At 40.3% G+C, this 127,202-nt stretch overlaps 4 protein-coding genes and 1 long non-coding RNA gene across 5 annotated transcripts; 3 read left to right on the forward strand and 2 right to left on the reverse strand.

Moving 5' to 3' along the window:
• Positions 1-7,938: 7,938 nt before the first annotated feature.
• Positions 7,939-53,785, forward strand: LOC133010200 (arf-GAP with coiled-coil, ANK repeat and PH domain-containing protein 2-like). Its single transcript, XM_061077680.1, has 23 exons — positions 7,939-8,327; positions 20,401-20,458; positions 22,157-22,276; positions 22,976-23,029; positions 25,308-25,366; positions 26,229-26,412; positions 29,587-29,631; positions 29,714-29,809; positions 34,021-34,095; positions 40,082-40,194; positions 40,717-40,768; positions 41,353-41,453; positions 41,621-41,726; positions 42,146-42,354; positions 43,092-43,161; positions 43,362-43,456; positions 43,879-44,081; positions 46,212-46,304; positions 46,524-46,756; positions 46,972-47,081; positions 47,173-47,283; positions 48,008-48,069; positions 51,996-53,785. The coding sequence occupies exons 1-23, from the start codon at positions 8,275-8,277 to the stop codon at positions 52,091-52,093; spliced, it is 2,400 nt and encodes a 799-aa protein (XP_060933663.1). The 5' UTR covers positions 7,939-8,274; the 3' UTR covers positions 52,094-53,785.
• A 3,592-nt stretch (positions 53,786-57,377) lies between these two features.
• Positions 57,378-61,996, forward strand: LOC133010201 (uncharacterized). Its single transcript, XR_009680676.1, has 3 exons — positions 57,378-57,730; positions 57,885-57,950; positions 60,922-61,996. It is a non-coding gene; the product is annotated as an uncharacterized LOC133010201 (long non-coding RNA).
• A 639-nt stretch (positions 61,997-62,635) lies between these two features.
• psmd1 (proteasome 26S subunit, non-ATPase 1) lies at positions 62,636-93,201 on the reverse strand. Its single transcript, XM_061077811.1, has 25 exons — positions 93,031-93,201; positions 91,983-92,026; positions 91,673-91,746; positions 91,152-91,321; positions 90,727-90,935; positions 90,378-90,521; positions 89,835-90,061; positions 89,520-89,580; positions 89,276-89,404; positions 89,086-89,174; positions 88,883-88,961; positions 88,603-88,776; positions 88,212-88,323; positions 87,699-87,895; positions 87,218-87,313; positions 86,488-86,552; positions 76,848-76,962; positions 73,068-73,184; positions 72,091-72,193; positions 68,798-68,967; positions 66,834-66,926; positions 66,481-66,567; positions 65,092-65,337; positions 63,738-63,903; positions 62,636-62,836 (listed from the first exon to the last, which is right to left on the reverse strand). The coding sequence occupies exons 1-24, from the start codon at positions 93,044-93,046 to the stop codon at positions 63,757-63,759; spliced, it is 2,964 nt and encodes a 987-aa protein (XP_060933794.1). The 5' UTR covers positions 93,047-93,201; the 3' UTR covers positions 62,636-62,836; positions 63,738-63,756.
• Positions 79,922-84,794, forward strand: htr2b (5-hydroxytryptamine (serotonin) receptor 2B, G protein-coupled). Its single transcript, XM_061078278.1, has 3 exons — positions 79,922-80,324; positions 82,648-82,848; positions 83,418-84,794. The coding sequence occupies exons 1-3, from the start codon at positions 80,063-80,065 to the stop codon at positions 84,368-84,370; spliced, it is 1,416 nt and encodes a 471-aa protein (XP_060934261.1). The 5' UTR covers positions 79,922-80,062; the 3' UTR covers positions 84,371-84,794.
• Positions 93,202-94,044: 843 nt separating the features above from the next.
• On the reverse strand, positions 94,045-98,204 carry LOC133010157 (uncharacterized protein C2orf72 homolog). Its single transcript, XM_061077617.1, has 3 exons — positions 97,330-98,204; positions 96,173-96,286; positions 94,045-95,562 (listed from the first exon to the last, which is right to left on the reverse strand). Exons 1-3 carry the CDS (start codon positions 98,105-98,107, stop codon positions 95,468-95,470), a joined length of 987 nt encoding a protein of 328 aa, XP_060933600.1. The 5' UTR covers positions 98,108-98,204; the 3' UTR covers positions 94,045-95,467.
• Positions 98,205-127,202: the final 28,998 nt, after the last annotated feature.

The following is a 127,202-nucleotide window of genomic DNA, read 5'->3' on the forward strand; positions in this document are numbered from 1 at the left end:
CCGGCCTGTGGGGTAAGTGCATCCCCCTCCGGCTCGTCGTGGGTACTCGCACATAGTGATGAGTCGTTCGTGAACGATTAGTTCACTTTGAACGAATCCTTACAAGGACTCAGGAGTAACGAGTCCTCTCAAAGAGAGATTCTAGATTCTAGAGGAAACAGAAATGATGTGTTCATTTTGATTGGGTCTTCGTAGCCTGACGTTGTCATACTCATGATTCTAGTCAGAATATGAGTCTGAGACCGCTCCAATGATATTCGTTCACAAGTCATTCTGACTGGTTTTGTTATTTTCACTTTACACTTACAGTTTAGTGCAGTGTAAATGTGTGCCGTGATAATTAAATGCCAGTGTGATAATAAATGGCAATTTAAAACCATACAAACTGTCATGTTGTACTGTATTTAATAGAGTTTTTCGTGTGTGTGTTCAATGTGTGTACTTATTTTATGTCTGTTGTCTCCTTAAGGCCGGTATCAGCAGAAGAAGAGGAGCAAGGTAAACACCAACTTGTCCATGCCAAGTGCTTCCTTTTTATGCACTGTAGTTATACAATGCATTTCAGTACAGTTACTATTAATGTAAGTAACTGCAAGGTGCTAATTCTATGTACAACTTGTCACTCCCCCTGCAGCCAGAATGCAAGCCTATCAGGCATTATTAAGGGAGGTAGCCAGGAAGCTAATTCAAAGTTATTATGACCAACGGGCGTTGGAAAGGAGGAGGAGGGAAAGAGAAGGAGGAGGAGATGCTCATTGACCACCAACTGAAGGTAAAGAGAGGGAGACTGTGTTCCTGCGCACGTCTGGATAAATTATTTTTACAATTTCCAGTCCAGTTGGTTGTTCAGTGTGTGGAAAGAGGCGTAGTAGAGTACAAATTCAAAATGTCTCAGGGTTAAGTAGGAATCCTGTCTTTGTGCACCGATGCAGGCTGTCAGTGTGGATGTCGTTAAATGAAACAACTGGCTGCTGCTTGTGCTGCACTGTGGTTCAGTTTCTCACACAACTGTGAAACAGGAGCAGGTTTAACTGTCTAAAAGTGATATTATAACATATTAGCACAGTGTGTTATAACTCCAAATTGTTTGATCTGCTAAATCCAGTATTTCAAACCTTTTCAAGAACTGTCTACTATTATTTCTTAACAAAAGGTAAATCTTTAGCCCCAAGGCTGGAGTCTTAACGATTGCCTAATAACTATTGGCAAGAGGAGAGGCTTTATCTCGAGAATGAAACACTTCAGTTTAGTGCACTAACAAGATTTTGCATTTTTTCATGATCTTCACCAGTTCCTCTGTTGGGAGAAAGAAATAAGAGATATTTAATTTTTTTCGTATGGGTAGAAAATCAATGTTTAAATTTTCATTTCATTCTTTTTCTCCTGTCCATGAGTAATTTTTTGAAAGCTGATTGCAGGACGTGTTGGTAAAATAAAAGTTTTTCCCGGCAGAGATGTCAGCACTGAAGGCATTTTAAGTTCATAGGAGGGGACCACAGTGAAGTCCCTCCCTTGAGGTGAAACACATGCTACTGATAAACTGGACAGTGTCCTGTAGGAAATGGCTTCTGTCTTTTAACAAGTTACAGCTTTAAGAACCAGGTTCTTATGTAGATCTGACCTGGAACAAACCAGTGCTCACTGTTCCCTTGCTTGGAGAAGTTGTGCACCTTCATGTTGTGAGCTTCATTTTACAGCATCTGTGAGTAAGTTATTTGTGAGACAGGGAAAATATAATAGTTTGGGTTTAGTTTCTCAACGGTCTTATATGAAATGATGCTTAATTTAATGTCTGATCTACTTGGTAGTGTCTGCAAGTTTGGAATGTCAAAGAAAGTTTCTTTATTGATGCTACTGATTTTAATTAAAGAGGATTTTGGTGGTGTAGTTAAACCACTAGAGGGGGTGTTTCAATGATTTGTTTTTTTTATGTTGAAGGTTCTTACAAGTGTCAAGAAAGTTGCTGTCAAGTCTTAAATTACAAATCAATTTATTGTGGTTCAAACCTAAACTTTGCCACACAAAAGCTGTCAGTCATGGCTGTCTCCTCTTTTCTCTTGTCCTTGAGTTAAATGAGAAGCTAAGTGAATTTGTTCTGTGATCATGTGCCAATTAGCATGTTTTAATCTTTACATGAGTCAGCCATGCATGTTATCAAACTAATTCTTAAAAAAACTTAGCCATAATGGGAAAATAAGCTTCAGCCATTTTTCGAAGCAAGTTGTAGAGATTTGATTTTTATGTTTAAATAGTATTTGTCCAGAATTCAGGCAGCCACTGGTTTCTACATATGAATAAAGTCTGGACATATAACTGCAAAGATTTGAAATCTGCCGGTGTTAGGTATTCCATTAATTTGTCTTTTCTCGTTACACTGATGACACTGTTACTCTAAAAGAAACTAAGGACGATCATTTTCATAGTGATGGTGAATCTCCTGGAACGTGTCCCAGAGCTGTGACATGTAAGTCATGGTTTAAGAAAAAAAAAATGTTTTTTCTTGCATCTGAACCAAAGCCTTTTTCTTTTAACCACTTTTTATGGAGTGCAGTGTTTGCTTCTGCAGTCAGACCTTTTCAGCAACACTCTGCTTCACATTTTTCAAGTTCCTCAACGTTCGAAATAGCCCCAATGAAAGCAGCTGCACATTATATGTATTGCAATTTTTTTTGTGGTTATTGGACTTTTTCTGCCTCCCTTCCAGTGCCGCTGCTAGCCATTGTGGTGCCCTAAGCATAATTCCTTTATTATCATTATATTTATTTTCACCGGTCTCCCCAGAATGTTCTGGACGAGAGAGAGACCGGTATGTATGATTCACAGCGCGACACAAATGTGTAAAGTTTATAGTTTAAGTTATCTGTAAGCTGTCTAGAATGTTTTATGTGTTTTATAAGATTATATAAGTCAAGTTGCTTCATGTTTTGATGGTTCATTTTCATTATTAAATTAGTTCAGAGTGTTTTAGCAAAAAGATTGAACATGTGCGTAGGTGTCCGCCATTGTGGTGTCTTGAAAAGTGCCTGTTGTAACTTTATCTTTTTATGTTAGGCTTGTGACAGACACCGTTTTATGTCTTGCTGTTATCTGAACAGGTATGTTTTGTTATATAGTATTTTTGTTATTATTTTTATACTTTTGTTAAGATGTGAATTATTTTGAGATTTATTAAGAATGTTCTGGAGTGAAGGAGACCGGCCTGTGAATGACACCGTTTTCTGTCTTGCTGTTATCTGAACAGAAAAATAAAGGTCCTGTTTCAAAAGAACACGTTCCGGTCATCAATTCCCAAGACACAACGCAGGTTTCACGACACATAGGAAAGACCGGTTACACCATCTCTCAAACTACCATTAATGGCAGGTAAAAATTGTGCGGATCTCTGGCCAGAATTTCTTAAATTCCAGTGGAAACCCGTCAGGGCCTGGACACTTTCCATTTGGCATAGACTGAATTGCAGCCCAGACCTCCTCAGGAGTGAATGCAGCATCTAGGCTGGAGCGATCCTCCTCCGCAATAGAAGGTAAAGGGACATTGTTCAAATATGAAGCAATGTCAGCCTCGTCAGCCTTATCTGTGCTATACAGGGATTTATAAAAATCCCGGAAAGAACTATTGACAATCGTTGGATCATATGTGACATCCCCATTCTGTGTTCTTATGAAATTAATTGAGTGATCATTATTTAGATTTTTCAGTTGGTGGGCAAGCAGGCGACTGGATTTATTGCCAAATTCATAATATTTCTGAACATGACGAGTATGATGCAAGTTAAGTGCAGTCTTAACAGCGACTAGCGCCTTTAAGTTTGCTCTTAGGTTAGACATGTTTGCAGAGGAGGATTTATCCAGAGAAATGTTCATTATACAATTCAAATCGCCGGCTAGGAAGCCCAAGCCCCTGCAGTGATGGTTAATCATCAAAATAATTTACGACAAACTGGGGTGAATCAATAATTGGTGCATAAATATTGAGAATAGTTATATGTTGTTCAAGAATCGAACCCTTAATCAAAATAAATCTCCCCTCTGAGTCCTTTTCTTCATGTTCCAAGATGAAGGGAAGGTTCTTATTTATAAGAATGGCTGTACTTTTTTATTCTGTGAATGGGAGGAAAAGTAAACTTTGCCTTCCCAGTCCCTCTTAAGTTTCAAATGTTCTGTATCAGATAGCCTGGTTTCCTGAAGTAATGCTATATCAGATTTTTGTTTTTTCAAATATGTTAAAATCTTCTTCCTTTTAATTACATGGCCCAGTCCCTGGACATTCCAAGTAACAAGTGAACTAGACATGAGAGCCATAAAGCCGGAAAGTGATTAAATAGCAGGTGCTGAGTGCGGGGGAATTAATCAAAATGCAGGCAGTTGTATGAGAAAATAAACCTAGACTCCAATCATCCAACAAAAGGAAAATGAAACACGAAGAATATAAACAGCAGCGCTTACCCTCCCCAATCCTTTCCCCAAACGACAGGAAAAAACTACCCCAAATTAAGTCACTGGGCATACTAAACCTAGTCCAAATCCTAGTTTAGCAGGTAGATCACAGTAACAACAAGGACACCCAAAACAGTGTCCACACCCCAGGCTGAATAATATACAGCACTACAAGACACCATAGAATAATGGGTTTCCAAGTTTTGCCTGGACCACAACATTAGTGCAAAGTGTTCTTTGAATACAGACTACACACAGAGCTGATACGATAAGGATATATGAATTAACAAAACTAAACTAAAAGTGCAAGTGCTGTATTTGTAACAAAACGGGGGAAAAAGGAAAAAAAAGCACTGTACTAGTATGAAATCACTCTAAATATTATACAAAATGAGAGTAAAATAAAAACATCGTATTCCCAAGGGAAAAAACTACAAATCGTTCAATCAGCTCCGTTGATATTAAACTATTCTCTCAAAGTCCATGTGGTTGTCACAGAAAAATACACAATGTTCAAAGTCTGTCCTTTTCCATTGTAACTAGTAACAACAGAGATGCAGAAGAAATTACCTCATTTAAGGGTGTCCAGAAATGCAGCCGCAGACACAGGGGTGAAGAAAAGGCGAATTTGTCCTTCATGGAGACACCGGAGGCGGGCTGGGTAGGCGAATCCGAGGTATTTGTTATGAAGAGCCAGCGCTTTCCCCACATGGTGTCAAACTCTCGCCGCCTTTGCAGGACCTCCGCTGACAGATCGGGGTAGAACCGCAGCAGGGAGCCGCCATGGTGGATGTCGCGTTTCTTTAGCGCTGCTCCGAGCACAGCCTCTCTTTGGGAATCTCGCAGAAACCGGACCAGGACGCTTCTTGTCCGGGGCCGGAGCGGGAGCCGGGGCCCGATGGGCGCGTTCAATCTCCAGCGGGGAGGTGATCAGCAGCAGGCAGGCCGATTAAAGTCGGTAATGTTGTCTGGAGAAAGTCCGCAAGCGGGATGTTGCCCTCCGTCTTTTCTGGAAGGTTGATCATTTTCAGATTTTTGCGACGGCCACGGTTTTCTAGGTCGTCCATTTTCATCAGCAGCTGCTTCACTGTTTTTTCCATGGCGGTCGTGCAGGTGTCCTCCGTGGCAGAGACCTTCTCCTCGACCTCCTCCATGCGGTCCTCCAGGTCCGTCACTCGGTTAGACAGAGCCGACACGGAGCTCTCTCTGACTGATTCATCCATGTCGTTCACCCGGGAGGCCACAGACTTTACTCCGGCTAAGATCTGCTCCATGCTAGCTTGATCAGTTAGCGTTAGCTCTGAGACGTTAGCCTCACCTTGGATGGCCTCACTCGGGACACGTGGCACCGTTTGTCGAGTGGTTCTCTTCTTAGCGGAAGGGCCCGACGGTGAAAAAACAGGAAAATCTTTATGGCTTGTTGCGGTTTGGGCATCGCTGAGGTACAATTTGACCGACGGTGCTGAGTTAATATGGAAAAAGTTATTAATTTGTTTTGTAGCCTGGAGCGGAGAAAAGTCTCAAGCGTCCATCTTGAACCGGATCCGGATGTGGATTTCCTGTTCTAAGCGGGTTGTTGGTAGTGACTCTTATTTTGAAAGGGGGTTTTAAAGCAAGTGGGTTCTGTGATGAGTGAAGTTGTAAAATGAACGGAGAATAAACGGGTCTGCTGATGCCGGACCTATGATACAACCAAACGCCCGGCTACATAATTATTATAACTACGATGATTTTTTTCGATTGTTCGCGTTATGGGAGCGGCGGCGCTGCCTAAATGTGTCAGATCTTTTTCATCAAGATCCATGAATTATTTCCTCATGAATTAGAGAAAATGTCCAAAACAAAGAAAGAAACAAAGTGTGAATGTGAAAGAAAGAGATGTATAAATAAATCCAGGATCCACCTCCCTGTCTGGATCCTCAGCAAAAGTAAATGGGTCCTTTCATTAGGAATTAATGGAGACAGCTGGCTCCATGAAGAACGAAAAATAAATAAAGCAACAGGTTTGGAAGCAACTGTTGAATATCCCAGTTTTACAATAATCTGAAATGTTGTATTTTGTCAAATTTGTTCTGTTTTTACCCTCATGGCCGCCGTAGTTTTGATAAAGCACTGTATTTGAAATCTGTTGGATTAATATCCTGTGATGTTGTGTGGCAGTGCCTTGCTCTGATCGGCAGGTGGCGCTGGAACACAACACATCTGTCTCCTTGTTGACTTTCCAGTAATTCTAATAGGATGAAGCAGAGGTCCGTGTTCGTGCGGGGATTATCCCACATGTAGTGTGGGTTCTTACAACTGAGCCTGAACGCATCATCGGTCGTTTTCATTCACCCAAAACGTAACGTTTGTAGCGCAAATCACCGCAGGATTATTCTCCACTGCTGAATGAAATAACACAACACATGCTGGACACAGTGGTCATGTATGATCATAGTGTGTACGATCATAATTGTATGATCATAGTGTGTAAGATCATAGTGTGTATGATTATATAATGTGTATTATCAGGGTTTGTATGATCATAGTGTGTAAGGACAGTGTTTGTATGACCAGAGTTTGTATGATCATAGTGTGTATGATCAGTGTGTCTGATCAGTGTGTCTGATTAGAATGTGTATTATCAGGGTTTGTATGATCATCGTGTGTAAGATAGTGTGTATGATCAGTGTGACTGATTAGAATGTGTATTATCAGTGTTTGTATGATCATAGTGTGTATGATCATAGTGTGTATAATTAGTGTGTCTGATTAGAATGTGTATTATCAGTATTTACACGATCATAGTGTTTAAGAACAGTGTTTGTATGACCAGGGTTTGTGTAGGAGTCTGCAGCAGAAAACACTAGAAGAAGAAACAGGGCGTCTGTCGTGTGTCGACGTTAATTCCTCTGGATCAGGAAGCTCCTGTCAACTCTGCCACAGATAGTGCACACAGATACAGAGGCATCACTCCCAGCCTTTATTTCGTGGCTCGCTCTGATACTATACACCACCAAGTACTCACCATTACCACAGTACAACCATAGATTTATTGATAGATAGATAGATAGATAGATAGATAGATAGATAGATAGATAGATAGATAGATAGATAGATAGATAGACAGATAGACAGACAGACAGACAGACAGACAGACAGACAGACAGACAGACAGACAGACAGACAGACAGACAGACAGACAGATAGATAGATAGATAGATAGATAGATAGATAGATAGATACTCACAATGATAATATTGTTATATGAAACGAGACACTAACTGTTTTCTATATAAGAAATTTAAAAAATCCAGACAGTTTCCAAATCCACCCCATTCATTATTATTTTTTATTTTGTTATTTAATTTTTGAATTAAATTAATGTAATGTTAAATTTTGATTAGCATCAAAGGATTGTGGTTTGTATCTTTTCCATAAACTCAGGAGCAGAAGCGGGTCACACGCTCACTGGGTAGTGAGGCCTCTCCCCGGTGTAGACGATCTCTCTGTGTGTGTGTAGTACACTGGCTGCTCGGCTCTGACCGGAGCAGCTACCGGGCGACTCTCTCCTGTCTTCACCGCGGACCGCTGCGTCTCTCACGGTCGAGTCCGGTTCGTCCTCGGGGAATCTCAGTCCTCCACCACCCGTTGTTTGTGGTCGCGTCCCCGGCAGCTGCTCAGCCCAGAGGCTCGCTGGCTAGCGGAGCGGCGGCAGACAGGAGGCAGCAGCAGGTCGGACCGATGCGCAGGGGACGTTAGCAACAAGCTAATTAGCCCGAAGGACCGAGCCTGGATTACTGTTCTTAATCAGAGAGGAACCGAGCGAGTCCGCGGAGACGCTCACTGCGGCAGCAACATGAAGATCACGGTGGAATTCGAGGAGTGTTTGAAGGACTCCCCGCGGTTCAGGTGAGTGTCCGGCGTCTGTCCCCGTTTCTCTGAGTTGTTATTCATTTATAACAGAGAGGGGGAAAGTCTGCTAGCTGCTGGACGCTACTCGGCAGTTTCCAGCTAGCTGCTGCTGGCTGCTTGGTACTTTTCTATTTGTGTCTGAAAGGAAGCCGGGGAGCAGAGGAGAGAGGCAGGGGAATCGAACCCTCACTGACCGCTGGGCTGAGCCCGTGTGTTCTGTTCCAGTGGCTGTACATACATTATGTGAACATATTTTAAATATGAATGCAGGAAGTTACAGACTGTTCCACGGGCTGGTGTTAATGCCATTTCTACCATGCTGAGGGACACTGTTTGTCAACTGACGCCGTGGGTCAGTGACTCTGTCCCCCGGAGATTTAACCACCTCCCCACGGTCATAAGCACAAGAACTGCACCGATCTGCCTCCCACTAGTTGGAGGGATGGGACTTGGGCCACAGAGGAAACCATTACACTGTTAAAGATTCATTTTGAAAGGCAGCTCCTCAGGATACATGTTATGGACCTGGCTGTACAGAAATGAGTGTTTGAGTTTCATCCCTTCATTTGATTTCTGTTACAGGAGCCACACATTCTACTTAGAGCCATTCTGGGTTTTTTTTTTATACCCTTCACCCGATTATATCTCAGATAACTTGAGTTATGTGTACTCTTCTTGTAGGGGTTTCTTTTGGACGGGCATGGATCTCACTTCTCTCTCCCAGCACCCACAGGACCTGGTTCCTCCCAAAAATGTGCAGACTTTGCAGGATTTGACAACTGTATATGTCATGTGCAATATTTCAAAATACTCAGTTTACAATGATGTTTTGCAATATTGGAGCCTGGATTTAGAGAATGTTTGGCATGGTCTCCCCATTAATCAATAAGTTCATTCATTTTTCTTGATTAATCAACTATCAAAAGAGTTTGATAGAGGATTACTTTCATGTTGATCACCTAATCAATTACTCCCCACCCCACAACATATTTTGTTCTTTATTACTGAAGATGAAGAAAACTTTGAGATGTAAAGTTTAAATGTGACAAATATTCACATTGTAGAAGCTGACACCAATAAACTTTCAATATTATTACATCGATGATTAGCTGACCAACATCAAATTCATCAGCAACTTATTTTATAACGGACTAATAGACTGACTCAGCTTCTCAGGTATTGACCACAGTAGGTAATACATCCCAAAACTCACCATCTAGTTTCATTATACGTCAGTGGTTTTTATTATTATTATTATTATAATTAGTAGTAGTGGTAGAAGTACTAGTAGTAGTTAGTATTTAGCAGAAGGTAAATGAGCCCCTCAGCAGTTGGGTCAGGTGGTGGCTGATCATGTGATGTATTCCGAGGAGCTTTGACATCATCGCTCACTCTTCTCTTCCACTTTGTCAAGGAGAAGTTTTTGTCAGATGGGATGTTTGCTCTCAACTTCCTCCTTCGCCTGAATTTGCGTCGTACAGAGATTTGAGACGGCCCCTCCCTCCTTCCTCCTTCAGCCCCCGCTCTCTCTGCCGCTGCTGCTGCAACATCCTCTCCCACAAAAAACGAGGAACAGATGTTAGAAAGTTGTTTGCAGAAGAATGGATCTTTTTTTAATCTGAGCATTTCCTTTGGGGGTTTGGATAGAGGAAAAGTTCCCAGTCAGCTGTGTGACTTGAAGTTGGTTGGAAAATGTTGCCAAACAATCTAATTGGTCTATTATTCACAAGGATTTCTTCAAAAGCACGACCGCTGAGTGCTTGAAGTTGTCGCAACCAGCAGTTATTTTCATTATTGAATTTGTCACTGGGTCTAAATTGTCAAAAAATGGTACGAAAACATCCAAAGTGACGTTCACAAATGCCTTTTTTATGTAAAACTACACCAAAAGAACCATGAAGAAAAGTAGAGATCCGGCTATTTGGCCATATTTTGTGTCTTGTCACAGTTTTGCTAGAAAAATTATAACCATTGGTCACTCAGCCAACCAAGTAAAGGATCAATTATTTTAGCCCTTTATCTTAGAATGTCAGTCAAGTCTCTTTCAATTCCACTCCCATTCGATCGATTGTGGATAACAGAAAGTACTTTGTTGCTGCAGGATGTTCGAAGCCTTCTGTGTCAGTGCTGTTACAGTAAAGTGAGGAAACTACTAAAGCTGAGCCGCAGACAGAGTCTGTGGTAAACACACATTGTCTGAAAGTTAAACCTGTAACCAACGACTCTCAGTCCATAAACAATCCCATTTTCCCATGAACTTCAAATCTTTCTACCCTGATGAAAGTTAGACATTTATGTTTGAAGTATCATCCCTCAAATTAATAGATAGTGAACTACGACAGGCAGACCCAAATACCATTGAATTCAACTATTGAATGTTGATTGGACATGAAATCACATGTGAAATGTGCAGCTTTAAACTTGGAGCTAAAACAATTGGCTAATTTAAAACTTTTGTTTTTGATTACAAGCTGTTCCTGTGCTGTAAACTGTGACAAGTTACATGTGACAAAGGCAGTAAATCTGATCCAGACATTGGCAATGTTATTAGCACCTATAAGAAAATATTTATTAAACCTCTATTACAGGTTGTAGCAGAAATGTGACATTTACCAAAGCATTTATAATACTGGTGTATGAATTGCAACATTACAAACCTTCTGCTCTCTGGTAAATCACTTAGTCTGATGGGAAGCTACTTCCCATGATCCTTTGCTGCTGGGTGCCACGGCTAAGCGCAAAGCCTCATCTCTCCCTCTCATCTCTATCTATATTTTTATTGACCTTCGGCCTTGTTTCGGAGTCATCTGTCATAGTGGCCTGACTTTAAAGTCGTCTGTGAGTTCATCCTGACGAGTTGGTGCTGATCTGAGGTTTTCACGGCAGTTTTCCACTTTGACCACCATAGTTTTAATGTCATTTTTCCAAACCCCCACTTGTTATGTTTAGCCAAAGAAGAGGACAGAGCAGGAGAGGAAGAGAGTACGGATGAAAACATGGAATATACACCAGTGTGAAGCAGCTCTCCCTCGCTGCAACATCTGTTTCCATTTTGGTGTTTGCTTTCAACTCTGTGCCAGCGAATATGGAGCCCCCAAATGCAGAGAGGGTTGTTTTCAAGTGGTGATTTGGCACACCCCACACTTTTTTTTCCTTCTGCTCTTATCCTCATTTGAGTTAAGAAGCTGTCTTTGGTTATAAACCATGCTTTCAGCCCGGAGGAGAGATGCACTAGTGCAAAGAATTATGTATTTTTGGCAGTCAACCCTGGTAGCCTAGTTTTCCACTTGAGAGTAGACATGACTCTGCCTTGAGAGCTTTCCTGACTCCTCTTCAACTATGAGAGTTTTTCAATTCCCATTCAGAGGATTGTGGCTTTCTCTCCACATGTATATAAACACAAATATTGCTCCACATTCAATATGCCTTTCTCTTCTGAAAGGTCCAAAAGTATCTGCAGTGTATTTTTCATATTATGTTAGCAACATGATATTTGTATTGATAGTTTAGGCTTGACTTTCATGGCATTGACCAATATTTGTAACATCTGTGGAGCTGAGGTGTTATGATATCCTTAACAGGGTGTTCAAGAAAGCCTCACATGAAGAAATGAAATCCGTAAACCTTACAAAAGAATGGTGGGTATGTTCTTATGCAGAGTAGACATAAACTGCCTGGACCAGAAGAGCTAATTTCTGTAATTAACAGCAACATGTTTCTCTTGATTCTCATCCTAATCGCCATAATGTGATTACTTGCTCTTGATTGGTTTGGCTGATTGTGAGGTTGGCTGAGCCCAGTGACATGAAGTCACCGGTCGCACAGTTCCCCCTGAGTCACTGACAGCAGCTGCAGAAGCAGCAGAGCACCATCAGTCTCTGAGAGCTCATTCTGTGATACACTGTGATGAGTTTCCCCTGGGAGTCCTGTTACAGGCTCGTTAGCATGCCCGTGGTTGTTGCAGGTTGATTTAATTGAGCTGCAGACCATTTCCCTTTAATGGTTATTAATTAAGGAGATTAACAGCTAATGAAATATGAGGTATACTCTTTTTTAATGCTACTGTAGGAGAAAGTACACCCAAGTAAATAATGTATACATGTACCGTTATCTTATCTGAGCTGTAACAATGAAAGAACATTTAATTAATCTTCTGTTAGAATGTTACAGACATTTTTTTTAAAACATATTTCAATCAATGAGTCCATCCTATTCAATTAATCATTCAAGTAATTGATCAACAATCAAGTTAATGATTGTACATTTTTTATAGTTTTAAATTGATTCTCTCATACACATTACATTAATGACCAAATTAGAAATCAGTTTCAATCTCGCTGTTTATTTTTAAAAACATTGTTGCTGTGACTTCCACCTTCTCCCCAGTGTGAGTTTCCTTCCTACAGCTTGTGTGTGACGTATGACGGCCGAGGATAAACAGTCAACACAAAAATTGGCCTGAATGTTCATTCATTACATCATCAGGCAGAATTTCCCCAAAGCCTGTGTCAGTGTTTATTTTTTAGTAATGACCTCATCTAGTTGATGTTGTTGAAGCTCGTGCGTCTAATGGTGGGTTTTACCACAGCGGGACCCCTCCTCCCCATCAGCACTGCTCTGCTCTCTAACAATCACAGGATCTTCGTCACAGCACTGAAGCTCACCCCATTCTTCACATTTCCATCCACAGTAACAAATTCAAAGTGTTCAATTGTTCACCACGGCCACCACTGTTATTACAGTGTAGTAGAATACACCTTTTAATTCCTAATTTTCAGCTTTCATGGCAGGCGTTGGACTGAAAATGATAATCACTAAGGCAAGCAACATTTTGGTATTACATATTAGGACAGTGTTGACAACAAAAACACTGGAAGGAAGAAGAACTTACAAAACACCGCGGGATACTGTACAAAATATGATGAGGAAACATCAAAGAAAAGCTGTCAGAAATAAATAAATTGGATTTTGAAGTAAGCCGGCTTTGGGCTAACTTCGGAGTGCGAAGCTGTATTATGCAGGAAAATAAAAATATGGGATTGTACTCAGTGCTGGCAGATACTCAACCTTAAATGACTCCGTTTGGGTCTGTATAGATACACCTATATCAGTCCCCAAAATGACTGATTTTTATTGATTAAATCTATAAATTAGTCCTTGGTAAATAAGTGTATTTAAAAAGAAAGTGAAAGAGTTCCTTCTTTTTAAGCCCATGTCCCATCTTGCCACCAAGTTTTTTGGAAATACACTCATTAGTTTTGGAGTAATCCTGCTGACAAACAAATAAACAAACAGATAGGGGTGAAAGCACAAGTTAATTAGTGAAGGAAATGAGTTAACTAATCATTACAGCCCTACATGACATTCCCTTTAGCAGGCAGCAGTTCAGATCGTACAATGGAAACAGATTTCCAGTCAAACAATACAATTCCCCCAAAGTGCAGAACATCTGCAATAGAAAATATCTTCCACTGATTAGGAAAGTTAAGTAAAGAGCAGGTGGTCTTTGATGTGAGCTCATTATATCTTTGACGTGCCAGCTTCGTTTGTGCCACAGGCTCAACTGAAGACGTGTGCTGGCTCCGTAAATTACAAACGTGCTCAATGACTTGAGTCGTGCATGCAGAGTGCACACGGCCGGCTGCCAACAGCCAGACACGCAGTCAGAGAGGCTGAACTCTTTGTTTTGGAGACTGGTCAGTGAATCAGTGCAGAAGAATGAGGTGTCTTCATTTTTACTGGAGACCGTGCTCTATTGCTCTGACTAACAGGTGGGGGTTTGTCCTCCCTTCTTGTTTTTTAATGATGGGTCGTTATTGGTAATGTAAGAATTGTAGTAACCCACTTTTAAAATAACACAATATTATGTGGATGAAGTTTTACTCAAAGTAACTACAGCAACACATTGCATAGACCTTTACATGGCAACCTTGTAAGTGTTGGAGCCATTTCTACCTGGTCAAGCCAAACATGAAAAGTGTTTAAAGTGATATTATGTTCTGAACTTAAACAAAAAGATGTTTGTATGTGAAATTACAAGTAGAGGAATGGACAGAGATTAAACTGAACCGTTCTCCTGGCCCACAGCAGCTCCTGAGAGTCAGTTAGACTGACCTACAAGTTCGCTGTCAATGGCGGGTAACGTCGCAAAATACCATGTTTGCAGAGTTTGGCTAACATTAACAGTGTTAGCGCCAGCAGCCTTCTCTCTATGCCGGTTAATGTCCACTGTCTTCTGTTGTTATGCATCAGCCATGTTTGTGTGGTTATGTCACTTTTTTCTGACACAGCTGACGTACAAATGTTTTTTCATTTTCTAGATCAAAATACCTACAAACCAATTTCCAACGTGTTTGTTTACAACGTTCGGTCATTGGTTTGGGAAGAGGGGGCCTAGTGATGGGTGGCTACGTAACTTAGATGCAACAGTTAATGAGCATTGTTGTACTACATATCAAAAGCTGATTTGAAGCCAAGTCAATAGGCTTTGAGGTAGAATCATAAAAGTTAGTCTGTGATTTTCAAAATGGATAAAATGTATTATCGTGCAAATATTAGAACATCTCTTTATTTATCAGACCAATGTTATTCAAGCAGTTGTCTTCTGTTCGAGTCGTTCAGTACTTTGGACTTATATTGTGGTTAACCTAAAGAGAACTAGGACTGAAACATTTCATCAGTCATACTGAAGAAGTCTCTTTCTTGCTTCTTTTCTTCTTTTCTTCATGGGCTGTCGCCGGCTTCACACAACCTTTCTTTATTCAGTACCAGCTTTACCCTCACCGAGATGTCTTGGTTCCTTAATTTATGTGGTTTCAATTAGTGAAAAGAGGTTCTAATCCTTTGTGTCATGTGTCCTATTACTTTTCTGCTGAAATGTCCTCTGACTAGTCCCGCTGTGTCATTGAATGAGAGTCCTCACTTGGTTCCAAAGGTCAACAAATGAGGTGGATTAGATTTCTCTTTACAGCTGAGCGAGCAAAATCAAACACCGTGTCGTCATAGCAAATACACTTTGAGACTTTCATATGACACTTATTTTGTTAGGAGCTGGGACAGAATTAGTTAATAAAGTCAACAAAAAATAATCCTCAATTCTAATCGTTTTTTGAGGAATAGAATAAATAATTGGCTACTGTTCTTCCATGTGAATATTTTCAGTTTTTCCATTTCTTCTCTTTGATACATTTTCATTTCAAAAAAGCAATTTGAAGTGTGGCTGCAATAAATTAATATTTCACAACTGCTAAATAACCTACAATTTTCTTGATTGTTTTTTTGGTCCATAACATCATGTCTCGCTTTGTCCAACCCTCAAGGATTTTTTAAATAACTGAAACAATTAATAGATTGTCGAAATAGTTGCCAGTTTGATTAATCAGTTTACCATTTTAGCACTAAATTGAACCTCCAACACATATTTGAAACACAAAGACCTCAAATGGAGGGAACTCATGTCATTAACATATAGTTAGATGTATTTATCGTGGTACCTTGTCCCAATTTGATGTGATTTCGCAAATGTTGCATCTGAAATACAAGAAAAAATTCCAACAATGGCGTATCACCGTCATCATGATTACAACTTTACATCATCCAGATGCTGGTCTGCTTTGGCGGCAGCTGCCACCTTTGTTGAGTTTACAGGAGCCACATATCAGATGTTTGGCTCCCTTTACTCACAGAGCAGAATACCTGCATCATGAGAGCTGTATCCTTATCATCTAGTCTTTCTTATAGCCCCATGTAGGCTCTTTAGAGATTATTGAGGCCATTATGCGAAGCTGAGATAAAATGTTTTCACAATGCTGAGAATGTGGTAGTGGGTTGCATGAATACCCCTTTTCACAAGACATTTATTTTCTTAAAGTTTGGGAAATATGGGTCAACTGAACCTCTTAGTTTCTTATTTTCAGTTGTCTGGGAGAATTCAGATTAACTCTGCCCTCACTGACAGAGAACATGAAAATAATTGATAATTTTTCGTATAAAACATCAGTGATTTCTATCTTTTCCTCTAGTTTTCAACACTCGACCCAAAATTAATTTAATCCCAACATAGTCAATTTGCACTTATTGTTGTTTCAACACCAATGTAACGTACCTTCACAGATAATGTAGGTGCAATATCTTTGTGTTAAAATCTATGCACCTGACAACAAACATTTGTTTTGTGTAACCTCCTCTTTATTATGTTTAAAATTCTAGGGTTAAGGAGATTTAGATGTTGTTTATCTCAAAGTCTCTCTAAACTATATGATTTACTTATTAGGTGCACCTTCATGCACAAACTGAATGACCTTGGCAGGTAAATACTAAATTCAGAACACCTTTGTTTGACCTGCAAACGTCCAACAAGCTCATTTGGTAGTGGACCTTTTCAATCAAGAATGAAGTTAACCAGTGAGCAGATAGAACACGTGTTCTAAATAAGATTAAACCACATATGAACAGCTGAATGTGACATTGTCCCGGCTGTGGTACTGGGCAACTCAGTTTGCATAAATTGGCCCTTGAGTGAAAAGGCTTAAGGGTGTTATTTCCACAAGGGCAACTGAGCTTTCTCCAAATAAATGTTCATATGCCAGTTCTTTTGAACTCCTAGGGATTTATGATCAACTATCTTCCATTTAAGTGTTAACATTTATCAAAATATATTCCAAGACGTACTGGAAATGTAACACTAAACGGGGAGTATGCATCAAACAATGAATTCTACTGTTACAGCCCTCCCAGAATCGTTGGTGTGTATTTGAGAACCATCAATAAAACCAACAACTCACTTTGGTTCAGACTAGCTTTGGAAAGAGTGCTGGTTCAGCAGCAGTTTATCAACATCAGTAGAAATTCAACTTTGCCAGTGTTTCTCTGAAGTTCCTTCTCCCTTTCGTCTGTTTGTTATGTATTTTTCTCTTGTATGAGTACAAATATTTTTGTCCACCTCATTTTCCATTGTGTGTGTTAGAAAGTCTGATTCTGGTTCTCTCCCTCTTTCTTCCTCTGCTCATTATCTAGACTCAGGCAGGTTGGACATGCTCCAAGGTCAGAGCTGTGAGGCAATGGCCCAGATTAACTTTTTGCCAGGGCCCCTCCTTTTCTTATCCTCTGTCAGCACTTTCACAAGTTCACTCTGCAGACTTGAATTTCAATATCAGGTGGACGCAGTTATGTTCATGTAGTTAGAAAACCTGAGAGTGAAGGACTGACAAAGGATTGAGTTCCCAAACTAATCTCTTCCCAGAGAAAGACAGCTGAATGTGTCTGACCTTTACCCAGTCACCCTTCCTGCTATTGAATCATTTAAATGCATTTACCTCTGAGTGCAGCAGCCTCAGCAGGTGTTTTACTGTTTGCCCCGGGGCAGGTAAACTGCAGCAGGTTGGGTCAGATACTTTTATCAAGGGGGTACAGGGGATTACTTTTTCATGTGTATTAAAAAATACAGCCAAGCAGTAATTATGGCGAGTCAGTGGCTCTTGTAGTCTTTGCATTTGTAATGTAACTGCAAAATGTCTTGTGTATAAATAGAAAAATACAAGAACAGGCCAAATTCTCTTGAATTCCGAAATTACAGGTTTTCGGAGGAAGTCGTCAAAGAAATGGACTGTGCCTGTAGCAACTGACAAAGGCCAACAGTGCTCGTTACACGCTCTTTAGCTTTTGACCGGGGTTGAGGTCTGTGAGAGGGAAAGAAGCTCTTAATTGCTTTTGACCCTGTTTCTGGCCTCCTCGTCTGAAGTCCTCATTTAATCCTGCTGTGTTTGGATTGAGAGTAAAGCCTTGTGATAATGGACAGTACAGTGTTTCATCTCTGTGAAGCTCTTCCCATGTAACATATTTCTAAAATCTTTTACGTTAATGGCTGTTAAAGTTTAGGTCTGTATGAACCAAATAAGGCTCACAATACAGCCTTGAGGTGGTGTGGGTTTAGTGTGACGGGGCTGCCTGGATCTTAACATATTTGGCTGAATTAGGCTCATGTTGGTTTTGCAGACTCAACAGTGAGGTTTTAGTTTCCATATAATCCAGCTTGCTGAAAGATGGAATCGCCCCCCGTGCCTGCTTTCCTGGTTATTACAGAATAAACCAGCCAGTTAGCTCTGATCTCAGATTACCAGTGGAGAAGCAGTCCTGAGGGTTTGGTGAGTTAGTCATGGACTTAATAAAAGCAGATTCCTGGTCACACTGAGGCTGTTGTGCAGCCAGATAATTGGTTGGTCTCCAATAAGCGTTCTACCTCGTGAGATTTCAGCTAAGTTATTGCAGTTTCTAAAGACAGACAACCTACAGTGCTTTATCTTACTCAGTCAAATCAATTACTTTCTGTTGCAGGAGTGTCTTCCAAGGCGTAAAGGTTGCATTTATTCAGTGTTGTGACTTGCTGATGAGGCACAACTGTAAAAGACAAATGCAATAAACGTGATGAATTAGACCACACCAAGCACTTGTTTGATTCTAAAATCTTTGGCTGTAGTTTTACAGTTGTCTTCAGTCAGAACACATTGAGACAATAGATATAACTATGTTGTATAAATCTGTTCTATACATACAGCAGGGGCTTTCTCTACATCTGTTTGTGAACTGCTCGTCCCCACATCCCTTATTGAAAACACAGCTCAGTCTGTCTCTTGTTTTTCCCTGACAGTGGCCAGATGTTGGCAGCTGTCAGTCTGATATGATACCATATGGAGGAACAAGCAGCTTGGGGGGGGTTTGGGGAACACCGTCTGCTGCTACTGCGGGGTGCCTTTCTTAATCCCCACCACATACAGGCACTCCCACGGTGCTGCATATTATGTCAGTTTTTCCTTGAATGTAGAAAAAAATAATTAACATTCAAGCTTAAAACTAATATTCCTATCTTCAGAGATTTACCCTGAGGGCAGGAGGATAACAGCCTAAAATCTTGATTATAATTTATACTATAAACAAATACAATTGCTCCAGCGGCACCAGCATGTCTAGGCCTTTTCAATGTTTCTATTGTGTAAAGTTTCCTTTCTGCAAATTATTACCACTAAACCCTTTTTGATGTGGAACTTGCATCTGAGCTGTGTGACAATTGTGTGACACACCACTGCTTTTCTCTTGTCTTTCCTTTGGTGCTTGTTGTTGCTTTTATTTTTGATCAGTGCTTCAGCTCAGACTTTATTGGCTTATTCCTGAATCCGGTGAGAGTTTGAAAACAACCTACCTAGGTGTTATGGCGATATGTTGCAGCTGAGTTCAGTCTATTCTGCTGCTGTATCCTTACCTCTAAACAGAATCTCTGGTTACAATGTCTTGTTTATTACCTGTTTGCTCCCTTATTAAGTTTACAGTGTTAAAAAGACGTTCATCCGCCACTTATCTATTGGGTACCAGACTGAAGTAAGGTCACAGTAACACGTTGAACGGTGTAGGGATTAGTTCAGGGAGGCTGTGCTGGCATGAGGTCTTTGAGTTTCTTCTTCGCCTGTCGAGGCACCGTGAAGCTCGTAGGCTGTTGATCCTGTGGAGAGCCAAGCTGTGCTTTGTCAGGTTTTTAAGGGCACAATGCCAGACCTGACTCCAGCCCTGCAGCATTACCCAAAATGGCAGCTCTCAGTTTGGCTGCCTCTAATGGATTGAGTGTCTGCATGTGCTTGTCTCAGTACTTCTCAAGTATATACTGTCATGTATTACAGCTGTAGTTTTCAGAGACTGTAATTGTAGAGTATGTGCGGGCTGGTGAAGCTGAATTTAACTTAAGTGTCTCTTGTATTTAAAAGATGATTGACATGCAACAAGTGTTCTGTTTCCCATCAGAGTTTTACCTTAGCTAGCACTGTGTAGATTAATATTTTGTTTGATTCATTCATTCTTATCTGATATGTTTGTATGTGGTGACAGAATATATATTGGAAATTGATAATAACGTGGCAAAGATGGTGAACCATATTCGCACAGGGTTCTTCACACAATGATTTCCCCCCAGTGTATCTTTTCTCTGTGTTTTAATCAAGTATATAAACATGTCTCCATGTCAGTGGAGTTGATACCATTGACTTGTGGTTACACTTGATTTCAATCTTTGTTTCTGTCCCAACAGAGCCACCATAGAGGAAGTAGAGGGGGATGTGTGTGAGTTGGAATCCAAGCTGGACAAAGTGAGTACCACCCATGAAAAACATTGGTTAATTGTTCATTTGTTCTACTGTGTGAACTGGCAGCTACAGAGGCCATCCTGTGAGTGGGGAAATGTTTGCTTGTCTCTGGCCTTGTCCCCCTGTACATCCTCTGACAGATTGAGTAAGACTTTAATATAGACACTGTCAGTGTGCGAAGTACGCAGTGGCAATCGGGTCCTCCCCTACCTAGTGCTCCAGTGTTGTTCTGAAGCGAGCGCAGGTCAGCGGGAGAGTAAGGAGGGAGGGTAATACAGCCCCAATCCTGAAGCAGCAACAGGGACATAGTAAGCGTTTAAAAGACATTTTGATGACAACTATGTCATGTAAGTAAATAATAAAAAAAACTGGACAATATCAATTGAGAACCACCATAAAACTATGCGTAAACACTGTTTTGTATTTCAAAAGTTACGTTAACGTCGTTAACATGCATTTACTTCCCACTACAGCCCTGGTGATGATCAAGTAGCTTTGTCTCTGTCTATATAGTCTATGGTTAAAACTATGATGGTAAAACATTTTTCTTACAGTAAATTAAAGATGCAGATTTTTTGTTCTCGTCATGGTTTTCTGTATCTCAGTGTGATTTGTTGAATATCTGCTTGACTTTTTAAGTAAAGGTAAAACAGTAATCCATGCTTTTTTATGACCATATGTTTTTGCCTATTGGGGATATTTCCTTAAACTGGTTCAGATTGCTGTTGCATTCATAGTTTGCAATATCACAGTTCATTTCACCCATTCAGCTCAAATTAACTTGCCCAAAGTAAAAAGTAAAAGTAAAAACACAGCCAAACAATATTTTGTTAAGCCTTACAAGTACCCAACCCTGTTAAGAAAAGGATTCTTTCTAACAATGGATCTCTACAATGTCAAGAGCATGTTCACTAGCTGAGGAGGAGGCCTCGAGCTTAGAAGATCACAGCATATTGTTCCTGGACTTACAGAGTCCCGCCCTCCTCATCGCCCCACCACTGTGACTCAGCCCCAGCATCAGTTCCCTTTTTTTCTCCACAGAAGAACGATCTGGGGAGTGGGTGTGTCTAAGTATGTGTGCGTGTGTGCGTGAGCTGAGGGATCATGGACTAAAGACACCACAGTTCAAATTTTTCATTGTACAACCTATGTTCCACACATGCACACACAGCCGTATTGATTTAAGTGTAAGCACATTTTAACCGTATAATGTGTCAGGTGTTGGTAATAAGTTTTCTTAAAGAAGAGACTTTTTCAGTTTTATTTCTTTTTGCATTTTGATCACTAACTAATGAATTCAGGAAAATTCTTAAAGTTCTCATTTTTGTTGAGTGGGTTTTTGTAGCAGCTTGTCTGCATGGGCACATTGTGTCTGTGTCATCATCTCCTATTTAGTAGTGGAAGGATAAAGGCAAGAGTTTTTTGTTAATTTAAATAACCTGTTAATATCTCTGCTGTCAGCCTGGATAGAATTACCGGTTTTTATACAAACTGACGAAGCATCATGTTTATGCTCCACAGTTCCACCAACGACTACAAGGGTTTTTAATAAGAATGAATGACTGATTAAATTAACCAGCACGGTTTCTAATGTGTCTTCACGGAAGCTTTATCATCTTTTTCTGTTTCTGTCCATTACTACGTCTCTGTATTTCTTTATCCTCCTTTTAAGTGTTTATCTCTTTGTCTTTCTCTCTCTAGTTGGTGAAGTTGTGCATTGGGATGATCGATGCTGGAAAAGCCTACAACGCAGCCAACAAGCAGTTTGTTAATGGGATCCGAGAATTAGCCCAGTCGTCCACCAGAGACGAGGTTATCGAGGTAAACAATAAAAAACCCTGTCTTGATCTCAAACATAGAAATAGTATTCCTTTTTTTTGAGTGCCTGGGTTCTGGCCTCTATTGACATGTATTATGTGTTTAAAAGAAACATCAGAGTTTGAATGAGTAGTAATACGCCTTCATCCTCGGTGACATTAATAGATGAAATCCATATTTAGATTTTTAAAAGCCCCATTAAATTCCTGTACCGTCCTTTGGGTCTTGCCAAGCACAGATGTTTTGTTTTGTTTTCTCACATGAATTTTGAACGGCAAGGCCAGCACTTCCTCTCTGTCTTTGTGTATGGGCCTCACTGCCTCTCCCTGGGGTTTGAACTTCTGCCGCTGCCTGTATTTGGAGTTAGTAGCGTAGCCAAAAGATTTCTTTCCCAATTACCATTCTGTCTCTAAAACAAAACACAGTTTACATTAAGCCATACCGATCTGACAGAGTGTGTGTCTGTGCAGTCTAAGATTTAGCCTTTGGCAGAAATTTGCATTTCATTCCATTTGTGGTTTGTGCAGCCTACTTTTTATATTTGCCCTGTGCAGTTTATTTTTATTTCATTGTTGTATTCTTATCTGTCAGGTGTAAGAATACACACTGACAATCTCTCTCTCTCTCTCTTTCTCTCTCTCTCTCTGTCTGTGTCTCTGTCTCTGTCTGTCTGCCTTCATGTCTGTCCTCTTCTCTCCACAGTCCAGTCTGACAAAGTTTGCAGAGAGCCTTCAGGAGATGATCAACTATCACACGGTATGCTATCACTGCCATGTGAAATTGGATGTAATATCATTACTTATTTGCCCCGCTCAACAGCTGCAGGATGACAAAACTCAGTCTGGGACAGCTATTTAACTGTCAAGAGTTTAATTTACTGCTGGGAAGAACGGAAGTAGATTACAAGAAAATCTGTTTGTGAATGTAGGGACGCTTGTTAGAGGAAGGGAGGCAGAAAAAGTCCAATAACCACAAAAAAAATACATATAATGTGCAGCTGCTTTTATTGGGGCTATTTTGAACATTGAGGAACTTGAAAAATGTGAAGCAGAGTGTTGCTGAAAATGTCTGACTGCAGAAGCAAACACTGCACTCCATAAAAAGTGGTTAAAAGAAAATGGCTTTGGGTCAGATGCAAGAAAAAACTTTTTTTTTTCTTAAACCATGACTTAAATGTCAACATAGCTCTGGGATTTTTTGGTCACTTAAGAAAAAAACAACCTTCCTCCTCAGGCATGTAAAGTCAGCAGCGAAGCGAGTCTCTGTTGAAAATGCAGTTTGCTGCCTTGCATGTTTTCCTTGAGTGTTTATCTGTTGAAGTAAATCATGCGTTACTGAAGTAAACACAGTCATGGTCAGCTTTTTACAATGTGGTTGTTATCATGGAGGCAACAGAAATAGAGAAAACACATTTTAGACTTTATTCAGAGTAATATAGGTTTACTGTCCAGCCACTGGATGTCAGATAATAGATATATATTGCACTTTATCCCTTGTATATATCATTTATTTTATTTATCTTGTTTTTTCTATCCCCCATTAAACACTCCAAAGAGCCCGGTGGGACAGATCTGATTAAGTGGCTTCTCTTTCCCAGTATCCCCTTGTTGCTCCTAGTTGTCAGAATCTGGTAGACATGACGCTGACATTTAAAAATGGACACACAACCTTCCTCTGCTTGTGTTCTCATTAAGATGCCTTTAAGCAAAGAGAGAAGACTTGGTCCACACTGACAGTTCCTCTTTGGATCTCCCTCTAGTCATGTCTTGTTTATATTAACATTTTCAGAGTGAGTTTCCAGTCTGCGTAACACGATCATGTGACATCTGTGACATATGAGATATTTTAAGATCAACATCTTGACTGTGGATGATGAACATTTCAACAGTGCTATAGGCTTTATTCGTGGACAATAAAGACAAAATAATATCATAATTGAAGGGTCTGTTTGATTGTAGTGTCCCAAACATTCCATAAATTCGTTGTTATTGTTTATGCCCATACCCCTGATTCTTTATATTACAAATAGGTTACAGGAACTACAGTTTTTTGCATCAATTTATGGTAAAAAAAGACACTATAGTTAAACCTTTTGTTTCTACACTGTCCATTTGATGGAAAATTGGCAAGTTGGACTTGGTTTTCTGATCCAATCGAACAATCAAAACAAAAGGAAAAAAGGATAACACAAGGTAGATTGATAGTGAACCTCACGTTTTAAAACTAATGCATTCAACATTATTTACGCTTTTATAGCTGCAGCATTAAACTTTGCCTTGTAGTGATACAAACCTAAAATTAGGACAAAGATTATGAATTCTCTTTGTAATCCTCACCAGTGTATTTTTGAAAGGTTTTGCCCAGATTTGGTTTAGAGTTCAGTTAGGATTTGTCCAGGTGTGTTTTTAATTTGCACTTTTTAAACCAGAGTCTTTCCTTGTGAATAATTTTATACGTTTCCTTGATTCGTCCCCTAAACGCCTCCAGGCGCCACAGTGCGTGAGACTGTGACTCAACAATGCAGACTGTGGTCACATCAGCTGACTGTCAGATAGTTCTTTTTTTTTTTTTTTTTTTTTTTTTTTACCAGTCAGCCATCTTCCAGCACATGATCCCCTCAAACACAGAGCTCAATCTGTTTTCAGTGGTGGCGTCTTATCACAGCCACACTCGTCATCTTGTCTTGTCCGGCCACGAAATCCCACTGAACTTTTTTTTTGTGTTGGAGCTCCTTTTTAAGGAAGCATTCACATTAATGGGGGTATAACTCGCAACCGAGACTAAACGAATAACATTATGTCTTGATGAGGGGAGTCAGCTTGTTGGTGTAAATTTAGCTCCATAATTCCACCTTGTGATGCTCACAAAAGTCCTCATATACTGAAGCTTATACTCAGCTTTTTAATGCTTTCTTTTTATTGTAGTTGGAGCCTTGAGTTGTTTTAATGATTGAATTATTCAAATAACAAGGGAGAACCCTTTTTTCTTTTCAAAACAGAGAGGAGCATTAACACTTTAATGTCTCTCTTCGCAGATATTATTTGATCAAGCCCAGAGATCAATCAAGACCCAGCTTCAAACTTTTGTCAAAGAGTGAGTATAAAGTGCTGTAATAATTGAAAATAATCAATGAAGGTGTTTGTTTTTAAAGCATTCAGAGCTTTTTTAAGAATGACGTAAATAAACAGTTTTGTTTCATCTCTCAGAAAAGGCAGAGCACATTAATACGGAGGGATACAGTTCAGTTGTAAATAAATACATATTAAGAATACTTGACTAACATAACACACCTGCATTTCAAATCCATGTTATTATAGATGTGGAACGGAAAACGCCTTCTCTTCAACTTATAAATATGAAGAAGAAGCTCGAGGAACGTCTCATATCTGATGTGCAATGGATTTAGACAGAGCATGTAATTACATTACACTAAGATAACCACAAAATTGAAAAATTTGATTTCATATAATAAAGAAAATTGTGACTGCCCACAGTTCTATTTTCAAATCTACTGTGGCCCTCATTTTGCCTACAATGATACAGCTCTGAATACTACAGTAATGACATAGGAAGCAGTGGAGGATTCTGTTTTATTTCATTATAAGGATTAGCAGTTTTTGCTGTTTGCACAACAGCTCTAAACACCCACATAAGCCGCAGCCATACTTCTCTCACAACTAGTCACTACCGTACAGCACTCCAAAGTGACTTAATCTCACTCAGGCAAAACACAACAAACAATTAATGTGGATCACAATGCTCGAGGATTCTTGTTTTATCCTCCTCAAAATTACACAGTAACTTGCACATATACGCAGCAGCTTTCCAGTCACAAGAGCAGGGTCAAGAAGTTTCACCAAATGATTAAGTTTGTTTTAAACTTTTGACCAAGGTTTTTTTTTTACTATGAACTACACTACTTGACGTTCCTTTCCTTTCCGTTCCTCTTTGCCAGTGACCTGCGTAAGTTCAAAGAAGCCAAGAAGCAGTTTGATAAAGTTAGCGATGAAAAGGAGGCAGCGCTGATAAAGAACGCCCAGGCGCCCCGCAACAAGCAGCATGAGGTGGAGGAGGCCACCAACATCCTCACGGCCACACGCAAGTGCTTCCGACACATCGTGCTCGACTACGTCTTACAGGTAGGAGGGACACTAGCCAAAAATATAATAATAATCTGTTTTTCTCATATTGATACAACAGTTGGGTGACATCTTGCACAGAATCAGAAGCTTTGTTACATATTTCAAGTAGCAGCTGAAAGTGAAACTTATTGAAAAGTGGTGGCCATACTATGATGGGACATGAGGTCATAATGGAATTCCACATCTTGAATCCGTTAACAATACACTGCATTCTCTAAAGTTCTATTGACACAATACATATATATATATATATCAATATATTTTGTTGTTGTTTGCTCCTGTGTCTCCACGGGCATTCTCACTGTTGGAACTTCTGGATTTCTTTATGAGTGTAAGGTCTTGACATTACTCTGTAAAGAGTCCTGATATAATGTGTGTTGTAATTTAGTTAAGAAAAATTGATTTGAACTGAATTAAATAGATTGCTGACATGCAGCTTTTCACAAGGAAGCTTAAAAAAAAAGCGGAGCTGTACACCCATAGCCAACATTTGCATGGGGAAGATAATATGCTGAGTCAGGTTAAAAATGCTGACGTGTTACAGTCAAGAGTGAGCAACAGCTGTGTTTCATTGTGTTGCATTCAAGTTCATCCACCTGTCATGTTCAAGTTTACCACAGCAGAGAGGATTCAACCCCAAAACATTTGCAGCACACAGACAGTGGCAGCTGCTTCAGTCAGTTAGTTAATTAGTTTGCTGTTGATTTTGCCTGAAAAAGTATCAATGATTTGATAGTACCCAGTGGCATACTACAGCTACTTGTAAAGCTGTTTAAATCTGATCTTTGGCTGTGAGTAGTGCTCATGCATCATTGAACATCAGCTGAGGCCCTTCCTCTTTCCTCTCACTGACGAATGTGTGCTGTCTTATCTCATAGGGAAACTGCCGGCCCTGTTATTGAATCTGACTTCAAAGAACAGACAATGCTTCATGTGGCTCCAAAATTAGACTGAACAGAAACCCCAATATCAGGTTTCAAAATAGGTTAGGCAGTCTTCTCCACTGTCCCACTAAATAATCACTGGCTCATAAAACGAAGCCTGGCTGTGAGAAATTGGTTGAGTTTTTATCTTGCCTATTAGTGTGCTCATTGGAAATCTATACGCTGAACAGCTAGCACAGCTGATCTAAATTGGTCTCCTTTTAAAGTTTCACATTTAGGGTTGTGCCATCAGCACTTTTTTTACGATGCAGCTAACTTATGCAGCCATTCTCGCAGGAAGCATTTGAGACTGATTGTAGTTTTATTCTTTTTTTATTCTTTTTAAATTGTTTTTGCTGCATTTTTGCTTAATTATACCGTGCACAGTTTTACAGTGACATGCAAGAGGGCAGAGGAAGAGAAAAATATATGTGAGGGGTGGTAAGGCGGACTCGCATTTTAAGAATGGAGCGTGTCTGTTTTACCCTGCGGTGCCACTTAGAGCTGTGTCGTAAAATACTAAACTTTACCCTTAGGGGTTTGTTTCATTGACGGTTATCAAGCCTAGAAATAAAATAGAATAGAGTGTAGAGCATTTGAATTACAAAAATGCAACAAAATTATGAGTGCTACTCATGGTTGGTGCATAGAAGTAAAAAATAATATATTTCATCAATTATAACGTGCAGGTAAAACAACCTAATATATTGCTGACGGCCAGGGATTTACCTTGCTTGCAGAAGCTCAGCAAGGGAAAACATTTCACACCAGATAAAACAAAAGAGCCACGAACAGAAGAGCAAAGAGCCGCTGCACTTGCTCTCTTCAGATTTCATTTATAGATGGAATTAGAGATGAACAGATAACCACTCACGTATAAATTTGCTCCTAAAATGTTAATACACACGACAAAGGAAATCTGATATTACTTCGGAAATATGGGTGTCTTATTTATTTTACATCGAACAAACTTGAAAATTCCCACTCCTAAATAAGGACTGATTTAAGCCTAAATTTCACCCAAATCTGCAAGTGTGGAATTACCACAATTTACCAGCCAATTACCAACGAAATGCTGATAAAAGTGATGTGGTTGTTGTGTTTGTGTGCGTTTCCAGTTAAACTTGCTTATTAGACATGCTACTTGGCTGTAATCTCTGTAAAGACAAACAGGGGCCTTGTAAAAGTTATGATGCATCAGCCACTGGGATTAGTAGTTGGAAAAGTAAGCTTCCTTTCCTAAGTGGGAGTTACATCTGTGTATAAACACAAGTGTGTGGTTAGTGTTGCTAGGGAAAAGGGGGCCTTACAACACCCTGCCAACAAAAATATAGCCGGCCACAACAAGGATTTCGACTTTGAATCTTCACCGGATGGAAGTCTTTTGTTCCTGCGTTACCGAACACAAAAAAGGAAACCAAATGATCTGTGCTAACCATGAAACAGAGTGATGAAGTGTAATCACAAGATGCCCTGCTTTTCATAGTGGCCATATGCATCCACCACACCCAGTCATTACCTTTGGTACTGTTATTAGTTCTGCTCTGTCACATTGAATCGCCAGCATCAGTCCACATGTTCAACCAGCCATCAGTTTATCCCTAATTTACAACGTTAACCTCACAGAACAGACGGTAATGAGCATGTTGGTAATGAGCTCTGGAGGAGGAGAGTCTGCCACACAGCATATACACGCACACAAAATACACAGTTTGTACTTCTATATAAGTGAGACAATACATTCCCTAGCCTCTTACCCCAACCTGAACCATCCAAATTTAATGCCGAACCAAAACCTTATCCTAACCCTAACCCTAAAACCAAGTCTTAACCATCAAACAGCCCAATCCAATAATGTCCTCACTATGCTTAAAAGGGTCCTCACAAAGATATAAGCACAGGAGCAAATGAGAAGAGCCCTCTCTGCTTATGTGTGAGACAATGAGATATAGGGCTCCCCCTGGTGCCAGCTGTAAGGACGGCTGTCCAGGACATGCCTGGGCTGATTGTGACATTATTTAACTTCAGTACAACTAATTTCACACTTGTCTGCTTTCTTTCATTTGCCTTTTTTCCATCATTTGTTTCATCCCTCAGTATTTTACCTAATTTTTTCCTTCTCTTGTCCACACTTTGTCAGATGGGATATGTTCACAGTATCTTATTTAATGTGAAGCCTTTTTGCATGATCAAGAAACATCAATGGTAAAAAAAAGTTTCTCATTGTTTTGTTGTTTGTTCATTACAGATCAATGTGCTGCAATCCAAGAGAAGATCAGAAATCCTGAAATCAGTAAGTATATATTTGTTAACACATCAATTTACTCAAACATCATTGCCTTTACCTCTTTGAGTAACAACCGTCATATCTACAGATGCTGTCCTTCATGTACGCCCACTTGACCTTCTTTCACCAAGGATATGACCTCTTCAGTGAACTACAACCTCTTATGAAACACCTTGGAGGACAGGTACAGCCCAAAACCGATAAACACATGCACACTCATTACAGTATCTTTAGTCCAAAGCATCAGCAGTTGCTCTAAGACGTTTTGTTTAAAAAAAACTTTTGCACACATTCTTAACATTTGGTTTTAAATCTTGAGGACATTATGGTCTGGGTCAAAATAATTTAGAATATGCACAAATGGCCCGAAACAACTTGTAAACTTAATATTCTTTGTGCTGTATGGATGGATGCTCTATCCATACTAATTACTTAATTAATTCAAACTTGTAAGAAAGACATATGGCATTTTCCCAATTTTAGTTGAAATTTTCAAGACATAATTCATGGATGTTGATGACAAAAAATATTGCAAAACTGATATCAATGCGTGTGTGATTTTTGGTTCAGCTTGATTTGAATTCAACTGTTGTTGATCCTTTGCGGTGGAATGTGCTCTACTGAGTGCCATTCTAATTAAAGTTGATATGACTTCATCAGGTTTACTTCTTATTTTAAGTCTTGTGATGAGTGATTATTTTTTTGTATTCATTTCAGTATTTTATTAAACAAATATACCTTTTAAGCACATTCCTCAAATTATCGGAAAACTGATTTTATTACATAATGTAATATAACTATTGAAATAGATATTGTATTACAGTTTTTCTACATCATAAAAATGTGCTGTCCCATTCAGTTATTGGGGGGAAATGTAGTTCATTTAGTTTATGATTCAAGTGTCAATTCCTTTTTCATTTTAATACTTCCTGTAAAAATATACATGATACTGGTCCCGGACAACATTTCCGATGATGTCAGAACCGACAGTATAAACACTTGCAACACAAGCAAACTTGGGGCTATTTTTAGTGCAGTGGAAGAATAACTGTTAGCTGAGTTTACATACCAGTGCACTGTCAAAAGTAAACAAGTTTTATTATGTAGGCAAGGATGGTATTGCTTCCTTATTGAAACATGTTGGTTCAGGGCCTTAACTCAAGTTAAGAGGAATCGTTGCAGGTGGTAACTTTTCTTGCAATCCTCTGAAATTGCACATAAGTGATCCTGAGTTTACAGTCACATCCTTATGGAGCAGGTCAACTACACTTTGACCTTGAACCTCTACCTCTAGACAACCTCTATTGTATGTGTGTAGTATTGCTATCTTTTTGTTCACTGTTGCTTCCGCTCTGTGTGTGTCTGTGTGCATCCTCTGAAAACAAACAGAGCCTTCCTTCTGGGCCAGAGGATGGGCCAAATGTGACTTTAAGATGATTATCACAGAGGAACTGCTGTTACAGTTAGAAGGGAATGAGAAAGAGAGCAGCTAGGGGTTGGAAAAGGGTTTTCTCACACTCACACTGTTGAGGTTCAGCTGAGCAAACACTGCTAAGAAACCCAAGATACCGAAGGTTGTCGAATAAAAACTGGTCGCTCTGAGGCTGGAGCAGCGGAGGAGCTGAATGAGAATAAGGCATTTCTCAACAATGGGACATAGGAAGGAGTCCAGCCACACGTACAGGAGTCAAGGGGGAGCTCATTACAGCTTGTCAACATATTTCCTGATTTGTAAACCAACAAATTTGACAAAAAACTGAACTAAATTTTGTTTTTTATTTGACAAAGAGTAAAACAACAGTGTTTTTGAAGCCAGATCTGAAGACTGGAGACAGCGGTCCTCTAAAGTGGATTGGTGGTTTTTAACACTCATCCTCTGAAGTTGGAACCATCTGCAGTTGTACTGTCAAGAAACTCCCAGACAGAACCAAAGGGTACAGAGAAGAGACACGGACCCACTTCAAAAGGCAGATTTTCTGGAGGAATAAGGAGCAGAATGTAATCTTCTCAAAGCACAAAGTGATTGAAGCTGAATGGAAAGGCATGGACTGTATGCCTGTGGCTTCAACAGTCAAAAGACTGAAGAAAAGAAAAGCAAGGATTGGGGGGGGGGTGAGAAGTGAACAAGACCCTGAAGAGGGAGAGATAGAGGGTTGGTTACAAGGCGATGAACAACTGGAGTATAACTGCTGTGTAGTTTATAAGCCCGCCGCACTAAATTTGGAGCAGTATCAAAACTGAGAAAGGAAGATCAGACAGCGAGCTGCGGGACGCAGCGACCAGAAGGATTGTGGATTATATCTGAACTCTCCATCATGAAGCTGAAGAAGGTGGAGAGGCTGTGCAGGGAGGTGTGGAGGAGCTGTCAGCAGGTCTGATAATATAACTTGATGCCTGTGACCAATAAGTGATCAAGGGTGGAAATAGTCTGCAACAATAAACCAGTATTTATGCTTCAGAACCAAGTTAGGAAAAAAGGTGGCAATTTGTATTTTAAAATAAGTAATAATCTATTACAATGAATATTCTGTTTGTACATTGTTTTAAATTAATTTACCTAAAAGATCACGTGAAACGATTCTTTTTCTTGACTTTGTTCTGAAGAATATAGACTTAAGACCTTATCTTTATCTGAGGGAATATTTTCATACAGAGGGATTTTTGTGTCTTTTCCGTGAATCATGCAGCTTGTTGTCATAGTTGCATGTCAGAACAGATCCAAGGAGGGGGGCTGAGACAGAGCTTGAGCGTGGTGCTGTGGTCTGTAGGTGACAGAAGCAGGATGAGTGAGATATATGAGGTGAATTGTCTCTGCTGGCATCATCATCGGCCGCTGCACAGTGAGATAGATACGATGTTAAAAGTACGACGAGTCAATGACACAAATTATGTGGAGAGCTGCAATTACAAACACAAACCTGCCTTTTCAGATATAGATAGAAGCAAATAGACAGCCTGGACCAGACTGGCCTAGTTGTTATGATGCAACATGGGAGAACATTTCCCATCTGATGTTATCTGCCTGCCGCTTTGCGGTCCACCCATTTCCTCTCTCAACAAAAGACCCAGCTCCCTCAAATGCTGTCTTCTCATATCAGATAGCAGCATTTTCGTTTCCATACGCATCTGGAGAAAAAAAAGATCCAATGACTTTAATGTTTAGAAGCAGAATATTATTTTCCTAGAAAACTTCCTATGCACCATTAGATCGAAAGTAAAATGTTGGTCTCACCTCCTCCTATATAATTATCTTCAGTGTGGTCTCTGTTTAGTGGGAATTGCCCCCTGGCTTGCAGTTGTGGTTACTGCTGCCTGTAAAACCACCACAGGCATTTAATGATGAATGCAGATAACGTGTTGTAAACATGCAACACTTTTTTGTGCTGATTCATTTTCCTTTTGATTCTTGTTGTTTCAATATATTACCCTGCACATTATCACCGTGTCTTGCAACCATCAGCACTCATTATTCAGCAGCAGCCCACATCAATTGTTTATGGCCAAGTAGCTGATTCTGTGTGCATGCCGAATTAAAAGTAGACAGTGATTTTAAGACAGGGTCATAAAGAGAGTCAATACGATTATAGCTGAACGTGGCACTAAGAGTCCTGAGTTGATTCAGAGAAGACTATTATTAGTTACTTCACAAATCTGTTATCAAGCTACTTTATTTTCTCTAAAAATAAAGAAGAGAAACCAGTTGAGGGGGCTACAGATGAAAAACGCCCCCATTAGTTTTTTAATTAATGTGCACTGTACGTGTGGAAAAAATCAACAAAAACAAATGTAACTTCTAGATTCAGCTTCTCTCAGAAACTTTGAATCCTACTCATCTATATTCAAGTGCAATTCTACATCTCCCCCCCTCAATCGTTGACCTCAAATCAGATATTGTTCCTTTTGTGTGTGAGGCTCGAGATTTGCTGATTTAGGTCACATTGCGGCACCAGACTACCAAGAGGCCACACAGTCGGATTTCACTGCTGCTAAAGGCAAACAGGCACATTTTCGCCATCACCCTACTTCCCAGAGACGAGGAGAATCAATCACCCCCCACCATCCCATTTCACACATGATGAAGCCTCTGTGGATCAGTTCATTTTGTTTAGGAGAGAAAAGTGTGTCTTGTCTTCATGGGCATGCAAGATTGAAAAGGCAAACAAAGAGAGAAGCATCAGTGCACAGGCTTAAATGTCCTTTCCACATTAAGTCAAAAGAGAAACGTTTGAGATAAGTGGCCCAGTATTAGATTGATGCTTTGTCTTGAACTGTGAGGTCAGATAAATGTGAAGATAGCATATACTGAGTACACACATTTCACCGTGTCTGAGTGAAACGTGTGTGAGACCAGGCGGTTTGGTACGGTTGACTAATCAGTTGTTCTGTCTCTTGCAGTTGGACCAGCTGGTGGTGGATGCTGCCAAAGAGAAGAGAGACATGGAGCAGAAACACTCCACCATCCAGCAAAAGGTGTGCACGCACACACACACACACACACACACACACACACACACACACACACACACACACACAAACACACACAATATGGTCCCATTTCCTCTCAATTGTAAACACAAATATACAAAACATTTTGAGCAAACTAAAGTAGCATTCAATTTTAACAAAAAAATCACAATACAACATGTCAAATTGTTTCTCTTACACTGACTCAACATGGCCGCGCTACTCTGAGCCTGAGCTTTTCCTGTGTGTATTATAACGTTATGGCTCGTGCCGTTGGTCACAAAGCCTTTTTTATTGCACCCAGGCCTCCACCCAACAAGTAAAGCCACTACACTCTACTGGGATCTTGCAAGACTTACCTTTACCCTACAGTCAAGTGTTGTAAGCCCCCTGACCACAACATGCCTCCTCTGAACTCTCTGAAAGCCACAATGCTCCATGCTAAAATATTACAAGCTTGTGCTTTAAAGTATTCAGGATCGAAACAAGTCTTTATTTCTTAGTATGTTAAAATCCTTAGTATGCTTAAAATTTATGTCAGCCATTTATTTTACATTTTTCCATTTGAGTGAATGGAGGAAGTGCTCCGCCCCCCTGGTTGTAAAGTGATCGCTACAGATAACTTCAGCCACACGCTCATGCATTATTGACAGCTGACCGAAACCCATTTCCAAACAACCAAGCTTGAGTTTCAGCATGCTCCCATCTCTTTCCCTATTCCCCCAAACATAATATCCGATACAGCTTCCACAAGCGTTCAGCAGAGGCTTTGGCAAGATGTAACCAACAATCATCAGAATCTGGACAATGAAAACTTCCAGCATTTTTGCCACCATAGTTTTATTTTCAGAATAATTTCCTGGATATTTCTCAGCATGTTTGTCAGAAGAGTGTGTTAATTTCAGCAGATGGTCTAGTTGGATCATAAAAACGTTAAATACAATTTGGATTGTTATGTCACAATATGTAGTGATGGTATCTTTAACTGTACAATACACATCTCATTCACTCCAAACAACATGTGCCAGTTCTTTTCCAAGCTGTTGTTTGTCGGGCTTCTGTTAATTTGTCTGCCTTGTCAGTGCAGTAGCTCCTCTTCTGACAGGTCCTTTTATTCACCATCTGTCAGTTTCTAATTTGTTGTCCCCATCTTTTCTTTCTGTATATTTCTTCTCCTATTTCTTTCTCTTGTCTCTTTTGGTCAGTGATGGTGCTAGCTAACTTCCGCTTGTCCTTGTTTATTTTAATGCTCTTTACATTGTCTCTATCCCACTGCCCTATCTTGTCTTGCCATTTGTGCTCAGATTTGACTGAATAACTCTATTTTCTGCTCGTGCTCTTTCCCATTCCTCTCTTCTTCTGCTTACTACAGGCTGCTCTGCAGGTAAGTTGTGACTCCCCCCCCCCCCCCTCCCCCCACACTGTCACTGTTGTCCCTGTGTCATGTCTGCTTGGTTGGACAGATTCTATACTCTTTTCTTTCTGCTCAGACCTTTTCAGCTCTCATCATCTGTAGGAAGATGAGTCAGCTGCTCAACTCATTACACTGGCAATTCCAACTTAAGAGGATTTGCAGTTTAACAGATTTCAGTTGTCACATTGATCCATGTGCCTTTTTTTAGTTTGTGAACAGTCAATCATGACGTTTCACCCTGTTTTTATAGCATTAAATAAACTTACCAGAAAAATTAACACAATAACAAGCATCCGTTTGATGAGAACAACCTAAAAAGACCAAAACATTTAACATTTTTCTTTTGTCCATGTGCGTTAACATGGAGAAGAGGGGGTTTATGACCTATACTGCAGCAGGCCACCCTGTCGTCCATCATTGTATACAGTCTATGGTAGTAATACCTTGCTGTGGCCTAACTCTTATCCCAAAACTTAATAGTTCCCCAACATTACAGGATAAATATTAGTGTAATGTACTAGAGAGGTACTTTAACCCAACACACTTTCCAACCACCTACCACTTTGCAATATAACCTACATTACTATTTTAATAATCTATATTTACTATAAACTGATTTAATATGATGTTTCGGCCTTAGTGGCAAGGGTGGCTTGCTCTTGTAGGTTGTTTTCTTGCGGGTGTTGTCCTCATCACCGCAGTATTTAGAAACTCCACTTTGTAGATGTATGTAATGTTTCTTTTATAGCTTGGTGTAGGTCAGAATATGAGTTTTGAAAGCCTGAGGTCTTGTGAAGGAATTCAGTCCCACATCATTTTATCATATCTTTGACTGCAAAAACCTTTACTTACTGCTCCCTTTAGGGCCATTTTATGTTTGTGTCTCTTCTTTGTGCGTACTGTGCACCTTATTTGTGTTTGCACATAAACCCTTCCCATTAACATTGTATTGATGAAACCGTCCATCCTCATGGGTGTTGAAGAGGCTCCTGAGGTTGTGTTTAATATGCTTCCTGTCTGCCTGTGTGCATTATTCAGCAGTTGCACTGTGAGCACAGGGCATGACAGTCTCTCAGTGGTGCTTCAGCAGAGAGAGATGGGCTAAAGATTTTCCTGTCTCAACTCGTAAAGAGAGAAAACACAAGTCATTAGGGTTGAAACTGCTCTGGTGTTAAAATGGTGGGATTGTATTTCTGTAGAAATAAGCCAGAGTTCGTTAAACAGTCAAACATTCATGATTGTTATGTTAAAAAAGGAAAAAACAAACCTTCAGCATGTTTAAAGGACTTGTTTCTTTAGTAACACACACACAAGGGAGATGAGATAGTGAGGGAAAAAGCTGAGTGCACGTCTGTTAAACTGAAGTCGAGTATAAATGTTTGATGCCTGAGCTCCACAGCACAGTCGACTTAATTATTCTAACCCAACGGTCACACCAGCAACACACACTTTCACGCACATACACACTCAGACACAGGTGATCCTCACTTAGAGCGTAAGGCTTCAGTAGGAGGAGCAGCAGAGCCAGTGCCCAAAGTTTGGATAGATGCACACAGAACCACTGTAGAGGAGGAGGCGAGAGACGAGTCATACAGTGGTGGAGTATTATTGAGATTCTGCACAGGTAGACTTTTAGATCTCAAAGCTTCATCTGCCTCTCACGGTAACGTTCCGTCACACAAAGTGGAGCACATGCCATAAAACCGATGAAAATGAAGATTTTCAGCCGTTTCCATTATGTTTGGTACCTGGTAAGTGCGATCAATATGGACTGAAAATGTACATGTCTATGGGCTTTGCTATTTGTAGTTATAGCGTGTTTAGGTTAGCATTTCTTTGGCGTGAGTGTGTCGCTTTCACCATTTATTATTTTGCCATATCAGTGATATCTAAAACTCCTCTGTGTCCGTGTTAAGAAATACACATTTCTTTTCTCTGTGTGTCATTCTCTTGCTGTGTGTAATGTTTTAGGACGTGACCGAGCTCCAGTCTTTACCAGACTACCGCAACTTTTGTGCTTGGACCTCCGTACGTAGAGTCACTGCATCGATTTCCATCTGACGTCCGTTGTGTAACCCTACCTGTATCCATCATTCATCTCCTCTTCTTTCCTTTCTCGCTCATGCAGTGCAGTGTTTGAGTTGTTTGTACCTTCATCTTTTTTGTTGCATTGTAGAGTGTTTGTATTAGTCTTATTGATGTGTCTTGATTTTGAAGCATGCATTATTCCCATGCTAGTGTCCGAGTGGTGAGGTTTGTTGAGTGGTTTGTTGCTTTGCAGTCGACTTTTTGGATAATAACCAAACTCTTCTCTGTTGTGAGACGTAAACCTTACATCTCTTGAAACAATTCAGGAACCATGAACCCAAGCTGTGCTCATGGCTTGACCGCTACCTGTTTGTAAATGTATGTAACATGATTGGAAACTATTTCCAAGGTCACAGAAAGTTTTAATAAGAGAAGCTGGTATTCACATTGCAATATCAGTGATGTGCTTTAGTATATGTTTCATTCTTTGGTCTCACTCTTGATTAGGGATTGTTGTTGTTTGCTTGTGTATGTGGGAGTACATGTGTGAGCAACTACCCACATGGACACCTGGTCAGTGTCATGATTTCACTACACCTATGCTCATGTTAAGGGCAATTATTGTTCTATATGTTGTAGTAATTTTGTCCTACTTCCAGGAAAAGGTGATGGTTGAATGTAGCGCCCAGTTTTCCATCATCTTCCTATTCGGAAACTTAATACATATACATTTTATTCCCCCCCGTTGACCCAAAATAACCCCACTTGTTCCAGTCTATGTCAGGCAGGAAAATCTGACACACCATGGTGTCATAGGCCAGAGGCGTTTAATTTATTTAGCTTTGGCTGAGGTTACATTTACAGATTTAGGTAATGAGAAGGGATGTGTGATCACAAACAGACATCAATGAATCAGTATAGCACCTTTTGGAAAGGTTCATGTATTTCAAAGTGCTTCACAGATAACTGACAACACGATGATAACAAAGAACAGATGCGGCTGTAAAGAAATTAACTAATTTAAAACTTATGCCCAAAAACGTATTTAATATATAGATATTAACAAATAAATATAAATATTATAATAAATAAATATTAAGCATAAAACAACGTAAATCATAAGAGTTAAATACAGACTGTGAGGAGACATCAAACACATCAAACACATGCAGTATATAATTGTGTTTTTCAAGTCTGTGTTTCAGTCTCCTGCTTGTAAACTTTGTTCTTAAAGGTCTGAAACTGATAACTTTGAAGAACAAGTACAGTTCATTTTATTACAGTGCTGGCAGGAAAGGTTGTAAACTGAACAATTACATTGTTATATCATACAGAGAAGCATCTATTTTGGCATGCCTGTTATCCGGGAAGTAAACAGGAGACGGTAGTGATTGCCTGTTGATGAATGAGGTCCTATCCACTCAACGCCCAGAATTGTTTATGCTAATGTATTTTACTCAGAGTTTGCTGCTCTTGTATTTGTCTTTGGTAAGGGTTAGGGTTATATTGTATATTTCTGGTCTTTTCTATCCAGCAGTCATCTGATAATATTTAATAGTTTATAATTTACATTCTTCATAAGAGATCCTCTGACTCTGATTCACAATGTTGGTCAAGATGAATCAGTCCAGTTTGAGTCAGAAACTAGATATCGAGCGTCTGTAGTGGAGATAACAATTGGTGTAAACTGACTCCACAAGGACACGCAAATGCACACGTACACAGATGCACGCGCAGATGCATCATGGTTTTCAAATGCCACCTGAAACTGAGGAAGCTGGGAGGGTGATAAAAAAGTGTGGCAGCAGCTCGGGTAGTTAAAGATAGACTGACCCATGACAACATGGCAGATTGAGTTTCAGCAGGAGCAGAGTCAGTGAGGGAGAAGATGCATGGAAGCTCAGCTCTCTAGCTTTGTTCCTTAAAGGGAAAAAACTATCTCCCTAACTACAAGCTCAATAACTAACAGGATGTTTTAATGTGGGCTCTTAATTTAAAGATTGTTTGTGCGAGTGTAGCACTAAAGGGAAAGAAATTGGATATGGTGCATGTTTGCCAAACAACGTTAAAGTTTGACTTTATTTACTTGGTCGTTTTCCTGGTTGCACTCAAACAAAACAGTGTTGTATGTACTTGTTGTTTGCTACGTCTCTGATCATTCCTGGCATTTGTTGTGCTCCCTTGCCACCCCACTGGTTAGATCATCTCTTCAGAGACATTGGAGAAATAACATTTTGAAGCCTTAAGGCAAATGCTGAAGAAGTGGGGTGTAACTCCACATTTCAAGCAATACAGTGTTTGTGACAGATTGTTACTCTTTAAGCATAAGGCAATTGTTTTTGTCTTTTCTGGTTCATGCTTTGAAACATAATTTCTGGTCAGTGTGAACAGTGGCTGCTCACTACAAGGTAATTGAGAGTCACAGCTCACCCCAGGGAAAAAGACTTGTACCACATGATTCACAATACTAATGTGGGAAGAAAAAATACTTTCACGGTGTCCTCATTTGCTTTCTTTTTCTTTTTCTTCATCTCCATCCTCCTTTTTTAGGACTTCTCGAATGATGACACCAAGCTGGAATACAATGTGGACGCAGACAACGGCATCGCCATGGAGGGTTATCTTTTTAAGAGGGCCAGCAATGCCTTCAAGACATGGAATAGGTACAGCAGACTCCGCCACTTAACAGTTTCATGAATTGATTAAATTGAATGATAAAGAACAGCTGTCGTGGGCTGGTTATGGATTTAAGAGGGCAGCCACTATCATCATAACTTAGAATAGAGATACAGAAGAAAAAGCTTTTGAACAGGACAAAAAATATAAATTTTGTAAAAGTAAGAAAGAGGTAATGCAATGGTAGACATGAATAAATTATATAAAATGTCATGTCAGTCAGTTTAGCCTGTCACTTTCTGTGTTTTCAAGTTGACCCTTGCAAGTTGGATGGCTCTTTTTGGAATGATGTTATTCCAAAGAAAAGGCAGATTTATGTTACTGTTGTTCACATATTGTATGTTACTATTTACTGTGTTAAATTACACTTTAAATTTGAATCTACTCATTAGCTCTACCTCTCCAGGTTCATTCCATCTCTTTCACCCATATGTTATTTTAGGAGCATTACTGGTAACTGCATGTGACTTTGTTTTTTTTTTTTAAATAATCTCATGATCTCTTTTCAGGCGTTGGTTCTCCATCCAAAACAATCAACTGGTTTACCAAAAGAAATTTAAGGTATGTCAAGTGACTCCCTGAACTCAACCGCAGACGCCATCAAATATGCATGTGTTGGACTTGCAGCACAAATATCTCCCCCATGTATTTTTAATGGGATGCTTTGGCTTCACTTTAGAGCACTAGAAGTCAATTCAACCCGTTTATTGTAGTGGGAAACTGCTGCTGTATGTGAAGATGTGTTTCTCTTTGTAACTTTTTAGAAAAATATAGAAGTAGAGTAACTCGACATCACATTCTGCTCTGTGTGTTAACTTTTTAGTTTTCATACATGTCAGGATACACACATTTATTTGCTTTGTTTAACACTTAAAAAATTGCTGTGTGTAGTATTTTACTATCCAGGACAAATATTGTGTTTGATACATCTTAAAAACAGTTTGTGGCATTTCCATGCAAAACTGTCGGTAGTGGTATCTTTGAAGAGGCGTCTAAGAAATCTAAAACCGTTTAGCTACTTTATTCAGTAATGGCCCAAAGAAAGCAGAAGTAGGCCACACGTGTACCATGTTATTTGGATTATCTTTGGTGCTCCAGTGGTGTTTGTGCATCGTATTTAACTAGCTTCTGTTTTGTCGCCTCAGGACAACCCCACAGTGGTGGTAGAGGACCTCCGGCTATGTACTGTCAAACACTGTGAAGACATAGAGCGTCGCTTCTGTTTCGAAGTGGTGTCACCCACCAAGTAAGTTTGAGTCACTGCCTTATCCCCCTGTACCTGTCTAATGATCACAGAAATATGAAGGTGGGAGGGTGGTGTAGTAGTGTACCCACCTCCTACCACATGTACACACACAACCACACACACACACATGCTGACAGCAGTGGTTTGATGTCTCTCCGTCCCAACAGGAGCTGTATGATGCAGGCAGACTCAGAGAAGCTGCGACAGGCCTGGATCAAAGCTGTCCAGAACAGCATCGCCACCGCCTTCCGCGACAAGGGAGATGAAGGCGAGGTAAAAAGCGAACGCAGTCCCACTGTTGCTTACAAAGATTTAAATAGTCAAATGAATTGCATAAGACATAAATATAAAGATATAAACTCAAACAAAAATCCTTTACACTGCTCTGAAGTGACATATTTAACACAAGAGAAGCTCCGAGAACAGAACTCTGAACTGTATGCAAACATGAACACCTCCAAGAAATAACATTTTTTGAGAATAATAATTACTTTTATCTTTATGTATGTAACACTGACTTGCTATCATCTTGTTAACATCAAATTGCTCTGTTTACTTGTTATCCACTAAAGTATCCTCTGAATATTTGGTTCCCACAATCCGTCCACAAAGATACAGTTTCATTTCATCTCAATAAATCGTCACTTCTTCTTCTGGATGATTGTTTATATCTTTCATCTCTGTCGTGTTAGAAGCTGGACAGGAAATCGTCCACATCGACAGGGAGTCTTGACTCTGGTGGGGAGCCAAAGGAGCGGTCGCTGAAAGGAGAGAGTGCCCTGCAGAAGGTCCTGGCCATCCCGGGAAACACCTGCTGCTGTGACTGTGGCCAGCCTGACCCTCGCTGGGCCAGCATCAATCTGGGCATCACCCTCTGCATACAGTGCTCTGGTATTCACAGGTAAATTGCGTGTTTTAGTGATTTACATTCCTTTTAGAAGTCTAATGGCACCTAAAAGCGGTAGCAAAAGCAGGGGCAGCAATAATAAAGAGTCGTGGGGGATGTAGATAATTAGAAAATCCCACTAAAAAGAAGAAGTAAACTGAAGAGGAAAAAACTAATAAACTCAAGAACTGATATTGGGACAATTTATTTATTCAACACTTTGCAGGGAACAGTTCATTTTGTTGTGGAAAATCTTTTCAATCAGAGGAATGGTGGGAGTGTAATGTACAAAATGTTTTGGTCTGATGGGATTTTTGAAATGTAAACACTGACATGAACACCCACTGTGCTTGGGACATCGTAACAAAGTTTAATTAATCACATAAAAGTGACCAGATCCCAGGATTTCCGCACTAATATTTATCTTCCTTTTTTCCTCATTACAACCCAAGAAAATAATCCAGATTATGTTTTTTGGGGAATTTGTAGTGCAATTTTAAGGGATTAAATCATAGATAATATTTGAATCCAATCAAGATATTGTATTTCCTCTTCCTGCTGTTAATCTAAGAGCTATATTCTAAACCTACACGTTTTGTGTGCGGATTCAGTTACAATCTGTAAATACTCTGAACCCAACTCTGTGATCCATCCATCTAAACTATACTTGTAAATTAAAAAGGTAATGACATTACAGCATTTAGTCTTTTATCCTATTCAACAAAATAACTCTTTGCCTCCTTCACCTGCAGGAGTCTTGGAGTTCATCTCTCAAAAGTCCGGTCTCTGACATTGGACATGTGGGAACCTGAACTTCTTAAGGTTAGTAAGAAAAAAGCTAATGCACATAATCAATTTACCTGAACTGTCCTATTCACATTTAAAGTCATTCCTACAGGAAGTGCTATCTGATTACTGTTCATATCTTTTCATTGCACACATTTAATTTCTCTACTTTAGCACCAACAGTTTAGTTTTATTTTCTGCTTCTGGGTGATAATCAATTTCCTTTTTTCTCACAGTTGATGTGTGAATTGGGAAACGGAGTGATTAACCAGATCTATGAAGCTCGGCGAGAGGAGCTAGGAGCCAGAAAACCACAGCCAGGAGACCCGAGGTACTTTAATAAGAGAAAGCACATTTGTTTTTACAGAGTAAGAGAAAATAACTTCAGAGAGAAAATAAATAAGTGCTAATTTTCTTCTTAAGATTAATTCCTCACTGGTTCTGTTCCTTAATTTTTAGAGGTTTTGTGTTGCAACACATGAAGGAGTGAGGTTAATAAAACATCTAGTAGACTTGAGACTTATAAAAATCGATTTTTATAAAAGAATACAATATAGGCATCATTGTCTTAATATAAATGTAACTTTAGCCTCATTATGATTAAACACCTCTAATCATGTACTCCCTCTGTATCAAACTGTTCCTGGTTTGAGTAGATACATGGTAGTAAAGATTTTCAGTGGGAGGCTAGAGACCAGCAGATTTGTCTCATTCTACTCACAAACCAAACCCTTTGCTTCTTGTTTCCTCCAGACACGAGGTTGAGGCCTACATCAAAGCCAAATACGTGGACCGTCGGTTTGTGCGCCGCCCGTCAGACGAGGAGCTTCGCAACAAAGTGGTTTCTCTGAGCAAACAGGAGAAGAGGCTGAGCAGCAGCTCCGAGCACCTGCCCCCACGGCCACCTCCACCTACCCCCAAACTCCGAGCGGCTTCAAACACCTCTGGACAAACGGGTCAGTACAGCAATGAAAGTAAAACACAACTTTGACTCAGTATTTTTTTATCTTGTTCTTGAACCTGTCCCTCATCTCTGAACCATATGAATAACTCAGGTTTACAGAAATGAGGGTTTGAACCCAATCAAGCTGCATCAAATTTTACACTCATAGGTATCAGAAAATGTTCAAAAACAACAAAATTCCTGGATCTGCCCCCTGATCTGGATCCTCTCCTAAATGTGATGGGTTCCTCTGTGATGCATACCACATCCTTCCACCAGGTTTTGTGGAAATCAGTTTTTTGTTTTTGTGTAAACTTGCAAACAAACAAACAAACAGTGGTGAAAACATAAGCTCCTGGGCTGGGGTAACAATCTTTTGATGGTGGCTCAGGTGATGGGTTAGTTTTTGCCTTTTTACTTCTTGAACTAATGTTTTCCTTAAAGGGACTCTCACCTTTGTTGCATTTTTACACTTTTTTTGGATAAGGTTAAATTGGTATTAATAAGGTAATGACACTCTAAAATGCAAGACAGACCCAACAGGAGTAAAAACAAACAATTATTTCACTCTCATAATATTTAGTGAAAACTTCAACCAATAAAATTCTTCGGACCTTATTGGCCGACAGACCTGTCTGTTTGCTGCATGGACATGCAGGTTTTCCATCTGCTTCTTGTGGTGCATTCGTGCGTGCGCGGAGGCAGTAGGTTGTAAGTCTGCTTGTAAATAAAGTTTCTTCAAAAAAATAAAAACACCGGGATGGTTGTAAGTCTGCTTGTGTAAATAAAGTTTCTTAAATAAAACACCGCGGATGGGAACGAGGGGGTGGGGCATTGGAGGAAGGCGGGATGATTTGAATGTGCTGTAATTCTCAAATGCAACAAAGGTGAGAGTCCCTTTAAACTGCCAAAACACAATAAATGGATCCTTACATTTTTCTTTTTTTTTAGATGAGGAGTATTGTTTTGTAAATACTCAATCTTAGGCTGTAACTTAAGATTATGCTATCCAAGATAGACTTATTCGAATTACTCTGCATCAAGAACGCAGAACCAGTGTGATTTATGACTGCATCTATTGGGTGCTCTGTGGGATTTTTTATTTTTTTGCACTTCTGTGAAGACGTGTCCACCCACCGGCATATTGTGTGTTCTTAGTGAACGGCATATGTCTGAGCCTTCTTTGCCTCCCATTGCTTCTCGTAATCTGTCTCTCTCAGCGTGAGTTGAGCTGGTAGTATAACTCTGTGCCTTCACCCTGCTCTCCTCCCTCTCCTCCTCCTCTTTTTCTCTCACGCTTTCTCTCTTTTCTTTCCTGTCCTGGCTGTTTTGTGCTTTTGGACTAACCCCTGCTTTCACCGCCTTCCCCCCTTTCCCCAAACCCCATCCTCTCCACCCAACCTCACTCGGACACAAAATTGACACCCTTCGCCCTCCGATTTCCAATCACCCATCATCCTTTGCGTAGCTGCTGCCAGCGGCTCGGAGGCCCGCCGCGACTCTCTCTTCTGTCCTGACGAGCTTGACTCGCTCTTCTCCTACTTTGACAACTCCGCCAAGCTCAGGAGCAGTAAGTACTAAATGCCTAGTGTTTCGCTTGCTACTCGACCCCCCCTTCTCTGTCCATTCGTGTTCACTGCTTTGGGGCTGTGGAGCAAGAACCCTCCATCTCCTTCATCTTCGTTCCTCCCTCATCCAGACCTTCCTAATGGATCACTCCATCATAGCATTGCAGAGCATACCATGTTTTGTTTTTTTTCCTGGGGGGTTGGGGAGTGTTTCTCTCCCATATGGTTTTGGTCACTGTCTGTCTGGTACTTGCATTTGTATCTGTCTTGTCATATTTTTGGTATTAAGGGACCTGAAGCATAAGGTGATGGAGGATCTGTCATTTCAGCTGGGGTCGTGTGAGCACACTGACTGTAGAAAATATTAGGACCACCTGCTGTTGATGTTTCAACTAAGTTTTAGGAACAGAAAAACGTATGCCTTTATCTGAAGGCTGAGCAAAGAGATGAAATATTTACTTTGCTTTAGACGATCAAAACAACCAGCAGGAAGGTGGTCCTCTTATTTCATACACATGGTGAATGACATCTGGGTGTGTTGTTCCACAAAAAGTGACCAAGACTCTGCTTTACAGTTAAAAGTGCAGACAGCGGCATCCAAAACAGTGCAGATGGAAGCAGGGAGATGCTGGTCAACACCCCGTCCAATAACAGCCTGACAGATGCAGGTGAGACATTTTTTCATTCCATATATACACTGTATTTATTGTTGTAAATAATATCCCTGGTGTGAAGTTGTATTTTCTTAGAGGATTAAATATATTATGTACGAGATAGAATTTCTTTCTTTACAAAAACATAAAGTTTTTTGAAAACCACAGCTGTACTGTACTACACTCCCAAGAGGGTCCCTCCTCCTAAGACACAACTTTCCTCCCTTTTCTCAGATGCTGCTGAGCCTCCGCCCATGGCCATGCCTGACAAGCTGCCGCCTCCGTCACCCTGTAAAGAGATGGTGTTCTATGAACCCAAGGAGTACAGCCAAGGTCTGCAGCTGTACTGGGCTTCATGTGCCCGCAGTCTGCCCGACATGGCGGAAGCACTGGCCCACGGAGCCGAAGTAAACTGGGTCAATACTGAGGAAGACAAGAGGACGCCGCTTATCATGGCGGTGCAGGGGGTACGTCAGTATAAGCATAGTGGATTGTTAATAGTACGGAAATTAGTTAATGTTAATGTAGGCAGTTTATTAGTTTATTACAGGATATAAAGATATAAAGTTTGAGTATAATTAAAGTACATACTGTCACACATGTCTTGTCACACACTCAAAAACTGTGTATTGTTTTGTCACTGGACATTTAACCAATGTATCATATCATCTTTTATTTTCAGGGGTCACTGGTCGCCTGTGAGTTTTTGCTTCAAAATGCAGCGAGTGTGAACCAGCAGGACGCTCAGGGCCGGGCTCCCCTGCACCACGCCACCATGCTGGGACACACAGGGTTAGTCTCCACACCTGGCTACCATCTTAACTCCACGCACCTGTCACTCAATAATGACGGCATTTATGATAATGTTCCATCTCTCTTTCAGACAAGTGTGTTTGTTCCTAAAAAGAGGAGCGAATCAAAATGCTGCAGACATTGACGAGAAAACCCCACTGACCATAGCGGTGGATGCGGCCAACGCAGACATTGTTACACTGTAAGTTTCATATACTAATATCATTATTATTAGCTATGATTGGTCCCTTCATGCTGGGACCATTGTCTGAGCTCACACTGTTAAACACTGAAACCCACTGAAAAAGCCTCTGGACTCAGTTATGTTGGTGTCTTGCTTAAGCAGATGAAGACCTGAGATAGTAAAGCTTTGTAAATTTAAATGCTCTTCCACTTGGTTTGGAAATGAAGGATAATATATTCCAAATCAACACCAGTTATTTTCAATTACTTATTTATGTGATTAATAATTTACAGTGACGGATAATTGACAGTAAATAAATCATGACAAGATAAAACAAGAACTACATACAGAGCAGACATGACTAACAATGATTAATTCACTTTGTATTATCACAACTACACAGCTGTTTAAAAGTACATAGGTCATTAGGCTTTCATCTGATTACCAGCTGAGAGAAGCCTCTGTCAGTCTTCAAATATTTTTAGCCACTAGATGTCACCACTTCACCAGAGTAGCAGAGGTACAAAAAAATCAGATGTCTCTTTTATTTAAAACAGTGGCTTCTTATCCAGAATTTAAATAACAGGCTTTCACTTGCGAGGTAGATATAAATATAATAAGATAAGAATTAGAAGCATATCTGACAAATTTGCTTAAAAAAATCACTGACACTTAATTTTCATCGATGTTGATCTGTATCCATGTTGATCTGTGTCGCCCTGTTTCTTCACTTTCTTCGCAGGCTGCGACTGGCAAAGATGAACGAGGAGATGCGAGAGGCGGAGGGGCCCTACAGCCAGTCAGGTCAATATAACACCAACAGCCCCACGGACATGCAGTACAGGAAGTGCATGCAGGAGTTTATTAGCCTGCAGCTGGACGAAACTTAATAACTGTCCGCTCTCTTCCAAACAAAGGAGCAGAACACACTCTAAAAGCAGAGGACATGTGAAGTCTGGGTTTCAGAGTTGGAGTCAGTTCACTTAAAACAGCAGATTAACAAGAAGAAGATGGTTTAGATACTCAGACAATTAATTCTCAGTGGAGGCAGCGTTTTTATTAGGAGACCTCCAGGTTTGTTGAAATTTGATCCCCTGACTGTGATGATGGATCAGAACTGAATCTAACTCTGTGTGTCTCAGTCGCTGCAGCCTCTGCTTTAACGTCCCAGCTCTCATCCTGTGCTGGACAAAGTGCACCTCGGTTTGGTTCAGTGTTGGTGCTCGACTGTGTTTATGTGACAGAGTTAAAGCCATCGACTCTGGACATGACTGTAGAGTTTTATTCCAAAGTGGAACATCCTCCTTTTCATTTAAGTGACCGTTACTGTCACGTAGAATTATTTGATAGCACAAAATTAAAGCAAACAGCGGCCCAAGTCTAAAGCTGCTTTCAGATATGCACTAGATTTTATTCCTGGTATTGTCCAGAGGAGCTGTAGAGAAAATGTCTGAGTCAGTTGCTCAGGACCTTTTCTGGAACGTTTCCTGCCAGGCACTATGGGGCGAAAATTTGCTTAAAATTTTCCAGTATATCCATATTGGGATGAAAAAGAGGTGTCATATGTGTAGAAAACGCTGAAGAAGAAGTCAACTTGGAAAGACAATGAGATTCGAGAGCTTTTGGTGATCAGGGCAGATGTCATCATATCTTGCCTCCTGCTCTACACAGGTTGTTGTGAATGCGTTTGACCTGCGCTGCTGTGTTTCTCATATTTGAGAGTTCATGTCTGAGAACAGCTTGAATGACACTAGCTCTGTTGATTTCCTCTGTTTAAGAGGTGTTCAGTCATTTACAGTAAATAATAAGCCATTGGTTTTTAGGGCTAAAATACTTTTTTGTCTTTTAATTGGTGTTGTGTCTCTGCCACCAGTCACAGCATCTTTACAAAAAACAGAATCTAGCTTCCCAGTAACAACCATAAGTAACCAGTGACACTCAGACCTCAAAGTGAAGGCAGGTTTTACTATCTTGCAATAATTGTGACTTGTGAATGACAATTTTTATCATGTGACCAGTGTCATCAAACGTAATGTGTGTCTATAAACCGGCAAGTTTCCTTTTAAACTGACTGAAGTGATTTATGCACATTCCTGTCAATAGTTGTGCATCTGCTGTACCTTTACCCATGACTGTTTGTAAGGTCCCTGTTTGAAGTCTTAACCATATTCAATGCCTGTTTACTGTGTCGTCCAAACATGATGCATCTTGCTGTTGTGACACAGAAAAAGTCTATTTTACAACATTTTCTTTTATAAAGATAAATATAGGGGTTGTATAATAAGTATACATTCTGTACATGTTGTAAATGATGTGCATACATACATTTGTATCGGGTGACAGAATAAGCAGAGTTGAGAGGGACTCACACAGGTTGCATAGGGGTGAGTGCCATGAGGGACACCTTGATTCATCCTTGATTTCTCTTGTTTTGATTGTGATGTATTTACCTCCTGTTAGGACGTCATGTTGTGTATTGGTTATTAGTCGGGAAATCCAGAATTGTAAGACAAGAGGCCTTTTGTTGCCGTCGCATTGATCGTCTGGAATGTTAGCGGATTACAGACAAATCCTCTGAAGATGGTCCAGAGTGAAGCAACAAGTGCAATAGTGTAGAAGGGTATCCACATGTATCCCTGTATAGTATTGTCTTATATTTATCTTACTCTTAGGTGAGCTTTACAAAAAAAGGAGATATTCACAAAGAATGTGGCGTGAGATGAGTTTGAAGCTCATTGATAATGTATGATTGAAAAAAAATATTCCAAACGTACCCCAGTTTCATCACACCTCTCCGCTCCATGCAAGCACTTTGATTAAATGCTCATTTCTGTTCTTTCACATTGACAGTGCAGCGCCCCCTGCTGCTGATAGAGCAATATTTCACGTCTTGAATTCACTAGTTAAAATAGAGATTACCGATTGTGTTGTTGTTGCTTTTACGGGACAAAGTTTTCTTTGAACTTTAGACACGGAGCGGTTTATACCACGTTTTTAGATTGTAGGGGAAATGGAATATTGTATATGTCTGTGTGTTGACGACATGAGAACAGGGACGTGCTCAGAACCGTCGTCTATTTGTCCAAAAATGCTAAAGCGTCTTAGATTGAGGGCTCGTCGGGCTCCTGTAGGAAACTGGACTTTGTGGAAGCTCCTCTTTTTAAAAAGAAGACAGGAATGTTTTGGACCTACGACAAGAAACGCTTCTTTAGACTTAGTGTTTTATTTTAGCATGTGCAATGGTTGTTGATAGAGAACGACACAGAAAGTATTGCTGGCTGTTGTTGCCTTAAAGGTCAACAGCAAACACAGGAGCAGTGATGATGAGGGGGACAGAGGGACAATTGTCCGAAGAGGTCGAGTCTGAAGTGTGTGCTTCCAGTCAATGAAGGATCCTCCCGTCGCTTGGAGAGGATTCAGCTTGTGCCAGAATCAGCTCGCCGTCCTCTCCTATACGCACGGGCCACTTCACCAGGGCCTCCAATCAGCTGATGAGTGAAGGGGTTGATGAGGGATATTCAGGGTTGATGAAAGGGAAGGAACCTCATCAATCCTCCCTCTGCCCGTGTTTTTATTTAAAGTACACTTTCCTCCGCTCAAGTGTTTGTACCTAGTTGAGTGTAGACGTGGTTCTCAGCCTGAACGTGGCTCAGTGCTTTAAACAATAATCTATGAAATCTTGTTGGGGAATATATACATTTATATTTTTGAAATAGAATTATAATTCTTTTTTGATATATATTTTTCTTTAATTGGTATTTGTCTCCTGTTGTCGTCTAATGGATTTTAAAACGACCCATGAGGGGGAGTCCAAACAAATGAACCCTCCAACAGGTTGAGAACTGCTCCACTCCTCTTTACCGCTTTCATTCTCCTCTCTCTGTAAATTCACTCTCTCTGTTCTGTATTTATCTTTTCGCTTTACTCCCTCTCGTCCCCAGAGTTTGTGCCTTTGTTCTGTTCTTCTCTTTTCTTTGGGGTGCTGAGGCAAACACAACTGTATTTTTGTACAATAACTCCTGCACTTTAAACACAATACAGTTGCTGACAAAAACCTGATCTCTGTGGGCTTGTCTTTTCTTTCTGAATCGATCTCCAGTTGCTAACGAAAAAGACCATTTGCCTTTGTGCTTCCTCCATTCTTTCCTTCTTTTCTCTGCCTCTGTGTTGATCTGTTTCATATTTCGAGCCACGCCCCAAACTCTGACAGGTACGGCTGACTTTCCTTCTTTTTTCATTCTTGTTCTGATGACACCGTGCATGAAGTCTCCTCCCTGCAATACATTCTCTGCACCTACATGATGATGCTAAAATGATTTTGGTCACGTATGTGGTCACAGTTTACTTTTGTAATATTCTGTTGCAGCATTTTGTGCCCTTGTGCAATTCAATGTTTATTGAATTGTGGAAGTTGTGGGAGAGGGAAACTGAACAGGAGTCCGTGAAGAGTTAGAGTTGTCTCTGCAGATTGTTTCGCTCCTGTGCCACAGCAGGAGATCAATGTCTGGGCCTTTTTATGTGTTCTTATACTGATGATGTTGAGTTTTGTAAATCATGTAGCGTTTATCAAACTTTAATGAGTTGAGAAAAGTTTTCTTCGACCAAGGTTCAGCTATTTTCATTTTTAAATCTGGCGTTTAACCTCCTTGGTTGAGGTAAAAAGGCAAACGCTTTGTTTGAGTTGTTATTTCTGTTGTTGCTCATGTCTTGTGTCCTGGTCGTTCCTGCAGGTGATGAAACCTACCAGGACATTTTCCAGGACTTCACCCAAATGGCCTCCAACGACCCGGACAAGCTGAAGCGCTACCAGCAGTACGACCCGCAGTGACCCTGACGCTGCAGAATCTCCGTCCAGTAGCACTTGGAGAGACACTGTCCCCGACCTGGGAGAGACGCAGCATCCAAACCCCCGCCTCCGCCCGGAAGGTCCCCTGCTCATTATTCCTCCCATCATTCAGAAACATCTGCCCTAAAGCCGGTTAGTGCCACCGCAGCTGGACACGTCAGCACGTCTCACATGGCCGACACTCTTTCATCACATCAATCTGACAGGTTGCTGTGATCACATCACTGAAGAGACGGGTAAACTTCTGTGAGAGGAAAAGCTCCCTGTTTTTAAACTGTGCTTCTCAGTAGAGGACCTATTACAACTAGTGAATGGTACAGTGTTAAAGCCTTTGGAAGGATCGCAGTAATTAAAGAAACATTTTTTAACTCGGTCTGAATGTAGAGCGCTGACGAGGCTCAGTTTAATACCTCCTGTAACACTTCCTCTCACACTTCCTGTCACACTTCCTGACAAAAGACAACTTCTTTTTTTTAATACGTTTAAAAAAAGAAGTGTGTATCATCAGATGTACAAAGAGGTAAGAGCATGACAGATTGTTAAATAGGATTCTCCTTATGAGTAAAGGCATCTTTTTTTTATATCAAACTTTCCTTATGTGAACTCAGCTGTGTATCCATGGCAACACGCTTCCACCTATTTGCACAAATCCCTTTGTCTTAAAACGCCACCAATGTTTACCAGTTTGACATGTTGTAAACTGTACAGTGATTATAGAGGTAAACATGTTATTGATTTATTTTAATGTTAAATATAATTTTTTTTTTTTTAATGGTTTTTATTTTTCAACGTTTCTTTCTGAATGATTTCAATTTCTGTCTCGTTGTCAGAAGCTGTTTTATCTTTATTTGTAGATTTTAATGCAGACAATTGATTCCCATTGATTTTTAGAAATCTGGTCAAATTAAATTTTTAACAGGTTCATCATTTTATAATAATTACAGGAAATGTAGGATTTTTGTTGAAAGAACAACTTCATCTAAACTCAAATAAGTGTCATTAAGTGAAGTAATAATTAGAAATTGTATAATTTGAACAAAAAATTTAAAGAAAGTTATCCTTTGATCTGGCTTGTGGATGCATTTGTGATAAATGCAAATATTTTGTTAACAAATAACCTTGTGTTTCCTGTAACTGTTTAACTATATTTGCCTTTTATTTTGAAATCTGATGTTTAAGCCGCATTGTGTGATTTCATGGGTTGAGCTGTTAAAACCAAATTTACATTTTAAGACTCAGATCAGATGCCTTCTTCCAAAATGTTTAAACTCAGAAATGAATTCTGTAAATGTCATAATAGATGCTCTGCTCTGTAATTTAGGACTAATTGTTTTTTCTTGGTCAGCCTTATTTGAAACTGTACAATCTTTAAACATTGATAGTTTATAGCAGGATGTGACGTCAGTTCCTGAGGAAATCTTTGTCCAATGATGCAACATGGGATACAACTCTTGTACATTTTGTACAGATGCTTTTGAATTCTGCATTGAACTGAAGTATAAAGTTAGAGGTACTTGAATCATTCAAATAAGATATTGTATATGCTGTTCTTTGTATCCTTCAGTCATTTAGCCCATTTTATATTGCCTGTCTGTAAACCATTATACATGAACTGTGTATTCTACCTGTAATATGTAAGAACTTCAATACATAGACTGAGGATTCACCAATGAATGAGGATTCTTTGTTTTGCTTTGTCTCGAGTGTGTGTGAGTGTGTGTGAGAAAAAAGATTTTGTGTCATGTTCACTTCCACAAACTGGTGTTTGACACGGAACATGCTTTTCTTCAAAGTACAACATGGAGCTACACTCGCATCTATCTCAGCTGTGGAGAAAGATTTTACTTCTCTCATACAGTTCATTTTATTTTCTATAAGTTCTTTGGATTTCTAAACCTGTATTAGTCAATCTTGATATGAATTAATATCCCTTTAAAATCCCAAAGAGATATGCTCACACTACAATATTGGACCAAACTATTGAAATTATTTTTGGGTTTGGTCACATTAGCTGGGCTCTCTACCTGATGCTTTATGCTGCATGTGCCAGTATTTGGAGAAAACATCTCTGCTTTTCAAAAAGTCCATAAACGAGCTGCTCTTTCTGTCAGCGTTTCCTCTTTAATCAGAGCGAAGCAGCGTTTCATCCACTCAGCCGTCATTCACTTGTTCTATTAACTGTGCTCCACAACAGGATTATTATAAACAAGATCTTTTTCCAGTCTGATGAGAAGAATCTAAAAATACCCAGCGCAGTGTGAAGAGCGCTAACGCCTCCACCTCTCTGTGTAACTTCAGATCATGTTCTGAGGGTGACAGTCAGATACTCAACGTTATTCACAAGAATCAGGATCTGAATGTTACATTTTTGGATTTTTCTGTATTCATGCACCTGCACAGAAATCCTAACCATCTATACTTTTTACTGATATTCGGTGTCACATCACTTCTTGTGATATCCAACAGAATTCATGCAGCTTCTCAGAAGTTCAACTTTAAATCTGATTGTCAGTGAGAAAATGTTGATTTTCACAATGTTTAAATTGATTAAATGTGATCACCCCAGTTTGACCGTCCACCAGAGGGAGAGCGAGTCTCTGATGATTTATTTTAAGTATAATTTCTCAACCTGGGGAGCTTGAAAATGCAGCTGGGAGTTTAAAGGCAGCTTCATGTTTGTCCAAATTTTTCCTTTGTCTTTAATTGGTCTACTTTAACCTGGCAAGTTAATTTTAACCCTCACTTGTTTTTAAGCACAGACTAGGGATGTGTTTGTGTTTAATTGTTTTAAATCATAGCTCCAGTTTATTCAATACAAACAAACTAAACATTTTAGGTTTATTTTAAATTAAGACGTATTAGTAAATTCAGTTTTTCTTACGTGAAGTCGTCTCCTTCGCCCTTGTACAATGAGGTCATGAATTCCTCCTTTGATTCAAGTGGATTTATTGCCTCATTCCATTCCACCTTTAATAATTACAGCGTGTTTATTTCTGCAGCTGTTCAATGAGAGGCAGACCAGTGGTGCCCACTTCAAGTGAGTTATAGTCCTGTGTGTGTGTCTGCGTGTGTATCTGTGTGCGTGTGTATCTGTGTGCGTGTGCGCGTGTGCACGTGTGTGTGTACAATAAGCTGGCGTTCATGTTTAGTCTGCTGCAAACTAGGGTTCTTGAAAACTCGCCACTTTTTCAACAGTGATAGCAGATTCATAATTCATCTGAAAACTCCATGAAACACACAAGCTGCACAAGCTGCTGGAGCTTCTGAAATACCAGTCGTCAGTCTCATGAAAAAGGACGAAGCAGGGGACATGAAATAAAGAGAGAAGCTACTGGAAATCTGAAGTTCAGCTCAGGATACAGTCTTTACTCTCTCTGTTACTACGGTGGCTTTTTTTTCTAACACAAAAAATCGCATTGGCCAAACTCTCTCTAAGTTACACTTTTCACATGTGCAAATACCTTCAATGAGTCACTAATCTTATATCGGTCTAATTCCAATAGAAATAGAAAGTAATTTCAGATGCACAGAGAAACTTTCCTCCGAGTGTCAAACTGCACCGTGAAGAGGAAGTGAAGGAACAATGAGCAGAGGACGAGTCAGAGCTGTGGAGAGGTCTTCAAATCTGAGGCAGCTGAATATTCACAGTCTTTATATTTTCCCTTTATACAAAATAAAACATGGATGAGTAGGGATATGTAACATTGATTTCAGTGATGCATTCTCTCCAAAAACGTAATAACTATATTATATTCCCTTTCAAAAGAGTCATTCTAAAGTGCTTCACGAAGAGGACGAGCAAAATTAAGAATACAAAACATCACAGACAACAAGCAAAATATGTATTTTATTTATTTAAAAGAAATGGTAAAAAGGGCTCATGCTCATGATGGTTTAGAAATGTTTCATGTTTCATCAGGTTCCATCAGGTCACGACCCTGTGATCGAAGGCCGTGTCACTTTCGGAATCTTAGCCGAGCAGCGGTGTAGTAAAGACACCAGTCAGTACATGCAGGCATATGGAAAACATGAAGTACAAGCTGGTTTTATCTCAAAGAAAAAACGACTGATTACAGAAAGTTAAAAAAGTGATGTTTCTCTTATCTACAAAATAATTATTGAACAAAACTTCTCCTCCTCCTCAAACACTAAACGTTAGCATCTCCAGTAAAGATTTGAACACAGTGTTTCTTGTCTTTTTTCTCAATGTGCTGCGGCTCACGGCCTCTGCTCATGTTCATCTGCCTTTTCCAGGAAGTCTGCGGTCTGCCGCCTGTGGAGAAATGAAGGGCCGCCGCTGGACATGTTTCCCTCCATTAAAAAAAACACCATGTGAGAAAACGCCAAGAGGCCAAGGCCCATTAATGCTGCTCGCTCTGCCAGGGGCCAAACTACACAGAATATATTCATGTTAACAAGTGACCGAGTCCAGTGGGGGACTGAAGTCCTGATTTCTCCAAACAAATAAAAAGCGCCCGGCAGATGAGATCATTCCACTTCTACTTCCAGAGCACAAGGTTTTTGTTGTTTTTTGGGAAGTACTCAACAAGTTTGGGGTAAAACTTCAATACTTGACACTGGATTGTGTTTGTGCTGCAAGATTATTGACTCCATCAGTGTTCTTAAAGATATTTTCATTCTCCTTCGCTCCTGATTCAGAAATGTTGATGGGGAAGAATTATACCAAATCTTATCGGTGGAAGTGTGTCGTGGCCATTTTCTTGAAGTTGCTGACACACTTGGCTGTCGTAAAAGGTCATAGGTCATCTTAGGTGAGCAGCGACACATCACGTGAACAGGATACTAAATTAGCAAGACAATAATGTCCCAAATTCAAGTGTTGATCTCACAGTGAGAACTGCACCAGCACATCAGCTTGGACTAATTCAGAAAACCAGTCAGAACCCGATCACTTCCAACTTTCAAACGTGTCTCCGGTGTGAGAGAATCCCTCGTCCCTGCAGAGAGACTTCCGGTGTTTGAGCTCCACACAACCATCATGATGTCCAAGTTTTGCTCCGCCTGCGTTCACACTGAAACAGAAGGTTCTGGTTTCAGATTTTGGAGCGGCCTCGTGTTGGAATCCAAACAGCTGTGCCTCTATTCTCTACATGCATGATGATGAATGGACGGAGGGAATGAATAGGCGCAGTGTTAAACCTGCACGCTCATGTCCTGCACCACACTCACACTGTCATGGGGGGGAGGGAGGAAGGTGAAGGTTGGACAATGTGCAGTAACGTGTTGTACTATTCACCACCTTCTCCTCCCTGCACAGATGTGTAGATACACTTCACCCTCCAGACTAATTGAATCTACGTCTCCACGGCCTGCCTTCCCAGAAAGGGCAGAACCAGCTGCTCTGACTCTGGCTTTTTTTTTTTCTTCCTCCATTTTTCCATTTTGTTTCTGATGAAAGCCTGATGAGAGCCGAGCTGTGCAGTGAATGGTCGGCCGTCAGCCTTTCCAGCAGGGCTCCTCCAGCTGAGGGGAGAGCGAGGGTCTGGTGTCCAGCTGTTCTCTCACCCAGGAGGACGGAAACCTCCCTCAGCTGCAGGGAACTCAGTCAACCTGAGCTTCTCTTATCCCAACAAACATTTGTTCAACACAAGCCCAAAGGTCGGATACATATACACACACACATTTAGAACAGCAATTAGAACCTAAATACATTTCCCATATTATAACACTCATTCTTGCCAGAAGTGCCTTTTGAGTACTTAAAGCTTTATGTACTTTATGTACTAAACTAATTTTTCGATTTTAATTTCAGAAGGACAGAGGTCTGTCTGTCCGTCCGTGTGTCCGTCCGTCTGTTGACCAAAATACTCCAGAATAGGTACATAATCACCACTTTCTAATTTTCTACAAAGTTTGAGAAGTACAGCTGCCATCTTAAAACCTTGTTGTTCGGGGATCGAACGCAGGGCTTGGACTCAGCACTTCGTCTCTCTGCTGCTGATGGAACCCAGCCACCACACAGAGCCTTATGTTTGGACACCAGTCGCCTGATCTGGGATCAGAGGGGCCAAGTGAACGTCAACACAGTAAACTTCAGACTCTGGTGCAGAGCCGAGTAAACACACGGTTGTGTGGCACAAAGACCAGGAGCTGGATTTACTTCCTGAAGTTGCTCGTAAAAAAATGGTGAATCAATGACTCCTCAGTGTAAAACCACTGAATCTATAGTCACTGCAGCAACATCAGCAGGAAAACCTATCACACCATCAGTTGCTGCTCCTCCAAAAAAGTAGCGGTGTTAGCAGTCTGTTCTAGTATTGACTCTTTGATCTCTTTGAGCAGGAAAACCTCTCACATGATCATTCACTGCTCCGCCATAATAAAATAAAAATAATAAAAAAAAAAAAATTATATAAAATAAAATAAATCTGAACTAAAATAATTAAAAACATAAAAAAAGAATAAATAAAATAAAGTATGTAATAAATAATATATATATTTTTTTTATAATTTTATTTTTATGAAAATATATTTTTTTTATTATTATTTTATTTTATTACATTATTTGTTTTATTTTATATAATTTATAGTTAATTTTTAAATTATAATAATATTAATAATATTATTTTATTTTATTATATATATTTTTTTATAGAATTTTGATATATATATATTTATATTTATATAATTTTTTTTATCATTTTATTAAAATATTTTTATTTTTTATTTTTTTATATTAAATTTTTTTTTTTATTATTTTATTTTGCTATTTATATATTTGTTTTATTATTTTATTATTTTTTTTATATTATTTTATTTTATTATTTGTTTTTATAAACTTCTTTATTTTTTTTATTATTTTGTTTTATTATTTGTTTTATTATTATTTTATTTTATTTTTTTTATATATATATATATTTTAATTTATTTATTTTTTATATTATTTTATTAAAATATTTTTATTTTTATTTTTATTGTATTTTTTTATTTTTTATTATTTTATTTTATTATATATATTTTTTTATAGAATTTTGATATATATATATTTATATTTATATAATTTTTTTATCATTTTATTAAAATATTTTTATTTTTTATTTTTTTATATTATATATATATTTTTTTTTTTTATTATTTTATTTTGCTATTTATATATTTGTTTTATTATTTTATTTTATTATTTGTTTTATATTATTTTATTTTATTATTTGTTTTTATAAACTTCTTTATTTTTTTTATTATTTTGTTTTATTATTTGTTTTATTATTATTTTATTTTATTTTTTTTATATATATATATATTTTAATTTATTTATTTTTTATATTATTTTATTAAAATATTTTTATTTTTATTGTATTTTTTATTTTTTATTATTTTATTTGATTATATATATTTTTTTATAGAATTTTGATATATATATATTTATATAATTTTTTTTATCATTTTATTAAAATATTTTTATTTTTTATTTTTTTATATTATATATATATATTTTTTTTTTTTATTATTTTATTTTGCTATTTATATATTTGTTTTATTATTTTATTTTATTATTTGTTTTATTATTATTTTATTTTATTATTTATATTTTATTTTTTTTATATTTTTATTTTTATTGTATTATATTTTTTATATTATTTTATTGTATTATTTTTATTATAATTTTTTTATATATATATTTATATAATTTTATTTGATTTTTTTTTTATTTTTTTATAAAATATATATATATTTTATTTTCTTTATATATATATTTTAATTAATTAATTTTTTATATTATTTTATTAAAATATTTTTATTTTTTATTATTTTATTATTTTATTATTTTATTATTTTATTATTTTATTATTTTATTATTTATATATGTATTTTTTTATATCATTTTTATATATATATAATTTTTTTTTAATTATTTACTTTATTACTATTATTTTATTATTTATATATATATATATATATATATATATTTAATAAAATAAAATTTAAAGCTCTCTGGTGGGTTTGCCTGACAGCTGAACCTCGATCCTTTCATCAGCATCCACAGACGGTGACTCCATGCTCCGTCTGCTCACACAAACCATGGCCCTCCACCTCCCAGACGTTTGCTCTGTCAGGTCGCTGACAGACGTTAGTGATTGGGCCGCAGCCTCCACCTTCCTCACCACAACCATCATTGCACACAGGAGATCCTGTTGCCTTGTATGGTGCGTTACGCTTCTACTCATCGGGGGAATTTGAGACTAAAATGTCTCTTAAAAATGTCCTAAAAAGAACAAGTCCAAGCTCAGCGGTTTGATCCCTAATACAGGCCAACGTCCTAAAATCTGTGGCAATACCACAAACTGTAGAACTGTTAGGATTGAAGAACATCATACGCATGTCAGATCATGGTGTTCGAGTCTCACATGGAAGACATGACAGCTCTCCAAAGTGAAGCCAAATCATCTCTATCATTAACTCTGCCTCCTCCATGTTAGCAGATGGGCTTTTTCATCAGACACAAAATGCAGCTGAGGCTCATGGGAATGTCATAGGTTTTACACCCAAAATTCTAAATAGGATTGGATAATGGAGCTAGACAAAAAAGATAAGGAATCACTCACGATGTCAAAGTTGAATCTATTCGTTTTTAACTAGTGGGGGGGGATTAAGTGAATCAGACCTGGTTTCAAGCACCAAAACATGTCGGAGCTTCACTGAGCTTCTGTCCATTCACCTTCATGGAAACTGGATTCTTAGAGGAGACAGAGCTTCACAACTGTTCCTGTAAGAAACATCTGAAAGTGATGAACAGCCTTTACAAGGTTCTGTGGTGAATAACTGATTTGTATCACTTGTTCGTTTTCCAGGTGCAGGAGCAGAGGAATGAGGAGAAAAATGTGAGCGTCTGAAGTTCGAGACGTGGCTGAGGAGCGAGCCAGATTTTTCACACCCGTCGACTCATGTAGATCCCACCCAGGCTCCTCCGGGTCGTACGGGAGGCGGAGGCTGCAGGAGAGCTCAACTCCTCCGAGCTGGAGAGCAGCATGGAAACAGAGGGAGTGATTTCTCCTGCAAGACTAAATATTCCCTCCTGAGAGGACGAGGGTCAGGAGCATCATCAGGAATGTGATAGAAAATTCATCAGCTCTGGACTCCACTGTCTCTTTATTTAGGATGAGGAGTCAGACAGGGACCTGCTGATGCTTCCTCTTCTTCATCGCTCTGTGATGATGAGGTCAGGGCCATAGTCAGGGACCTGAGATTACGAGGGCGTGTTCTCCTCCTCCAGATATCCTTCCTTGACAACCAGGAAGCGGAAAGCTCCAGAAAAACTTTTTTTAACTGTCCTCCATGACCAAGCATGTGGGAATGTGAAGGGAGGAACTGATTAGACTGAACGTCTGGTCTGAACGTCGATGCGCTCTTTTTTCTGATGGGAAACGACGAGCTGCAGATCATCTCCGACGACCTCCCTTCAGGGCACAGACTTTTTTTTTTCCACCAGTCTTACGCATGAGGAGTCAAACGAGAAGCATTCCAGCACATTTCAACAACTGCCTGTGTTAGCGTTTCCCTGATCGCCTCCAAAACCAGAGTTTCCACATGAAGCTTCGTTTACCAAATATAAATAATCAGGTTTTAATAAACTCCATCTTGGTTTTAAAGACCAAGAACCACAAGAAAATAAAATAAATTCTTCCACAGTCATGAGACTATTTACAAGATGGATGTTTGGATTGAAAATGTGTAATAACCAAACTGTGGAGCTTCTCTTACTGAGAACATTGTGATGACAAGACTCAAAACTTTAGCTGCAACAAAACAAACTGTTTGCTCTATAATGTTATGTACTTTTATCAAAGAGTTTGTGAAAACCAGGGGAAACGATGACTTTGTAAACATTATTGAAGTTTTAATGGCACAGAGAAAGAATAGAAATAAAAGCTGTATTGAAAAAAAGATTTTGAGGGTGCCATTAATTAAACATAAATCTTAAAATTGTAATAAAAAACAATTATAAAATTGTGGGGATGGGGTTGATTTATATAATTTATAATTGTTATGAAATTAAGTAATATTAAGATTTGTATAGGATAATACAACTATTAATGTAACTTGAATAAGATTTTGAAGTGCATGCTGTTTAGTATTTTCGTTAGTAAAAACATGGAAGATGCTTTTTAACTAGGTGCAACTGTATTACCAATTTAGGTTTATTTTCCAACACCAAACTCATTTGTTCTGACTCCAGACATCATTCTTACATTTTAATCACTTGAGTATTGCCAGTGATCAGCTGATTATCAATCGGATAATCTCGACTGCGTTGGTTAGCAGGATTACGCAAAAACTACCCCACCGAGGTCCATTGAATCTTGGAGGGTCGACTTCTAGACGTTGACATTCTACCCCCACAGAGTTAAGTTCTCTTGGAGACTCAGGAGAGACAGAGACAGACTGCAGCAGCAGCTGCTGAGGGCACAGAATGTAAAACCAGTGTAAATGTATGGGATTAGAGGAATTCCCTCTACACACGCCCGCTGGAATATCAACTTAAATAAACACACACTCGCTCCAGTCTCCAATATATATCATTTTATTGTACGCACTGAAAATTATACAATTGGAGTATGTAAAACATTCCCTGTGTGGGAAACACAGAGCCGGAACTGGAAAAAGAAACGTGTAAAAGAGGAAGTGAAGCAGGGAGGTGGTGGATAAGATGGATGAATGGAGGAGAGACTCTGGACCAACATGCTGAGATCTCACCTCTGCCGATGCCTGAGGAGAGAAAGAAAACACATGCAGGTCTTAATTTTTTTGAATTCTATTTATAAACAAAGAAAAGAAGGATTCTTTATAAAAGAATCCTTCTTGTTGGTTTGGTGTTCAGACACATGAAGCATTAATAAACATCAAGTGGGAGTGATTTCATGTCGACTTCCCTCAACCTCATTCTGCAAGGGTGTAATTTACACTTCAGCTGAATGGAACTCATCCCCTCACCTTTAAAACCTTTTTGACTTTTCTAACTAAGAAAATCACTAAACTTTTGTCCTGTCAATCCACCAAGTGCCAAATGAGAGAATCATTGACTCAAGCTTCAGATTCAAGCTTTAGATGGAAAAGTGAGAGATTTACGGTTTCACTGTTGAATCGGTCACACAGCACTTGAACCCCACAAAGCGATGACATGCTCTGAGGCCCTAATTTGGTCATTGACACCTCATCGGTCCCATCACACGCCGCAGCGAGCTCCTTCATGGGAGGTGCGCTGCGGCCAATCCAACACAAACACGATAAGCAGCCAGGATTCATTAAGCGTATGCAGACAGGAGGTTTTCTGTGAGCTGGCGTTTGGAGATGGCAGCGGTGTTTACATTCCTCCGTCAGGGACGGGTGAAACTGGGTTAGGCTCGGAAACAACAGCACAGACCTGCATTGTGCGTTATCTCATGGTTCTACTTCCTTTGAAAGAGAACTGACGGCTACATGGCGTCACACTGGAGAACTGGGACAGAGAATTACAGAACCTTTACTGCACATTCACACTGTGAGCAGCCATGTTACTGTATGTCCACTTTGATTTGTTATCACACGACCAGTGTGGTGAACAACAACGTCGAGCTGCTGAAGTTCTGAATGAACAACAAGAGCTTAGGAACGATTTCTGTGAACATACCTTTGCTGTGGCAGCATTTCTACTCGTCAATGTATTCAAAAGGCTCGGGGGGTTCGGGCTCCTGCTCCTCCTCCTCGATTTTGGGTCCGTGGGCTGAGACGGGCTCTACCAGCTCCTCTTCCTCCTCACTGGTGTCTTTCATGATGATGATGCCTCCTGTATGGAGCTGGTGACAGATGTGGAAAATGACCGATGAGTGTGGAACATAAAGGGTTTGATTCTACCAGAGGCTGATGTTCTTTGTTGATATTAACTTTTAATGTCAGGAGTACAAGCTGTTCTGTTTGTTTACATTAGCTTTTACAGAGTGCTGGCTACAGTCTCCACTACCATGACTAAGCATAAAGCAGGTGATGCAGCACTAAAAGAAACTGATGAGAAATTAGTTATCTCCAGATTTGTTCATTTTTACCAGAGGGGGTGATAGTGTGTTTGGGTGAGTGTAAATACTATAAAATATGAAATACAGATGAAATATAGGACGTGTGAGGGTTAATCTATTCAAAAAGTTGAACAGGTCGTAAATGTGTTTTTTGTTCTGAGCAAATCTCCACAGAGCAGTATAAAAACCATTCAGCTCCAGTGAACATTCAAACACAGGAAACTTCATATTAATTTAATAGGCTTTCAATAAACCTCCTGACATTGACCAGATTTCAAGATAAATATGTAAGACCTCTACACTTCCTAAACGCGCCTTTGAGAGTAAAAACAAAACAAAGCCCTTAGGGAAGGCGGCATTATAAAAAAACTTAAGTCCAGCAAAGACAGTATTTTGGCATCTGATCCGATAAGTCAATACAATATAATACTCTCGAGCATAGCTAACTAGACACAGAATTAAACAGTACTTCCTCTTTACAAGACTGAGGTGAGCTCTCATTGGGTGACCACACATCTTCCTTTCATTTACTGCGGAAAACTGTCAACATTTACAGCAGAGTAGCAGTTGTCTGGTTTACAGCCCTGAGGGGGGGGGGGGGGGGGGGGGGGGGGGGGGTTTGGCTTCTCCACAGAAGCCAAACACCAACCTACAGAACTGATTGATTTAGTTTGAAGGGAAAAATCCCTGAGATAATGTTTCATTGTTAATCTAATTCATGTGAAGTACATTCCAGAGGTTTTAAAAGTAATTCGGGCTTTAGCATTAGCAAAGAGCAGTGAGGAGTTAAATAAGTGCATTAAACATCTTATAATGGAAATGTTACAATCACACTTCTAAAAAGGGAAATACCTGGTTTTGTAGTGGTAGCCGGAACAATCTATTCTATTTTGACTGTAACCGTCTCTTTTGAAGTTGTTTTATATAATTTTATCTGGAAACAAACAGACACAGTGGGGGGGCTGTAGTTACCGGTTTGAAGGGCTGGTATCGGCAGGTCTCGGGCATGTTGAGGACCTTGAGCTGAGCTGGCATCGCTCTGGCCGGATTCTCCAGGAGCTGGAAGTTTGGCTCTGCCTCTTTCTTCTTCTCCTTCTCTTTCTCCTTCTCCTTCTCTTTTTCTTTTTCCTTCTCCTTCTCATTCTCTTTTACCTTCTCCTTTTCCTTTTCCTTCTCTTTCTCGTCATCCTTCTTCTCCTTCTCGCCTTCCTGGACCTCCTGCGACAGACAATCAGTACATGACTTCTACATTTTTTTTTACATATTTCCTCTGTTCTGGTTCCTGTTGACTCTTTGAAATAATTGTATAATTTGCACTATTGAGATATGTCTTAAGGAATATTGCTCATCTTCAACTGATGAGTTTAAACACACCACACTTAAACCACAATGATAAATAATCAATTTTTCTCTTAAATATTGACATTATTTGACCGTTTGCAGGATTTATAGTTAATAAATCCAGGTTTTCCTCATTTTTGTTTTCTTGCTCTGGTGCCAGTTATGTCTGGTTATTTGTTGGGCTATCAGGTCGACACTGAAAACCATTAACAAGACAATGGAGGAGAGAATGTAGCAAGGGAGGAGGTAATAAAAAAAGGTTTTGTGTTTCTGGACCAAGCATCATCTCCTGCAAATGTTCTGTCTTTTCTCCCCTGTGTCAGTGTCAGTGTGAAATCTGTGTTTCAACAGGTCTATCTATTATTTCCTCAATGTGCAATATCTAATTCTAATCATATTATATGAAACATATGTTCTTCAATACCTTTCCGTGTTCAGTTAAATTTTAATCCTCATCAATCTACTAAACTATTGTTTTATATTTGTTAAAAACAAATTCATAAATAAAAGAAGACGCAAAAGAGATATGTACAGATGCAGTTCTGCCCCCAGTTTGAGCGGATCCTTCCCCTTCAGCTGCTTCTCAATGACTTTAACCAAATGAAAAAGCGGAGATGTGAGCAGGCCGGACGTTTCCAGGCTCGTCTCTCAGCACTAGAGCTGAGACGTAGCGTGGCAGACAACATCAAACACGCTGCTAACGGCCAGAAAAAATCCCAATGAAAGTTTTACTGGCTCTGGACTGACTGCACTGGGCATGGAAGAGTGAAACTATAAAGCCAGACGGAGAGAGAAGAATTAAAAAGAGGTGTGTACATGGTGCTAAAAAGCAAGAGAGACTTGTGCATGGAGAAACCATCCAGAATACAGATAGTTGGGATTTTATACCTGAGCATTCTAAGTGCTTTTTCTGCAGTTGAGAAAGTATAAAAAAAACTTTAAAAAAAAAGGAATAAAAGAAATAATACAGGATTATTCTGAGAGAGGACAGGGATTAGAGTTTGGGGTATTTCCACTTACCACTTCCATCTTCTCCTCCTCCTTTTCTTTCTTTTCCTTCTCCTTCTTCTTGGCTTTGGCCGTGATGGAGAGAACAGCAGTGGATACCTGCCATGCAGAGAGAGCAGAGATGTTTCCACAGTGTAAAACAATACCACTGACACTCGGACATTCTACAAACACAGCTTGAACTGTACAAAGCTTCTTCTAGAGCATCAAGGTTTGAGACATGAATCAACTGAGAAAAAATAGTTTGGAGAAGCCCAAATAATAAACGTAACGGGAGAAGAAAATGACGAGTCCGACTTGGAGGATTCAAAATGAGTCAAGGGAATGGAAAACAAGCTGATGTGCTGTGGCGCCTCAGTTCTCACCTTCTCCTTCTCCTTCTCCTTTGGAACTTCCAGGGCTGGTGGGTAAGCGAAGGTGGAGGGCTTACAGTTGGAGCGGTACTGCACCTTGGGCATCTGAAAAAGACGGCAAAAAGATGGTCACTTTTTTTGATTTATTAATACACAACCTGGCTAAGATCACTGTTGGTTCCACTTTAGAGGCTAAAGACTAATGTTTCCAGCTCTGTTTACATTGTATGTGTGGGTCATACAGACACAAGCATTTAGCTCAAAGCACATTCTCCATGTCCACAGTAAACAAAGCCTCACACAGTCATGGACATGTCTGCAGACTGTCGGTCTTGTTTAAAAAAACAGGACCGGCAGAAAATGTCCCATCACAACTTGTTCTATTCTGTATAGTTTGGTAGTTTAAAATTCAAATAAACAAATTTCCCTACTAATAAAACTGTGTGCTTTCACGTTCATCAGTATGGTCTAATCTAGTGTTTGCTGCCTTTCTTGAACTGTCCAACAAGTTTGGGCTTCATCATTACACAAGAGTTTCTACTGCGAGACCAACAAACCAAAAGAGGCGACAGTGCTTTTGTTTGCAATCTTATGTTGAAATGAAGAAGAAGAGGCCACGTCAACTCTACTGAGACAAACATCATCTAAAGGCTGACACTAAACAGGAGGCACCTGGTGCTGCTGTGGCTGGAGATTATCTTTCATAACACTCACTGAAAGTAAATGATTGAAACCATCTCTGTTCCAGGAGAGAAGCAATGCAGCATAATGTGTGACCAAGAAGGGAACATTTTATTATATATCACCTCTCACTTCAGCCATTTCAATACATTTGTAGAAGCTGAGTGGCAGTTAATGGATTTTCTTGTGTAACAAGAGTCTGGAATCTAAGATACATGATGGCAGCTGAAAAAGAACAAGTGGTAAATAACGCCGATGTTCTTTGTCTGGTAGCGACAGGCGCGTCTGTGAAGACTCGTGCTGTGTCGTTAAACAGGTGCTGACGAGTGTTGGCAGGATGCAGCACAGGACTGTTAAACCCTGCTGCCCCAAAACCGACCCAACCTCCAACCATCCTGCTGCACTCTATCCCTGGAGTATTTACGAGGGGCTTCACACCAATCATATACTCCAGGGCCTTGTTAAGCTTGGAACGCACATATCACAAAAGTCTGCATGTGTCCATGTGCCATGTGCAGCTAATTTGGGTAGAAATGGAGAGATAATATCCAGCTAATGCCATTTTAAGACCCCAATATGTTGAGTTATCCCTTGGCGTCAGTTAGCGAGTGGCAGTGGGCCAGAGCAGGCGACAGTGAGGATGGCCTTGTTACAGATAGGCTGCTGCTGATCACACTTGTTACCAAGTCAAGAAGCTAAACATTTCTCCATCAAATGCAACACAAAACACATCATCAGCCAAATTTAGCAGCCATACTTGCTGATCAATTGAGGTTTGACATTTGCAAAACAAACACATATTCTTGCCTCTGCATAGTAGGTTACATTTTCAATCCCATGCGTTTGTTTGTAAGCAGGATTATGCAAAAACAACTAAACTGATTTTCACAGAACTTGGTGGGAGAAAAGGGATGTGGGCCAAGAGAGAACCCATAAAAACGTTTTGTGGATCCAGACAAAAGGGGTAAAACCCATCACTTTCTTAAACATTTCAAGTTCTTTGTTTTCAGGATCCCCTGCTGTATTCACACTTTTCTACGGACATTATACGAGGAGGCCAGGTGGATAAAGTCTGCTGAGTATCTCACTCAGATATTTGCGTTCACACATGCACCTCCTCCGGAAATATTCAGGAGGGCCTTTAACATCAACCGCTGGATTATGAACATTTTGTAACCGTGAGTGTGATATTTTGAAGCTAAAAATTAAAAATGATTTTAAGTTTTATCAATGCTTTTACGAATACAAATTCTGACACACTTATAATATTATCATAATAGAATACACTCCAGTACCTTGAGGTCCTTGTTAAGGCCAATAATAGCAGTTGGTGTGAAGGCCAATGACAGGAAGTGGGAGAGGGGGAACCAGAACCAGAACTGGGTGAAGACCAGCAGGCCGACCACCGTCGGCATGTGAGTGTGACCGGTCCTGGACTGCAGAGAGATGGTAACGTTACGTCCACCTGGACAGAATAGGACAGGAAGGTTAGAGACATAATGTGACAGATCTATGTGAATAAGGTTAAAGCAGAAAAGGTGTAACATCAATATTATTCATGCTGCTCAGTTGCGGACCATTGTTTGGTCACATAAGAACAGTAGGTGAAATCATTGTGACACTCATTGATGATTGTGGAACAAACTGTTTGCAACTTGGCACAGAATCATGTGATGAGGGGTTTGGAGGTTAATGAGAGTTCAGGGCAGGATGGTCACCACCCTGTTAAGGTTGTCTTTTGGCTTCAACTTATCTGATCTATTGATCCCAAGGCAGAAGTTAAACTACAGACATGTTTTGGTGAGCCAGTTAAACCCAGGAATGCATTGTCTACAACATCCTGCATTTAATTTAAAAAGAAATCTAATAATAATTAGATTTGAGCTGCAAAGGAGATTAATAAGATAATAAGATTAATAACTGATCTACATCACAAGAGGTGTGTCAGCTGTCCCCAAAATAAACAGATGGCTTTCAAAGCTGTGTTGAAGAGGTTCCAGACTTTATAGAGCTCAAATTTACTTTAAACAAAGTAAATATTTTTAACTAAGCATACAAGAGACCTCGTATCCATATACATTTTCTGGAAGAAATCCTACAGTGAGGGTGATGATACATTCAACGGTATGGTAATACAATGTTAAGCCTACAAATTGTAGTATTGTGTTACACTCAGGTGTTTCAGTTTTATTTATATCAATAAAAAAACCTGAAGTTTATGTTGTACCTAATAAACTGCATGTACTATTCATGCAACAAGAGTGAAGATAAAAAAAACTATCAAACATGTATTCTTATCTTATTCCAGAAAAAGAACCTCAGTTGTTGAACCAAAAAGTTAAAAGGATAAATAATACAGTATCTTGTAAGAGTGTGTATGTGAGGTTTACACACTTAACACACTGTGGTAACTCAAGAAGGAAATGTGTGCTCTACCAAATAAAAACCTGGGTCAATTTATCTACGACAGTGGACCTGACTAAACAGTCGGATAAAGAAGGATCAAGTGTAGATATTGAAGCAGGACAAAAGAAAAACAGACCTCCCTTGGTCTTTTTGGGGGGGGAAAAAACAGAAGGGAGGAACCATAAAAGGGAAGACAGACAGAGGGGAAGGAAGACAACATCAGCAGCAACTACAATCAATCTGTCATTTCTTAAAAAAAATTATTTTAAAAAGGAGGCATGTTACGAGGGAGTAGCCACTCCAACTAAATAAAGATATCAGCCAAAACAATAGCAGTTTAATCATCTGCCATTGTCTTGCTTTGCACCCCCTCTTCTCAGAGGTCGCTGAGATGATTTAATGACAGAGCCTTATCTCGACATCTGAACCAGTGTTGAAACCATTCCCCTCCCACACACTCAAACTTGGCCAGAATGAGTCATGAGCTCTGCTCGCTGGACAAACTTAAAAAGTCTCTTAAAAGCTTGAGGAGAGGTTGAGAGCACTTGACTAGCGGCTCCCCCCCCACACCCACTGTTTTTGCCAACTGTTATTTTTGGGGGCCAATTTTCATTCCACAGAGCTGTGAGGGAGGCACGGCAGTGATTCTTCAAAAGGTGTAATGTGACAACATCAACAACCAGCCTGTGTGTTGTTTTGTTTGAAAAGATGAAACAAGAGAGCAGGTTTCATTTCGATGAGAGAGAAAACACTCATTAAAGCTAATTAATGGATTGTATCAATTAGTGAAGGACAAAATGGAGGCTGGATGTGTAATAGTGAGAGGGAAATGGATACAGAGTGTGAGAGAAGGAGCAAAGAGACTTGACATTTCCTTGGTAATGAGCACCAGAGATCATGAAACTGCTCTAATGGCTTCCGCCCATCAAATTAAATACAATTACCTCTGCAGCTCAAATGTGCCAAACTCCTCTACAAGAGCCAGAATCCTGAAACATTCACACTGCAAGAGCACGAGCGTGTCTGACATTCATACAGGAGGGGTGCGTTTCCTGCTCGTATGTTTTTAAACTTCAAGCAACATGCTGAACTCTACTGAAACGTGGGCAAACAGTGAGAGCTGGTGTTTGAAGCGGCGAGACAGAGGGAGAGCCGGGCGCGTGTCTGCATTCTGAAGAATGACACCGGTGTTCAGGGTTTGTCTGGATGGTCTCATGCGGGGTTATCTTGGCATGTCGGCCCGAGTATATTGAGGTTAATGTGGCTGATTTGATATACGATTGAAGTCTGTCCGCCTGTCAAGACGGCTAATCTGCTCAGGACAAAACAGCAAATTAAATAGTGCTGCAGGAGGGGCGGAGTTAATCAGGAGGCAAATTTAATAAGATGACAACCATTCACGTCATTTCAAAAACACATACGCTGCAGTTAACCCTTCCACAGGTGATGCAATTTACACAAAGCTGCAACACCTGATAGTGTATTTGGACAGCAGTGTGTATACAGAGCTGGTTTTCATCTGGCCTAACACACAGGGTCTTAAGATGGTGATAGAAAATGAGTTTCTGCTGCTGCTGCCCGCATTGAGGGTTTCTGTATACATTAAAAAATGGGTGCGCTCTGGATGTATGCGAGTGTACAGCGCACACTGTGATGATGTACAGCTCTCTGGGACCCCACACACACAAACACACGCTGCATGCTTGTGTCCACAAACACCCGCAAGGAAACACAAACACTGGGACTATCACACAAACAGTAATCACACGTGTGAGACCAACAAGCCATGTGGGCTGAGTCCACAATCTGAGGTAGGATCGCCAGGCACTAATGCAACTTAGCATGATCTGTTCCAGAGACTCGGAGCACGGGTGGTCAGCCAAGAAAGTTTGCTTAAGTGCAAAGGAACTCAAAGACACACATATTCATAACCACAAACCCGCATTACAGAGCAGTTCACTTGATTTACTGTGTAATTAAGGATATAGTCTCTGTGTATCCCCATGAGGAGTGAAGGTACATGTGCAGATGGGACGATAAATTAGTTTCTCATCTTTTGCTCCGTGACCAACAATGATAAAGCCACACCTACAAGCAGGGATCCAGGTGGGTCCTTTCCAGATATACACGTAAGACCATATTTCTACATAGGTTTCTTGAGCCCATTTGTCTGGAGACTAACCTGCATCGAGGATTCCCTGGGCGAGGATAGCGCCGAATTTGGCCATAACGTCATCGTGCTTGTCGTTGATGACCTTTGAATAAAGCTGCCTGAACTGGTTCACCTGAAATAAAGAGGGAAAGGAAAACATGTTAATGTACAGCCCATAGATGCTGGTGTAAAACCAGCGGATGACCAAGGAAGAACCCTGTACATTTTGGAGCATATATGCATGGATCCAGGATTTTTTTCCTCCACTTTCTTTAACATGGCATGATAAGGGGTTTGATTTGTCAGAGGTATGCACTCTTCGAGATTTCATATTGAAGGATTCCCTCATGCTTTAAAACACAGCATAGAGTGTATGGTTGGCATTTCTATGCCAAGTGGATCTGTGCCACCTTGTCAGGGGGTCTCCGATTAAAAGGGAGAAGTTATTTAAATATCGCCACATCACCACAGCCAATGCTTAGCTTCTCATTTCTAAAGAGTTCCAGCAATCTGCACGACAGATCTAAGACTTTGGTCTACAACTAAGAAACAGAGGTGTATATTACAAATACAGAGACTATGAAATAAACAAGTCATGGATCCACTACCTCATGATGTTCCACAGTTTCCCGCATTAAGGACTGTCGCTGTGCAGAAAATGAGTCTTTGAAAGGGATCCTGGCATATCTTAACAGTGTGAGGTGCAAGCATTTGTCTGGGTTAGTTAGTCACTCCAGTATTCAATGACACAGATGTGTTTTCTTCCAACTTTGCAATTCAGATGCTTTCCGAATTTTGTTAAATCATAGCCTTTTCTTTAAATATTTTTCTAACCAGCTAACTGTGCTCGGTGGTGATGAGCATAATTTTAAGTCACAAAGGCAGGTTTATTTATTCTGCAGATAAACAAAAAGCCACCAAGACCGAAAACAGAAACGGATTGAATTTATTACGATAATTAAAAAGCAATCAAACAAATACCAATCCAAAAATCCAGTTGCACTTACCTTGGGACAAGTGACTTCAGACTGTTGGATCATGATGAGGGCTGAGGAAATGAGGGCCCCCTGCCTCACATAATTGACTGGGTCATTGGTCATGGGCTCCAGCAGGTTGATGGCCTCCTGAAAAATCAGTTGTGTTACATGAATTAAAGTTCAAGTTGAGTAGGTTTTTAAAAAAGGAAAGAGGAAAAAGTTGTTAACACAAAACATGTAGTCAAATTATTTCAGTATAAAGTTGCAATAGAAGGACCAAGAGAAAATCTGATCTGCGCACTTGGCACACATTTTCAGATTCTAAGATAGATGAGGTATTTTCCCTGGCCGTGTGTGCATTAACTTGGAATTTACTGAAGACAAGTAAGAGTAGTAGAGTAAGTGCAGGTTTTAAGTGCCACACAAAAACTATGCACCCTGAATAACTGCTTAAGGGCAAACAGATGAACTTTATCTAAATATAGAAGAAAGCATGTTTTATCAATGGATCATCAGTTGTAAAAATATTAGTAGTAAATGATACTTCTCCTATAATGACAAACGATAATTATAGTAACAAATGGATATGATACTCATGAGTTCAGTCTGTAGCATAGACTGAACCACATCTAAGAATTGGTTGCCATGTTTAAAACCATAATTTGGTTGCTAAAGGCAAAGTAGATCCATATTTTCATGCTGTAAATTGAGAATGATAGATATCTTGAGCAGAGCCCAAATGATATGTTGCCTTATATTATTACCCAATATTAGCCTTTCATATAAATATCAGTGTTTATATTTGCCAAAATGCAGAAATATTTAAACCACACAGAATTTAAAAAATGCAGAAAACAAGTTTACATTTGTGTTCATATTTTACATTTATTTTTAAGAAATTTCATAAAAGATCAATACGTTTGGTTGCATTTGTTTCTTCTTTTTATTTATAGTTATTTTTAATATAAAATATGGTTAAATTGTTAAATATCAAGCCTCAATACAATTTTTTTAACTAAGGTAGATCTTAGAAATCAGCGCAATATATGTTTTAAGCCGAAATATCGTATTGGACATTTTTCACTCCCCATTATTGGTATCAGCAGCCAAAACTGTTGGTGAAACTCTAGTCTTGAGTCATTCCCACATTGGTCTCCAATATGGACAATGAGGAAGAAAATCAAACAACATGTTTTGACAAAGACAGACTTGCGCATCAATTGCCAAAGTTATTTACACTGCTGTCTTTTAGTTGTCAGATTGAAGCAGAAAGAAAACTGACAATTTGGTGTTTTGACTCCAATATTTTGTCATTCCCAACAGAGCAGATCAGCGCAGCAAGGTCACTTCTGTTTGGTCAAATACAGGAAAGGGGATTATCAACAGAGGCAGCCAGACCATGAAAATAATGACATTAGTGTCATTCATATCTGGTTGCCTGTGACAACAGTAACAACAGCTATGACAAGCTTTGCCTTCTTCAGTTTCCTCCCATGACCCAAGTGAATGAACAACTGAGTGAGGACCACCTACTCTTTTCCTTTAGATTTCTGCTCGATCCTCTGTTCTTACGAGTAGTAATGGCTGTAACTCACACCACCAGACGAAGGAGGCGTCAGCTCCACCGAGGCAAGAGAAACAAACTAGGATGATGACAGTGGAGGTAAAATAAACCAGGTTCCATCGGTGCTCTCGGCTTAGAAAGCCCCATACTGGGATGATAAGTCAAAGTGTAAAGCCAACAACCAGTCAACCAAATCCTGCTCCTGATTGGTTGTCAGGGGGTATAATTGAGGGTATTTACTGTCAAGCCCAATCAGCCTGAAATGTAGTTTCATAAGATCATTTTACTCCATGTACAGTTCAGAATCCAGAGTCTGTTTTCTACCAATTTTGAATGACAGTAGAGAATTTACATGAGTTTCAATCCAATTCTGCTAAGAACTGGCTAAAGAACCGTGTAGAAAAAAAAAAGTAACAGTGCAGAACACATTTCACTAACACAACTTTACATTTTAATACACATTTACAAAGCTGTATCATCTGACCGTTAATCTGAAAACACTGAAACGTTTCACATGAGTCTGTTTGGTGTTAAATATTCAGTATACACACGCATGTTTCTTCATCAAACAAACTAAAACTGAACTGTGACTAAGATTTTCATAATGGAAAAGAATCAATATAAACAAACTGACTACAGAAAAGGCCAAAGCTGCAGTCCTGTGCAACTTTCCTTCTTTCACGTATACAACAGATGAAGAACACCGGGTCCAGTAAAAATATCCAAAGGTAAAGCTGAATAAATGATGGCGAAGGAATAGGCTCCCTCTAAATGGATGACCCCTTTTCTCTTGCCACATCATCGTTATTCTCACTAAGGTCCTAATGTGCTTGAAAAAAAACAAGCAGTGGAGCCTAGGAGCTGATCAGCTCTGCCGCACGCCTTTGTCTGATCTGGTCCTTAACATTCACTCTGATGCTCCACAGCTCAGGTTGCAATTAGCCATGACTCTACTTTGTCTTTGCCACCTGAGACTGACCAGCCCACATAGTTGGACAACTCAGGAGCTGGCAGGACCCAACACATATGTCCTCTTTGGTCAACTTTTCAGACTCCAATGTGAAACAACATGATGATAAGATACAGCTGTGTACCAATTGGAACTATTGTATCAGTCAACAGTAAAACTAAGGAGTAGTTACTATTGACATAAATGAAGATGATGGCTGAAGCACTTAAAGAGCTTAAGTCTTTGATCAAAGCTTGGAAGGGTTTGAAAATTACCATTAACTACTGTAAGCCAGCTTCAAAAGCAGATGATAGTCATGTGGGTGCATCTGGGAATAATTACAAATGGTTTTTGAGCCACAGTCATACACCCAGTTCATGAAAAAACATTTGTAAAGCTACACTTTTTGAGATGGCATCATTAAATATGACAAGAGACACGTGACGACCTTTTCTGAGCTGCTGCAGGGGCAACAGTGAGTCTGGACTCAGGAGTAGATATTCCTCACAGGAGACATACAATTGTTTGCTTTAAGTAAAACCCAAGTGTAGAATGATCTTTGCATCTTTGACGCACATTTAAAAAAACAGCACACTGAATAAATAAAGACAACAGGGGCAATGCTGCAGTTGCTATCCAAGTTTGATTGTAAACAGTCTTATGGGGATTATCAATTCTACTTACGAGTCTAATAAGAGTTTGTTCAAGTGTTTAGATCTTATTAAGTAAGTACTCGTTTTTTATATCCTGGAACTGGGATTGCAAACAAAAACAGGTTGGAGTCTAATTGTGTACAAATTTGACGTGAGGTTCACCCTTGTGTATCATGTGTTTGATATGAGCAGGAAATTCACCGGCCCTGTTGAGAACCTGGTATTAATATGAATCTTGGGTCAATCAATCACAAGTGGACACATGCATCAAATCACCCTTGGTATTAGAAATAAAAAGGAAATTAATATGTAGCAGTCAGTGTTAATATTGAGGCAATGATGACACTGTAGGAGGTCAGAGGATGTTAGCAAAGTAGGTGGTCCTTCAATGAGTCAGCCCTTCCCAGCCCCACTGGGATTTGTCCCAGTATTGCCAGATGGCAAGTGAGACTACAGCACAAGAACACCATAACTATCTAGGTGTAATTCGTGCACTTGGCTTGCACCATGACACTTTGAAGTAAAAATGAAAGAGAGGGGGATTAAGACACAGTAGATGGCGGTTATGCACCTTGATGTTGGTGGCTACTCGCCAATAAACCGAACGAAGAAGAAGAAGGGAAAATTAAGAAGGAGGTCCTCACCTTGTTGCCGGTCCCAGCACAGCAGATGCCCAGAGCCATGGCAGCTCCACAGCGAACATGAGGGTTGTAGCTTTCGGACAACAGAGACACCACACTGGGACACTGCTCTGGGGTCCTGAAGAGAGACAAAGAGAAAATTTAGACTTACAGAAATGAAGCAAAGAGGAGAAGAGCATGAGCTTCAGAACGCACACCATATCCATGTTTGAGAGGATCTGTATGAGAAAGGGATAGAAAATCTAATGTTTCTGGGATAAAACTAGAAAAAGTGCAAGTAAGTGAAAGAGTAAATGTTAAACGCAGGGCTTTGATTTATTTTCTTTTGTCTCCAAGTGGTGCTATTGTTGAATGAAGATAATTGAAATAACTTTTGCTTTAGTAAAGCCACCTGCTTTTGCTTGTTACTAGATTTAAGTGCAATGGACCATAAACCTAAAACCAAATAAAAAAAATAAGAGTAAAAACTACTTTAAGCTAGGAAATAGAAAGTAAAACAAAACAAGTTATTTAAAGATCTACCGCTACTTTGTTTTGATCCCTCAATAGTGCATGAAATAATAGAAGGTGGCCAAGATGCTCAAATCTGTCTGCCTTCATTCAACTTCAGAGGCAGTTAAATTAAATGTAAACAAAGTCCAATAAATAGGAATTAAGGTGTCTAGGATTTAATCACTTCCATCTGACCTGAGCCAATAAATACCTTCAATGAAGTCCTGAAAATAATGTGTAAATAAGTATAATCTTTCCTGTGTTTTGTATTTACATGCGTGAATAGCTAAAGTGGCATGACTCTAAAGCATAATCTCCACTGCCCTCTTTGGAATTAGAAGCACGGCTCAACCACTACATGAGGATTTAACGAGATCACAAATGGCAATCACTGAGACATCGAGACCAACTTTCAATTCCACATTTGAGGATAGAGTTTATTCTGTTTTGGTTTTTCTGGTTGTAGCAGATGGGAAGTAAGTCAACTGTACTTTGTGGATTCAAATTGAAAAATCACCCCAATAAATCATGAATACATTTTCAAATAAGATAAATTAAGAACCTGTGTGGCTTTTAAAGTTGACTCCTAAATACAATTGTGCCAATTTTCAGGAGAAAATAATAGCTAACAATTTCTGAAGATAGATAATTGCTGATAATGGCTGTTTGACAGTGTGACAAAGACGTTTTCCCAGCTGAGAGAAAATGATTAGAGTTCATTCTTAAAATATGCCTGTGTTGTATGTATTTTATGTTATGTACTTTTAGCAGGACATCAATTGGACAAAGACTTTCTCCGCTCATAGTATGGTTGTTAGCTCAAACAAACTAATGACTCCTTTCTTCAGTTTGACATGAGAATGTCTCCTGGTACAGAAAAATACCAAACTTAACTTATTTGAAATATGATGACCAAACAAAGCACTTAAGGACGCATGGTGACATTTTGTAGTAATATTAGCATGGTCAGAGAAATAGGGATCATTTTTTAGCTAAAACATTTTGTTTTTGGGTAGTTCTACTCTGGGAGACTGCATAGAACCAAGTGAGGGGGGTTACTGGTTGCCTTTCTCACCTTTTCATGCGAGATTCACACAACATTGTACATGACAAGTACTGATTATTTATTGCTAAACATTGCAATGTCCAACATCTGTTATTTAAAAGCAAATAAGTGCACAAAGAGAATCTACACTTTGATTTGTTAAAACCGGAAAGATTACAAGGTACAAACACATGGTCTAAATTTTGAACTTCGTCATCTAAACAAAATTAAGATTGTAATTGAAATACTTTGGCAGCTTGAAAACGTGAGCTCATTGTGGACAAAAATCTAAATCTTTGGTGTACAAGCACATCGACGGCTTCTCCCCATTCACCACTGCTACCTCCCCCACCGCTTCACCCGCTTTGAAAAGGGGAGAGAACAGAAAGTGACAAATATAAACAGTGGGACGCCTGTGTTGAAGAAAATTACCTCCCAGAACCACTGGCATGTCGCCAGCACCAAGACGTTCATCTGCTGTGTGCAGAGTCTGACTCACGGACACAACGGAGAGGGAGGGAAGAGAGAATGAGAGAGTGAACAAGACGGGAGAGTGTGCGCCGATCTCAGGCTGTGAACAAGGGGCAGCAACTGGAAGCGGGAGAGAGGTGGACAAGCCACAACATCTGAAAGTGTTAAACCTGTGATCGCGGTAGGTGATGCAGAGCAAGACTGGGGGTTCCTCCAACATGTGGAAGCAAAACAAATTCCACATCATGGACTGCTTCAGACAGAGACAGATTTAGGCTTTGCAGCTGAGGGAGGGCATGCTTTGTCACGCTCTTACTTGGTGGACGGTGGAAATATAAAGATGAGAAAGGAAATTTTGAAGAAGACGTAGTGTTTATCAGCACAAAGTTTTGCGCAAGTGTAACGAAAGACTTGTAGCGGCGTCGGAAAACATCCAACAGCAACAAGCTTTACGCTCAGGAGCAGGTAAGAAACTTTTGCTAAATAATGACTGTCTAATTGACACCGTTGTACTTTCATTAATAGTGTAATCCATTCCACATGAAAAATGTGTACGTCTTTGTAGATGAACATATTTAGACCGTAGATGTTGGTCTGTTCTTTTCATTCAGGGCACAAGAGTTTTTTCATGTCTAGGTGTTGTTTTAAAACCTTTTACTAGCTAGTTTTAGTTAATATAAACTCAGCAAAAATCTAAAAAGCATGTCAGCAATTACACCCTATATTTTCCAGTTAGGTTAATTTCTTAATAATGTGGAAACAGAAATATCACCACAGAGGAAAGACATCCTTCAATTCCAACTGTAAACATGTCATTATGACACCATCTTTCAGACAAATTGGTAACAAGCTTTCGCTGTTCCTTCAACAGGAGGATGCACTGGGTGACAGAGCTTCTGCTGCCTGGGAAAACGAGGACCCCGAGTAACATTTCACTGTGGAAGTAATTATCGTGTTGGGATTACTGCCAGCATTGGAGTTTGTAGCGTTTGACCCATTTTCAGTGGATCCTCTACGGATTTTTTAGCTTTACCTCATGGTTTTTACACTTCACAAGGAATGACGCATCCTGTTCACTGATCTTGAGCTGCCCCACACAACCCTTTTGCCCTTGCCTGTGGGACCCAGTGACCATGCTGACCGAGTGTCCAACACCAGAAAGATCAGAGCCCCGACCCACGCTCAGGCCAGCTGTGTCCTCTACAGCAACATGTCTCAGGCAGTCGCGTCTCCACTTGAGACTAACAGCTCGTGGCCAGGAGAGGATTCTGGGGTTCAGCTGAGATGGGCCGCCCTGCTTATCGTCATGGTCATCATCCCCACTATCGGGGGCAACATCCTGGTCATTCTTGCGGTTTCCCTCGAGAGAAAGCTGCAGAATGCCACAAACTACTTTTTGATGTCACTTGCCGTTGCTGATCTACTGGTGGGACTCCTAGTGATGCCCATTGCTCTTGTCACCGTTCTCTACAGTAAGTTTAGCAGCGGACCATGTGTTCGAAAACCTGATGTAATTTCTCATCTTTAAACAAAAAATAAACATGTGCAATAAAAAAAGAACTAGAAACGTGACTAGTGAGAGAAAATGTGCTTGTTCAACCGCCAGATCAACTCATTGACACCTGATGCTATGTTTAACACAATGACGGACACTACACTGACAGCTAGCGATGTTTGAACTATTTTTAACTGCTGAACAGGTTTAAATGTCTTTATATAAAAGACCTTTAAAACCCAGTTAACAATGGTTCAAAGCAACAAGGTTTTAAAGAGAGTGTGTCAGTGGGATGAGGAAATTTAACAATTTTCCATTACATCTAAAAAATAAAGAAATTTGCCCTAACATGGAATAAGGAAGAAATCCATAATCCACTTTAATAATCTACCAAGAAAAACAAGTCAGCATAGTACGAATGAAAATAGTTTGTGAGCAACAATAGATTCAATCTTAACCATGATTAAACAATTTGTTTTGGATTAAATCTAACAAGAGATAGCTTGCAATAAACATGCTACTTCTCTGAAAGTTCATGCCTTGAATTTAACTCCTGGTGTAGCAGATTACTAAAATCTTTAATTTCAAATTAATTCCAGTGAGAGTGCTGTTGGTTGTTTTGGCAAAACTTGTATTCCCCAGTATAGCAAATGCAGGACAATTATCTCGATCATAATTATGTCTCGCACATTTAACAGCAGAGCTCAGTGGAGACACTGGGCTTATTGTATTCTTGACTTTAAATTAAGTTTTTCATGAGAACTGGATGTATTACAGAGGAAAGCCTTCACAGGTCAAACTTTTCACAGCTGGAGCTTTTATCCAGCTCATCTTAATGCAGAAGCTACATAAGACAGAGCCAAGCAATTATCTAGTATTACATCTATATTTGAAATAAATCTGCCCTCTACACAATGTCCAAATGTTTGCTGTAAAAATAGGACCACAGCTGGTAGGGTTTCGACATCACATTGTGAACGTATTTAACCTGAATAATACATGAAGCAGCAACTCAACTGTTTACTTTCACCCTTAAATACACGTCACATTGTTTTAGTAGACAACATCTTTCCTTCTTTTCAGTAACAGAAGCTGAGAAGGTTGACTTAAACTTGCAGAATAATATATCAGAAGAAACTGAAAGCTCAAAATATGAATAAAGCGGCATAAAAATCTTATCCCTTGGTATAACGAATAATAGCATTCATTAATTTCTATGTGATTCTCTGTGACTGAGAAAAGTACCAAGAGTTACAGCTTCATTCAAAATATACATTTCACCTTCAGCAGGTTGTAGTGTGAAAAGAAGTTTGAAAAAAGACTTACCTCTAATATTAGGAATAAACCCAATTATCACAGTTAGTTTCAGCACTTATAATAGGAGTTTTCTCTATCACAGTAATATTTCTGTGTGCTAAAATGTTGCATTTGAAAAAAGAAAATCGCGGCAAATATTTTCCAATGCAAGCAGCTGTGGTTACTCTCCTATTTAGGTTGTTGGTTGATGACTGTTTTCTCTTTTTTTTTAAAAATAATTTTTAAAAGGCTACCATTTGACGTTTATAAGCTAAGACTGAACAAGTTAAAATGCTCCAATTCAGGAGAGGGTACATTTCCTATTAAAATACACTTTGGCAGAGGGTGATTGTTAACTTTGGCCTTGCAAGGTGCACGTTTATTACAGTTCTGTACAATATTCAACACTTTGTTAAACAGAAACAGTGAGTCTGCTTCAAGAATGAGTTCAAGTATTTGTCAATGCATAAGCAAACCTCATGAAACCGAATCAAAGCTATGACTCAAGTTCCACCAAGAGTGAAAAAAGTGGTACAAACGGAAGGGGAGGTGGCACACCAAATCAAATTTAAGTAAAGGAATATTTCCAACAGTCTTTTGCAATGTTAATGGGTGTCGGGACAAACGCCAGAACAATTACTTGCCAATTTTATGCCAGGAACAAAAAATAAACACTACTGTTGAACAGAGACTCTAGCACATCTACATAAAGAGCTTTTAGCTCCATAAACAGTCATTGAACCCTCCTTTTTCCAGTAAATTCACTCTTCACAGAGATAAACAAACACCAATCTTTTGTATGAGAGCTACTTCTGATCTCTTGCCATTGTGGTACATCTTCCATAACAGACAGTGTGTAACACTCAAGCTCTTTTGGAATCAAAGAGGGTTATACATTATAGTTATACAATATAAGGGTTGTAGAATCATGACCATAGATAAACGACGTACAAATCAAAGAAAGCGGTCTTTCTAGATTAACCTCCTTTTCATCTTCTCTTTAGACTCTGGCTGGCCTCTTCCTGAGTTCCTCTGCCCTATCTGGATCTTCCTCGATGTGCTGTTTTCTACAGCATCAATTATGCACCTATGCGCCATTTCTCTGGATCGCTACATTGCCATCAAGAAGCCAATCCAACACAGCCAGTACAAATCCAGGGCAAAGGCAATGGTGAAGATTGCACTGGTGTGGCTCATATCCATTTGTAAGCACATCAGTACAGATTTCTTTGACTTTTCTTAGTACACACTGTTTAGAGCTCTGTATCGGCCCTTACTCTAATAAAGTCTGATTTGTTGACATAAATTCCAAGGAAAGACTGGGTTTACAAATGGGGAGAGTGAAAGGGATCAGTCAGAGAACCTCAGAGATGATACTGATGATGTACCAAGAGGACAACTCAATTTTCATGAGAATGGAGTTCATTCAAAGGTCAATGTAGTTTGTGCATTCAAAGCAAGTACACCTCTGTGCAGATGGGTGTGATAAAATAAAACACTATACATTTTGTACGTCCATTATGTTCAGCTAGGAACCAGACAAAAAGCCTCTTTACAAAGATCTGATAACTTTAATTAATTAAGAACAAAAAGCAGAGAACCTGCCATCCTTTAATTGTATAACTGCTACTACCACTTATGACACAGGTCCTTATGACATCTTTCCCTGAAGTGAAAAGCAACACTACAGCAGCTGGTGTTGAAAATATGAAAAAAGATAATTGATTCAAGTTCTAATGTTTTGCAAATTCTAACTCTTGTCATCAATTTCTAGGTATTGCCATCCCCATTCCAATTAAGGGACTCATGAACTACCACCTTCCCAACAATGTCACCTTCAACAGTAACCACACATGCCTGCTGAAAACCGACACCTTCCGGGAGTTCATCATGTTTGGCTCCTTGGTAGCATTCTTCATCCCTTTGACCATTATGCTGGTCATCTACCTTCTCACTGTACAGGTGCTGCGCAAAAAGGTTTATTTGCTCAAGTCAAGGGTGACTCAGCGCTTTAGCTCCCAAGCAGTCTCAACAGTTTTTCAAAGGGAACAGGGTGCACCCTCACCTCGGACTGAGCAACTGAACATGCTAGACAACCGACTTCCAAGGATGCAAGAAAAATCTAATGCAGGCACAACAAACTCTCCTACAGGGGGTGAAATTAACTTTCGAAGAATGTCGACAATGGGCAAGAAGTCAATGCAGACTCTGAGCAATGAGCAGCGCGCCTCAAAGGTTCTGGGCATAGTCTTCCTTCTCTTCGTAGTGATGTGGTGCCCTTTCTTCATCACCAACATCACCTCCGTGCTATGTGCCAGCTGTGATGTTAATGTGATGGCCCGCCTCATGGAGATATTTGTTTGGGTTGGTTATGTGTCATCAGGTATCAACCCCTTGGTCTACACTCTATTCAACAAAACTTTCAGACAGGCATTCGGGCGTTATATGACATGTAATTACAAAACTGGTCACGAGCCAGGAAGCCAACCAGGGGCCTTAAATGCAGATCGGACGCTCACACGGATTTCATTCAGATCTTCTATGGCGGCAAACTCTAAACTGTTTATGAAACGAGGAATGATAAACGGCATTGGAACGGTGAGCTATCAAAGTCCGCTGAGGTGCAGACAAGCAGCTGTACAGTCATCCGGTGGTGTTGTCTTAGACACAATGCTTCTGACTGAGAATGAAGGTGGTAAGCATGAAGAACATGTTAGCTCTGTGTAGACATTTGGACATTATCCAATTAAAGAGGGAGCACTTGAAAAGGATCAGATTTATGTTCTGTATTTTTTAAAGACAAAATTATGATTATGAATTATGAATGCAGTATACAATATATTGTTATGCCGAACCTTTCAACTTGTGCTATCTAAATATGATGTAAAACATCTCAGACCACATGCTTTCATTTTCAGACAACCACAACTCAACCTCTCAAACCTGTACTGCAATAGACACATAATGCATTGTACTCATGAAATGATGCGTATTATATTTGCTGGATCTTTGGGAAGTGCTCTTGTATGTGTATTACAGCCTGATGTTGACACGATAACAAGGTTTCCAAATAAAAAAATGCTATATAAAAAGAACAAAATTCAAAATAAATGAGTGCTGTCTTGCTGAACTGAAATAAAATGATACAAGTTCTGAGTATCTGTGCCAATATCAGCAAGTAAAAATGCCTCCTTCATGAATGTGTTGATTCTACTAATGAGATCTGCAAATACGGTCATTTAAAAGTGACTCCATAAATTACTATATTTTTTGAATAATTAGGAGGACAATTGTTACAAATCCAGGGGTCTACAGATTTAAAAAAGGGACAAGCAAAATAAAACCGTACAAATATCAGAAGCAATTTCGCAAGTCCCTATACGCTTGATAATATCAAATTGAAGTGTTTTAAGAACAGTGCAGATATTCAAACATAAATCACTGTATAGGGTTTAGTGATATCTAGTGGCAAAGTTGCATATTGCAAGTGAACGGTGTTTGATCTGTCCATTCTGGACTACTGTCAAAACATGGCGGTGCTACGTGATGGACGTGTTGTAGATGTTGATATCAGGGGTTCATTCTGAATTATAATACATTAGTTATAAAATAAACTATAATTAATAATAAACTATATTTAATTCCATATTGACTGAAAGATCCAATAGATCCTTTACGCTGGTTCTTTAAAACAGACTAAATAACAGACTTGTAAAAAAGCCTGTCTCATTTTTTACAAGGAGGAACTCTGTTGATTTATTAAGAACATTGCAAAACATTTAAACTTGGAGATGTCCAGTTGTGCTTGTTGGGGCGGTGGAAGGAGTTTCCTTGAGTCATGCCGGTGGAAAGCTGTTCTGGTTCAGAAGTCAAAATTCTAAACACAGCGAAGATTTACACATGGTTTATCTAGCAGCCAATTGTTCACACAGAATATCCCATAGCCTTTTTTGGGCTTAAAAATGTACACCAAGACATTTGTGCACTGGATAGGCTCTGTGATCAACACTGCTCTGGTCTCTGATGGCTAATTCCCTATAAATAGCCAAGGAAGAAAATATGTGGGTGACAATGACAAGAAGGTTCAGCCATGGAATACCTTCCATGAAGAACAGGATGTTTCTGCAAATCGTAGACAATGGTGGATCTACCTCATCAAAGAGGTGTTTATGTACATCCAGTAGATGCCTGGTAATTAGGGCGTAACAGGGGCAACGGAAACTAGAATTAAGAAAAAAATGTACTCTTCATTTTAACCAACAAGAATAGTTCCAATAGTTGCTGATTAGTACTATGTCTACATTTGGCATAACTGTAGAACAACCATTCACTTTAGACAAACTGGTTCTTATCGAATTAGAACAAATAAAGTTTTTATGAGTCGTTTTGTATGGAAATCAGCAAACAAGAAAAATATTTCAATGATATATTTGTGATGAACACAACCAAAGACATTACCCTTATTACTGTACAATGAAATCTATTTTAGAAGTAAGTATTAAACGTTGTTTTTAAGGCTGGCTATGGCACAAACCTTTTAATGCCAGTTTCAGTAGAGTAACTTTGTTCTAATGCTCTTCTAAACAACATCTTGAAGGTTTAAAATAATGACTTTTCACAAAAGTTTTTTTAGATTCAACAACATGAGCCGAAGTTGACAAATGTGTCCATAGTTTCAATTAGTCTCCACAAAAAGCAGTGTGCGTGTGTGTGTGTGTGTGCTGGGAATAAGGAACTGGGAGTTTGGCCAGTTCCTTGAGGCCTTAAAGAGAAAGCCCTCTGTTGGATATAGAGAAACTAAACAAGAGTATCCTTCATTCAAGTAATACAGTCTGGAAACCTACCTGAACAAGATGAAGCCGATGGACTCGACAGCAGCCCGTCTGACGTCATCGTTCACGTCACTCACCTTATTTAAAATAAGTAAAACAGTCAAATCACCACAGCTAATACTGAGACTCATCAAATCCTGCAATTAACATTGTCGATGTGGCTCCGTTATGGCTCACAGTGGGAAGCACATGCTTTACCATGGCACCATCTGATAGCTTGTATAATGCACCACCTACAGGACAACATGTTGAACTGTTCACACATGTCAATTATGTTTTGTTTGCATATGAAGCCACTGAAAGATCATTGAAACATACATACATACATACATATATATATATATATATATGAATCCTTATGTTATATTCTCAATCAGTTTAAGCTGCCATCTGACAAACCAGTTATTTTCCTTAGTGAAATGTAATTATTTCAGTGTTATGGTGCATCTAACAATAAGCACTGGTTTTAACAACAACTTTCATGACTTGATGGGTTCTGAACTTCAATCACAGATTCATAAAATGATCAGAACAACAATGTTGCTGATGTCTAACCCTTAAGGAAGAGTCAATGTTGAGTTTCAGCAAAACTTGAATCTTTTAACAAACATGAATCAGTAACCAAGTAATGCCAGCTACAGTTATGCAGCTCTGGCTCTTGGCATCTCTTCAATGCCAGCAAGATAAACCTGTCTCCTCTGAAAATCTGTTGTGAAGAGGAGACATAACAGGAAATACTCACAGCGACATGTAGCAGACGCCGAATGGCCTTGTTGTTCCCAGAGCCGCAGTAGGCCATTCCCACAGAGTACATTCCAGAGCGCCGCAGGATGGGGTCCTATCATTGACAGTGAGAGGAAGCAGAGCTTTGAGGCTTTGTGTCTGGATACAAAACCGAGATCAACATTAATTGAGTAATTTACCACATTCAGGTCTTACAGAAGGGTTTCTGGCACACAGTACAGAGGTAGAGTCTCCCATATAATAGATATACACAACCTGGTGTTGTATGAATACAGGAGTCAAAGCAATCCACATTAGAACTGGCCAACTGCAAGGTTTACGGAGTGCGATGGTTCTTTTAAACAGCTTCCCAACTATTTATTTTTCCAATTCAAGCTGGGGTCCTTTCATCTATAGTGTTTTTATATGTAAAAGCTGCAACAGTGCCACAAAAACAAAATTTTGCATGTACATTTGCGCCGAGTGCATTTCAGCCTCACCTTGTCTCTGCAGAGGCTTTCAATGAGGGCATCAGCCTCCTCCATGCGTCCATACATCACCATGGCGATTCCAACTGCCAGGCCACGCAAGATCTTCTCATGCTGCGTCTCCTGAGCATAGCCAACCATGTCCTCAATGGCCTGGGCTGACTTGGAGCCCAACATGACGAGACCCAGAGCCAGACCTGCCGCTTCACCTGAGGGGTTACACATTATCATCAGCAGGTTTTTTGTTTTAACCCCAAATCCGAGGTTTACTCATGTATATTACTGAACTAGATTTAACAGCAAGCAATGCATGTTAGAGATGTTGCAAAATCACTACCTGTTGCATACAGGACACCTTTTTGTCACATTTGTTTGACCACATATTCTTCCCCCAAAATCATTTTCAAGCCTATCAGACCTGGAAAGGTTAGGTAATTTTTTGCCAGCTGAATACTAAAAAACTACTTGGCCACCCTCCTAATCAGAAAACTTTTCAGTTCTGAGATTTTGTCAGGGCCTACACACCAGTTACAGCATCATCCTGGTACAGGTTGGATTTGAGGAGGTCGTAAACATCCTGTCTGGCTGTGCCCAAAGCAGCCAAGCCAAGGCCAAGAGCACCGCCATGACGGACGATCTGTACCGCAGAAGAAGAAAACAGAACATGAGCGATGGAACACGGAACATAAATCCACCACCTGACTGACTCAAAATAAATGGGTTTTCTCAGCTAAACACCTGAGGCACTAATGTTGTTTTCTCCTTATCATTATATTATTTATTTGTTCTAAGTTATAACTTTATAGCGATATAGAGACCAGAGTAAATGTAAATTACAGGAATATTGAGGTTTTCTAAACTTTAACCTAATAGTGTATTTCGTTACAAGCAGCATTCAAAGTAACAAGACACTCACATCATTGCTTGCGTTCTTGAGCTGACTGAGCAGGTAGTCGATAATGTCACCACCATGGTTGGCATGAATGAGTCCCAGAGCGTACAGGCCTCCTCCTTCCTGGTAGGCTGAGCCAGGGGAAGTGTCTTTGGGCAAGTAGGTGGCCATTAACTGGAGAGCCTCTTTCTCATGGCCCTGGAAAACAAAGCATTTAATATTCAAAATGAAATTGTATTACATTTATTATATACATTAAAACATTTTACTTAGATTATACCATACCAGTATGACGGAAACTTACCTTGTGGATGACACCCAGACTTGCTGTTGCTGTGAACTTTGCCCAGTTGGTGGCTCTTGCAAGCCATTCTAAGTTTTCTCTAAGAAATATAAAACAAAAACCTTTAGACCTAACATCACTTGGAGTATATACGTTTCTCAGTCGCTTTGTGCAATGTGTGAAATTGATTGTTGTTCCTCGTTTGGTTGAAGCTATACAGTTACCTGAGGAACTGGTCACTTGTTGTTCCTGTGTGCATGAAAGAGTTGGCTATTACTGTGGCTGTGTGGCACACAGAATTTCGGACTGCGTCCTAGAGTGATGGAAAAAGGAAATTGAATGAAGTTGCTTTAACAGCCCATTGAGTAGTTAATTTGACCATGTAAACAATAATTTGGACGTTCATCTACTTACCTTTGTGTTTTTGAGAATCATTAGATCTGTATTGTTGTTTCGAATTAGAAACTGCAAGTGCAGCTCAATGGCCATCTCCCCGCTGAGGATTTTGATCATCTTGGCATTCTGGTCTTTGGGCTCATCTTTCTGAAAAACACACAAACAGCCAAATAAGAGTTGCTCTGTGTGGAAAAAACTAAATAAATCACAAACAGCTGGTATCACAAAAGTTTGGATGTACAATCCAACCCAAAGATCTTACCGTTTCTACTGGCTTTCCAGCAGGGGAGCTCCCGGCTTTGTCATCTGTCTCCATTGCATCACTGTAACACAGGAAAAAGACTTATGAGTATTGAATCACCTAATTTGAAGTTACTAATATAAACAAGTGTTTTTTGAGTTTTAAATTAGTATCTGAGGTCCCTAATAACTTGACTATACTTAAAAAGGCAAAATATGTCAATACAGACTGATAATGTCTGGACTTGTGTTTCGGTACCCACTGCTGGTGAACCTGAGTTCCACATGGTGCTTCAACATAGGTATTGGTGTGTTATTGTTTTCTATCCCTGCCCACCTGTCTTTGTCAGGCGTTGGCACAGTTCCTGTATTTGTAGAGCCAGGTACAGCGGGAATCGGTGTTCCAACAGTCCTTAGGTTCTGGATGACAGAGGAGAGGAATTGCTGGCTGGCACTCTCGTACAGGTCAAAGCAGATCTGATAGGCCATCAGCAGGTTGTCCTCCTTCACTAGCTTCTCCAGGATGTCGCTCACAGCCTGTGGGTCATCCAGGAATATCAGGCACTAGAGAGACGAGGACAAAAAAATATCAGATAGAGATTTTAGGTTCACACTTGATCGGAATCCAGTTTGGTAAGTAGACCAGTGAACGGCAGTAAAGAGTTGCACCAGTACCTTTTAGTCTGTTTGACTCTGGCTAACAAACAAGTCATTTTATATTTAGAGAAACTAATGATGGTCTTATCCTAATTACATTAAAGCTGCATTGCAAGAAATCAAAGACATGAACTGTTAAAAAGTGCTTTTCAATATTCCCAAACAATGAATGACTGGTTGCATAATCATAATAATTACAATCTGTTGAGTGTTTGATGTTTACCTGGCAGACATTGATGAAATCAGGCTTCTCCAAGTTCATGTAGAGCTTGACCAGCACGCGCAACACCTCATTACGGAATTTCTTGTTCTGCATTAGCGACATGCACACTTTCAGGCTGTAGGCAAGGAGCCCACTCACATCGGTCTGCATGAATAGATAAAGAAAACAGTTACTTATTTGTTTCATGACAAAGGCGGAATAATTCTGGACAGTCTGCCTCAGAAACTAAAACCTGGTCTCAAATATGCTTGTAGCAATAATGTATTCAGAGCTCAACAGTGCAACTATTTCACTTGTATTTGCAAATAAAAATAGAAGTGTGCAAACAAACAAAACAAAAGCTGCTAACCGATTCCAAGATGGTTTTCTCAAACATATCAAGGCGCCTGGTCTCCAAGGCGATGCCAATGGCCTGCTTGTACTTGTGATCGTCAAGGCAACGCAGAAACATCTTGTTGACAATCCCCTCGAGGCGGGGATCAATGCTTTTCTTCTCCTCCTCCTCTGGCAGCTCGGCATTCTCGACCCGCAGCTTGGTGTAGTGGTCAATGCATTTGGCTGGCAGACACAAAGAAAAGTGAGTCCTCATTTACTGCAGAATTCAACTACCAAGTTCAAGTCAACATCTTTTTCCATACTTAATTTATTGGCTTATTTACTTCACACAGACACAAGAGTGCCACGTTCGCAGCAGACTCAAAACAAGAGAATTGTCACATGGTCACCAAAAAAAACTGGTAAATAAGGTCAAGTGTTTTTTTTGGGTTCTCTCACCAATGATGGTCTCCACATATTCTGAGTTGTCTGTGACATTGAAGAGTTCACCAGCACCAAGTGCGTAGTTCAGAGAATCCTCAAAGGCTCCCAGGTGGTAGAAAACCTTAGACGCCACCAAGGCAGCGAATGCTCGACTCCGAAACGTCTCATCCTCATACAAGACCTCACTGTGAGTAGAATGGTTACAGTTAACAAGAATGAAAACGTGCACAAAGAAGTGGTATTTATTCACACAATTAAATGTATATGCATCACCCAATCAGCATTAACTGTGTTTTCAATTACCCATGAGCAGTTTGTGCCCTAGAGTAGCAACTAGCAAACTACAATGCCCTGCTACATTGTGTCTGCCTCTGTAGAGGTGTGCCAATATGGGCTTGTCACCACTTATAAGGCAGGTGATACAGTGTTTGCTGTATTTTGATTTAAAAACAAATCCAGGGGTGTGGCATAATGTTCCCTACTGTAAGTTTTGGAGCATCAGTTACAGTTTCCAGTCATAACGTAGTCATACTTACATTTTATCTACAGATCCAGAAATCTCAGCCCAGAAGTCATTCACAATGGAGTCGAGCTTGCGCAGAGCAAACTCCTGTAAATGAGACAGAGTTGTTTCATTTAGATCTTTTACATTTTAACTTACAGATTACTCATGTTTTTTATGAAACATTTCATGGCAAGTCAGTGTCCTACAACTGATGTGCCTTTACTCGTATGTTAAATACTGGCTGGCAAGTTCTATGTTTATAAACAGCAGCGAACATGACATGAGATGAAGGTATCTCAGATTCTTTCATCTGGAGGCACCAAACCAGACCCTCATCTTACCTTGAGCTGCGGCTCTTCCTCGTCCAGGAGGGAAATAATTCCAGCTAAAAAGAAAGGAAATCAGAACTGATTGAGAGGTTCACACAAACCTTCATCTCTTTGATGACACTTGGCCCTATGTAGTCAGAACTGTATGATTTTATTAAAACCTGAGTAGATTCTTTTAAGTGTCTTAGTTATTGAATTTAAGCTAATTTAACCTGCTTTATTTATTAGGGTTTAAACTAATGATTATTAGCATAATCAATCAGCAATATTTTCTTTATTAATCTTAAAATGTCTTCCGAACGACCAGTAATCCATAAACCGAGAGTAATGTAAAACTATGTAATCTTAGAAATACATTTGTAACAAACATGAGAGAAATGCAGGAAGAATTTTCATTTGGGAGGAAAACATTTAGGGAAAACCTAGTATCGTTTTGCAAATGATCAACAGACTAATCAAAGGTTATGTTTAATTTCCTGCTTATTCATCGTTTCATTTCCACGACAGCAGCACTAACTGTTTTTGGTCTCAGGCTCCAACGGTTACGGACCATAGATGTCAGGTGCTCATAACTGACACTTTGGTAAAGTAAATACATGGAAACGCGCTTTATTTACCGATTAAACTCCCAAACTGACAGAAAGGGCAAATGGTTGAACCTGATCGTGATTTGCAAAACTTCACTGACATCAAGCTGCATAAAAATAACCATTATCTGTTGGGGTCGTTACCAAGATGAAACCCCATTCTTTAGTTTTCATCATGATGACCGTGATATTTATTATCTGAGCAGCAGAGATCATATTTAGCACAGCTAGCATGGACGTTACAGCAACATTTCTTAAACATTCCTGTACATTGAAACTGATGCAACGGTTAAAACCATCCCCACGTTACAGTTAAACACACGGTGAAAAAGCATTTGTCCGTGATGTTAAAACATGTTTGCTAAATGTACTGTCACCGGTGAACACTGCTACATTAGCTCTGTGACTCAGCTAAATCAATGGCAGCATGCTAAAGACAAGCTAGCGAAATGAGAACAGCGACTACGACCTACCGGCAGAAGTGATCATGACTGGTTCTTTATTTCCTCCTCAGCCCCAAGAACCTGGTGCGACGGTGGAAGTTCAAGAGGTTTAACGTCCGAGGATGAAGAAGATGCCACAGTTTTATTGTCAGTCCACCGAGAATCCACAACAACCAGCCGCTAACTTCTTTTTGTCTGACACCGCAGGTCCCCTTCTAGAGGACCTCAGCTTAGCGCGGCCCTCATTTGCGCCTGACTAAAAATGCACACTGAACTATTATATTACACAATCCAAATCTTCGCTGATTGTAGCAACCTGCGTTTGCTTCATAAAGTGAAATACTGTCTGGCTGATTGTAATAGGATTTGAAAGATGATTATTTAGATATAGTAATCGGACAAATTTATGGACAGGCATTTCTGTGGTCGAAATAGACTCCCAATGTTGGGTCATGCATCTGTGCTGTGTGTGCACCTTAGTGAGGTCAGAAAATGTATTTCAAAAGAGAAAGATAACATTTTAAATACGTCACAGATTGAGTTTTATCTCTAAATAATTTTCGCAATTATATTAAAATAAGAGGTTGTCTTTCATGTCGAAATTGTCAGTAAAGTGTACAGTAAGTGCAGGATGAATATTTAATTAAATTTGACTTAATTGATCTCGTCATACTTTTGGCCAAATGTATATATACCCAGAAAACGTTTTTGGTTTCTTCTAAATACAATTAAAGTTACATCTCCATTATTTTTAGACTGCAAGTAGTATAGGTGTTTGTTGTGGTGTTGCTATTTAAGCTGAGTGTTGATAATAAACCCAGGTACATGTTTGGTTTGGTGGTGCTCACATGCATCCTCTGTGTTTTCTTACTAAGACTCGTGACAAAAAAGGAATATAAAATAAAACAAAAAGAAAATATCCATGCTGTGTAGTTTTGTAGTAAATATGGTTGTCATGCTTTAAAAGGTAATATGTGGTATTGTCATGTTGACTGACGGATGCTGCTCTCTGAATATTTAGTTAAAAAAATGTAGAGGAAGTCCTTCTTATCAAGAGATACACAGGATGGTTTTATTTATATTACTGTACAGCGTGCTGGCAGTTTGCAGCCTACATTAATACATAAAAAAGTGAAAAGCAGACTATGCAGTTTCTGTTAGAGACAAGGCTATTGATACTAGCAGTCATGTAAAGGCACAAATCCTGAAAACAGAATCATAGGGTCAGTCAAAATAAGAAAAGTTGGGCCCCTTTTCACAGTTACTCCTGTTCTCTGTGCAGTTAGTACAGTTTTTCTTCACTAGATCTAGCTCCAGGTTAGATGTGCAATAATTTAACACAACAGAAAATATGTAAAATGTACACATTCAGTCAGCACTGCATAAGGAACATCACACTAATACTGGTAAGGTCTCCATTTGATCTCATTCTTTTGATATCATGGTTTAAGTTGATAATTTTTGTAGATTATCATACGCATGATAGGGAACAATACTCAACATAGTTACTGGCATTCAAACCACAATTGATTTGCATCTGTTTGGCTCTAAATACGACAGGAATCATTTCCCGAAATGGTTGCACCATCACCAACAGCCAGAAATGTTGACACAAGGCAGGTTGGGTTCATGGATTCAGTGTTGATGCCAAATTCTGACTGTGGTCAAAGTCACATGATCATATTAACCTTCCGTTTCTGATGTTTTATATGAACACGATCTTATCCGCTAAACTGTGCCACATGATTGGATTAGTGTATACATTGCATTAATAACCAGGTGTACATGTGTTTCAAATAAAGTGCTCAATTCATGTATCTAAAATGAACATATTGAAAGGATCTGGAGATAGTAGATTTTGACACAGAACCCCTTTAAAAGATAGAGCTTCAATCAGGTACACTAATAAAGACCTCTATCATGTCAGCTGACACTGTGATTTAATGGGGTATTTTCCAAAATAAATGATAATGAGCACAAATAAAATAAATTCAACTATAGCACAGACCAGTTGATATACAATACGCCTGGAGTTTTGGGGTCCCGTGGAGCAGTTGTCCTCATTGCCCAGTTGTTAATCTTGTTCTGTGTTTCGACTGTGCATCATGTTAAAGTTGTACATGTGCTGTAAAATGTCTACTTCAACTATTGTGCAGTCTCAGAATGTAAAAAGCTAACGTACAAGTATCTATCTGAAGGTCTCTGCCCCCCAAAAAACCTGACGTTAATGTGTTTCTACTCAGCTTCTACTGCTCTTTACATAAACAACAATAAGCAAGAGAGCAACAGATTTGACTGTTTAACAAAATACTGCTTCAGGAATCACGTTGGCTCAGCATTGGGGATTTTGAGCACCATAAGGAAATCCCTGTTTTAAGGCGCTGCAGCATCATGAGGCCAACTTCACAGTTAAACCAGGATTGTCCATAGCGATCGGCCTGCAGCCAAAAGGTCACGTGTCCGGATATCAGCTGTCATCTCCAGGTGGCTCTCCGTTCACATGACGCCCAACCGTCACAAAATTGTTTTTTTGCAGAGGGATTCCTTCCTCTAGACTGTCACCTGAAAAGCAAATAAAATGCAATTACATACAATGCAACCAGAGTTTAAAGAAAATAAAATCTGTGCTCTTTGTTATAGTTTCAATCGTTGCTAAATATTCAAGTTTAATATGAGAATGCTCTTAACATTTTGTGAATAGATTCAATCTGACATCCAATCCATTACACAAGTTGTGTTTTTCAGTTGTATGTTCCCATTGAGGATAGACAATAATAAAAAGGTAAAAGATCTCTTAAATTTCCCACAAAAAGAAATTCACTTGTCCACCTAAACCTTACGACCACATAGCATTTTGCTACAATGAAGCTGGTCCCCGCTGCGTCATCTAAAACAGATACATTTTCCTAAATTATCATCACTGCATTAAATCTGATGCAAAGAGAAGCTCACAAAGTGTTAATATGTGACTGTTTCTATCCGTCTGTAGACCCTGTGAAAAACTGGGAACCAGTATCTATGCCTTTTACCCGTGTAGTGCAATCTGGGATATAAACACCAACTCCAGGAGAACAAAAACAATCTGATGTATATATACATAAGGATAGAAAGAATAGAAAAAAGGAGGTTCAAAGAAAATGAAAATCAGTCTGAATAGAGGTGAAGCAGCTACCTCTTTGCCTGCTGTTCGTAGAGTTGTTGGTCTGACCACCGCCTCCTCTTCTCCGATGCCAGAACAAACATTGGAATGGCCAGAGAAGCGGGTTCCCTCTATTCCTGGTATTATCTAAAAAGAGGCAATAATAAAGCATTTAACAACTTGGCAGCTTATCTAAGGGCCTGCTTGTTTCATGAATGCTCCTTTTGTTCCCAAGGCCTTTGCAGCCATGCCTGGGAACAAAAATGTGGGTAGAAATGTGTGGTCTCGTGAATGTCATGGACTGACCTATATAATGGAGTGCACTTACACAGATTACACCAGTGTTTGTAGGAACGTAGACTGTTATTTAACTCATTAGTGGGTTATCAATTGTCCTATTATAATCAATGCTATTTTATCCCCCGAGGTACACTGAATAATTATATGGTTTTCTGAAAGAAAGGAATAGTTATTTCCCTTTCAGTTAATCTACATATGAGCTGTAGGATTGTGTGATATATGTACAATAAAGGGCCATCGTTTGAAGTATATTTACCAATTTTAAAATGTTGGCTGTGCATCAAACTGCACATTGTCCTGTTAAAAGATAGCAGGGTTCAAACTCCATGTCAACAAACATTTGCCCTGCTGATGTTCATGATGGGCTCATACATGTTTAACATACTGCATTATTCTACACTAATCACAAATGACTTGAATATGAGGTTGTGTGTTATTACATGAACAACTTTGCAGGCATTGTTCTTGATGCTGACCATGTTGGCCTCCATACACTGTGATTGCAGTGAATTTACAATTGGCCAATCATTAGCCAATGTATTTTATCCCGACAGATATCACTATGACTAGATATTTAGGTACTTTGAATACGATGGTTTTCTAAACAAAAGACATTGTTATATCCCTTTTAGTAATAGTTAAACATGAGCTGCAGGGTTGTGTGATATCTGCACAATAGATATCACACAACTTTTTATATTTAAAGTTTCAAATATAAATGTTGTCAAAGAGCTCCCGAATCACCAAACTGCATGGTGTCCTGTTGACTCCAGGGGTCAAACTCCATGTCATCGAGCATTTACGCTGAAGACATGTGCTTGGCCAGAAAAAAGACACGTTACTGTAAATTCTCACACGAATCACAAACTTGAACATGCGTCATAATACACCTGCTGTTTGGGACGAGTGTAGCACTCTGCAGGCGTTCCTCTTGATGCTGAGCATGTTGGCCTCTCGGCTCGGGATGAAGCAGTCGCTCCAGATCGTCTCCGGAGGATGTTTGTGGAACACTGAGCGGATCAGACTCTCCAGGAGCTGAACGCACCGGCGGCTCTCGGCGCTCTCCTGTCTGGCGTGGATCAATCCAACGAGAGCCGGCCGAGCGCTCCTGGCTCGCTTGGTGCGCGCCCGGACGTCCTTCAGGATCTCCTTTACGCACAGCTCGCTGGAGTCCGTGCCCACAAACGTGTCTCTGAAGAGGAAGATGATGATGGATGAGTCTATCGCTCGCTTCACGCTGGAGATGTCGGCCCTGCGTGTGGCTGTCCTCTGGACGGACCGCGCCTTGCTGTCCCCGGAGCTCGTCTGTGCCACCGGACGAGCTCCTGCATCCAAATCCCCGGGCCTCTCCGTCAGCGGGATTTCATTACTACTACACGTAGCTGCCTCTGTGTTGCTGTGGATGTGGTTCTCGCTCGCAGTGTCTTCTGGGTTGTCCCGGGATGAGGAGGAGGAGTGGGGCTGCCCGTTGCTTTTCACATGGCTGCTGCTGTCGTGAAACATGTCACGTAGGAACTCCTGCAGGATCCCGGCGTCCTCCACGTCCTCCTCCTTGCTTTCACGGACATCACAGACCAAATAAATCCGCTCCTTCCCTCCGATCAGAGCCAGGGTCTTCTGGAACTCCCTCTCCTCGTCGGGCAGCGTGTCCTCCACCGACTCGGCCATCCTTGCGCAATTGGATGCGTGTCTTATTGACAGTGAGGAGTCGGGACGTCCACGGCCACAGTCATGACCGGTGAAGTGCAGAGCAACTTCCTCACTGTCATGGGCAGCTCCACCAACAGGGAGGGGACAGACACCCGGCGGGTGGTGCCATTGGCCCATTCGTTTCATGGGCGGGGTCAAGTGCCAGTCACTGAGCACGACACAGACATTAAAATTAATCTTTAAAGGCATTTGTCGTGTTTTTTGGGACTATACGGTGTTTTTATACTTTGCTTTAAAATGTATTGTTGGGTTTCACATAATGTAAAAGAGAGTCCCCCCCCCCCATGCAACCTCATAATCTCAGTGGCCATGGTCCACATCTAAATGCAAAGAGCTGAAAACTACACTCTTCTGTAAAAGGGAAGAAGAGATCTGTATTAGCATATTGTCTACCTCCTTGTCTTTGCACCAAATTTACGTAGTTTACCTACGTATATCAATTTACTTTATCATAATCATATATGTGTTAATGTGAAAACTATGTTGATTACCCCTGGCCTTGTTTATCCGTTGTTTGTTATGTTCATTTATGTGTGCTTTAAGTTGTTTGCTAATTCATGAAGTTTATTTAAACATTTTGAATGGATAATTAAAAACACAAACCTTGAAATATTTAGAAAGAAGAAGGAACAAATATTTATGTAGCATTTTGTAATATACATTTTTTATTAATGTCTCGAATAATCTGTGTCCATAGATTGCTGTACACTGTCTGAACAACAAATTTACCCTTGGGTACAAAGAAACCTAACCTAACCGTACCTAACTTAACCTAAATATAGAGATCCTGGGGTTGACTGTGGATGATGATGTCTCAGGGTGCAGCAGCTGCTTTCTTTACTCCCACAATTCTCATAGTGAAGACTCCTGGCTTCCCTCCAGTGTTGTATAGTCCTGGCTTTACAGAGAAAAAGCAGAAAAACAAAGACACAACAGTCACAAGCACCAACTTCAACAGAGCAGCTTCAAGTGTCTCGCCTGCTCCTTCAAAACTAATTTCAGCGATGCTCGACCTCCCCTTCATCAGCAGTGTGCAGAGCTCGAGAGACTCTAATCTTTTAATCCACACATTCCTGTTAAAAAGGGCTGTCAGTCTAAAACGTCCAGAGTTCACAGATTCAAGGTAAATAACTTTGGCTGCTGATTGCTTCACTGTTTACTGATGAATAAATGACATATAACAGAGTCTGACCAAAACCAACACAGAGGTTTCAGTCTCTGACCTTTAGACTCTGTGAGCATTGATTAGTTGGGAGGTGACTTTGTTCCTTGTCAAACTAAATCTTGACTCACATGTTTATCAGGTCATTATAATCTAACTAATGGAGTAACTGGGGGGGGGTTGTCTTTCAACCAAAGATTATTTTAAGTTTGTAGTTGAACACATCCAACACCCCCTAACTACATGAATTAATTTCCTGGACAGACAACACGAGGGAAAGACATATTATATGACTTTTAAAAGTATTAATATCTACTGACTTGTTTGCTGAGCGAGAGGAGGAACTGAGGGTCGAGAAGCTCACTTGGACCACTGAGAGATACACGGAGACCTAAACGAACTTCAGAAACAAAGAAACAAAGGAAGAATTTCACAATCAAAATGACACAAACAACTGTGGACGGATTATATTCAGGTCTGGGTAGATCTGTTGTTGCATGTTGGGTTATATTGAACTGATTTCAGCCTTTTATTGAAAGTCAGATATTAATGTTATTTGGGCTGGCACTGATGTAAATAAAATATAATACAAATAAATGGTTTAAATGAGATATCCCAGAGTTTTCCACTCTTCCTTCTGGAGAAAAGTCAGACCAGATGTCAAATAATGAATGTCCTCCTAAAATAATTAATCACTAACTTTAACAAAAGAAAAACATGAAATAATAAAACTGAATGTTTTTTTCAGCTCACCGATGGACTGACTGGAGCGAAGTGGGTGGATGTGATAAACAATGGCTGACTACAATCCCTTCCTTCTATCTCTCTCCTGACAGGCCACAGTTATTTTTAAATGTCTGTCCCTTTGACTGAACGCACCTGTTTAGCAACACGTTCTATTCTTCCTGAAAACCTTTTGATCTGCTCCGACTTACCTTTCTCCCATTTTGACAATAAATTCAGTAGTTTTGGTATCAAACTAATTCCTTCTTTTGCTTCCATCTTGTGACTGAAGTCTTTAAAGTTAAACAGTGCTGTGTTTCAGAGTGTAACAATGATTTTGGTTTAGTCTGTTATTGCTCCTATGCTGTTGTAGAATATACATTAGCCTTTTAAAAAAATCTAAGCTGCAGAACATCATACAGTGCTGTGATTTTATAGAAAAACTGTTCACTTTCACTAAATTGTGCTGCTGTCAAATAGGATTTGGGTAGTTGTGTAATCACAGGTAGAGCTGCTTTGACTTAAAAGCAACTTAATGATACTTTTCTACCTAAAATAATCTCTCTAGCTCAGGTCCAGCAAGTTCAAGAGTAATGCTGAAGTGAGTTAAAAAGACCTAGAAGTCCATCAAAACCAGCATTTATTGTGTTGTATATATAGTGAGGGAACCTTTAAAATATGAAGAATTCTAAAAAGAGTTTGGTATTTGTTACAGCTGCATCTCTTCTGGTTCAAGAAGCCAGGGATCAGGGGTAATATCCACCGTGGAGTCAGACATTTATAAGCTTTGTTGGGGGTGAGGTCCTGAGTGACCATCAAACAATAGGTTGTAAATACTTGAGGCCTACAAGGCCCAGCTGAAACCAGTTCAACCAGTTTCAGTCTTAATTCACACCTTCTCTAGACAGCCTGGAGCCTCGCCTTGGTGGGGGAAGCATGTCCTGAACCCCACTGTGCCCCCCCTCCAGCAGGGCCTGGTGGGGAGATGTTGCAGGCCGCTCTGCAAAAACCCAAATGAGACTCTGAAACGCCCACTGAGGTCGAATCCCCGCCCACTAAGGTCGGGACCCTGACATCTAATTGGCTGAGGGCAACACTGACCCTTGACCCCTCCTCCAGGGGGGCAGGTACCTCCCAGGTAGAACAAAACCCCTCTGCTCCCAGAAATCCCTCTCTTCACTCAGATGCCCAAGCAACAACAGAACCCCTCCGGGGTTCTACTAGTTAACTCGGTATTTTTAAGAGACTCTCTTTGTCCGTCTTTTTTTCCATGCTGCTCAAGTTGTCTTCTGACCTCAAGAGGTCTAACCACACGACTCAGTAACTAAGGAGGCGATTAGACATCGAAACAGGAAGTGCCCCGCTGGACGGACTCACACACTTCCATAGACTTTGCTTTTTCTTTTTTCCAACGATCTACAAACGGCTTCAAACCAGCCGTCCCCTGCAGAAGCGCGACGTTCATCCCGCTGAGGAGTAAGAGGCAATCCACTCCGTTCCTGTAAAACAGCACGATCTCCGCTGTTACAGAAGAAGACGAAGTTTCATTCCGTCAAGGCAGCACGAATAATTCGCTTCCTTTTCCGGTCCAGCGGCCGAGCCCGGAGCTCGCCTGAGAGGCCAAGACATTGTTCACTGGACTTCCGGGAGATTCGCGCCGAGGCGCAGGCAACCCACGAAATCACGGTCACAGTAAGAGGCTTATGTTGTCTGGGCAGATGTTAGTTTTGATACGTAGCATATTATTTAACATTTGATGGTATTTGTTGCGAGACCGCTGAGTCTCATTGTTTTAGCCGGCTACGACGAGCCGCTACTTCCGGTTCATTTCCGGGTGTTGTGTTAGTGCTTGAGGCCGCGAGGAAAGCCTCCAGCCACGCACTGTTAACGTCTGTGTGAGTCTGCAGTGATTTCACCGATCAGAACCTCGGCCCACAACGCTCGCTTGAGGGCTGAGGGGTGAATCACAGTTAACTCATCTCAGGCGTGTACTTTTAAGAGCTTCTTTGAACTCTCCTTACATGTTTTTCTCATGTTTTCTCTCTCTCTCTCTCTCTCTCTCTCTCTCTCTCTCCTTCTAAACCGACCTATACACACTTCTGACCTGTATTTATAATACAGGTCATGTCACATAGTTAAATCTATGCTTAGAGAGGCTGAACACATCTGGAAACCATTCGGCCCCCAAAGCCAAGCAGAGATAAGAATTCTCTTTGTCTAAAATTTCCTTTGTGTAATTCATGTGACGACCACCAGTGTGCGCTCCGGCCACATGGTGTCATTAACATAGACTCCATCTTGAATAACGCAAGTTAACCCACCATTTGGAGTCTATTATTGCCACGCCTCCGCTCTCTCTCTCCTCCCATCCTGGCTCTAAATTCATAACGGCTCCGCCATCTTGTTTTGTAGTCAATCCGCCATTTTGAGAGTTTTTAGGCCTTGATTCCACGAATCATGATCGGCCTCCATCTTAGATGTGATGTCACTACGCGTCATCGCCACCCCCCTTCTTTTTCTCTCTCTCTCGCACACACACACACACACACACACATTGATAGACACAGACAGACACACACACACAGAGACACATAGATGGACCAGAGGTTACATGCGTGTTCTAAATTGTGATAAGCTGCTGTTGTTATCTTTGAAATATGGGAGTTTGTTAAGATGATGAATCATTAAATAACACTAACTTTATTTCACACACACACACATAGACACACACACACAGAGAGACACTTTGACACAGACACACACACACATAGAGACAGACATACATAGGTAGACCGCAGGTTGTCCATGTATTTTCTGAATTGTGATAAGTGCTGCTGCTGTGTTTACCTTTGAAATATTGGAGCTTGTTAAAATGATAAATCATTGAATAACATTATAACTTTATTTCCCCTTTTTAATAAATACTTTTGTAATTAAAGTATCTGTAGTCTGTGATTATTTGTGCATATGTATGTGATTGCAGCTGGATTATGATCGCCTGTGCTCGAACTTAGAAGCCTTCACTGTTTATTAAGTAATCGTTAATATTAAAATATTGACATTATTAATTTGACATTTATCATTATGAGACTGATAATTATAGCTTGGCATCGTTGGTCCCTGGGAAACCAGGGTGGTGCCCCCCTTTCTCAATTATTAATATAGATAGTATTATTCTTAAATTGATAATTTTATTGTTTTGACTAATTATTTTCATTATTCTTGGTTGATAACCTTATCATTGTTAATTGATAGCTTGTACTTTCTAATTGATAATTCCTATTTTCTCATTAGTGGTTTTATTGTTGTTTGATTACTGATCATCTTCAATTAATAATTTAATTATTTTTGATAGATAATTTTTATTTTAATAATCATATTTCATGATTATTAATAATTAGCCAACGTCAAGTCTACTCCTATTGCACAACAGCTTTGTTTTTTCTCCTACATGGAAACCAATTCATCACTCGGACACATATAATATATATATGAATAAATTATAAATTTTTTAAATGCCTTATTAATTCTGATTATTGTATCCATTTGACACAAGACTAGGGGAAAACAAACAAGAATGCATTCGTTGGTCGAGAGAGACCAGCTTATCTTTACTCTAAATGACCTTTATTTTCATGTCATCGTGCTGTGATTAGTTGAGCGGGGGGGTGTGGTGCAGTTGTGCAACCTGAGATTTTCCTGTCTGACAGTAGATCTCTGAGAGAAGAGAGATGAGAGGTCGTCAGGAGGTTCAGAGGCAGATCAGAGTGTTCAGCGTCACCAGAGCCCGAGCTGCTTCTTCTTCTTCTATGGACATTATTCTCAGTCATGTTGGTGTCATACTGAATCTGCAGTGACACTGGCTGGACTGTGGGCAGAAGACAGGACACTAAGTTATGAGCTTTATATTTTAAAAAGTAAAATGTACAATGAATATGCTGCTGGAATTAATATTAACTTGGCCTAGTTTATTCTTGAGGTAGATACAGAGAAACACTGATAACCTGGAGTGAAGGCGTTCTGCAGGAATGGTTGTGTATCTGATGACCTGGAGGCAGTTCCTCTCCACGGCTCCGATTCCTGTGAAGAACCTGAGGGATTGTGTTTAGTGAACGTTAAACCAACAGAATCTCCCTTGTTGATATCGTGCATGGTTAGAAACATGAGTGATTTGACATTTTAAACCAAAAGGAAACACAATGACTGGCTGAACAGTCACAATGATGATGTGTTTATGCTGAAGATATTATGTTCCGTCCTTTTTAGGTCACAGTGTAATCCGTTTTATTTAAGGACACAATCTACCTATTCACTCCCAGTTAAATATCACGAAGTGCATAACTGGTTTTTCACTGCATTTTACATTTTCTATTTTTACTGCTTTTCCTCTGAGCTGTGGTGAATAAAGTACTTGAAAGCCATACTTGAGTAAAAGTACAGATATCTTACTTGAAAGTGACTCCGGTGAAAGTAAAAGTCACCTGTCAGAAAATGACTTGAGTAAAAGTCTTAGAGTCGCTCATATTAAATGTACTTAAGTATCAAAAGTATCTGGTATTGAAATGTACTTAAGTATCAAAAGTAAAAGTACAAGTACCAAAATTAAAAGTGCTAAGGGCTTTTTATAGTAGGCCTATACAGACACAAAACCACCCAAAATTGTTCTCTTCAGGATTTATTTCAACTGACTGAAAAAGTATAACAACACTATATATATAATGTATAATTTTACAAATTTTGAATCCAAGATGCTGAGGTTAAAATAGTATTGGACAAGTGCATCTGAACTTCTAGAGACAACAAAGAATCAATACAACAGCATAAACAAGTGCCTCTTGAGTCTACCTAAGAACACTAATAGACCAAAGTATAACCACTAAAACAGTCTGTAAATATAACTAAACATGGACCTTTCATCAGTAGCAGGAGTGATACACAATGCCCCTTATGATAACTCAGCAAAGGGAAACTAGGCACACAAAATAAGATAGTTTCTCTTTTGTTAACAGCCTGGACAGTGCTAGTACAGAGAAGAAAAAACATTGGACACAGTCTGGTTTTGCTGCCACATTTCGAACTGAACAAGGAAATAAATAATTGAAGACCAATGTTTTTTTGAATGCCAAAAGTACATCTACAAAATACATCCAATTGAATATCTTAAGGTGCAAATTTGGTTACAGTATTTTGGTGACTTTATTTTGAAGTTTATAAATTATCAGTGTCTTGCTTGACGGCACTTCAACACTAACCTTTTGTGTCTATTAGCTGTATTTTGTAACTGCCTGTATATCTGCCCGCTAGCTTGTCCACGCCTCTACATGTAAGCCTGTTTATTTATCATTAGACTATCTTCACCGGATGGGCCTGCGTTTGTGTTTGCATTTGTTTCCAGCAGGGTGACAATACACCTGTTGGGTATCTTGCCTGTAGGGACGGCAAAGTGAAGACACAACCCTGCTTGAAGTTGTACACATTAGCCAGTTTTAGAATACATATATAAAGACTCAACAGCTTCTAAGTTGTGTAGAGTCAGCACAAAGGGCGACTAAGGATTGGAATTGGCAATATATAGATATATAATATCTTTGCAAAAATTATATTGGCATTATAGTGAGTGGAAAACTGGGCCTGAATACCCAGGGTTCCATTTGGGGAGGTCCATTAAAAAACCTGAATTGTGTGCGTGAATATGCAGTAGTCCATGACACAGTGTTTGTTTTAGGTTGTGTTGGCTGAAAGTTGTTTTTGCATTTGTTTATATAATTGGTTGTGTTGTTTGTTTTTCCATCTTGACTTGTTTTAAATCTGTTTGTTTTTTTTACTTGGACGAGACACGGCCAACCAATGATAGTATATTTGCCAACAGTTTTTGTTTAAACCAACTACTTCCAATATTTTCTTTAAGACAAGTTAACCACTTGCTGCTTCGAGTTATGTATTTATGTGCAGATGTTGACACAAAGCAGGAAAGGGAAAACAAATGTGAATTGAAAAAGGAATACCTTCAAATAATCATGTAAAATCACCTAATAAAAGCCCTCAAAACGCCAATTCATTTGCCTGAATAATAATCCTTACAATTTCTATAGGGCCTCACGTCTGTCAGTGCCTGTCAGTGCTCGGGCCCTAATAATAAAGACTGCAGGAGCGAGAGAGAGGTGCGCCGTGCGTAAAGGTGCACGTTCCGCCAACCTCCGCTGCTCAAGTAACGAGCCAGTTTTGAGAATGTAAGAAGTAGAAAGTACAGATATTTGTGCTCAAATGAAGCGAATAAAGTACAGTAACAAAGTATTTCTACTTCGCTACTTCCCACCACTGCCTCTGAGCTACTTCCATTGATGTTGTGGTTTGAATTTACCATAATGTCCATAAACAACCTTGTTAGGTTGTTCCACATCAGTCAGAGCAGGTTGGTTTACTAGCTAGTTGATTAGGTTGTGATGATAATTGCCAATTCGCCATTTTTTTCTCACAAAACAACACAAAAAAAATAATTCTGTGGTGGCGAAACACTTGGTTGTTCATAATCACACTGTACATCACACACAACAACACATAGATCTTTGGCAAACATAGGAAAAAATGCAAATCACCTTTATGGTATTTAGTGACTTGGTTCTTCAACAAAAAACATTTGGTACAAACAACCTAAATTAATCTAAACAATGACATAGTTATTTTATGCTTAAGAACAATCACTGTATTAGCATCAGAATAAAACAAACTGTCAACAACAAATCATTGTTTTTATGGATATTGTTTTTATTCAGAAGAGTAAATAACTTACCAGCTAATACAGTCATCAGAGGAAGAAAGAACAGCAAATGACCAAAACTAATGAAGATCCAACTTCTTAACCTCAGAGCCACAAAACAACTTGTCCTCATTGTCACAGCAGAAACGCAGCTCTGAAGGAAATGTTTCTGAGAGGAAACATAACAGTGTCCCAGTTTTAAAGTAAAACACAATAGATCAGACTTGGAAGTAATGGTGTAACATTTCAGCAGCTTTCATCTCCTAACAAAGCCTGAGACATGGGGGAGGGGGCGTTCCATGTGTGGAAAAATATGAAAGTAATATACAATTCATATGAGAACTTAAAATGCTTAAAATATTAACAAAAATCTGTTTTTTGTCACATGAGATATTCAACATTCATCAAACAAACCAATGTAACAATCACATTAATGTCACTTTTATGGATGATTTGTTGTCATACAGATGACTTAATGTAGAGCACATGCAACAAGCCACAAACAAGAAAGCTTCACTCATCCTACGTGTTTATATGCAGAACATAAAACTGCAAAGACCAACAGTTTCATACGTTTAATTTCCACGAACCCCAGAATATAAAATAATTCAAACAAACCACTAACAGTTTGTCAGGTAGATCTCTAAAGAAAACATCCTTTAGCTGAAAAGCTGTTGCTCCTCCAGTTTCATCAAATTTCACAGGAGTTTAAAGCATAACCTGTAGATGGCAGTATTGTATTGAAATTGCAGATTCGTTCACAGCTGCTTTTCTGCAGTAAAAGCTTGTGCAGGCCTTCCCCCACTAGGCGGCAGCCTTATCCTACTAAGAGTGAACTTCTTTACTCGTCTGATCTGAAACTCTGAGCCAGCACAAGTCTTTGGAGCTGCACCACCCAGAGAGAATCATGCACCGTGTGTCCCTCAATCCATCATCAACACCACACTTCACTGTAGGAAGAGTTAGTGGAACAGTTCAGTGAAAACCAGAGAGGAAGAAAAACATTCTCTCACTGTCAGCATGTCATAACACAGCTAGTTCCCTTTGGAGAAGGAACTTTGAACATGATGAATATGAGCAAATTGGATGTGATTGGGCCAACTCAGCTTGTTTGTGCAGTGTTGTTACTACAGTGTGTGTGTGTGTGTGTGTGTGTGTGTGTGTGTGTGTGTGTCTGTGTGTGTGTGTGTGTGTGAGTGTGTGTGTGTTTGTACTCCGCAGCACCATCTGTTAAGACTGTGTGACATGGTTTTGACGGTTGAGCCGCTGGTTTGTGCGCTTGTTGTCAGAAATTATTCAAAAGAGGTATTTCAATCTAATCACAATCTCAATCTGTGTCAGTCAAATGTCAGCAGGATGACACTGTCACTGCTGTGGCAGTTTGGGGGAAACATCCACTTATCTGGAAAATACACGAGTGAAGGGGATTCGCACCAAGTTATACATTTGTTGTTGATGCTCAAAATTCCACAACATTTCTTGAGATCGTCCCTGCCTGACGCACAGTCACCTCAACAGTCAGATAGGCTCTGTGCTGACACACACACACACACACTAACACACACACACGCATACACACACACACACACACACACACACACACACACACACACACACACACACACACACACACACACACACACACACACACACACACACATAGGGCCTATGTAAAGTAGGCAGATAAACACTTATACTTTCACCATTTGATCAGGTAATAGAATTTGATCAGTTGTCATCGACCAGCTTCAACATCTTGAATGCATCAAATATAAATACAATTGCACAACAGTCCTTGAGAGCCGTTCTGCTTAACAAGAACTCTCTACTTTTTTATTGTTAGAGAACGTTGAGTCTGTTTTACTTGATTACATTTTTGAATAAAGGAATTTAAACATTAATATTGCAATGATGATCATTTAAATCTGTATCAGAATATGTCTTCCACTCTTTAGATGTTTTGGTTGCAGGATGCTAACATCAGATGTTGATTATTTCCATGTTTTATCTCTGAAAAATTTAAATATCAATCAAAGGTCTATAGGTCTTCTGTGAGTTTTTGTAGCATATTTAAAACCCTTGTTTTACCACAGAATGCAGATTTATAATGTTGAATACATGTTTGGTTTTCTTTGTAGTCTCAATGTTTCAGTGCAACTGCTCCTGAAGACACTGGCATCATGGTCTTTCTATGGAACTTCTTCTGACTCTCATCTGCATATTCTCAAATTAAAAAATTTCATTTTTTGAAGTTTATGTTTTAGCACTTAAACAAATATATATGTATTATTGTATATTTTAGATTGTTAACGTATGAAATGCAAAAGTGATCTTGATTAAGCTTTTTCTTATGATGTCCAAAATATAACTTAATTCATGTTTAATGTTTGTTTAATATCTAATAATATGTTGCTTTAAAGGCTGACAAACACACACACACACGCACACACACACACAGACACACACACACACACACAAACACACACACGCACACACAAAACAATTAAAAACAGAGTCAGAGGTCACTAGGTTACAAGTTAACTCGTAGGTGCAGATAACTTAATGAGCACTGTTAACCAAATAGATTTTCAAAAAAAACCCCAGAAACACAACAAGTGTCCTCCAGAAGCTCCACCTCTGTCCGTCCTTTCTTTTTTCCGGAGCTCAGACGTTTACAAAGACAAACAGACAGTTCACTGTAAGCAACTTTTCCAGCTCAGTGGGCCCGGACACAGAGGACTTGTCCGGGGAGAGAGATGAGGGGTGGGGTGGGTGGGGGCACGGCACAGATGGTAACACCTTGACTACGTCAGTCTAAACCCACATTGCATGACAGGTCAGAGGTCGCCAGAGTCGACAAACTCCACAGAAGTGAGTGGAGGGTGAGGCGAGGTAATTAAAGAGCCTGGGGAAGAGCAACAAATCAACACACAAGGAATTTATCAGAGGAGGAAAAATCAAGCAACGTTTCTGTTTGCATATTATTGTCCATTACTGAATAATAACTGGACAAGATTGAGATTAGATCAGAATCTTACTAAACGACAGTTAAGATTTACTAGACCTGTCTCTCCTCAAGAGCGTCATCTGTCAAACTAAATATAATAATGAGAAATGAAACTATCTGCATGGGGATTATTTCCTAACTTCATAGTTTCATATGTAGTTTCATTTAACTGGAGCGATCGTCAACATACGAATCTTACTCAGCCTCTTGAGTGAAATAAACTGAAACTTTGCTGAATTAATTACAATATCTAAAATAAGTATCTCATATTTTCTTCTCTGATTGTTCTCTGGGAACAGGAAATACAAACCAAGGCCAAAGTTTCATGTTGTACTTTGGAAGCTTTGTATTTTCCAAATGTGAAGTTTTATCAGCCCCATGACCGAGAAACATCCTTCATGTTTCCAGTAGATCTTTGAAGTAGACGTCATGTCCTGGCAGGAGTCACTGTGATTTCCGGGAAAAAACTTTCAGGCAATACATTGAAACATCCTCACATTTGAACACACTCTGCCTTTGTAATTTGTAACGAGCTGCACAGTTATGAAACGTTTCCATGAACAAACAATGGAGACATCTTGTTGCAGAGGCCACAGCCTCGTCTGAAAGTAAATGTATATTTCATTTGACTCTTTCAAATTTTCCGTATGCCTATTTTAGGCGTTAGAGGACCTTCAGCTGTATGGCAGAGTTTTATGATGCAAATCTCTCAGACAAAAAGACCCGGTGTTAAAGTGCAGTTCTTGGCCATATTAATTGAATTATCTCCCCTGAACCAGGAATGGAGCTATATAAAAAAGGGCTTCAAGTAGAAATAAGAAAAGGCATTGACCATGGCAAATCTTCCCATCAACGAATCCATATCTGGGCAGTTGCTCTGTGTTTCAAAAGAAACATTACTGTATTGAGGCAGAACTATTGACAGAAGAAAGTGCCGATCGCACAGGTCCTCAGCTGCTTGGCCCCTGGTCCATCCACGAGCCATAGAAAGTGAGGAACAGAGAATACTTGTTGCAACATTGCTAATTCACCAATTACTACCTCTAATTGCTGCCTCCTGAGGAGAGGTTAAGGAGACGATTCAGTGCCTCCCTGGGTGCTGCTGACTGGCCCGCTGCCAAAATGTCATCCATCCTGGAGCCTAATCGAGTTATCATATCAACAAATCTCCCATCGGGGGCCCTGTGGTTGACACTTCCAGAAAGACACCCAGAGGGGGACAACAAATTTCTAGCAGCAGGACACTGGGGGAAGGAGCTAGTGTGTCGTGCAGCCATGAAAGCTACCTGCAGCTCCTGGTCAAGCTCCCCTCGGGGATGACACTTCAGCGAGACACTGCAACTCCAGCTCTGCAGCCCGGGACGTGCCCTGAGAGTCAGCATGAGAACTGTGTGGATGCGGAATGCACATTATTTAGAGCTGCACACAATGGTCTAAGGGCGTACACAATGCAGCATCTTGCAGAGTTAGGAGGGGAGAGTGGCGACTGCGGGCCCCCTGTGGTGATGTGAGGGGACAAGGGGTCAGGGTTTAAGAGACGCACTGGCCTCGCCCTGGGAGAGGGTTAATGTACTAATCTGAGGTCAGAGATGTGGCTCCGCACTCATACATCACCACTGACAGCACCAATCGGTGATGACCACCGGCACCAATCCTCCAGTCATAAACACTGCACATTGGTGCTATATAGCTGAATGACTGGGTCGAGAGAAGAGTCAGAGACTTTCACTGTTCTGCAGCTTCCCTCCTCTGACTGAATCCCACAGATGTCTGAACAGCTGATGAAATGAAACAAAGAAATGCTGTGCTCAGAAAACATTGATATATTGTGAATCTTTTCCAAAATTATACCAGGAAATAACCTGACATCAATGTTTAATATGAATCTGTGTTAAATGGAAGAGAGGGTTTTGATCTTCATGATTTACATGATTTAAATAGGCATATTAATATGAATCATTATATGACAATACAAACAAATACATGGCAAATGAAACATAAATGTTGCATAAATGATCTGTATTTATATGTCAGTTTTCTAGTCTTGATAACCACTCAAAGTGCGTTTCAGTACAGTTTTGCCTTTCACATACATATCCATGCAGTGCAGCTATGAGCAGTACTTTATCAAATATTACTCAAAAACTCATTAAAATTAGCCCATGTGTATCGGAAGAGCTAGGGATCGAACCCTCAACGTTCAGGTTAGTGGACAACCCGCTCCAGCTCCAAAGACAAACACTACCTCAGGATTAGGGGTGGCAGGGTGTTGATTTGGCAAACAGGGAAAACAAGGATGAAAACAGAAATAACTTAGTCTTTTTTTATTTTTATTGTTGCACGACATCAAAAATGATACAGACAGAAGTCTCTGCAACACCCATGTCGTTGCCTCATGCAGGATTTCACGTACTGCTGACAGTGTAAGTGGTTATGACCGGCCTGTTACCTTGCCACTGAGAGTTCACTCCAAATATACATTATATCAGTATATTATTGTTGCAGTTGTGATAAAGGACAACTGAAGGGAACATTTAGCAAAGAAAAACTGTGGCCAGATCAAAGTTCTGCAACTTATAATAATCAATAAAGCTTTCTAAAAATTCAACATTTATGTGAATTCACATAAATGGCTCACAGAACACCCACTAACACTTCGAACAGAGATACACCTAGTCTGATGTTTACTGCAGGATGAAGATTTCAATTTCAGTAACTCCAATTTCATATTCCTCATCACTCAGCGGGGCCATCTAATAACAATAATCATAATAGCTGTGTGTGTTTGTGTTTGAAGTGCTGACGGTGCATGGAGGCATGAGAGCGAGCATTCCCTGGATGCACAGAGATGTCAAGATAAGGCGATAGGGGCGGGATCTGGCTCAGCACAGATCTGACTCGATCTTTCACCATCCTTTTGTCTCAAAAATCATACTTTACATATCCACACATGCACAGCCACACCGGGCCCTGTGCGCACACATGCACACACACACACACACACACACACACACACACACACACACACACACACACACACACACACACACACACACACACATACTACCACATGACTCACGCCCGCGTCAACAACGCTGATGGCTGAGATGTCATCAGAAAGTTTTTGTTTTGAGTCTGTGATAAGATTTCGATCCTGGCGAGGTTGCTGAGACGAGGCCCGGCGTAATGCAGGCGAGCCTCTGACCTGCCGCGCTCACAACTTCCTTTCACGCACCCATTAATCAAATTATCTATTCATCGAGAAAGTGGAGAGTGCACTGAATTAGTCTCTCCGCTCTGCCACCTCTCAATCTTAAGAGTCTCCTCAGGAGTGAGTTGACTGGTTTCCTTTGTATGTGGCTGCATCTCCCTCAGCGTGTGAGAGTGGAAGGGGGAGACGAGGCAAGGCAGGTATTGAGCAGCCCACATGGGGGCTAACCTATGACCCCGCTCCGGAGAGGGACTCGGGTCTATCCAGCAACACAATACTTCCAGCATACAGCCCTCAGTGGCTGCCTGCTGCTACCCACAATGAAGCCCTTTGCTGGGGTCTCTCTGGGCAGAAAGGCCCCCTGGTGCGCAGACTGCCATCCGGAGGTCTTTCACCACTTTCTCCCCTCTCTACCTCCGGCCCTTGCCGAGAAAGGGAGTAAAAACTCAATAACACAGAAGATAGAAGCGGAACAATGGTCTTTAGAGGGCATCTTAACCCGCAACAAACAGTGTCAACATCTGTGGGGAGCGGATAGATAGATAGACACTATGTCCGCCGCAGACAGAAAAGGCCCTTTGCTTGTGGGCAGTCACACTGAAAAGGCTACAGTGTTGTTTTGTTGTGTATGAGAGGGATTTGGTCCCCGTCCCTTTTCAGCTGCAGTTGAACCACACTGTGGTGCGGGCGAAACGATTTTGTCTCGCTGCAGCGCCGGGGCAAAAGATGAAGCAAAGCCTCGAGAGCAGGGCCTTTCTTCCCATGGCCCGCTCTCTTGGCGGGGTGAAAAAGATTATTGTCGTACACGTTGAGTTAAAAAATGCATCAAAGTCGGCGGGGAGTGTGGCCCCGGATTGAGAGAGCGACGGGTTGATGTTTCGAGGAGGGGGATCAACACGGATACATGTGGCGTGTAGCGTGTGCGGTGGCCACACACCAACCCAGACGCGTGGGAGTGTATTGGATTCTCATGGGCTGTCTGGGGAGGACACTGTCCCCCTCTCTCCCTTTTCTATCTCATTCCCTCCCGAGCGTGTGGTTTCCACTCATGTGAAGTATAAAGAATCTCTTCATCTCTCTCTTTCGGCTCTCTTTTGCATCCTGATGTGAAAAGAGTTCATTCACTCGGCCCCGCAGTCCAACTCCCACTCATCACAATTTATCAGTTACTGCCAATTGAGCCTAATTTGGAGCTTGTGGGAATCCAGGTGCTTATCATTAATGCTGCTTCGCTGTGGTTATTGAGGATACGCGGGAGGAACTATGTGTCATGTTCCAGCATGTCTGCAAGGGCCTCGCCAAACCCTGCTTCCTCTCGATATACTGCATCCAGACACACGCCCACACATGCAGTTGCATATAGGGAGGATGTGCCTGTGGTGAAGCTTCTGCAGATCGTCTTTTGTCATGCCAACATGACAACGTAAATATCTCGGCGCTATTAAACGTATAATGTCGCCGCATGCCGATCCGGTCTCACGTTCGCTCTTAAACTTCTGTTCTCCCCGCTGACATGTGTTTTTGGTCGGGTTATCATAATATTGTGATATCATTAACTGCATTCAACTTGGCCGGGACAAGTATACTGTTTCATATGTGGACGCGAAAACACATAGCATTTGAAAACCATCAAAGCAAACGGGCTAATGACAAACAAAGACGGCCTGTGGCCAAACTGTATCATGTGCGATCTGAATCCTCGAGGAAAACCACATCCCGAAAAACTGGCTGCCTCAAATAATGTATACCCCCTGGCTGGACTTCCTGTCAGACGTTTTAGAAGTGACACAAATAGACATATTCATGCAGAGATCAGAGGGGTTCGGTTCTGTGGGTGTCTGAGCAGACAGAGAGCTTATGTTTGGTTTGTACAGTCAGCATCTGCACTGTCAGCAGTTTAACATCCAATATGAAGCGCTGCATCACATTTCACCAGCGTTTGTGTCTCAGTCATTATTGTCCACAAACCAAACTATGTGAAGAGTCATAAATCAGAGCAGTGACTGATGCCACCGGACTCTCCTCCTCTCCTCACCGTGAAATCAGGTCATCATGTCTATTAAATGGCTTTTCTTCAATCAGAACTTGTCAATGGCAAACGAATGAATTAATGAAATGATTAATCATCGTAAGTGCACATGTTGGGTAGATTAAATAATGTATGAAATGCAACTAAGACATATATATATATATATATATATATATATATATATATATATATATATATAAATATTTTTTTTTGTATTTATGTCAATGTTAATGGCATTTTCCTGTGTGAAAGATGTAGCTGCTGCTCTGCTTTTGATGCCCAAAGACCTCATAAAAAATCTAATTACAAAAACACATACAAATGCCAGTTTAAATGTCTTTATTTCACCTTGTGTGTCATCCATTGATTTGTGTTTTTCCACTCTGAAACGCTTGATGAATAAATTTAATTATTAAATAATGACTTCTACTGTATCATGCACATCTCGCTTACTGCACGACAGACACACAACCTCCTGCCATGACACAAAACGCTGGCAATCAATGGAAATCATGCACTGAAAATGTGTCCAGACATCAGCAACAACTGATGGATTCTCCAGTTTGGGTTTGAGCTTCACTGATCTTTGAATAATCAGGTAAACAGCTCTTTGTGTAGCAGCTCATTTACTGCAGGTGACTTTTACAGTTTCAGAGAGAAGGCTGCACTCAGCCCCTTCCTCACTGGCATGTTTAGAACAGGCGCTGCACTAGTACGAGTAATAACATCTGAAAAAAATGTGGTTTCAGTCAAAAAACATGAGATCAGTGGCACATTTGAGTCAAAAGGGAATTTGTGGTCAAACACTCCCTCTCACACAAGCAATGAGAGAGTAACACAATCGAGGCAGGACATCCCATTTCCTGCTTCATGGGCGATAAGAGGATGGACACTCGAAAAAAGTGAAAGGCCTGTAAAAGAAAACACTTTCTTTGAGGGTCGTCATCCTCCTGAGAAACCGCTGGTGGGGGACGGGGACGCGGACACCAGCGGTGAGTATCTTTAGCTTCTCAGTCAACCAGTCTGTAATGTTCATTAGCAGACCTGGGGGACATGAATGGAGGTTACACCTTTGTTCCGTAACCCCGTGCCTGGAGACACTCAGTAACATTAGCTATGGCTGACCTGAGGTGAATGTTGGCCTCGGCGAGGGAGCGAGAGTGCCCGTAGCGGGGGGGGGCTGAGGAGAGGAGGAGAAGCGGTGCCCTCCAACCTGATAATCTCTTGTATTCCTTCCCCCATGGTGCTGCTTATTTCCAGCACCCCCGCCCCATTTTTCTTTCCTCTTGTTGGTTAAGCTACTTATTGCCAAATTACAATTATTGCATGCGGAGGTCTGCCCCTCGCAGCGCTCTCACACACAGACACACACACTTCCTGCCAGCTGAGGTCCTGTTGGAAAGGGCCTGCAGATGAGGTGCCCCTAATACATGTCTAATGGAACTGCATCAACTGTGTTTCATTAAAGTGACTCACTGGGATTTTCTTTTTTTTTTTGCATTGTGTCGTTCAGAGAATTGAGAGATTACAAAAAAAGGGGAAAAGAACAAATTCTTTTCTTTAAGACAGACGTGCCACTTCATCCTGGGAATTGTCCGTGTACCTCAGAATGTGTTAAACACCACAATGCACAGAACACAGTCCATGCTTATGCTAATACACCACAGTTCGGGACGGAAAAAGAAGCGCAATGAAAGATCACTTACACAGCAATACAAATTTGGTGGTGGCGATGATTGTAAAAAGTCGATTGTAAAACTGCATCTAGCTTTGGGAAGAGAATCTATAAACGTGCCAGTTGTTTATAGGGACATTTTATATGCCACAACAAATGGCAATTTGAATGCCTGGGCATGACAACCAACCTAATCTCTGCCTCCTCCCCTTCCAGGAAAGCGGCTCTAGCAGTTTAATGTGTGTTCACACAGGCTGAAAATACACACTGCGTCACACTCCCTCCTGAACCGCAAAGAGCCCTCCTGTTAGGGCCAACCTTAATGAGGCAGGCGGCGTGTACGTGCCTGTGTGTGTGTGTGTGTGTGTGTGCGCTCACGTAGCGGCTAACACCTGGACCAGCTGCTCGCTATAAAGCACCAGCGCTGTCAGGGACTATTAAAGCACCTTGCGGGCAGCCATCTTTCTTCCTTCCCCTAAATCTCCAGCGAAGCCTCTAAAATCACTTAACAGCATCCTCCATTAATTGGCTTCCCACCTCCAACAGGCTTAACATGAGGTAACACATTTGTATGTACGCACATGCACATTCAGAACAGAGGAATGCTCGCACACACATTAAACCACAAACACACACACACCCTCAGGTGATTCAAACACTGCAAACAGAGATCTTCCTTTTTTTCCGCAGGCCTATTTGGTTTCTCACAAACGAAGCAGGCAGCGGGCGGTACGACTGTGTGTGTGTGTGTGTGTGTGTGTGTGTGTGTGTGTGTGTGTGTGTGTGTGTGTGTGTGTGTGTGTGTGTGTGTGTGTGTAGAGAGAGAGAGAGAGAGAGAGAGAGAGAGAGAGAGAGAGAGAGAGAGAGAGAGAGAGAGAGAGAGAGAGAGAGAGAGAGAGAGAGAGAGAGAGAGAGAGAGAGAGAGAGAGAGAGAGAGAGAGAGAGAGAGAGAGAGAGAGAGAGAGAGAGAGAGAGAGAGAGAGAGAGAGAGAGAGAGAGAGAGAGAGAGAGAGAGAGCTTATCTGGCTCAGCATCAGCATGGAGATGATTTTTTTCTTTGTCCACCTGCCTGGAGGAGTGAATGTTGGGATCCTGCCTCAACAGACACCATCACATTCATTATATTTACCAAGTAGAGGAATCTATCTTGATTGTGTTTGTGCAGAGGCAAACAGACGAGTTATGGCGCACCGTCATTCTCCTCTTACCAGGACTTTAACGTCACTCCTGGAGTCCTGTGAACATACAGCGAACGCACCGCAATCAAGGATTGGCTCAGCAAATACAACATGGGAAAATATCTGCAAATGTGACTCATGCAGATCATTATAAGGTTTCTTTATGATTGTCACATATGCAACAAACAGTGACTGGAAGAGAATTCATTCACATCATTCATTTACGTCATTCTAGCCCTTTCCAGACTGCTACGACCACAATCGTTTCACATGAGAGTTGATGGATGGCAGGTGAACAATGAAAACTACATTGAGAACAACACTGTGAATGAATACAGTCTTGAAATGTGAGCAAATCCAACAGTTTTAAAGAGGAGCACGAAAGATGGAACATTATGAGCTAAGAAGAAAGGTGGAATTTCCTTTAGAGGCAGCTGACAGTTTATAACAACAACCAAAATGCAACTGGACCTAAAAGCATAAAAAACAGTAAATGATGAAAACATGATGAAGTTATGATGAAGACTCACACTGAGCAAGACTCTGGGAGTTTTAGCCCCAACAACAGTTGCACATCTGTACTCATCTTTTTTTTTTAAGTTAGGTAAAGTTGGGGAGATATTATTTTATAGGTAAGCAAAATACTGAGCAAAATCCAGTACATCCCACAACTACAAGGGGACTCAGTAGAGCACTTACCTCCAGCAAAGGCTCAACACTTAAATTCACGAGATCTAGAGTTTTCCTGGTTCCATTCCCTGATTCCGAACATCACCAAGATCTAACAGGATCTTCCCATGACCCATGACCCTGTTCAGCTGGTTCTGAGGTAATCCGTCCAGTAGTTTTTGCGTAATGCTGATCAATATCAGATAGAGCAACAAAAAAATACAGTTGAAAACATAACCTCCCATGCAGAGGTCTCATAAACAGTAAGACTATGCATTTTTTTGCTATGTAAATACTTGCTGTTGTGTGTTGTAGTGTATTTAGCCGTCAGACATGTTGAGATCACAGCTCAGGGAAATTCTGCCTTTTATGGGAATCAACTTTGAAATACAAACACAAAACTTGACTCTTGACCTCATGAGAATCGTGGTAGATGTGGTGCATGACCGCCTGACTCTCCATTAGAGAAAAACAAACACTGGGAATTATTTACCGATGTCATTTGACTCTGATCTGCTCAGCAGCTCGACTGGGTGTACGCCATCCACAAGTACATGTCAGCATGTGGAAGATTTACTGCCTCTGAGCCAGGGGCCCGTTAAGCCCGGGAGTGAGAGGCTGATTGACTGAGTATGTGTTGGAATGGAGAGTGTGTATGTGGTTGCATGCGCACGTGTGTGTATGTGACAGTGAACATGCGTATGACGGAATGTGTGTGAGAGCATCTGCGTGTCTGTGGGTGACGTCTGTATACGTGCACTTGGACGACCGTTGGGTAAATTCTTTCGAGACTAACCTATGCATTCCAGTGTGTCCATATATACGTGTATGTGTGTGTGTGGGTGTGAGATTGTATATATGTGTGCTGTCTCAGAAGCCAGGCAGCCGGGGATAGCGTGGTACTTTGAGCTGGAGCAAAGTTAACAGCTCATTAACACCAATTCATTACGGACCACTTCTCCATCCCTCGCGGTGCTCTGCATTAAGACACAGCCAGCCGGCCGCTTTCACACACGGCGTAAATCACTAGGGCCAAACTCAAAGGCACAGAGGGGGAGCCAGGCCAGATAAGAACCCTCCCGGTGAGAAGTACTACCTTTATGTTTGTGTTTTTATTAGTGTGAGGACGTGTACACGTGCAGGGATGCGGCAAGAAATCCTGGGCCTCCAGGCAGCAGCACAATCATGACACTGGAGGGCTAAAGGTTGGTTAATTAATAGTACAAAATTAGATGTGTTTGTGAGAATATTTGTTCACTGTACAGGCAAGATCCAGCCATCCACACCTTGGATAGGCACTTTGCAAAATTGTGTGCAAAACAATGTTGGGTCATTTGGTAGAAAGGATGAACATCAGGTTTATCCTAGGCTGACTAAGAGATCAAAGACACTGTACACTCACCTACAACTGTGACCTCCACCCAATGGACGGTACTAGTCGTGAATCACCTGATATCCACGCTCCATTCATTGCCTATTTTACTGTAAATGAGATCATTAAGTGAACATCATGTTGACACTGACAATTGAGAAGATAAACTCTGTATGAAAATGTCTTCTGATGTCATAAATCAATCAAACCATGTTTATATAGCAGGTCTCCGAAGAACCTCCGCAGGACACGTCTGAAAACAGCCATAGACTTCTATAGACACTGACTTATTCATGCAAACCAGTGGAGTCGCCCTCTGCTGGTCATTTGAGAGAAAAAAGGTTTCAGGGATTTCTGCCTTGGCTTCACTTTCCAGGCCGGGAGTCTTCGTCAATTTTTATACACAGTCTATGTAAGGCAGGGATGTTAATCCATGAGAGCGATTACATATTAAAAATTGGGAGTATATAAACATCTACAAGATATGCTTGCTCAATGAAGAAAAAAAAGTCAAATAATATGACACGTAATTTATAAATTCAACTACATATTGAACTATCAATAAATAATTGTCTTCTTACATTATTGTGTGTATTCAAAAGTGAAATCATCACAGGACCCATACAACTTTGGATTGTTGTTGAAAACCAAACTAAAGAAGGTGTAAGTTCATGTGAACGGCCTGAGATGAGGAGAACAGAGACAATTCTCTACAGAACAATCATGATGTTGAGAGGATTTGTGACACAGCTGCAGAGTCTCTATAGACACGCTCTCACAAGATGAGTGACGGCCCTAAAACGCAGCTGCTGGAGGTGCAGAGAAGTACCGGAGGAGTATCTCTGTGTATTTGTATGTCAGCGATCTGTCCCTTGATAGTTCGACCCTCTCAGCAGCTTCATTTGTAACACAAGACAAGTCGGCACAGAGAAGGAGCAGAGAAACAAGATCAAAGTGGTGAAGCGGAGTATCAGATGCAAAGAAACTGTACATTTAGACAATAAATCATGAACAGCCTGCAACACTTTGACCTCTAACTTTAACAGCTCTATACTTTAACATGACTCAAAGTGCTAAATCTCAGTTTATAGTTTTAATCAGTTATAATCAGTGGAATCGTGTTTAAATCTTTGAACCTTGTTGGTCATGTAAAGAAAAGGGTTCAAAGGTGAGGCTCTGTTGGCCCCAGGGAGAACAGCCTGTTGCAGAGTAACCACATGTGCATCCTTCCTACCCAAAATACACAGGGGCCTGTGCGGCCATTGGTTCTAACTTTGAGGACATCTCATTTGTTTTTACGGTGTTTTTCCATGTATAAAGAACACAGATTCAGATTGTCTGGGTCAGAAGCGTTCACAGGAAAACTTACAGAGCATTCAGGTAAGGGGCGTCACCCGCGCTAGAGGACATGACGTATATATTTCGTGATGAAAAACACTGCGTTTTTTGTTTCAACGACACCGGCTTCCTTGACCCCAGAAGCTCAGCAAACTCGTTGTCTTTCCAAGTTGCCATCTTTGTCGTCATCTCCTACTTGTATGGCAAATTTTTTTCATCACGAAATATTTGCATTGTTCCAGTTTCACATTCGTCATATGTTGGAAACGTCATGGAAACGCCGACTTGTTGGCTGTGAAGATCAAGGGCAGTTTCCCACTGTCTTCCCACATGGGCTCACTTTGACATTCTCTGGGGTCTGGTAGAAAAGTAACGGAAAATGTCCACAGCAACTGACTCGGACCTTCACTTTAATACATACAAACCCTCCGGAAGATTTCAGGGAACTGTGCGGACTTCAGTGTCTGAAAGCTGCTTCAATCACTACAATGGCAGCCAATGCCACTTTTGAGGCTATTATCTGCTTCTGCTTCCAAAGCCATCCATTGTGAGGGGAGCGAAGAAGAAAGAGAAACAATCCTCTTATTATCAGGCAAATAAATACCAGCATATGGGCTCACCGCTCACAATCCCCTCCGAGCTGCTTTATGTTTGGCTCTGGGCACATTTTCAGTGCAAAACTATTTAGACTTTAGCGGAGGGGTTGATGAGGTGAGGGATCGTTACCTCGGCGGGATTTTCTTCTGAAGGCTCCATTTCTCTGACCTCTTAAAAAAACAGGAGTGAGGAAAAGCCATAAAACCTATTTTCCATCCCGTCCCTTTAAAGCGGTGCCCACAAGTGACGGGACAGAGAGAAGAAAGAAAAACTGGCTTCTGGATACCGTTTACATCACTCACATGTCAATGCAAATAAGGTGATCCGGCCGCTCAGCACTTCGTTTACCCCGAAACACAGAATAACAACAACCGTCTTTGTATCTTAGATGGTGCAGTGAATGTGTCTTTTGCCCATATAACTCTTCTACCTCTTAATCACAATAAGTTGGTGCCATAATAGGATTGTCAACTACCAAGGAGTGACAGCTTAAAAGAAACGCTTTCCAGTTGAAATGTGCCTTTGAGGGCCGATTTTCCAGAGCTTTCTTGCTTCACTTTAAAGCCCCATCCAATTCAGCAGCCCTTTCAGTGTAGCTGGGATACAAATCCATGCCACTGCAGCTATCACAGGCCCAGAATGAGCATAAAAAAGCTGCATTACATCTTGCTTCGTTTTTTTAAAAGGTTCTCTTTGGCTTCTCATGTGCCGCGGCCCTCTGCAGTGCACACTGGCCCACTTTGGTCTGCCAAGTGTCTGTGTTACTGGGATTCGTCATAGGGAAGTCAAAGAATTGCCGTAAAGACAATGCGAGCAGCCACCATTTCATCGTAGCTCAGCCTCTCTATCTTATTTCAGAAACACCATTGTCATGCTGCCGCCTGCCAAAATGTGAACCCTAGGCCAGTTACCAATCAGCCGTCTGCAGGGGTGATTTCCTTTCAGTTAGCCATTGTGCTTCCAAGGTTCTTCACTTTAACTGCATCTCTCCCGACTGTTTATTTCCCTGCCACGGCTGACAGTTTGACAGATCTCAGGAGCGCTGGTGGTTTTAGCGAGCGTGTCTTGGAGGCAGTGGCAGCGGATGCGAGTGATAACCATCCCCAGCCAAGGGCTACTGCTGTGCCTCCAATCCCTTTGTGGGTGATTTCAAGGCACGCTCACGCCATCTCGCACCATCCGCCCTCCTACAGCCCTCTTCACAAAAGGGGGCACATTCTCCACCCTCCCCCTTTAACGCTCCTACACTTTTGTAAGGAAGATGAAGGAAAAGTGAACCTGCGGATGATTTTCACTGGTGTAGAGTCAGATCGGGTCAAAGCAGAGACAGATGTACGGAAGGAGAAGTAATAGGGCATAATAGAGCAGCCCTGTGGTGCTTCCTTGTGATGATCACACAAATAGGAATTGTTCCAAACACTTTTATTATATTTGATATCTGTAGTTTATCACCGAAGCAAGAGAATTGACTATATAGGGGCTTTCCGAAATCCTCCTGAAATTTTCCGGAGGGGCTGGATTCGAATCCACTTCCAAGTCAGTTGATCCAGACATTTTCCTGAAGCTTTCCTGCCAGTCCATTGGTAAAATGTCAGGAAGATGTGTGAGGGAGCCCATGTGACAATCATGGGTTGTGTTCTTCATGTGAAATGCAAACTTTTAAAGTAAAAACAATGAACAGCTTTGCTCTTAAAAAGGAGGAGAATGCCCTCTCGGACGCTAACACTTTACCATCATGGCTGATATCAATCATCAGGATGGAAATTATTGCAATGGGAATTATCTACAAGATGCACACTGCATGAACCGAATCTTATATGTCACATGTTTCATATGAAGTCTTTTAAAACACAAGGAGGATTTGGGAGAGAAAGTTCCCAGCAGCTCATTTCACCTCTCCTCACCCCTCGCTCCTGTCTTTCCTCTCCATCCGCAGGTCTGATAAAGCAGGGAGGCCCAGTGGCTGCGCTGCTCTTCCCAACGAGCCCAGACCTGGGAAAGAGAGGGGAACTCGTAAAAAGATAATCAGGCTTAACGAGGGCCCCTCAACCGCTGAGGGAGAGGCCACTTCTGCCTTTCGGTTTTCCTCCAGCCTAATGGGGAGCAGGAGACCACAGTGTTCAGGAATCACAGTCAGGCTACAGAAGGGACCTCAGGGAGAAGGTGTTCTATCATGAACATCTCCACTTTGTGCTGATTGTGACAAACATATTTGAAAACAGGTTTGATTTTGTAGGGAGGTCTGACTCAGAGTCTCAGTGAGGAGAAGAGTTGCATCAGTGCAGAGTTTTCATTTCTTCACAAAATATCAATAGAACTTTTTGGAATGAGATAAAACATTTTTAATCCAATTTATCTCACCAGGATATTAGTCATTTACTGCACCAAAATTGTTTACTCATTGTAAATAACAAGGTTGTTTTTCTGTTCAGTTGTCTCCGCACCAAAAGAGCCACGTTGCCTTGAACATTTTTTGGAGCAAATTTCAAGTCCCTTAAAATAATCTAATTAAGTAGAATTAGTGAAAATTTAATTCATTTTCCTTCCCATCAAATTTTACAGGACATAAAATGAATTTCACATTCTATTTCTTGCAAATCAGACAGGAGATTCATTCTGTCTGCTTCTGGCTGGAGTGCGTGTATTTATGGACAAACTTCAAAGACTCTCAGCAAGACAGAATTTTTTTTTTTTATTTAACAAAACTTTGCTTGGAACAAATTGCTATTGGCAGCACATAACTTGTATCGATCTGAGCTGCGTCATTTGCATTTGAAATGGCCATTATACACGGCCAATCAAGAAAGATAAAGGGAGACAAAGGATGAAAGAGACAGAAGGGCAGAAATGAAAGGCAAGATGCTGGAATAAAAGACCAGCAAACAGAGCGGAGTTAGGAGGGAGAAGTACGTGAAGGAGTTGTAAACAAAGAGAGCAGCCAAAAAAACAGAACAAGAAAAAAAATCGACTGCATGAGTGAGTTGGTGGTGCTGAAGAGGAGCCAAACCCCGCGGCCCTCACCGCAGCCACATCTTCATAAGCTGCAGTGCCTCCCTCTCCACAGTCCAGCCTCTGGCCCTGCAATAAATACATTTTCAATTACAAGCACAGGGGAACAAAAAAGGAAGAGGAGGAGAAGCGGAAGGAGGGCGGGAGGGAGGAGGGCCCTTGAGGAGTCTGCGTGAATCCCCTGGATGACACCTCTGGCCACGAGGCTCAGATGTGCTGCGGCGGAGGCCCAGTCATCTCGCCCCGGCACACGCGCGCGGCCTAATCACCGGCTGGCTCTCTGCAGCCAGTCAGCCATTTAACGGGGGCCAGGGCCTGAGTCCAGAAGTTCACCAGCCAGCACTTTGATGGAACACCTGCAGGGAAACGGGATCTTTACTGGATATAGTGCAACCTGAACCCCACACAGATGGAGGGTTTATGGGACCCGCACACAGGGTCGGGGTCACGAGCGTGTGCTGGACTCCAGACATGCCACCCGCCGGTGCCTTTGAAGACTATTATAGGTGGTTGTTGTCAAGGCTTATATGTTGTTTACGTCAGTGCCACTGGATGTAACGGTGATATCAGACTCCAGGTCAACCTTTGACAGTGTACTCAGACCACAGCCTGTGAATATAGACTGTAACTGAGTTAAGCTCTAAGCTGCTTGTTGTCTGGAGCGACTTTACACACACTGTCCTACGAGTCTGATGACCATGTCTGTGGTGACCTACACACTCCATCCACTTTCAAATTTCTGAACACAAACCGGTTTCACTGGATCGAAAAACAACTCATCAGCTTTCTGCGGAAATACAAACACAAACAAACAGACTATGTTATTTAGAACATGATGACGCTGCAAAGATGTGAGCGATAGAGCGAACTGTGTAATGGCGGTTCACACCTGGAGGCAAAAACAACAACCACATAGGCTGAACATTCATACGTGGATTACACAAGACTTTGTGCACAAAAGACATTCGGCATGAGATGATGTGGGAGTTGACAGGAAATTTAGATAATTGGTTGCATCACATATAAAGAAAAATGTGTTGTTGTAAATACACTAACAAGATTGGAAAAAAAATCACATGTTGCTCAACATGATTTTGTGAAATTACAGTTGAGCCATTCGACCTCAGCGATTCAGGGAGAGGGGGTGGACAAGTGGCAGAAACTTGGACTATGGGCAGAAAAGGTCTCGATTGATCTGTCCAAAAATCCAAGAGGATTCTCACTACCCTGTCTAGTGCCCCTGAGCAAGGCACCTTACTCCCCTAACATCTGCTCCCCGGGCGCCGTACATGGCTGCTCACTGCTCTGTGTGTGTCCTGCACCAGATGGGTTAAAAGCAGAGGTTTAATTTCCCTCCTTGCATGTCTGTGCATTTGTTTGGGACAAATAAATGTATCTTAATCTTAATTCTGGGCTCTTTTCTGTCAAACCTCCTTTTCCCTCCTTGTGTCCAATATGTCATTAGATTCTGAGCAAGATCCATTAATTGATCTTTTTTTGCTAATATAAAATTTGGTTGTAAATGACCATAGTATAGTCTTTGACTGATGAGCAAAGAATAAGAAAAAATAATTCAGAGTAAAGTATAAAATATAGATACAGAGATAAGCTGTAGGCTTGCTGTCAAATATTTCAGAACTCCTAGCTGCTCTCAGTTCCTCAGGTGCAGTGTTCCAGGGGTTTGGAGCATAAAAGCTAAAAGCTGCAACACCAAATGATTTTGTCTGCACTTTGGAACAGCTTCTGACCAAAGGAACTGAGGAGCCGTTCTTGTGCTTTACAAAAGTGTAACAGAATCTTAAAATCAAGGCAGAATGGCATGTCAGGGATAAACAACCTTAGATAAGACAGAAGTTACAAATGAAGCTTTGGTCCAAATATTTGAGGCTCAGTCCAAGGTGGGCCATTATTATACAAAACATGCAACACAACATTTCACCGCACTCCATGGGAATGCTGGGTATCCCCGCTGCGACACAACACACCAGTCGGAAGCCATTGTAGTCACCAAATATGGGCTGCTGCAGAGAAGTCAGTGATGAATTTGTCGGCAGGTCCGGTTTCAGCGGCACAAAACAGAGCGCTGCCTCAGCTACCCGGGCTGTCACTGTGCCCCGCCCAGGGTCACGGTCTCTGTTCTGAGCACCGTGACCGCTGCGGTAATTACCGAAATTGGCCAAGAGGGAAAAAAAAACCTACGCATTCCTGGAGTGTCAGAGGGGCTGGGTTTGTGTGGGCAGAATGTGAGTGAGATTCCCTGATTCCGGGGTGGATGTGAGGGGATTTAAGCATTCAGGAATTCCCCCTCTCCTTATGCTCTCCTGTC

Source organism: Limanda limanda, chromosome 9, assembly GCF_963576545.1.
Source record: "Limanda limanda chromosome 9, fLimLim1.1, whole genome shotgun sequence".
In the NCBI taxonomy this organism is placed as follows: domain Eukaryota; kingdom Metazoa; phylum Chordata; class Actinopteri; order Pleuronectiformes; family Pleuronectidae; genus Limanda; species Limanda limanda.

Coding starts and splice junctions, on each gene's coding strand:
- LOC133010200 (XM_061077680.1), top strand. CDS start 8,275: ATGAAGATCACGGTGGAATTCGAGGAGTGTTTGAAGGACTCCCCGCGG. Junction 20,459..22,156: donor TGGAATCCAAGCTGGACAAA/GTGAGTACCACC, acceptor TTCTCTCTCTAG/TTGGTGAAGTTGTGCATTGG. Junction 41,454..41,620: donor GAAGTGGTGTCACCCACCAA/GTAAGTTTGAGT, acceptor CCGTCCCAACAG/GAGCTGTATGATGCAGGCAG.
- htr2b (XM_061078278.1), top strand. CDS start 80,063: ATGTCTCAGGCAGTCGCGTCTCCACTTGAGACTAACAGCTCGTGGCCA. Junction 80,325..82,647: donor TCTTGTCACCGTTCTCTACA/GTAAGTTTAGCA, acceptor TCTTCTCTTTAG/ACTCTGGCTGGCCTCTTCCT. Junction 82,849..83,417: donor GGTGTGGCTCATATCCATTT/GTAAGCACATCA, acceptor ATCAATTTCTAG/GTATTGCCATCCCCATTCCA.
- psmd1 (XM_061077811.1), bottom strand. Junction 73,185..76,847: donor GTGCTGGGACCGGCAACAAG/GTGAGGACCTCC, acceptor CTGATTTTTCAG/GAGGCCATCAACCTGCTGGA. Junction 68,968..72,090: donor CCAGGGAATCCTCGATGCAG/GTTAGTCTCCAG, acceptor TATTCTGTCCAG/GTGGACGTAACGTTACCATC.
- LOC133010157 (XM_061077617.1), bottom strand. CDS start 98,107: ATGGCCGAGTCGGTGGAGGACACGCTGCCCGACGAGGAGAGGGAGTTC. Junction 96,287..97,329: donor ACACTCGTCCCAAACAGCAG/GTGTATTATGAC, acceptor GCCTCTTTTTAG/ATAATACCAGGAATAGAGGG. Junction 95,563..96,172: donor TACGAACAGCAGGCAAAGAG/GTAGCTGCTTCA, acceptor TTTGCTTTTCAG/GTGACAGTCTAGAGGAAGGA.